Source organism: Tachypleus tridentatus, chromosome 8 (assembly GCF_004210375.1).
Source record: "Tachypleus tridentatus isolate NWPU-2018 chromosome 8, ASM421037v1, whole genome shotgun sequence".
Taxonomy (NCBI): Eukaryota; Metazoa; Arthropoda; class Merostomata; order Xiphosura; family Limulidae; genus Tachypleus; species Tachypleus tridentatus.
The window spans coordinates 11,579,571-11,723,749 of NC_134832.1; the positions used below are offsets into that span (position 1 = coordinate 11,579,571).

The 144,179-nt window shown below is 34.6% G+C and overlaps 1 protein-coding gene across 2 annotated transcripts; it reads left to right on the top strand.

Moving 5' to 3' along the window:
* The first annotated feature begins 31,825 nt into the window (after positions 1-31,825).
* LOC143258525 (PAX3- and PAX7-binding protein 1-like) lies at positions 31,826-121,584 on the top strand. 2 transcript variants are annotated; one of them, XM_076517622.1, is made up of 19 exons: positions 31,826-32,504; positions 49,417-49,583; positions 55,588-55,705; positions 61,386-61,503; positions 68,051-68,166; positions 80,109-80,197; positions 83,761-83,963; positions 102,275-102,464; positions 103,904-104,027; positions 105,547-105,646; positions 111,695-111,810; positions 113,694-113,893; positions 114,305-114,440; positions 114,879-114,997; positions 116,109-116,185; positions 116,891-116,960; positions 117,302-117,448; positions 120,656-120,792; positions 121,403-121,584. In XM_076517622.1, the coding sequence occupies exons 1-19, from the start codon at positions 32,102-32,104 to the stop codon at positions 121,488-121,490; spliced, it is 2,718 nt and encodes a 905-aa protein (XP_076373737.1). In that variant the 5' UTR covers positions 31,826-32,101; the 3' UTR covers positions 121,491-121,584. The 2 variants fall into 2 exon arrangements, with proteins under 2 accessions (XP_076373737.1, XP_076373738.1); XM_076517623.1 differs by having other exon boundaries at positions 31,879-31,933.
* The last annotated feature ends 22,595 nt before the right edge of the window (positions 121,585-144,179 follow it).

Genomic DNA, 144,179 nt, shown 5'->3' on the forward strand with positions numbered 1-144,179 from the left:
CTAGCTATTAGGGGTAGGGTGTCCTAACTTTTTTCTTGGTCAGAATATGCATTTTTGTAGAATTACGTTTACAGAAGAGCTTAAAGTCATTTCTTCAGTTTTAATTGTTTAGTTTTATTCCTATAATCTCTCAGTATTGTTGAAATTGATATTAAATATCTATATATCCAAAAGTGTTACACAAATACACAGGCTTTCCTAGGGTGTCCTAACTTTTTCACATGACTGTATGTGTCACTTTGTTAATTAAAGTATACTTATTCTCTACAGTATTTAAATTTCTTATAACCTACAAACTGGAAAAAACAACAAACACCACCCTTTTATACTGTTTGACAGGATTAATTTGTTGGACTTGATGTTTTGACCTTTGTTCTTTTTTCTTTAAACCAAAGATGCAGAGAAATGAACAATTAACATAAACATGCTGATCTTAGTGAGATCTTGGGTATTGTTGGGTATGAGGAGAATGTTGCTGTTTTGAAAAATTACATAGATCATTGATGATTTAGGAGAATAACTGGATGATGGATTTTATTATGATGTAAAGTAATGCATGTGGGATCATAAGCTGAACTATAATTGTGATGGAAATTAACGGTGTTTATGGAGGAAAAGTAGCTTAAGTCTTTTGCAATTATTGTGTCATTATCCTTATTGGTAACATCCCTGACTTCATTTTATAATTTTGTATTGACACTACCTGCTCGATGTAACCTAAATGATTTCCAGTTAAGAACTTTTCAATCTTTGAAAACTTATCCCCTTCCTTTTTAGCCATTAAAACACAGGCGTAGCATCTGCCTCTTTCCTTTTCAACTGACCATTCCTATGACTACAATCGCCCTCTTACACTGATGGAACTCAAACTTGATATTCATTGGTCTGGCAATACATCAGTTGGACCTGATAATATACATTATGAGATGTTAGGCCACCTCTCCCAGCACTCTCTTACTATTCTCCTAGCTGTCTTTAATTGAATATGGCAGGAACATGTCCATCCAGATGCTTGGCGACAAGCTGTCGTTCTCCCTCTTCTGAAACCTGGGAAGGATCCAATGATTCCTTCAAATTACTGTCTCATTGCTTTGATAAGTTACCTCAGTAAGATCTTAGAGAGGATTATCAATGCCTGCCTCGTTTGGTTTCTTCAATCTGACAATCTCCTCTCACCTACTCAGTGTGGGTTTCGAAGACAACGCTCTACAATAGACCACTTAATTTGCCTGGAAACATCAATCAGAGAAGCCTTTTTAAGGCAACAACATCTTGATACTGTTTTTTTTATTTAGAGAAAGCTTACGATACAACATGGAGATATGGCATCTTACGAGACCTTCACTCGTATGGATTGCGTGGAAACTTACCCCTTTTCATCCAGCAATTCTTAATGAAACACCGATTTCAAGTCCATGTGAGCTCAACACTTTCTCAATTTTTCTCACAGAAACTTGGAGTCCCTCAGGGCTGTATTCAGCGTGTCACACTTTTCATTATAAAGATTAATGCCATCAGTGAACAGTTACCCCCTACAGTTGCAAACGGTCTTTTTGTTGATGACTTTTAAATTTCATGTCAGTCATCGAACATGAGGTTTATTGAACAGCAGCTACAAACTGCAATCAATCAGATACTGAAGTGGACCACGGCAAATGAATTTTAAACTTTCTCTCTCTAAAACCATTTGTATACATTTTTGCTGCAAATGAAAAATCCACCCAGATCCAGAACTCTGTCTTGATGATGTTGTATTTCCTGTTGCCCCTGAGGCAAAGTTCTTAGGTCTTATATTTGATTGTAAATTAAATTTTATATTGCACATCAAGTAACTTCATATCAAATGTCCAAAAGCATTGAACATTCTCCATGTTCTCTCTTCTACTTCTTTGGGAGCAGATCGATACTCCATGCTCAAAATTATCATGCCCTCGTCCGATCCAAACTCAACTATGGGTCTGTGGCTTATGGTTCTTCCAGAACCTCAGCACTAAAGTGTTGGATCCTGTCCATCACCAGGGGCTTTGGCTTTGCATTGGAGCTTTTCGTACTTCTCCTGTGCAAAGTCTGTATGTGAATTTCATGAACCCCCTCTATATATTCACCATTTGCAACTGTCTCTAATGTATGCTTCCAAACTTTAATCCTTCCTTTAGCATCCTACCTGGAGTTGTGTTTTCCAACCACAGTGGACCACACTTTTAAATAACAGAAAATCTGCCATTGTTCCTTTTAGTCTCTGTATCCAGGCACAATTAGAAGATTTAGATTTATCCTTGAATAACATTGCAGTTTCTTCAAATCAGCCTATTCCACCATGGCAAATTACTGTCCCCAATTGTAACCCATCTTTGAGTTATCCGAGGAAAGCAGATACACCCGACTGTAAATATAGTTCTTTCATATGATCCATCCATTCCTATATATACAGAAGGCTCCAAATTGGGTGACTCAGTGGGCTCAGCCATGGTTTGTGACAGTTCGATTATGGCACACAGACTCCCCCCTACAGTTTCTGTTTTCACTGCCGAATTGTATGCCATCTCTCTTGTCCTAAAACATATTGAAATAATGCTATATACAAATTGTACATATATTTGGACTCACTCAGCTGTCTATTGGCCTTGTAATCATTCCATGTTAGTGATCACCCTCTTCTCATCAATATCGATAACAAACTGGCCCATCTTTCTCTTTCATCTGTCTCTGTCCACATCTTTTGGATACCAGGTCATGTTGGTATTTGTGGGAATGAGCTGGCCGACAGAGCAGCAAAGTCTGTCTGTTCTGAATCTATCATTCCAGTACCCATTCCATACCTGGACTATGGTCCAGTTTTCAAATCCAGATTGTACACCAGATGGCAGGCAACCTGGAATGAGCAACACAATAACAAGCTTATTCAAATCAAACCTTCTCTAGGTCTTTGGCTCTCTTGCTTCTGTAAGGATTGAAGAGAGGAGGTTGTTTTGGCAAGGCTACGCATTGGTCACAGTTTTTTAACCCAACACTTCCTTTTATCTGGAACTGCTGCACCAATGTGTGGTCTATGTGGCACTCAGCTCACAATCATCCACATTTTATTATCATGCCATCGTTACAACCTAGAATGATGACACCATTTTTATTTGTGAGGCAGGTTTACCCTTGTCTTTGGCCCATGTTATAGGTGATACTGCCCATCTCACTCATGTTTTTACATTTTTAAGAGTCATTGGTCTTTTGCACTTAATTTAAGGTTTTTTATCAGACTATATAGTATTTTAGTATGATTTCTTTTACACATTTCAATTTTTCTTTTGACTTGAAATATATTTTCTCAACCCAAACGAGCCGTTTTTGCATATAAATTTCTCAACAAGTGGGTTTCTCGACATCACTGATAACTGCAATTTCAATCTTGTTGCTTCAGTCTTCCTGGCAAGTCTTAATTTTACAAATTTTAGTTTTTATTTTTCATTTGAACTGTACTCAGGACTGGATAGGCCAACTTCAAGTGACTGTCAGCAAGGGTGTGCTTCTTGCTTCAGTCTTCCTGGCAGTTCCTAAGTTTACATATTTTACTTTTTACCTTAATTGCCCTATACCTATACTGTACCACATCTTGTCTGGCACAGATAGCCTTGTAGCTTTCTGCCAATAAACACTGAATACCTACCTACCTAATCTTTGAAATGTAAAATAGTATTCAAATATACAGGAATTGTTTGGTTCATCAAGGCTGTACTTGCAACCTGACTCTTGAAAAATACAAAAATTTAAATTTAACCTTAATTTTTCAGGAAACATATGATAGTTTTCATACGTAAAGTACTGTCCTCCATTAAGGTAAATAAAATTATCTATAGTGTACTTGATCCAGACTTTTATAAACAAGCAACTGAATTCTAAACTGCTGAGTCAAAGTAATGTTAACAAAAATGGTAAAACTGTATTTTTGAGCATCTGGATTATATGCTTTAAGTAATCTCTGTGTGTGTGTGTGTGTATATGTGTGTGTGTGTATTTTTGTTGCATCTGCCACATTTTAAAGCAACCTGTTTTAAAGACTAGCCACCTTATTAGCATAATAAACGTATTAAAATTTATATTTGTGTCCTCTGGTCTCACCATTCTCATCATAAGTACAAAAAGATATCACTATCAATCCCCATTAATAAACATTTTCACCATATCCTTTTTTACTCTTTGATTTTCAAGGGAAAACAATATCAGATTTCATAACTTATTCTCCTATGAGGTATTTCTATTTCAGGTATGACCCTAGTAGCCATCCTCTTAACCCTTTCCAACATTTCTGTGTCCTCTCTAAGGTAAGAAGCTCAATACTGAACACATTCTTCTTCCAAATGTGGCCTGTCAAAGACTTTTACAGTTATATTATAATCTCTTTTGAGTTGTTTTCAGTACCTAAAATCTTATTTGCCCTGTCATTAGAAATAGCATATTACTTGGATAGCATAAGAAACTGGTCAAACAGATCACCAAGATCCTTTATATATACAAAAACGGCTTGTTTGGGTTGAGAAACTATTTTACATAGAAGAGCGAACAACGTTTCAACCTTCTTCGGTCATCGTGAACCTGACTGGTGCTCTCAGTACGTGCTTATTTTGCTTAATGGTTATTCCAGGGCTGATCTTTAATATAAAGGTAGATTTTTCTAAACGTTTAATGAAGTTAAAGTTACTGTTTTTCTTTTATTTGTAATTGTTAAATAACATCAAACTAATATTGTTTAGATGCAAAGGTAGCATTATGCTATACTGTTGTAAAAAATACATTCTTTCTTCTCTTAGCAACACCTAAATGTCGTTTTTGAAAAAATTAGCAAAAAAAAAAAAGTAAAATAAAAGGGGGGCCGATGACATTACTGACCCAGGGACATGGGCTGTCTCTTTACTCCCCCGATTCTAAATTTTTATGTACAGCAACTGGCAAACTTTTAACAAACATTACAAATCGATTGCGTACAAAAAAATTAAAGATTTGCGTGTAAATTTTCAAAGCCTTTATTAGCAAATTTGAGTGAAGGATAATATTCATTTTAAATATATTTTTCTTCTTACTTTTTTATTTTATTTATATAACACCTAGAACCTCCTGAATGAATATCAAACGTCTTTTAGTAAGGTTTTATATTTTATAAATTATTTTCTATAGCATAATGCTAACATGAAATAAGTTGAAGCAAGAGTCTGAAAAATAGAAAATGAAATCAAAAATTGTAAATGATACATTGACAGTTATTTATTAAAATAGCTTTATTTTAATTCGTCTGCTTTCATTTGAATCTGTTATACTTTGAATCCTCTTTCGATATGAGAGCATTATCAGCCAATAATTATAAGTTTAATTTTTTTCCATAATTCATTATAACTTACATAGTATAGATTTGAACATAACAAAGCAAAAATATGGTTATCGTTTTTTTTTTAAATGTAGCAACTTTAAATATAATTTAAATTTTGTCAATCTGGATGATGTTGAGGTCTCAATGAAGACTTGGAAATTCTGTTTCAGGACTGTTCCAGTTCTTTATAAGACAGTAATGAACAAGAAAAAACTTCAGTGACAAGCCAGTCACAAAAAGCTAAAAAGGTTTTAAACCCAATACTAAATCATTTAAATTTTAGTGGTCACGAAGGTGATACACCCATTACGTTTTATTGACATATTGGTAAAATATCCCATATAGTAAAAATAATGACCTTTCGCAAGAATATCATAAAATGACATTTTGGAATAAGTCCATATTCTGTAAGAAGAAGTGATTTATTTGATGGGTGTTGATAGTGGATATGATAATGCAATCAACACAAAAGAAGATTTATATATGAACGAAGAAATCAATATTCAACATGACTTAGCACAGTGAGACCTCAATTTAATATTGCACTTTTTGCCCTTTGTAAACTACTGACAATTCTATATTTGTAAACTCAAACATGTATCATTATAGTCAAGCAGATCACTTATATATTGTACCAATTGTATATGATTTTTTCCAAAATACTTTCTTCATAACGTTTATCATTGAGTCATAAGTTTTACATATTGTATTTGTGCTGCAGTTTGAATTGTTTATATGCAATCTCTGACAATTTTTCAGTATTCCACTACTTTTCAGTGTACTCTTACTGATAAAATAAAATTTATTTACTCAATGTATGTTTTTTATTGGAGAAATAGAAAAAAACCAACAGAATTTTTTAAAATTGAGACAAGTTTCAATTATGTTTTGGAAAAGTTAATATATGGCGTCTTCACGTTTGATCTCTCTGTGATATCACAGTGAAACTATTGAGGAAATGTAATGTTGGTGACGTATCCTAAGTGAACATGATACCTACTTTCGAGAATCCCCGTTACACCAAATATGATCGCCCTTTCAGCCGTAAGGACATTATAATGTTAAGATCAATGCCATTAATCATTGCTAAAAAGAGTAGCCCAAGAGTTGTCAGTGGGTGATGATGACTAGCTGCCTTCCTTCTCGCGTTACTGCTAAATTAGGGACGGCTAGCGCAGTTAGCCCTCGTGTATCTTTGCGTGAAATTCAAAAACCAAACTAAATGTACTTTCTGATGTAACCAATGGTTTGCTTAATTATACATTAGTGGAACTGAAAGATATGTTGAATAAAAGACAAAAAGACACTGAAGTTGAGAAAAAACATATAATTATTTTGCAGTTTACTGAAATATTGAAGAGAAAAAACGTTGGAAGGAATTAGCATCACTGTACTGTATCCCTAAAGTATTAAAGTAAGAGTATTGTTTCTAAATCAAATTCTACAAGAAAATATGATAGTAGTTAACAAAAAGTGGAGTGGTATTATAATAATGGATTATTAATTTAGTTACTCTGGAAAGATGTAATTTGTTCACTGTTACTTAGAAATTGTCTCCCAGTTATGTAATGAAATGCCTGTTTTTATTATTCCAGTGTGCAACTGTCTTTTAGTTAGGCTATTGAGTTTATTCATTCTTAATGAAGTGTTCGCTTAATTTTAATTTCATACCTACTCTGTCATTCCACCTACAATATGTAAGTACATCTGTGTGGTGTTTTGCTGGTTTGTTTCATTTTACTTAACAACATAAACGTAAGTTAATAGAAACTTAATGATATGCACGTTCAAAATATAAAAAACTTTTTATCATATAATTTTATGTTTTAAAACAAAGTGAAAGTAATAGATCATATGCTTTCTGTAATGAACTGATAAAATACAAGTTATGTAACATCTGAACAGAAGTGTGATCAAAATTGTATTATTTTAAAATGTATATTATGAAGTATCTTGCATAGGAAACCGCATTATTTAGCCTTTGAAAAGTATTTAATATTCATAATATACATGTTTCAGGGAATTGTACACCTCATCCGTTACCTTGGATGCAAATAGCAAAAAAAACAAGTTTAAATTTCTAATAATTTTAGAATGTATAACTTGGTAGCAATTAATGAATTGAATGATGGATTTAGCTTTATTTTTATTGTTTTAAACAGCTTATTTGGTGAATAATTTACAAGAATAAATTAGTAACATCACTGCTACATATTATTCAAATCCTTTAATCATATAAAATCTATGAAGTCTAAATCTTATTTCAAAGAATCCAGCTACTTTATCAACAACAAAAAAATGTAATGTTATGTCTTAATTCATAGATGTTGGGAATTATTATTTCTTTTTTGAGAGAGAGTTTAATTTGAAAATATTACTCCGTTATTATTTATTCTTCATTAGAATGCGCATTATGACCCTCACTTTACCTTAGATTTTCATCAAGTCGCTCAGTACTTGTACATAAAAAAGGTTGTTTTTTTATGACTACAGACTATTAGACAACAAAATATGTTTTGCTTCAAAGTAAGTATACTGTTAAACCTCATATATTCACTTCATCATTAAGCGAAGACGTAAATAAATGAATATTATTTGAATGAAGTAGACTTTCTCCCAAATGAAGTTACAAGTTATTACACTAAAGGAGCTTCATATGACAACATCTGGTTATATCCGTCAGCTTGCAATAGACCATAGTTAACTTGAAATCCGTAATAAACAAATTACGAAGACTTTATAAAACAATGATGCGAAGTTTAATATGGTTTGTATATCTTTAGCTAACGTTTTACTACCTGTTGTATCTGTGTCTTTTTTTGTCTGATGTAAACCAAAGGCTGAAACATTACTAAGTTATAAAAGTGAAGAAAACAGTTTGATATATTCTCTAACGAGACTATCTACTTTTCTAGAAGAAAACTTATCTACGTAATCGTTAGGTCAAGAACTAAGAAAACATAAGTACATAGGTTTTTTGTTTATTTTTACTTTATTGATGGGAACAGCAAGTTATTTTCCAATTCATAAGGAAATCGGATGTCAAAAAAAGAAAAAATAATTATTTGACTGGGTAGTGACCAAATGTAACCAGAAGACCTTACTGAGTAGCACAAAGCACCATACAAGGAAATTTCACTTTATATCACATGTAATATGAATAATCATTTAACGTTAGCATTTACAATAACGAAGACTAAAATGCTAGAGCTAAAACCTGGATTATTTCGCTGTCGTGTTTGTTTGCATTTTTAGGTATGTTATGTATGTAACACAAAATGGAAAAGTTCATTATAAGTTAATATACTCAATTCAAAAATATTTCAAAAACGTTGAGCCGTATTTCTGTGAACACTAATATCCTTTATAATGTAATGATAAATTGTATTTTGGTACAAACTATTAAACAGACAACAAAAATATGAACTAAACTCAGTTTAAGTATAAAAAACAAGAACAAGGAACTGTGTTACTAGAAATGTTCGTGAACATAGGATAAAATTCAGTTTTATACTTTATTCATCATCTCCATCTGATTTAGAAGTATTGGTTTCTTCGTAGAACGATACTTTGCTCTAGAAAATTTCTTGACACAACAATTTTGGTTGCAGCCATTTTACAGCCGCACAGAACTAATTGGTTCATCTCCAATGATCAGAGAGGTGTGCTAGCTGTGATGAGAGGTAACTCTTGAGTCACTTTTCATTATCCATTCATAATCAGCGGAAAGAGAAATTAATAGTTTGGCAAAATGTACACTTTTTTTTATTAGTGTAGCAAGAGCAGCTCTTTTGAGGTGGGGCCCGGCATGGCCTAGCGCGTTAAGGCGTGCGCTTCGTAATCTGAGGGTCGCGGGTTCGCGCCCGAGTCGCGCCAAACATGCTCGCCCTCCCAGCCGTGGGGGCGTTATAATGTGACGGTCAATCCCACTTTTCGTTGGTAAAAGAGTAGCCCAAGAGTTGGCGGTGGGAGGTGATGACTAGCTGCCTTCTCTCTAGTCTTACACTGCTAAATTAGGGACGGCTAGCATACATAACCCTCGAGTTGCTTTGTGCGAAATTCCAAAACAAACAATTCTGTACGGGTACACTAATATTTGTAACTTATTACGATTTGAATTCAGAAGTTTATTTCGATACTTGCCAACAAGATTAATATATACATTTTTCTACCTTAACATAAATATATTTTAATATACAAACAACAACAGAATTTATCATAACGGTTAATACAACCAATGATTTATACACAAAATTTTACAAACTTAAAAAGAATAATTCATTTCTGAATTCATATTTAACTAAAACAAACGTTGATATTAAAATAAATATATATTGGTAAATCTGTAACATTTCTATTCTTAAGGTGTTAGACAATTATTAACTAAGGTATTATACATATATATACACACACATAGAAATGTATTGTCAAAAAATTATAATACTTCAATAATACCAACATAATCAATACAAATAACCTTATGATCATAGAAATACACAACACGTGAAAATGCTTAAAAACAAATGTTACCCATTTTGGTTAATACAGTAAAACATCACATGACTGAGATGTTCTTTGAAAGCTGGTATAGGTTTAAAAAGAGCAACAGAAATTTTGTGGTTAGGTTTTCAAACCAATTGGCATGTATAAGAAGTTTTACAAATTGAGAAAAATCTTGCCTAATTTTGACTCAAATAAATATTTCATGGTTTTGTCACATGTCTTATTGCCACCAGAATGACCTCGCGTGGGGAGTTTATGGGCAACTTTCAATATTTCAGAATGATATGCTTTTGGAACAACGATAATGGTCTTCATTTTTTTCATGAGCACACCATTTTTGAAAAAGTAACCATTTGGAACTTTTTCCAGTTCATCTCTAGGAGTGTATATTTAGCTAATGAAGAAATATGTGGATTATATTTTTGCTCGGCGTTCAGTTTACTTCTAACAAATACAACTTCAGGAGAATCAGATCCATGACGTTTATCATTGCCACTCATTTAAGAATTGTCAGAAGGACAGTTATTCACAAGATTCCCATCGGATCAAAAAAAAATGTCTGAGAGAAATCTATAATATTATCCTCTGAATACATGTTTATTATTTGTTTTGGTTTAATTTCTGATTTTGAGCTCGAGGAAAACATATTCAGATTCTTCTCAACAAGAACGTCAGACTTAAATGAAAAAGCGATTACGTAACCATTTTGAGTTTGGCAACTTTTCCCTCAAAACCATACTGGTCACGAAGCAAGGTCTAATGCTAAATAAATTATACGTAGACAAACATTAACAAAGCCACCCTCAATACCCTGACTAATAAGAGATTCACCAGTGGCAGAATACGAATCTAAAGGCAGTATACTTTCGAACAACAATGACTGAGTCGCTCCAGTATCACGTAGAATAGTTATAGGTATTTGTCAAAGACGTAGAACCAACAAGCACAAAAAGTCTAAATTCCTCCGTAACTTCATCAGTCCTTATACCAGTGGCTTAATCAACAACGTCGGGCTATCTTGTGAAACTACGTCCATGTATAGATACAAATGCTCTGGGTGTTGCCATCTTTTTTTCTTTTTCAAACACCAAAACAGACATAACATTACCAGTTATTTTGTTTACAAAAATTACAGGCAGGCCTTGATGGTTTTGATGAATTTTTATCCTGACTGTCAAAGGATTTTGAATTAGAGGAGCTGGATTTTTAGAAAAATCATCATATTTAGTGGATTGAACGTGTACAGGTTTTTACTGAAATGGCAGGAAATTCTTTTTACAAAAAGTAGTTTTATGTGTTGTTTGTAATCATTGGGTAGAGCAGCTGCTTCCTGTAGTATTTCAACTTTCTTTTCATCTAAGTAAGTTTTGGGTTCGTCACTTATACAGCATTTAAATTCCTCATTTAGACATATTTTTTCAATGTCGAAACTGTTGTCAATATGCATATTTTAGCTATCCTGTTTGTGGTAACCTCGAAACCTTTACCAATAAGCTCTTATGTTTTGATGTGTGTGTTGTTTTTTTTTTTATAGCAAAGCCACATCGAGCTGTGTACTGAGTCTACCGGGGGGAATCTAACCCCTGATTTTAGCGTTGTAAATCCGAAGACTTACCGCTGTACCAGCTTTGACAATAGCTGTATTATCCTTTTTATAATCTATACAGTCTTTTAGAGAGAAAGTAGTATAAGGTTCTTGTGCTTTACCAGTTAAGTCACGCTGTAATATAATTTCCATTTTTCTGTGGGCTATTCCATAGTTTGGGCAATGCTCTGAAATGTTGTCGTGTTTCTCAACTTGATTTTCATGAAATGGTGGTAGTTTAATATATCGATTGAGTTTAAGGTTATCATTTTGCTTTGGTCTATTGGAGTTGAGTCTAATTTCCATTGCTTTTAGCCTAATTGCTTTTGACTTCAATAATAGTTTGTTAGGCATCGAAACGTTCACTTATTATTTCAGCTTCAATATGGGTTTGCTTATTCCTGGCTTCGATACGAGCTTGTTCCTTCTCTTTTTCTGGCTTCAGTATGGGCTTACTTAGGATAAAGATGTTTATTTCTCTCTCAGCTTTGATAGGGGATTGGTCGGCCTCGAGATATTTTACCTGGAGACATTTATTATCGTTTTCAGCATTGACATACGTTATGAGTTTATTTAAGCTCGAGTTATTTGACTGGATTACTAACTTATCTTTATCACTCAACTCTAATTGGCTAGTGGAGAATCAGAGTATTCCCCTAATGCTTTCTGAGACAACAAATTATTATTGACTAGTATTTCAATAATGCACATTTTAGTTCATTTTTTCTCTAGTCCCAGTCGCCACAAACATGCTCACCCTTTCAGCCGTGGAGGCATTATAATGTGACGGTCAATCCCACTATTCGTTGGTAAAAGAGTTGCCCAAGAGTTGGCGGTGGGTAGTGATGACTAGCTGCCCTCCCTCTAATCTTACACTGCTAAATTTGGGACGGCTAGCACAGATACCTCTTGTGTAGTTTTGCGCGAAACTCAAAAACAAACAAACAATTATTTTTTCTTATTGATTTTTTACCTGTAATTCTAAAACGTTAGCAATGTCGAGCAATTAACTTTTCTTATATCTTTCTAGTTGTTTGAGGGAGGGTGATTCAAGAAAATGTCGATCATCAGGCAATATCAAATCTCATTGGCACTAGTAAATATAAATTGATTTTGAATTTACATCGAATTTTGTCTCTGATTCAGATGTCACACGAACTTCAAATTTGTTATTTTAAATATCGTATATTTGCTGAAATATAGCTAGTCTCCAATTTATTAGGTTAGGTATTACGATTTCAAATAACCAGAAATTTTAATTTATTAGTTAACTAAATGCTAATATGTATCCAATTTATTGCATTTACCAATAACATTGATGCATACAGTTTTCTTTCTTAACACAAATATACTTTAATATACAAACAATAATGCAATTTAAAACAACAGCTCTTACAAATAACGATTTATATACAAAAGTTTTACAAACTTACAAATAATATCTAGTCTTTTCTCTAGTCTGGAATTGAATATTTTATCGTTGGTTCACGATGATCGAATTACTTTCGAGTTTATTTCAGTACAGTACACTTAACGGGTAGCTAGCTATCCCTTCATACGTGAATTTTTCTGCTCAAATTATGTTGGAAATTAATTCACTGAAGTTAAATGGTTTGTAATATTTGAAATCTATAGACGTCCTGGGTGAGATAATTTTAGTTTTCCAAATAATAGGCGTTTATCATAGTTATAGCTTTCAAGGTGTATAGTATACAAACTGTATCAAACCGACAATGTATATATCTATTATACAACTCGAAATTTCAATTCGTCCAACAATATTCTAGTGTTTTTGTAAAACATATATTGTCTGCATTATTTTAAAAATAATAATTGTAAAAAGTATGCTTAAATATAGATATTAAAACTATAATCAGTATGTTTAATCAAAATGGGTTGTATACTTTCTTGTCAAGAAATAATATTTTGTCAAGAACATAATTATATGGATAAAGACAAATTTAGTGAACCAATAAGTTTGTTATAAGTTTACATGCTAAATAATTGTAAAATAGTGTGAGTGAATATAGAACTAATGAATTAGTCTCCCAGGGGTTCCCAACCGGTGGGTCGCGACCCCCCAAGGGGTCGCGAAACCTTGGCAGGGGAGTCTCGTAGCCTTGTTAGAAGTAGCTTGGGATAACATTAATTTTATTTCATCAATTATATTTTCATGCTCTTACATTTTTTTTTTGTTTCGGTGCAAAGCAAAACATTTCAACTTTTTTTCAAGACGAAGATCTTCAATGGGTAAACGTGTGTGGGGTTTGTACGGATGGGGCACTGGCTATGCTGGGATCGAAATCAGGATTCCAGTCGAGAGTGAAGAAGCTAGCACCTCAAGCAAAGGGCATCCACTGCATGATTCACCGATATGCTATCGCCAGTAAGACTCTCCCTGCCTCTCTGCAGGAAGTGCTTGAATCTGTAATCAAAATTGTAAATTATGTGAAGACTCAAGCACTCAACACTCGCCTATTCAAAGAACTATGCAAAGACATGAATGCTGACCACGAAGTCCTTCTCTTCTACACAGCAGTACGTTGGTTGTCGAAAGGAAACGTTATTAATCGTGTCTTTGAAATGAAAGATGAAATAAAGCTATTCCTGGAGACTCAAGAAAGAAAAGATCTTTTAGCTCACTTCGAAGATGAAGCATGGAATAAAAGGGTTGCGTACCTAGCCGACATTTCTGACCAGCTGAACAAGCTCAATTTGAAGCTTCAAGGAAGGGAAACACATGTTCTCCTTTTTCAAGATAGTCTTCGGGCCTTTGTTTCCAAACTGCAGAACTGGCGTCGGAAAACCAATCTTGGAAGCATCGCTATGTTTGAAAAACTTTGTGGAGTGACGGATGAGTCTCAGATCCAACTGGATCAGTTCCTCAAGGATGAGATTACCAAACATCTTCAGTCTCTAGAAAAGGAAGTCGAGCGTTACTTCCCTGAGCTATCACAGGAACAGGAGGCCCTTGTAAGGAACCCATTTTGTACTGAACTTGATGTATTTAGCATCCCAGATGATATCCAAGATGAATTTCTGGATCTAAGGAACGATTCTCTTAAGCTCGTGATCTCTTCATGGTGAAATCCGTGACTCAGTTTTGGTGCGCTATGTATCAGTCATACTCCAAAGTCAGCATGATAGCTTTACGTGTCCTTGTTCTATTTGCTTCTACCTACTTGTGTGAGACAGGATTTTCCACTCTTGTCAATATAAAAACAAAGAATAGGAACAGATTGGATGTTGGAGATGACATGAGACTGGCTCTAACAAACGTTCGGCCACGAATTTCAAAGCTTGCTGCTGAAATGCAACATCAGGCATCTCACTAGCTGGGTTGGATAGCTGTTCAAACCTATGTTAATATTATTTTAAGAAATATATGTTCTTTTTGTGAATTCAGGTTGGACCAATGTGATTTAATTTGCTAATAAATAATTGCAGAATTTTTAAATATTTTTTTAGATGTTTCTTTCCCTCTCCTTCACAGAAAATAAAAGAAAAATTAAGCTGCTGGTAGTAAGCCCTATCATGTAGGGGGTCACATTGGTTTCAGACTTTTAGGTAAGGGGTCGCGAGTGCCAAAAGGTTGGGAACCCCTGAATTATTAGTGTGTTGTATATAAACCGATTGTAGGACAATTAAATCTAGCCATTGATTACATGTTGAGACATTTATGATGATCTAATCATAATTGTGGTTCCATTGCTAGAAATATGATCTATTGTCTGTCTGTCATAACAGTCTAACACATCCCAAATAATGCATTCATGGTACTATGACACCAATTTTTCTGTTGACCTCATTGCATTGCACCAGCGTCATCTAGTAAGATTTCGTAGAACTATGACGGCTTCGTCTCTACATGTTCCCTACTCCCTATAGCCTAATGTCCACATGTGGCGTCTTCTAGCGATATGTTGCGCGGGTAACACTTTTAACAACTATGGTGTTTAAAAACACCCGTCTAAACAGTGATAACTGTTTAAGGGAACTTGTAGAGTTTGCTATAACATTGTTGGTAAAGTCTCTGGGCAGTGTGGATGTACAGAAAAGATATTCACTCTGATGAGCATTGTTAAATCAAATCTTAGAAATCAGTTGTCAATAAAATTAGTTAGTATTTTATACATTTGTTTGAGAAGACTTGAAATGTGCTGTAAGGATTTCAAACCAATAAAAAAATTCTGCAGTGGATGGATGTATAGTACACCAGCAGAAGGAGTAGAAACCAAGTTTAGACTGAGATAGTAATGTGGACGTTCGTTGAATTCTAGTGAAGATAGTTGTTTCATCAGAACAGTATTGGTAATGAGCACGTATAAATCTGTCTCTTCGTAATAGCTACTAAAACTAATAGTTAAAAATTACATCAAAAAGAGCATGTCTCCTGACAGCAGAAAAATTAAATAAATAAAGAAGTATACAATGCATCTGTAATGTGTTACATTATTCTACCGATAAGTTAATTGTTACTGGTTTTTATTAATATAAGTTTTATCAGAATTACATTTATTAACGTGAGTTTTAAACAGTGCATTCGTGAAAGGGACACACGTGATTAAAATATTTTAAAACTTCAAACAATATTTAGGTTTTTCTCAGCGTGACCTCAATTTTTTTTTAATGGATGTTATGTTTCTGCTTGGAAGTATTTCATTCTTCACACTTCTTACTTAAGATTACTAAACACTCTCAACTGTGTATGTGTACCATTTTTATATTGTATTTCTGCACTGACAATGGCTATCTGGCTTTTCTAAAGGCTTTCTTGTTTTGTTTTTTCATAAGACTTGCATTATTCTGTGTCTGTATGATATCATATTACTATTATTTTTCCCAGAATACCAAGAACAAACACACCAGTAAATTCTACGAGCAATTTATTCAGTTTATTGTATGTTTTGAAGTCTAGGTTGTCTATACGGGTCTCGAAATATACTTTCAGATATAGTGCAGCTGAGATAGCAATAGTTATGCAGCTAGAATCACGTCTACTTTACCCACAACACCACTAACCATTCAAGCTGAAAGCTGAATGGACATTTATCCATAATTGCAAATCAGCACTAGCACAAAGCGAGTACTTTGACCAATAACTGTCCAAGTAAGTACAACAATATTTGTACAAAGAAAACATTGTTTTGTGCACTGGTTCCACCACTACAGAAACAGTAGCAACACCAAACTGAACTCTTGTAAGTTACATGAAACATAACTTATTGCTTGGGATATACTATGACTCCTTTCCAAATTTGTGATTGCACAGGCCACCATTTGTGCCCTTCAGGTTGGGATTTGGTGGTTTTTCACCGTGATTTCAATGTATCACAAGACATACTGGGCACTAATTTCTGCAATAAGTTCCTCTTCAAGATATTAATGCTCGAACTAATACCCGAACCTTTCTTTCATTCTTTGTGAAACAGCACCACTAACAAAATGGAATTGTGCTTATTTGCTTATTTTTGTCACTATGGCGAAGTTACTGTTATCTGATAGGAAAGATGTTTTCATTCAGAATTCTTGATACACTGTCTGCTTATTTTTACAAGCATGTACTAAATCACCTTTATTCCTGGATAAATAGCCTTGAGGCTCAGACACTCGACTCATAGTCTGTGGGTTGCGGGTTCCAATCCCTATACCCAATACGCTCACCTCGTTAGTCGTGGGGATGTTATAATTTCATTGTCAATCTCACTATTCGTTAATATGAGAGTAACGAAGAATTGGCAATGGGTGGTGTTAACTAGCTGCTTTCTCTCTGGCATGTCGTGGCCTAGCGTAACCAGATGGTTAAAGCACTCGCCTCGTAATCTGAGTTTCGCGGGTTCGAATCCCACCCAACTAAACATGCTCGCTCTATCTCCTGTGGGGACGTTATAAGTAACTGCCAATACCACTAGTTGTTGACAAAACAGTAGCTCAAGAATTGGCGGTGGATGGTGATGACTTCTCTGTAGTCTTATACTTATAAATTAGGAACGGCTAGCGCATACAGCCCACATGTAGTTTTGAGCAAAGTTAAAAAAGAAACAAACTCTCCGACCTGTCACTGCTAAATTAAGTTAATGGCACTGTCAGTTGTCAAATAATAATTGTTATTTTGAATTTCGCGCAAAGCTACTCAAGGGTTATCTGCGCTAGTCGTCCCTAATTTAGCAGTGTATGACTAGAGGGAAGGCAGTTAGTCATCACCACCCACCGCCAACTCTTGGGCTACTTTGTCAACGAATAGTGTGATTTACCGTCACATTATAACGCCTCCACGGCTGAAAGGGCGAGCATGTTTGGTGCGACTGGGATACGAGTCGAACGCTTAACCCACCTGGTCATGCCGGGCCGTTACCTAATAATAATATATAATATGTGGCCCTGCGAAGATGTTTTTGTTTTTTATAAGATTAATCATTTGAATTTTTTAGAGCAAAGATAAAAGATTCTTTGTTTAATTTTGAATCAGCAAAGTGTTATACAGTAAACTGACAGTTTTGTGTCAGGGTATTTATAAATTAAATCAAATATGTGTTGAATTGTTGAAAATAATACTTAGTGTACTGGTGATAGTGATTTAACTACTAATCTTACATAATTAAGGCTATTCTTTTTCTTACACAATAATACTTTTTCTTACACAATAATGATTAACCATATGCCTTCACATTAAAACAGTACAATTTTTACATTCCATACCCGGTGTTAGACAAGTCAAGTAGTGTCTACTATTTTGTGTTACAATACCTGGTGTGACGGGGGTTGCAACGGTCGTTGTTCTCTATTTGTTATATTCTTATTCAATGCCATATTTCAGGTACGTTTAGAACAAGTTGGTTGCTCAGGAGCTGTAGGGTTCGAAGGAAGATCTATTGTTATATCCAATAACGTTAATTGAACTGAATTTAGACAAAATATAGGCTCTGCTCCAAAGTGCCACAAAGAACCCAAACAAACATTAAAATGTTAATTAATATTTTATTGAATATAATAGTTTTATTTTTAATGTGTTGCTTTAAAGAATATGAATTTTCACTGAAATCAGGGACAGATATGGCGTGGACGAAATATACGGTATCGATTCCTTCTAATTGACTCTCTTTGATTCAGTTGCATATGTAGTTAAATAATTTATTTTAATTTCTGTTTGGAGTTCATTAAGGCGATATTTTGTATGTTCTTTTTAGTCCTTGATGACTGGGTTCTTTATTATAGTTGGGATCTTCCCTCGTATGATATCGAATTCTGTAACTGCACATCTGAGTAGGCCTCAAGTATCTAATTATTTTTACGGACATAAGATTTTAACTATTGCATTTTACTGTCACAGATAGGGCATGGGATAGCTATCTCTCTCTCTCTCTAGTTGTTTGGGTATATAAAGTTTGTATACCCGGGAGGGTCAGGTACACTAGACTTCTTCTTCCTTCCTTTTCATTGTTAGAGTGGGCTTGTTAGTATATTTAAAGTTAATACATGAAGGCCAGAGTGATGAACATTACTCAGGCACTTTTCAAGGCTATGTCCATGTATATTGTACTTTCAGATTATCTAAGTCTAGATTGTAGGTGGCCTGTTTTATTTTACCACTAATATATATTTTGCTATATGTATAAATTAATCCGGGAGAGGTGTTTAGGACTCTCTTCATTATATATGCAATACCTGTCTAGTTTGCATAACATCTCATTTTTTTTTCCAATTTTTATCGAAATATGTTATTGTACTATGTAGAAGTCTATCTGGTATTGTTTGTGTATTAGAGTATTTGTGCATGAACTTTGAGTAAGTGGTTTTGGGTACTCTATATGCTGTTGTAATTAATGTATTTTGTAATGATTGTAGTTTGGCTTGCAAGTGTTTTTTACTTACGTTAATCCATGCAGGAGCTGCATAGCCTACTACTGGTCTTATATATGTTTTGTATATTTTAAGGATGTTTTCAGGTGTTGTTCCATAATTTTTACCAATTAGACTCCTAGCATAGTTTATTCTTTGCCAAATTTTAGTTTTTATGTTATTTGTCCTAAAAATTTTGCAGATGTAGCAGTCTGGAGAAGCGTTCCGTTCATGTAAATCTGCGATTGTACTTTTTGATGTTTCGTTTATTTTGAAAATATCACTAATTGTGTCTTAGCTGTGTTTATTTTGATTCTATATTTTTGGCAGTATTCACTTATTCTGTTTAGTTGTGGTTGTATGTTAGTAGCTATTATTTCTGGTGTTGGGGCACTTTACCAAATTGCTACATCATCGGCGAACTGTGACGAGTATCCATGATTTGGGTCTTTAAGTGGCATATTATTCACAAACATGATGAAGAGAATTGGACTAACCACCCCTCCTTGAGGGACGCCAGCTTCTGGAGTGAAGAGCTCAGAGAAAGTTCCCTCTACGTTTACTCTGCATTTTCTATTTTCCAAAAAGTTAGATAAACAGCAAATAATTCCACACGGTAGTCCCATTTCATTCATACGTAACCGAAAACCATTGTGTCATACAGTGTCGAATGCTTTCTCAATATCGAGGAAGCAAGCAACAATGCATTCTTTTTTATTATAGCTATTTATTATCGTTTAATCTAATTAAATGATCTGTCGTTTGGCTAAATTTTCTAAATTCGTTTTGTTCCTCAGGTAATTTTGAAGTAATCTCCAAAAATGTAAAGAGTCTATGACTTATTATTCGCTCAAGCATTTTACTTACACAGCTGGTCAGGCTGATTGGTTGATAACTATTTGGCTTGTTAACTGATTTACCTTCTTTGTGGAACATTAATATATTAGCTTGCTTCCAAGACACTGGAATGTATCCAGAGTATAAAGATAAATTAAAGATAGTTAATAGATGGTCAAATAATTCTGGAGTGCCTTTTTTGAGTAGAATTGTTTGTATGCCATCGTTTTTTGGCGATTTGTTTTTTTAAATTCTTGATTGCTTGTTTGAGTTCAGTTAGTGTGATTTTTTTGGTGAGCAGTAGAGTATTATGGTCATAAGTTTTATCAATGTTGGGTATTTTCTTGAAGTGGCTTCGTTGGAGAGTCTTTTTAGGTGCGACCAAAACTCTCTAAGGTCAGTTTGTTCATTTAGTTGAAAGTAGAAGTTATTCCATTTTTCTTGTTTTAGCAGTTTAATTTCTGTTCTGATTTTATTTCTGATACTGTTTATTTGTGTTTTTATTTTTTGATCTCTTGTTGCCATGAATTGGCTTTTTAATTGTCTTCGTTGTTTTATTAGTGTTAATAGTTGTTTGGTTGGTTTCCATGCATTGTTTATGGACATATGTTGTTGCTTTGGTACAGTGTCCGTAGCTGCTTTTAGTAAGCACTCATTGATTATTTGACTATAATTATCAATTTCTGATTCGTTGTTAGCTACATGCTTAATTTTGTCTCGTAGTATGTTGTTTAATACTTTTCGAAGTTCCTGCCAATTTGCTTTTTTGTAGTCAAATTTGTCTTGTCTTTATCTTTATGTGGGGTGAGATCGAAGACACACCATACTGGAAGATGATTGCTGTCAACATCTTTTCTCACATTAAAATTTATTAACTTTTGTCTAACATTAAAAGAGGTGAGGTAGATGTCTAAGATGTCATTTAAATTTGTCGCATAGGTAGTATGCGTTGGTGTACTATCGTTGATAAGGGTAATGTTATTATCATCGATGAATTGTAATAGGTGTCTGCCATTTATGTTAGTTCTTATGTTTACTATTCAGATCACCTATTACAATTGTATTTTGGTTGTGGGAAAAGATGTTGTGGATTAGGTTTATGTCAATGCATTTAGTTGGTGATCAATAAATACCTGCTGCTGTTATTATTGAGTGATTTTCTAAAAAGATATCAACCATTATATTTTCATTATTACTGTTCATTTTAATTTCAGTAATGGAAAGGTTATTTATGTATAGTAGCACAATTCCTCTATTGGTGTCTTGATTGTTTGTTCTATCTTTTCTTATTGATGTATAATTCCGTATTTTAAATCTATTATTTGGATAAATTAGGGTCTCACTTAGAATAAAAACATCAGGATTAGTAACTTTTATTAAGATATCGATCTCGTGTTTCTTGGAAGCAAGTGCACCTTGAATGGTGATACTTAGAACTGAATTTATGTTTTTTAGTATGTATCCCGTGTTCGTTGTGATTAGTTGCGGTATGTGTGATGTTATGTGCAATACTTATGAAGAGATCTATGCAATTTTTAGATTGTGTCGGTTTTGTAAATTCTGTAATGAAATCTGTAAAATGTTTTTAATTACACTTACTATTAAACTTGTTTCATCGTTTGTACTATATTTTATTGTATGAGTCTTGTTTTCTTGGAGGTTTGTTGTATCAGTATTTTTGTTAAGTTCTTGTATATTGTTTATTGTTCTGTTGTTTTTGAATTTCGCACAAAGCTACTCGAGGGCTATCTGTGCTAGCCGTCCCTAATTTAGCAGTGTAAGACTAGAGGGAAGGCAGCTAGTCATCACCACCCACCGCCAACTTTTGGGCTACTCTTTTACCAACGAATAGTGGGATTGACCGTCACATTATAACGCCCCCACGGCTGGGAGGGCGAGCATGTTTGGCGCGACTCGGGCGCGAACCCGCGACCCTCAGATTACGAAGCGCACGCCTTAACGCGCTAGGCCATGCCAGGCCTTGTTCTGTTGTGTTTTGTTGTTCCTTTGTTAGTGATTTTGGTTGTGTAATGTTTTCTTTCAGCCTTTGTGCATATGTAACTGGACTTTTAATTGTAGCTGTGTGCGTTTGTTGTACAGTTGTTTTAGATGTATCATCTGGTATTGGTTTTGTTGTTTTTTATTTCATAAATACGTTGTTGTATCTCTTTATATTTGTCGCAACCTCTATAATTTTCTGTGTAAATTTTTCCACAATTGCAACATTTTGGTTTATCCTGTTCTTTCTTACATTCAGATATGTGGTGTTCCCCGCCATATCCACAGCACCTCGATGTTGCTAGACATGCCGCTGAAACCTTTCCATATCTTTGGCAATTGTAGCATTGTGTAATTACAAATGCTGATGTTTTTAATTGTTCAACTTGGAATTTTTGGTACCATAAAATGATACCGTTGTTTATATATGTAAAAAAGGCTAGGTTGAGAAAATTTTGTATGTAGAGGAGTTCCTATTTAAACTTTGTGAGGAAATCAAAACAGCTGATTAAAAGAAAACCTAAAAGGGCAAAGGCTTACATGAAAGAGAGTTGGCCAAGAGAGTTAAACAATAAATCTTGTTTTGGTATATAATGGGTAAACAAAATGTTAGGATGGGGACTAAGCTTCTCAAAAATGATAGTGGGGAGCTGATCTAGAATTATAAGATGGCAAACTCAGTAAATTAAATGTTCTTTTCTGTTTTTATGAAGGAAGGTACTTCTTACAAAAACTAAGTCTATGAGGGTGAGAGGAAATGTTATTAAATTGGGTAAAACTTGACTGGAGAGTAGAAAGCATGGAGTAATATTCAATGGTGTTAGACCTGGCTGGATCCCAGTTACAAGTGATGTGCCTTGGGCCTCTGTGGTGTGTCCTCTTTTATTTGTGATTTATATTAATGATATTGACTCTCGAATGACTTGCAAAATTTTGAATTTTGATTGTTGAAGTGGCTAACTGTATCAAATATGCTTTAGAATCACAGGGAGATTTTGATCATTTAATGTCTTGAGCCAGTACATGACAGATGATGTTTAACTATCCAAAAGGTCAGGTGATGCATGTAGGTTTCCACAATTCAAATGGGAATACATTAAATACTATGGTTGAAGAAAAAGATGTTGGTGTGGTGATTAAGAAAACCACTTAAGTCATCTAAACAGTGTATTGTAATTAGCAATAGGGCTAACAGGATTTTAAGTAGAGTATATAGAAATATTAAACAGAAGGCAAGGGATATTATTGTTTCATTGTATAGATCACTTGTAAGGTCTCATTTAGAGTATCATGAACAGTTTTGGGCTTTCCTTCTCAAAAAAGACATTGAATTATTGGAGAAGATTCAGAGAAGATCCTCTTTGATGAAACCTGGGATGGTAGGATTGTTCTATGAGGAGAAACTAAAATCTCTACACTTGTTTTCTCTGGAGAGTAGAAGGGTCAGAAGGGAGCTGATTGAAGTATAGCTTCATCAAACGTTTTTGTGTTTAACAGTGAAAACAATAGGGCAAAGGGGCATAAATTAAAATTGTGAAAGTGTAAGTCATTTGTAATCTAGACAATATTATTTTTTAAACAGGGTGGTAATTTTGTTCATTGGTTCAGCTCTAAATCCAAAACTTCATTACTATGAACCAACTTTCACATGGTAATGGGACAAGGGATCCCAATGATTTCTACACCAGCAGAACACTCCCACCCTACTCTCAACTGAATAGATGCATTATTTCTATATTGTATATTTTACAGTCAAGAGGAAACATCCATGTCCACCAACCCAACAGCTTGGAACCGGAAAGTGGTGGAGAATCCGGATTAATGACAAAACCTGAGATAATGCAATGGATATCATAAAACCCTTTATTAAAAAGCAGGTCAAGGTTGATTTGTTCAATTTAAGGAATAGCAGGGATGGGCAGGTATCCCCTCCTGCTTTGTCCTTGAAGTCCTTTGGTGAGTACAGTGAAGAATAGGCATATTTAAAAAGTATGTTGTCAGGAATAAATCTGCAAGTAATCTTGTAGAAAACTCCATCTATTGTACCAACTTAAGTGAAGAACACGTGGCCAGGCACTATTCGCTATAGAGTGATATCTACATAAAACATGGTACAGGCCTTTGAAAAAGGTAAAAAATTAAAAACAAGTCTAGACACAACAAGGTCTGAAGAATGGCAGAAGGCATAAGATGCTATCCTGATAATGAAGAAACAGCAACACAATGCAGGTAGTGAGAGAAGAATGTATGCAGATGGCCACATTCCCACTAGTAGAATTTCCTTCTATAAACAATGCAGATGAAACACCAGGGAAAAGTGAGGTGCCTAATCTGGTGGGATGATATCCAGAATAAATGACGGAGAAAAGGATACAAAAAAAGAATAAGCCAATTGCATTAAACGCAAACCATATTAGTAAAAATAGATAGATAGAACAGAGGATAGTTGCCAAAGGTTGAATAGACAGGAACAGTTATGATGGAAAGAAGTTATGTGTGCGACGTAACAACAAAGAGTATGAACATGACAAAGAAGTATATCCAAATGAGACCAGGAATAGAGGTGAAAAACTGGCAAGGAGGAGGAATTATTCTCTTTAAGTCCTGAAGTTTAGGGAAGTAAGGGTCAACCAGATTAAAATAAAAAAATAATATAGAGTACACGAAATGTAGATGGCAAACAAATCCAACTGATGACATTTACAAGCTAAAATGAGGAGAAAATACACTTTAAAGGATATATGAAACATGGAACAAGAATAAAAAAGGTTCAAATAGACGTAAAATAAGCATCGAAGCACTGCATTAACATTCCAATGTAAAAGAATTGTATGTCATGGAGGGCATCTAACATGGAAGGAATGTAACAGGAGAGATAAGGTATGGTAGGCAAAAAAGTTTGCAATACTAGAAAAAGTGATAGGTGTTGGATAAGGCTGTCCGATAGCCAGTGATTGAGGAAACGAAGACCCCTGATCAAATAACCAAGTGAAAAAATCTGTAATAACAGGAAAAGGGTGGCAACCAGAAGCGAGCCATTGGCCAAAATACCAATGGCAAAAGGCATTCCACTTACATTGATAAACCTATATGGGAAAAGGTTGAACAGAATGTGCTTACAATGAAGCTATTTGCTGTGATAACTTGGATTTCAAGGCTGAGAACCAGGTAAAACCCAGATGCGAAGATAAAGAGTAGAAATGGTTGGATGAACTGTCTAGGACTGAGGCTGCTGTAGAAGGGATGGAGTGTTGAGAAAGGGCAATGGTGATGCCGATTGGTTTTGAAGCAACTGCAGAAACCATGGTTGAACTAGCAATATGGAGCAACCAAAAGGACCTAACATGAGGTGGATGATAGAAATCTCCTTGAGAAATGAGTTAGATAGGAGGACAAACATAAAGAAATTTGTCTGTCTAATCCTAACTGAATCCATTGGCAGCAGAGCAAGCTGATGAGATAGTGCAGGCCAAAACTGAGGTAACTGTGTGTTGATGATAATGTATCCAGGTGGGAGTACCCACTTAAGTATACAATCACTAGAGAACTGAGGATTTAAAGATCACTCCCTTGTCCAGGTGAAAAAAAATCTCACAACCAGGTTAAAAGCACTAAAAATGACACACCAGGAGATGAATATCTTGTAGGTGTGCCCAAAACAAGATATATGATGTTCAAGAACAAAGGGAATGAGAATAGGTGCCTCCCTGCTGATTAATTTACATCTCCACCACAGAAATGACTATATGGATTGTAACCAATTGATTGAGGAAGAAACCGATCCAAAGCCCACTGTACAGCAAGCAGTTCCATGATATTAATATGGCAAGACTTTTTTCTTACAGGCTATGACTTGCTGCTCAATCCACAACACTCTCTATTAAATGAAACATCTGTGAAAATATTAAATCCAGATTAGAATGGAGCTCTCACCTAAGTTTGAGCCTTGTCCAACTAACTATCAATGCAAATCATCAACAAAGGAACAAGGAAGGGTAATAAGAACATTCAAGGGATGCTATACAAGATTCCATAGTATGTTATTGACTTTTGAAAGCAGTGCTTACTGTACATACTCCTGGCTGGAGTTGTTAGAGATCTCTGTGTTAACGTATAGATAGTATTGGAAAGTTGTGTTTGTTCAGTTATCAACAACAATGGAGAAATTATCATTCACAAAGTAATAAAGATAAAAAGAAATTACTGTTGTTGATGAAAACAGCTTATTTCGCTGTGACCTATTTGAGCAATATAAATAATACCATAGGACCCTGAAGAGTTTTCACTATAACAATATCAGGATAATTCGTGTCTTTTGTTACAAACGTTTAACAAATGGTGATGTTAATGGTAAAAACTGAAGAATCATTTATGCCACCTCTACTAAAAGAAGTGAACTGTGAAATTTGCTGTGTCATTACTTTCTACCTGGTTCTACTGCTGTACGAAATCCTGCTGTAGAGTTCTTTCACAGTAAAGGAGTGAGCAGATTATACCACTTAACTTCAATCTATTGGACCTGACCTAATGTTTACTATGGCTGATTAAATTGTAGAAGATGCATTGATAACTGACACATCAAACATTGGAGAGCTTGCTTCATTTCTGGTTGATTTGACCCTAAAGTAACCACAGGTTAACACTTCCATTTGCAGTAAAATATTCCATGGAAGTTAAGCCACCTCCATACAAACTAATAACTATACATGTTACCTCTATTGATGTTGTTTAAGAATAAATGAGGCCCAAAATCCAAGAAAACTCCAAATCTTAGGTTCCCTTGAATGTTGACTAGACCTTGGGAAGGTTGAGATAGGTACCTTAACGACGATAGCAATCATTGAGGCTACAACCACTGCAACTGATGTCACTATAACCATCATGGTAAAGAAAATAATCCAATTCATTTGTATTTCACACCATCACCCCCACAACTGGTATGCACTATCAGTAAGGGGGTATCGATGTTGACAGCAGAATAGTGGCTGTGTAGGAAGAAGTCTCTCACCTCATCTGAACAGTGAACTAAACAGAAAGTGTTTTAAAAAGGAAGCTAGCATATGCTACCAATACATATTAGAATAACTTAATTTAATAGCTCCCCACAAAAAAAACCTTGATAAAAACTGTGTTCACACTACATATTAAGTTTTGTTGCCATATCAAGGCCCAAAAAGTGTAGAGAATTGTCGGTAGAGCGAATAGTTCGAATAAAAGTTTTATGTGATGCTGGTTGGATTCTCTGACAAGTTACCGCAAAATTGAAATGCTACCCCAAACATTGTCAAGTACACCCTATATCATGAAGCTAAGACAAGTAAATTTGAAAATAAGAAGGAAAAATACAGAACACCTAAACTCAATGGCACTAATGTTATGTGTCTTCGTTTATGCAGCATTTGAGACAAAATAAATTTGCTAAAAATACAAAAACCGGACTGTTGATGATCAGAAAACTGTTTTATAGATGAATTGGTTCAAGTTTGAAGTATTTGGTTCAAACTGTAGGGTAGAAGAAAGTTGAAAGCTACTTAACTCAATTCATAGCACCTACCATGAAGCACGGAAGAGGCAGTGAGATGGTTTGAGGCTATTCTTCTGTTGAGGCGCCAGAAGATATCTATTTTGCAGATGGCACTCAAAAATACTAATATGTTATGGTATACCCATTGGTTTGCATATTTGTGTTAAAGTGTTTTGTTACCAAGGAAATAATGACCCCAAGTACTCATCCATCCTATGAAAAAATTACTTAGCTATGAAAGACGCTGCTGAACTCATTCAAATGATGCAATGTCCTCTAAAAAGTCTCAACCTCAACCCAAATAAGGAGATCTGGGATTTAATAGATCAAAAACTTACAAATCAAAAGTTATTTTCAAAGAAATTTTATGGAAGTGTATTAGAGACACTTGGAGTAAATTCGCAAAGGACACTAATTAAGTATATTGCAAAAATGTCTGAAAGACTGTCTGCAGTCTTTAAAAAAAGCAAAGGTGGACACAATAATATTAACTGTTGCTGAACTCAAGCACTTCCACTGAGTTTCTGTTCAACTAAATATGAAAATGAATAAAATTTTAATGCATCGCATCTTATTTTCCTTCAACTGTCATTTGAAAGTAGCCCGAAATCTAGTTTTTTTTAATTTGTCTTAACACTTTTGCAGTATTGTATTTATATTTCAAAAGGTTATTTTTGCCTTGTTTTGTATTTTTTATAAAATGTTTGTTTTATTTGTATTTTATGCATTAGCATAATTCTACCATGTTTTGCTGTAATTTCATTATCAAGACTCGTTTAAATATTATATTTTCCTTTTCTTTATGTTGTGATTATGAGGATTCATCGAGAATTTTGCTGTGTTGATTGCTATTTGTTTAATATTTTGATAAAAAGTGGTTTCCCAGTATTTTATTCAGATTTACCGTTATATGCTTATTTTAATGCCTAAGTATGTTTCAGTTTGATGCATGTGACGTATATTATTGGATGTGTATTGTGCAAGTCTTGCCTGTTCTCTAAATTTGTAGAAGATTCTTAAGAGTAAGAATCAACGATATTTGTTTTACAAAAATACTAACGCATTCGAACATTGTTGAACGTTCTAGAAGTTTGCTTAGTTGATATATAAATAAAAGCCGATGTGTCGAGAGATTATTACACTATGTCACAAAATGTTTACTTTTTCTTGTTACTGGGCAGAAAATGTTATTTCATAATTGCTTATGCCAAAAGTAAATGGAAAAGACCTATTTTTCTCTTCAAACTTTGCTTTTGTGACCTAGAAACATATAACGAAAACATGATGGGAGACTATATTTGGGGGGGATACGTGAAATTGATCTACATTACAATCGCAAATCTCGAAAAACTACTCACTTCTAAACATTTTTGTTCAATTTTATATAACTTTAGTATAAATACATGTAAATCTTGATTCATATCTCGTTTTATTCAGACCTTATGTAAATGAAAATAAGCAAATTTGCCTGTTTTTACATAGAAAATAGGTTAATTTCTAAATTTCATTATCCATGTCACAAAAGCAAAGTTTGAAGGGAATAATGGCTATTTTCTGTAGTTTTACAACGTAAGCAATTAAGAAATAACACATACAATCCAGGAACAAAATTTGTGTTACATAGTGTAATAGAATAGGTGACTTATGTGAAAAGAAAATAATTATTCCTAAACGTTTATTCGTTGGTAAAAGAGTAGCCCAAGAGTTGGCGGTGGGTGGTGATGACTAGCTGCCTTCCCTCTAGTCTTACACTGCTAAATTAGGGACGGCTAGCACAGATAGCCCTCGAGTAGCTTTGTGCGAAATTCCAAGAAACCTAAAAGTTTTTATTTATATATAAGACAAGGACCACAGGAAATTATTTGATTAATGTAAAAGATGAACTTCTTTATTAGTCGTATGCCTTAAAACAGTTGTGTATCATTTCGACTATCATACTAAAGTAGTTAAGCTAAGAGATAGCGGCTTTATGAAATTAGGTTTGGTTTGGTTTGTTTTGAATTTCGCGCAAAGCTACACGAGGGGTATCTGCACTAGCCGTCCCTAATTTAGCAGTGTAAGGCTAAAAGGAAGCCAACTCTTGGGCTACTCTTTTACCGACGAGTAGTGGGATTTACCGTACCATTATAAAGACCCATGGCTGAAAGAGCGAGCATGTTTGGTGTTACGGGGATTCGAACCCGCGACCCTCGGATTAGGAGTCGAGTTTCTTAACCGTCTGGCCATGCTGGGCCTTGGAATTAGCTGGAAGTTATTTCGTCCATGACCGGGAAATAACATTTCTTTCAAGTTTTAAAAGTAAAATTAAGTATACTAGAACTCAGTTAAATATAAGAGTACCCAATTTGCAAGAGTTATTGATCAAGAAAGAACCACAATTACTTCAAAGTATAAATATAGAGTCAGACATTAAAGAACTGACAAACATGTACGTGAAAACTCAAAATTTGCTTCCTAAAATGTTGGGGTAAGTATTAAGGAATGTCAACAGCAAATAGATTGTTTATGAGCTACAGCAAACAAAATTGCGTTAAATAAGTGGTAGAAATTTAAGTCGGTGATGATAACGTATGTTTAGTTGTAGTATTAGTAAGTGTAGCATTGTATAACAAACATGAAAAATTCACTCTGTTGAAATTAGAATGCAGCTATGTAAATTCATAAAGAAAAAACTGATCCAGGCAACAGAAAGTTGTCCTATTCAGAGGCTACTGAAGTAGTTGATCTGCAGTACTATGCAAAAGTAGTAAGACAAAATGAACATTAGATTTCAGGTTATTTTCAAAAAAACAATGGAAAGTAAATCACCAGTGAGACATCAAGATTTTATTAATCTTCATATTAAGTAAAAAAAATGCACTGGAGGTGTTTGAATTCAGTAAATAGTTACAACTTTGTGTGATCCCATATTACTTTAGTAACTCCAAACATTTTTTCAGGTATTTTTGCAACATATTTAATCAAAGTCATTTGATATTTTACTCGAAATGTCTTTAGCACACTCCCATAAAGTTTCTTAGAAAGTAACTTTTAATTTGTCACGTTTTAGATCTATCAAATACCAAATCTGCTCAACTGGGTTGAGATCATGACTCTATGAGTCCATTGTATTATTTGAATTATCGCATGCTTGAGGTCAGTGACAGTCTTCTTTCTGTTCCAACTGTCGAAGAAACTTAACATAAATATCACTGAGCTTAGATATTTTCCCTTTCTTATTTTCAACTTTAACTGTCACAGTATCATGAACTATGGTATACTTGACAGTGTTTGAGGAGCATTTCAAGTTTGCAGAAATTTGTCGAAGAGTCCATCCATCATCATGTAAAGCTTTTATACACTCTTCCTTGCTCTACTGACGATTCTCAACGTGTTTGAGGCCGTGGCATGACAACAACACTTAATATATAATGTTAAACATTGTTTTTATCAAGTTTTATTTGTGAAATGTTATTAAATTAACTTCTTTTAGCATATACGGGTACCATATTCTTGCTTTTTTCTATATAGTCAAGTCACAGCATAGGGTGCTATGACATTTATTTCAGACTATAAATTTGATCAGAATGTTCATTTAAGCAGAACCTTTATGACCTGCACTTGATACAAGTATATGGGAATTCTAAAAAAATGATAAATATTCTCATTCTGGCTCATTCGATTGTGAACAGGGATCAGTAAAGAATTGTCACAGTGTTGAAATTTATATTCTATGAAGGTAAAGGATTCTACTACCTATGTAGAAATGACTTAGTTAAGAAAAAAGCTGCTGGATTCATTCGAAAGTTGCAATGACCCCACTGAACCCCGATCTCAACCAAACTGAGTAGATGAAAAACTTAAAAAATCAAAAGTTACTTAAAAATTCATTATAAGGGTGTGTTAGAGACATTTGTAGTAATATTCTAAAGAACACTTTGATTAAATATGTTGCAACAATGCCTGGAAGACTGTTTGCAGTTATTATAGCAAAAAGGGTACACACAAAATATTGACTTTATGCTGAACTCAAGCAATTCTACGGGGTTTTTGTTGTACTAAAATTTAAATATGGAGATGAATAAAATTTTTATGCTTCAGCTGTGATTTGTCTGCCATTTTCCAATGAAAGTAGCCTAAAATCTAATTTTTGTTTTTCTCATAATATTTTGCACAGTACGGTTTTTACACTTATTGAATGACTAGCTTTCAAGTTTTGTTTTTCAAGTGATACAAAGCGAATATTTGATTGTTCGTTTTCCGAAAATAAAAAGTATGAACTGCAGTTTCTTTAATGGAATTATTTTGTGTAAAGGTATCTCTTTTGTTTTTTAACTAAATAACAATTTATTTCCAGTTTTCATATTAAAAAATATTTTTGATCAATTTTTAAATATTTCCTAAAGTGACCGTTTTAAGAAAATGTATACGAGGCTTGATTTACTTGTTTTGCAAAGTTGAAGTTAAAATAGTGAAGGGAACAATGTCGTTGTTTAAAAAACCAAAACGAAATTTTAGACAGAGAATCAAACAGTGCGATTCTGACAATGAATTAAGTGATGAAGAAAAAAAAACTAACAGCGGAAATCTAAAAGAAGTTGCTTGTGAAAATAGCCAAAATCTGAAAGAGCTGTATGTAGACACGGAAAGTCAAAACAAGTTACTGATAGCACCAGTTGAAAAGGAACAAACGGGATTAGGCCTTACGTTACCCGGTATATCGTCTTCGGGAATAGCTCTACTGATAGAACCTAATGCTAAAGAAAACGAAACATTTAATGATACTTGTGGTGAAAAGCCCGATATTAATTATATTTATGATGGCACGAAATCCCGAAAAAATCAACCAGCTACAAAGCTTTTGAGCTTTCATGATGAGGAAGATGGTACGTAGTAAAACTAAAAGCGAGAACTAAAACAATAAAAAGTGAGGCTAATATTTATGTTGAGAAAATTTTCTCAACCCAAACCAACCGTTTTTACATATATATATTTCTCTACAAGTGGGTTTTCTTGTCATCACTAAGGCTAATATTAATAATTTATTTAATATTAGTACTAGGTATAGAATACTAATACTAAAGAGAGGGGAGGTTTGGCTTTATAAAAATGTGAATCACATGCTGTTAAAATTGAGGATATATAAAAGATTACAGCAAGGATGTTGAAACCATTTGAATTCCTGTTATGATTCTTACTAGTATTACTATAAACCTTTCTCCATTTATCATCACTAATATATTCACGAATACAAAGTGGGAAAGACTTTTAGTTTTAATAGGAATTTCCTATAGACCTCTATGATACTGATGAAATTAATGAGAAATCTTACACTTACAGTGAGATTAATATTTCAGGTGATAAAGAAGTTATAATTATGGGTGATTTTCATTTCAGGCATATAAATTTGGAATATCTATCAACTCACTCATATTTACTGCTTCCACAACATCTGAAGGCAACCTTTCTTTTAGACTAATCACCCCATTTGAAAAATAATATTGTTTTAGTTGAAAATGGCTTGTACCTTGCCTAAATATATACTTGTGTCCCCTGGTTATATAATCTCACTGTTAAGTATGAAAAATATTGATGCATCAACATTATCAATCCCTTTTACAATCTCAAACACTACATTTAGATCTCTTTTAATGCTTTTGTTTTCAAGAGAAAACAATTTTACCGATTGTAATCTCAGATCATATAACTACCCCTTCATCCCAGGTAGCATTCTAGTAGTCCTGCTTTGAACCATTTTCAACAATTTAATGTACTTCCTAAGGTAAGGAATCTTAAAAAAATATTCCAAACATGGCCTAACCAGTGAACTGTATAATGAAATTGTAAACTCTTTAGGCTTGCTTTCAGTATTTCTTTAGATACAACCTAAAATCTAATTTTCCATACCACCAGCAACAGGATATTGCCTGGATAGTTTAAGAGACTGATCAACCATTACAGCCTTTTCTATTATGATGCTGTTAAGGTTATTACCATCCAAATTGTACTTATAATTCAAATTATGATAACCTACATGCTTTATCTTGCATTTGTCATAATTTTTACCCATTTGTCATTTATTTGCCTAACTCACTAAATCTAAATTCTTTTGTAAAGCAGCAGTATTTTCTTCACAATTAGCAACACCCAAGATCTCGATGTTATCAGCAAATTTAAGTAATTTATTGACCAATCTTTCATCTGTGTCATTAATGTAAATCAAAAAGAACAATGGTCCTAAGACAATCATGATATACACCACTTGTAACATTAATCCGGCTTGATTGAACTCCACTTATAACAACCCTCTGCTTTTTCCATCAAGCCACTCTTTTATCCAATTAGTTAATTTAATTTACCCCCCACACCTATAGGGATCTTTTTTTTAACAAGCTTTTTATGTAGCACCATGTCAAAATTGCTTTCTGAAAATCCAGATACACCGAATCTACATCCTTACTCTCATTTACATATGCAGTAACACTTTCAAAGCATCTCAAAATATTTTTAAGGCCAGATTTTGTCTTAGTGAAACCATGTTGACTATCTAATAAAATTCTGAACTTTGTTACATAACTTTGCAAAGCATCTATTCATCTCAGACTTTCTGAAACTTTTCTCACAAGTGATGTAAGACTGATAGGTCTGTAATTACTAGGACAATTTCCATTACCTCCCTTGAAGATATGAGTGACATTAGCTAATCTAATTTGTAATGTGTTAATTATTACATGCCCACTGTAGAAGGACTTACAAAAACTTGTGGCAAGTGGGTCACATATCAAATTTTAACATCCTTTAAAACCCTTAGGGAAATATTTTCTAGCCCATGAGCCTTATCATTCTTTTAAACTTTCCAATTTTATTTTAACAAGGTTAGAATTAATGCAGTTGTCTTGTTCAAATTTGTTATCTATGAATTGTTCAAGAAGAGGAATACTGCTTAAGACTTCATTAGTAAAAATTAAAGAGAAAGCAGAATTTAATAACTTAACAATTTAACAATCATCAGGTAAAAGCCTTCCTTTGTCATCACTCAAGGGCCCTATCCCTATTCTAACATTTTATTTATCATTAATATACTTTAAATGTCCTTACTGATAATTTTTATGTATACTGAAAAATATGTTTTCATACATCCTTTGATTGTCCTAATGTTCTGTTTGCCCAACTTTATTGATCTTCTAATACCAGTCAAATATATTTTACATTTGTGATATTTTTTTGTAATTTTATCTTTTACACCCTTTATGAACTAACATGGTTCCTTTACTTGCAATCTTTTTCTTTGTGTGATGAATGTATTTGTTTTGAATATTAAAAAAACAATAATTTCTTTAAACATTTCTATGTTTCCTCAGTGTTTAGAGAGAACTCAACTGCACAATTCACAACAGATACTTCTTGCATTCCTTGAAATTTGCTCTTTCAAATTTGGTATCAAGATATTATTCGTGATTTCCATATGCAGCAAAACATCAAACCTAATACAGCAATGATCACTTGTACCTAGTTGTTCCCCAATTTCTACCCTCTCAACCATTTCTATATTACAAATTAACAATAAATATAAGTAGCATTATTTATTGCTGATTCCTTGGCCAATTGGTGAAGAAATTCATCTTGAACAGTCCAGAAACCTTTCTCCCTCATGGTTTTACTCTTGGATTTCCCAATCAGTAAGACTGAATTTAAGATCACCCATAATTATGACTTCATTAACAGCTAAAATCTTAATTTCACTGGATAGTTTATCATTAATTTCATCAGTTTTTTCTGGTGGTCTGTAACAAATTCCTGCTGAGAGCTTCTTCATTTGATATCCACTAACAGAAACCCAAATGGATTTGATTTCCTTGCTATTATCCTTAATATTCTCAACTTCAACAGGATGTAACTCACACTACATATAGAATCACTCCTTTCCTTCTATTTACTACTATGTCCATATTAAATAATCTCTAACCATGTATTTCAAATAAATTTCTGTTATCAAAATTGTCTACATTTAACCATGTTTCAGTTATTTCCATTATATCAAAATGTTTTATTCCTACCAGTGCCCTGAAGTCACATGTTTTATTTCTAACACTTCTAAAATTATAATAATAACAATTAAGCCTATTCTTATAACTACTTTCATACTGATTTCCTGTGCTAAACATTCCTCTACATCTCAGTTTTGTTTTGCTTAGTTTATTTTTGCCCTCATTACTATCTAGTCCTAGTTTAAGTTTCCTTACAGTTGTGTTAATATCTTTTGCAAACATACTAGACCCTTTTCTAATTAAGTGTAATCCATCCATCCCAAAAAGTTTTCTTCTCCCATCTAATCTGCTCATCCTTACATATTAATTTCAGCCTAAGATTTAGCAGTAGTGACCTACTCAAGATTTTATCAACGTGATTAATTCTTAGTAGTATCTGTGACAAAATTAATTTGTGGCTTTTATCAATTATATGCACTCATTAATTAGCTCCTCTGACTTATTCCTCCCTGTATTGTTAGCCCCAACATTCATAACAAAAACTACATTGTTACCATTCTCCTTCATTGAATCTCTTGCTCTGTCATTTATGTCTTTCACCAGTGTAGCACAGTGTAACATTTTTTTTCCTGTTTATCCCATAGGTTTACCAGATACACTTTGTACAGCTGAATCTGCAAAAGAGCTAGAACAAGAGAATATTCTGTTATTATTTCCATTTTATGAGGCTAATTTTTCCATGTTATTACAAAATGTAAATTTCAACACTATGGTAATGTTTCATTGATTGTTGTTGACCACTGAATGAGCTAGAGTGTGTGTCATAATGGTTCTGCTTGAATGAATATACTGATCAAACTTAGGGTCTGAAATAACTGTCATTGTACCCCATGCAGTGTCTTAACAATACAGAAAGAAATTAGCAAGGAGCTAGTGTATGGTACTTGTATATGTTATAAGAAATCAATTTAATAACACTTGGCAAATAATCCATGATTGAAACAGTGTTTAATGCTATATATTATGTTTTATCATGCTACAGAAGATATGTAGCATATCTTGTAACATATTGCAAAGTGGATGAAATAATGGACCAGTGCAAGTACCATCAGATACTAATCTGTCATGGTATACTCAGTGGCTTGTATTAGTAATGGATTCTACTACCAAGAAGATAATTACCTCAAACACTCATCCAGCCTATGCAGGAAAGAAGCTGCTGTACTCATTGAAATAATGCAGTGGCCTCCACAGAACTCTGATCTCAACCCAATTGAGCAAATGTGGAATTTGATAGATCAAAAACATGACAAATCAATAGTTTCTTCTGAACAAACTTTGTGGGAGTGTATTAGAGACATTTGGAGTACAGTCTCAAAGAATACTTTGATTAAATATGTTGCAACAATGCTGCAAAGACTGTCTGCAGCTATTAAAACAAAAGGGATACACACAAAATTGTAACTGCTTACTGAACTCAAGTACTTTTATTGACTTTCTCTTATACTAAATATGAAGATTAAGAAAAAATTATTATTTTGCCTGTGACATCCATTGTTCTTTGAAAGTAACCTGAAATGTAGTTTTTTACTTTATTATTGTTTGATAGTAAAATTATCAGTTGCAAAGAAGGCAGGTATATCTGCTAGTTCTTGTAGAAGGCTATTAGGCTTGTCTTTTTCTGAAATTGTCTGTCAGTCTTACAAAAATATACTCATACTTAACATTCTGTAATTTTCACCATTCATTATAAAAAGGTTTGTATTGGAATTTTAGTTTAAAAATGGGTTATATCATCACAGCATTACATCCCAGAGTATATTTTATTGAAGTATTTGTTTTTGGGTGCAGTATCAATGAAAGTGTCTGTTGCAACTCTCATAACAGTTTCACCATTGGGGTTTTGGACAAATACATTACAAGCTCCATTATAAAAAGATACCTACATTCTTTTCAAGTTCAGTTATCTTAGTGCATTTCATCAGACCTGCAGGTCTTTTTCAAACTTAATATTTTAATATAATACATTACTTCATCTCACATAAATAACCATTCCTGTTTATTGCTGCCCTTTATATTCAAAAGATTGTTTGCACAAACCTTGAAACCTTCATCCATCATTTAATCAACTGAATCTCACATGTAAATCATTATGCAGCAGTTCTCCACCAATAATAATGCAACAAACTTTCTTGATGCATGCAACTCTATCCAATTTTACCAAACTATTCTCCTCATTTTGCAGTATTCATTTTGTAATTTTTAGCTTGTGCTTTCTTCAAGTTTTTTTTTTTCCATGTCTTTATTTCATTATATGTCATACAGTTTTAAATTATTCAGTAATGGTAATTATAACTTGTTGAGTTATTCTGATGTGGAATTGGTTTATAGTTTTATCCAGTTATGGAACTTATTACAATGACTTTAATTTCTTTCTACCAATATAGTGGTGTTTGGTTATTCATTTTGAATTATGAATTCAACATTACCTCTTTGGAGGTTATATGTTCTGTCAGCATATTTATAAAGGCTTCATGTGGTAATACTCCACAGAGAATTTATCAGCTTTACTTTGTTCGGAGATTGATCATTCAATGAACTGACTTTCATTGGATCTTACCTCAAGTTTGGGGGCCCACACATTTTGAAATAGTCTGCCAACTTTGGAAGGGTAAGACTATAGTGTTTTGGGTTTTTAAATAATTGTATTTTTAATGTTATCTATAGTTATTTGGGTTCTATAACATTTCTACAGTATTGACTGTTTTTATCTATCTTTATAGTTTGTACTTCTTATCATTAATTTTATTTAACTTGTGGTTTATACTTACCATTATTTTTTTTTTGTGAAGAGACATTTCACAGTGTATTCTCCTTCTCATGACACTTTAATCTATTTGTCTTTTGAAGGTGGACACTAACAAGCATCATCCTAGGCTTTAATTCTGTTTTACCTTAGGTTTTCATCAGTCAGATTTTCTTTATTTTATGTCATTCACATTTCTTTTAATCCTATCCATTTTATCCTGTACCTAGTTTTTAGCTTCATTTTACCCTAGCAGCTCTCCTACAGATGATGTTTGCTTTCTTCCTTCATTTTTCTTTCCAGGTACATGTAGGGGGATGCTCATTTAAGCTCTGTCTATATTTGGATGTTTCCCATTTTCAGCTCTTTCCCTCATCGTGTGGCTTATTTGCTTTTAGGATCTTCTAGGGTGGAGCACTGCTGTGTACCATTCATCATTAATAGTGATTTATGGTCAGTTCTTTTTCTTCATCTTTTAAGATTATTCCTGTACTTTTAGCATCATGTGGAGTATCTTTATTTATTTTACATGTTCAGCAATTTTGTCCTTTACCTGTGGATTTTCTTCATCTTCTATGCTTAATGCTGATTGCAATTCTGTATAAATGGGTTCTATCTCAATCACTTTGGTTTTCCACATTTGTATATACTCTTTGAGCACATTTGGGTGGGCTGTTTATGCATGACTGCAATTGCCTATGATATACATTTTTATCTTCAGGTTTTCACCATGTGATTCAGTACCAATTTGGTGCCTTGATTTTTGGTCTTTTTTTGATTCCAAATGTCTTTTGTGTGGCATCTGCATTTTACACAACTTTCACATTTTGGGAAAGTTTCCCTACACCACTTACTGGATGTCTAGCTTTGGTAAGCTGCTTACAAATGGGGGTAGCCTTAATGTATTCATCTACTTTCACAGTCAGCTCAGGAGGTGGATTTTTTAATAAGGCAGTTTTCCTGTCAAACACCTTACATAATTTGAAGCAGTTTTCTGTTACCTGAGCCTTTAAGGTTCCTCTTAGTTTTCATCATTCCCTTTTTATTTGTATCAATTGATAGCTGAACATATCCCTCATGGTACTTGGATTACCATTTCTTTCCCTCTTCTGGATTGTTTCTCTTCCGTGAAGCTTATTTACAAATGTGGGATGTGTGTTTGATCAGCAGGAGGTATCTCTGCCAGTCCTAGGTGCTTTAGTTTATTCTCTTTTTCTTATCCAGATTTCACTAATCCTGTTAGTTTCAAATTTCAATGGTGTTAGCTCATATCACTTGCCAAGAAGATGCTCACTCTTGTTCACTTTTTTTTAACCCACATGCTTGGCATACATCTCTTGGAGGGTCATACTCCAGATTCTTTGTCCTTTGGTAAATGACTTTGCAGTCCTGACACACTTTCTTACAAAGATTGACCTCTGATTTTTTCCCATTTTTGGTGGCTTTTTCTCTTGTGGGGTACTCCTCTTATTTGAAGATTTTGAATATCTCATCAATTTCCAGTCAGTTACCTTTTTTGTTTTTGGTCACTTGTTTATCATCTACTTGTCCTGGCTGTTAAACTCAAACAGGTTTACATCCAGTTTATGATATTTGTTTTTTGTTTTTCATTTCATTGGTCTTTCTCCCCTAATTTTTATTTATCCTGGTAACTGCATTTCAGGTCTTTCTGACTGAATTTTTCTTGACCAGCACTGCTTTGATTTTCTTCACTGTTTTCACTCAATTTCTTTTATTCTGGATCGATTTTATTAACCTAGATTTTAGTGGCTCATGTGATATATTTCTTTCAACTTTTTTATTTCCTATCATCTTCCACATTCCTTCTTGGTGGAATCCAAATGACCTTTGTCAAGTACATACTGTGAATTACCTCATTGTTTTCACAGCTTTTTCCATTGAATCCATTTCCCACTTCTTTGTCTCTGAATTTTTCTCTTTGTCCCTTACTCATTTGTTTGTACTATAATTTGATTGGCCTTTTACTATTTGTCTCCTTCTGCTTATCATTACTTTGTGATGTCTTTACTGCAATCATGCACCTTCCCTTTACCAAGCATGTCTACTGTGTCGTTTGTTGGACGAATTTCAGCTGTTGAGCACTGGGACTGAATCTCATGTTCATTTCCAATTCTCTGCTTTGAGTAGCTGTTTATTCTTTGTTGGGGTGTTGTCATTTGTTACTCTTTTGTGAGAGTGACTGGGTAAGTCTACCTCTTATATTTCAGGGACATGTTGCTTTTTTTTTTCTCTTGCTGGATCCTACTCTGAGGTGAGTGGTGCCTGTTCAGGTATACTTAAACTAATCAAATCTGCATTGCAAAACCACGTAAACTCACATATTATAATTTACATTGCCAAAAAATGCACACTGCAGAGATGAGGTGCTTGTAGGTTTCTCTTCACAATATGTTTGCTTTGTTAATTTGTTCCTTTCAGACTACTCATCCATGGATTACATGGATATGTATAGTTTCCCATACCTGCCATGTCTTGTATAGAATAAATTGGTATGGCCTACTTTTCAATGTAGGTTTTCATGATCACCGATTGCACTGTTTTAGGTGTTGTCGTTCCACCAGACTATCCTGCCCCCAAGTGGCACAGCAGTATGCCTGTGGACTTAGAATGCTAGAAACCATGTTTTGATACCCATTGCAGGTAGAGCACAGATAGCTCATTGTGTAGCTTTGTACTTAATTTCAAACAAGCAAATTCAGACTCTCCACCATGCTTTGTTCCCTTTTCTTCTAGTGGAGTTTAAGAGTACTTACCACTTTCTGATTTCAAGTTGCTGGGTTGGTGGACCATGGAGGCATCCTCTTGAAAGTGTCAGTGAATTGCATAAATGATTATAAAATTATTTAGTTGAGAGTATGGTAGTGATGTTCATCTGGTGTAGGTAGCAAGATATCCTCCAGTATGTAACTATGGATCGAGCCATGAAAATTGCAGTACACCCTTTTGATTAGTATCCCTCATTCTATCCCCATATGAACATCAGTTCCCAGCTTGGTTTTTGACACAGAGTTTAAACAATCATTACAAGTCCTCAAACATGTATTATAGATGTCTCTATTCACTCACTCATTTGTATTCTTGTTACTCAATCCTTGTAGTGGGACATGATAGAGGTACTTGCATATTACTTTTGTTTCTTTTCCTTCCAATGTCTCTTGCCCTTCTTATTCCAAGGATGTAGCTGTGCAAAGACCAGTTTTTGTGATTTTAAATTTGAGTGAAATGGTTCACATTAACACAGACATCATTTTAATGCCAGATTTTGAGTTCTGCATTGATCAGTCAATTTCTTGCATTTTTATCATATTCACCATTCATGAATTGGGGAAATTGTAAGAAGTATTTGAGGGTCAAACCCTTCTTCGACAATCATGCTTTTGATAATCATTGTTTCAGTTTATTTGGACTCATAGCATTTGCTGTTACTTCTTCCTTATTAACCCTCAAATAGTGGAAGTGTTGTAGGTAGCAGCAGCAGTTAATGATGGCTGCCATTTAAGGGTTAAGGATTATATCCTGATAATTCAATTACTTTTTTCCATTTGTCTGTCTATACTGATCACTGTCTTCAGTTGTTGTGGTCCAGATTTCACCAATATTCCTGTGTTTGAAGGACCTTTGTAGTAGACCCATGGGTTATGAAAGTCATTTCAGTAAGTCTGATCCTCTACTTATATCCATTTTTGCTGTAGTCTCCCAGTCCAATTTCCTTTCCCTTTGGTGTGGATTCCTGTACGTGGTGAGGGGACCTCCAAGGGAAGGTTCTGTTCTTTCAGTTTTCCTCCTCTGAGATCTAAATATTCACCTACATGTTTGCCATGTGTGGTGACCCATGAATGGGAGGAAAGGATCTTGGTGGTTGACAGGTTCAACCCTAACACACCACTTTGGCCTTTAATTCCTGTAGATGGACGACCTTGGGGTGGGCCCCTTGGGTAACTTGCTGGTCCACTTGGGTTAGGGTCAACCAAGTACCAGTGTTGGATGTTTTCAACAGGTGTTGTGGACATTATCTGATGCTGGTGTTTGAGTATAGTGCTCATGTAACCTTGGTGTTGCTGCAGTGTTCTTGTTTGATATTGTAATGCACCCACACGTAGGGCTCCATGGTGGGTGGGGTCAGTGGGCACTGAAATTTCCCTTTCTTTATTATGGATACTGCAATTAAAAATCTTAATAAAATAGTGAGAAAACAATCTATAGAGAAATGACCACATCTTGAGGATTCTGAGCAGCAATCCTCACCATCTGTTGTACCTCTTTTTCTTATACTACATTCTCTTCCAGACAAATCAGAAGTGATTAGAGGGACTTGCTGCCTCTCCAAAGTCAGTAAAGAAGCTTCGCTCTGGTGACATACTGGTGGAAAAACCCACATCTCAACACAGTGAACTCTTCTTGCATTCAAAGGCAATTGGGGATATATCTACTAAGGTTATGCCTCATGCTACTTTGAATTTGTCATGAGGAGTTATTGTTGAGGGGGATTTGAAGAACATCCCCAAGTTGGAGATTCTCGCTGGTTTTTGCTGTGAGGCGTATCTCCACTCGCAAAGATAGAATTATGATGCTGACCAATGTCTTCATTCTGACATTTACATTTGTGTGTCCACTTGTCACATTCAAGGCAGATTGTCTTAATTGCAAGGTATGGCCATAAATTCCAAACTCTCTCAGATGTTTCCAGTGTCAGCAGTTCAGTCACTCAAAGACATCATGTTGTGGTTTCTCTGACTAGTGCTCTTTGTGGTGGCAATGAACAAGATGCCTATGAGTGTGAAATAAACCCTCATTTCATCAAATGCAATGGCTCTCACCTGTCTTACTTTTGTTCTTGCCCTAAAAGGTTGGAAGAAAAAGAGGTGCAGCATTTGAAAATATTCAAAACATTATTTACCCTGAGGCTCAAAAGTTGCTGTCCACTACTTTGTCTTGGACATATGCTACTGCACTTCGTTCTACTACAGTGGGAGTCCACATGGATCTCTCGGTGCCTCCAAAAGAATCGCTCTCAAACCAAATGAAAAGTCATTTAACCTTCATGGTTAAAAAAAGTTGATGAATTGATGTCAACACTCATCTCTGTCCTTAACATACATTACAGCAAACCCCAAGATCCACTTCCTTTGGTTCCAAGTATAGGCATTTCCTTGGGTAGAAAAGGTGCAAAACAATCATTCGTTTGTGTCGTCAGTTGTTGGAATCCTCTTCCAACAACAAAGACTTGCTCAATCAACCCAGGGCAAGATTTATGGAGGTCAATAGACCCCCCTCGAATAAAGACAATACAGAAATAAGAAGTGGTCATAAACAGAAGGGCTCTCTGCCCAATTTGCCTACACATAAATAAAAAATGGCCACATTGATATAATGGAACTGTTGAGGTTTATGTTCTAATCTGAATGATATCAAAGCACTGATTACTTCCTACCCTCCTGTATGTCATTCCTTACAGGAAACATTTCTAAAACCAGTCGATATAGTCACCTTTCAACAGTTTTCTTTGTACAGAAATGACAGGTTGTGTCATGGATGAATGCACAGAGGGATGGCACTGTTGGTTGATCAGCATGTGCCCACCCTGTCTTTGTCATTTGATACACCTTTGGGGGCCATAGCCGTTCGTGTTTCCTTGGATGGTACCATCACTGTTTGTTCTCTCTACCTTCCACCTGGAGAGACCTATGATAAATCAGATCTTGATGCTTTCATTGGACAGTTCCTGTCTCTCTTTTTAATCCTGGGGGACTTTAATGGACATCATCCCCTCTGGAGAAGTGCTGATATTGATGGGAAGTGGTCACTCCATAGAGCATGTGCTCTCTGATCACAAACTTTCTCTTTTCAATAGTGGTTCTTTTACTTATTTTCATGCACCTAGTCAGTCCTTTACTACTATTGATCTCTCAATTTGCTCCCCTTCACTATTCTCCCACATTTTATGGAGGGTTGACAATAATCCATGACAGAAAGTGATCATTTTCCTATAATTTTGAGAGAGACTGGCTGTAGTCTATGCCTCCTGACACACGTGCCCTGGTGAAAGCTGGATCAAGCAAACTGGCCCTCTTTCATTGCTTTCGCAGAACCTGATCCTGTCATAATCTGTAAGCCATCAGTAGACAACCATGTGACAGCCGTAACTGACTCTATTATACAAGCAACTGCTCAATGTATTCCTAAAACCTTGACACATTTTTCAAGATATCCTCATCCATGGGGGAATCTTGCCTACCACATGGCATTGAAGGCTCAAAAGCAGGCCTGGAATAGTTTTTGTAGGTATTCCACACTCTCGCACCTCATTGCTTTCCAGCAGGCCCATGCACATGCTCGGTGAAAGCCAAAAGGACTCTTGCATTAATTTCACAACAAACATATTTTCTATTGCCAGTTCAAAAGTTGTATGGGCCAAGATTTGAAAGGTCAGTGGGCAGTATAATTTTGTTCCCCTCTCGATCTTGCTCTCTGATAGCCAGGAAGTAGCTGATACTCTAGGTGAAAGCTTTTGCCAGGTATCTAGCACTTCTGCTTTATCCTCCACCTTTTTAGCCATCAAGACTCCGGCAGAACAATCATCTTTTTCCTTTCGAGCTGATTGTCTCTGTGACTAAAATCATACCTTTATACTGGTGGAACTCACACTGGGCCTTCATCTGTCTGGCAGTACATCAGTCAGACCTGAGAGTGTACATTATGAAATGCTGCACCATCTTTCTTCTGCTTCTCTTGTTATTCTTCTGATTGTTTTTAATTGGATCTAGCAGTAGAATATTCTTCCTGATGTCTGGAGCCAGGCTATTGTCCTACCTTTCTGTAAGCCTGGAAATGATCCCAAGATTCCTTCAAACTACCATCCAATTGCTTTGATAAATTGTCTCTGTCAGACCTTAGAGAGGAAAGTTGATGCTCATCTTGTTTGGTTTCTGGAATCAAACAACCTCCTTTCACCCACCTAGTGTGGGTTCCAACAACAGCGCACTACCATGAACCACCTGATTTGACTTGAAACATCACTCAGAGAAGCCTTTCTCAAATAACAACGTCTTGTTTCTATATTCTTTGCCATTGAGAAGGCTTATGATACAACATGGAGGTATGGCATTTTGGGAGACCTCCGTATATATGGGTTACGTGGCCATTTACCCATGTTTATTAACAATTTTTTAATGGACAGGTTATTCCAAATTTGTGTGGGTTTGACACTTTCCTGTTCTTTTCTACAGGAATTTGGAGTCCCTGAGGGCTGTGTTTTGAGTGTCACACTTTTCAGTTTGAATATTAATGCTATCATTGAACAACTCCCTCTCACTGTTGCAAGTGAGCTCTATGTAAACAACTTTCACATCTCCTGTCAGTCATCAAAGGAGATATATTGAGCAGCAGCTACAGACTGCCCTCAATCTTTTATTGAAGTGGACCACAGCAAATGGCTTTAACTTCTCTCTCTAAAACCATTTGCATGCACTTATGTCACCAATGGGGTATTCACCCTGTTTCTGAACTCTGTATTGGTGAAATTGTGCTACAAATGGTCCCTGAGACAAAGTGTTTGGGGCTTATCTTTGTACGTAAGCTGATCTTTATACCACACATCAAGCAGCTACGGGTCAAATGTACAAGAGCACTAAACATCCTCCATGTCCTCTATTCCACCACTTGGGGAGTAGATTGATGTTCTATGCTAAAGATATATCATGCTCTTATTCAGTTGAAACTAGACTATAGATCACTGCCAGGATCTTGGTCTTAACGATGCTGGACCTCGTTCATCATCAGAGTCTTCGGCTCTGCACCGGAGCTTTCCGCACTTCCCCAGTTCATAGTTTATACGTAGAGTCTCATGAACCTCCTTTGCAACTCCGCTGTTTGCAACTGTCTTTACTGTATGTGTCAAAACTTCATTCCTTACCAAAGCATCCCACCTGGGGTTGTTTTTCCTTCCTTGGTGAGCCATGTTTTTAAGAACAGACAATCTGCAATTGCTCCTTTTGGCCTTCGTATCCAGGAGATGTTGGATAAATTGGGCCTGTCCTAGGATAACATTGGTATCCACGGATCAGCTCATCCCACCATGGCTTATTACAGTTCCCAAATGTGACCTATTCTTAAATCATCTGAGAAAAGTAGACACTCTTGATTGGAAATACTGTCCATTATTTGCTGAACACCTTTCGAACCATCCTTCCATTCCTGTTTATACAGATGGTTCAAAATCAGGTGACTCTGTGGGCTCTGCACAAACATTGTTTCTTGTGGTTCAGTGGTTGCACACAGAATACCCTCTACAGCCTCTGTGTTCACTGCTGAACTGTATATCATTTCTGTTGCCCTGAATCACATAGAAGCTAAGAAGTACTCAAATTGCACTATTTATACTGACTGAGTTCTCTACTGATCCTGGAATTGCTTCATGTTAGTTCTCACCTATATTCAAAACCGAATGGCTCATTTCTCTCTAACATCTACTTCTATCCAGTTTTTCTGGATACCAGACCACATAGGTATTCATGGGGACAAGCTCGCCGACACTGCAGCTAAATCTGTATGCTCTGGCATTATCACTGCTGTGCCTCTTCCATACATGGACTATGGTCCTGTATTCAAGTCTCGGCTCCATGCCTGTTGGCAGTCGACTTGGAGTGAGCAATGTGAAAACAAGCTTTTCCAAATAACCCCCCCCCCCTCCTTGGACTTTGGCAGTCTTACTTCTGTAAGGATCAGAAAGAGAAAGTTGTTCTAATTGGACTATACATTGGTCACAATTTTTTAACTCATCATTTTTTCTGGGATTGATGTACCAATGTGTTGTCTGTGTAACAGTCAGGTCACAATAAGCCACATTTTACTGTTTTGCCATTGTTACAACTCTCAACATTGGCACCATTTTAAACATGTTTTGTCCCTATGTTTATCTGTCATGTTAGACAGTGTTATTGGTGATGGTGACACTGTCCACCCTGGAAATGTTTTTAGTTTTTTAAAGGCCATTAATCTTTCTACTGCTATTTAAGCTTTTTAATTCATACATTAGACCTTTTTTATTGTGATTGCCTTTTAAGAATCAGAGTACATCCAGTTAGATTTGAAATTAGAAAATGGTCACAGTGTTGAATAACTCAAAACCAGGACTGGAAAGGCCAGCTTCAGGTGACTGTTTTTTTAAACTTACCTGTAAGTCTTCCTGGTAAGTTATGATAATTACAGTTATGCTACAGAAAGTTTTTTACAACTTTATTACTGTAGTTTTTCTCTTACCACTGTAGACTAGATGTAAAAATTGGATTTAATGCTCTTTGTGTTTTTAATTAAAAAAATAAACTTTTTTGTTTTCCCTAATTTCCTTTTATGACTTTTAATAATTTTACTTTAATTTTAATTTTTTACCAGATATTTGATGCAGATAGCCTAGTTGCTTTGTGCCATAAAACACCAAACCAACCAGTTTCCTTCCCTCTTCTTTGGGATCCTGTGTTTTACCTGTTAATTCATTCCAAGGACCATTGTTTCCACTGTTATATGAATTTATTGTTTCTTCTTGCGTCCTCATGAAATGACTCAATACTTCCCTAGTTGTTTCTCCAGGATATACTGTCTTTGGTATGTTAAAGTGGAGCATCTTTCTTAACACCTACACAATTTTGTTGTTGTTGTTATTGTTTTTTTTCAACTCTGACTGATGGTTGGATCAGAACAGTACTACCATGGGTGTTCCTCTTCCTCCTCATCATCATGGTGAGGTGTTGGAGTGATATTTTCTTTCTGCATCCTCTCTCCATATCATTCTCTTGGAACTCCTTCCTGTTCCTTGAAGTTTCCTTAACCTCTTGCAAGTTCTTTGGAACTGTTTGGTGATGATCCACTATGACATTTTCATGGTGGTCTAGTACATTGCTGGTCAACAGGCCTCTGTTTTCAAACATTGGATCTTCTTTGTTGAGCCCACTACCACCGCATCACTTTGTCGGCAGATCGTAATCTGAAAGCCCTGAATCTGGTCTGAGATAGCTGTATCACCGTGATAAGACTCTCCCTTTTGAGTAGCCTTCAGTTCTGCATGTTTGTTTGTTTTTTGGGGAGAAGGAGTATGTGCTTTGTAAAATGTGTCACATTTGAATGCTTTTGTCACTTTTCTCAATACACCACCTCTCCATTTTTGATCTGTTCCTCATCGTCTAGTGGGAGCAGTCAGTTCTCTCATTTGGGATTGGTTGGGTTAAAATAGTATTCTGTTGGTGGTTACATAATGGCTGGCTCACATGTGAATTCAACTGTTACACTAATTTTTGGTGTGACTTTCCCTTTTCCTTTATCTCCAACAATTCTCCATTAGCCACATTCTGGTGTGCATCATCCATTCATACCTGCACTTTGTCTTCATGAAGAAACTATCAGGAAAGAGAAGAACATAAGAACTTAAAAACAAAAACTAGGCAAACACATCAGAATGACAGCATTTGCATGCTAACAGGTGTGAAAATGGACTTCAGTGTTAGGTTATTTAAAGAACATGAAGATAAAAGGTCCAATGGAGGAGAGTGAAAAGTATGGAGAACTATATAGAGGTACTAATCAGGAAGGAAAGCAGTGCAAGAAGGATTAAAAGATAGAAAGAATGAACCAACATGAGTAAGACTGATTGCAGAAGACCCAAACAAAGGTGGTAATCTAAAAGGTGGGAAGTAATGCTGCCCTATAGTCCACAACAGAGGAAACTGGAATGCTCCATTAAAAAAGCTAAGGCAAAAACAGTGATGTGTGAGGATTCACAGGATAGGAAGGATAATAACCTCTTAGGACAAACCAAAAGTGATACATGTACCACATACATTAGTAAAAAACCATGGAGGAAGGATGAACAGGACTTTTAAAATATTTAATGAAATAATGTTTTGGTTTTCTAAATAGTGTTAAAGAGTGTATAGTGACATTGATGTGTGTATGTAGTTTTATATGATAACTAACGTTGTTGATGTCTTTCAGAGGTAGAAGTTTTCAAAGTAAAAAAGTCACATTATAGCCGAAGATTAGCTAAACAACAGGCAAAAGAGAAAAAGAAACGCCAAGAAAAAGATGAAAAGCTGGATGTTCCTACTTTGGAAGAAAGTGAAAAAACAGCAGATCAGATAGATGAAAAAGATAATAGAAAGGTAAATAAAACAAGCTTTACCCAAAATTAGTATTTTCAGTAAACATGGTCAAATAACAGTAGATTTTTTTTTTAAAGTATATGAATTTTGAAATGTTTTAATTGAGAAAATTCAGATATTTTTGTTAAAATATTATGAGTCACTATTGAGGTTCATAATAGTGATTGCACAAGATAACATTTGGCCAAAAACTACCTTAAAAAGCAGAATTATTCTTGAAATAATACTCAAAATCTTCCTTTTTAATACTTGTGACTGCTCAAACATTAATAATAATCAAAATAAGGGATTTCAAAATTGTTAAACAAAAAGAAAATTTGTTCATGTTATTGTTTCATAAACCTATAGCAAAACTGGTTGGGTATTTGCATCAAGTCATAGAGTGATATGCTGTGTGAAATGCTGTAAATATCCATGACATATTTAGAAGTTTATGGTTTTTCATTGAAAGCTGATTTACATAGTTATAAATACACAAGTGCAGTGTTCTAAGTGGCTGCCTTTGTATTTAGTGTCAACTTGAAATCTCAGAAACAAGCCAATACAGTAATATTCTTTTGTAAAGCATTCTAAAATTTAATGGAATTCATGCATATGTAACTTAAAGTTTATTCTCCTTAAAGGTACATAAAAAAAATAATATTAAACAAGATTAGTAAAATGTTGTTAATTTAAAAAGAGATAATAGGGATAATCAATTTTTTTTTTTAAATTAGTTGAATCAAAATGCAGAAAATATATATTTTGAAGCCTATGAAAAACAGTAAACAAACTAGGCTGGAAATAGTGTCTAAATTATTTTCTCAAGCTACAAATCCCTGTTTTGACACCATGTCTAGGGTACTTATTGATTTTAGTGGAATCAAAATAACTATTTGTGTCTGTTTTGACTCCACTAAAATTGATATGTATTCTAAACATGGGGTTAAAACAGGGATTTGTAGCTTAAGAAAATAATTTAAATGTTATTTCAATCTTAGTTTTCACTTTTTAATCCCAAGATATTGGCTTGAAAATATAATTTTTACATCTCATTTTAACTTGTTTCTTAACTTTATTGATGATCCCTATTCCTCACTCTTAAAAATTAACAGTTTTTATTAATTATAGACAATCCTTTATTTAAAATTACTTGTTATAGGAGAACTAAATTTTACCTGAGGCACATTGAGAATCATAGGTTTTATTCAGGAAGGAGTAGAATATGCTTAGCACCATTTCCAGGTCAAAATATACACAACTCTGTAAAATAGGCTATTAAGTTGACAGCAGAGCCACCTAGAGTGATATGTGGATGATTGGAGTGATTTTGTGTTTGGTTTGTTGTGTTTAGATATCTTGTCTGCATATGAGGTGAATTGTGTAGTTGTGTTGTTTAATGTGGCAGTGAAAATAAAAGGAGGAGGTGTTGAGGTTTGTACGGTGTACGTGTTAGTGACAGAGAAAGGGTTGACCTGTGTCTGTGTGGTGGTGTTGGTAGTAATAGTACTTTGTTTTGGTGAGTGAGGGTGTGTATATGGAGTTGAATGTGAGGGTACATGCTGTGATCTGAGTAGTTTTGGTTTGTGCTAGAGTAGGGTTCAGTTTTTTCTGATGGCTTGGTATTTGGCATATGAGCTGTAGCTTGTGGTGTGAGAACATTGGCAATTAGCTCATTTAATGTGTTTGCTGGCAGTGGGGCATTGTTCAACCTTTTGTGCAACTACTGTAAAGGATTCTGGTCTTATATAAACCTACCATATATTATTTATAACCAATAGAAAGTCAATGTTTTAATCTACCAAATGGCATATGGGTCATTCCATGTCAAATCATCCAGATTTTGGAAAATTTTCTGGGTTACCCCCTCAGAATACAATTTATGATTTAGCTAAAAATAGCCCTACTTCAGGCCACAGTTTGACCATGTCACCAGTTATTCAGCCTTTTCAGATTTTTACCATATATTCTTACATCTCTGAATATGATCTACAAAAAAAAAATCAGGATGGTGTTCAACCTACTTTTTGAATTATAATTTTTTAAAGTATCCTCTGACCATATGTTTTTATTTAAAAAAAAAATTCAGTTCAGGTATGTTACTGTGTGCAAATATATCCATACAATTTTGTAAAATACCTGTCAGAATTTTATGAATCCCACTGAAATATTCTCACCAGCCTTTCACAATGTTAAATAATGAAGTTGTAAGAAACAAGAAAGAATTAATTCATTTCTGAACAAATTTATTGGCATAACTTGTTAGATCACATGGCAATGCAAATATATTGGTTACGCATTACAGTTATGTAGATATGGCTGAGTTTAAGATTCATGATATAATAAATACAATGGTAAATCAGACACAGAATTTGCCAAAAATAACAAAAAATTAAATTTTGCAGGGCTGTAAATTAGAAACTATTAGAGATATTGATCTAATCTTTGGCAATTTTTCATAATATGGGTAGATGAGCACATGTGAATTTTTTCAAGTCATTATGTGGGGGTCACCTGCAGCCTCCTGGATGATTTGACATGGAATGGCCCATATAACACAGAGAATTCTTTTATACAGAGAATTGCCTATTTTGTCTCCGGGTTGTAACTTTTTGTCGTGGTATTCACGTAACAAACTTATCTGAATTTTTAAATGCTGTTATTGCATATTCAAAAAGCTAGATAAATTGTGGTTGTTACAGGATGTTGCTTTATGTATGTCTGTTTTCTAAAGTGCATTTCTTAATTAAATGTAAATTATTTTATGTGGTGGTAACATTAGTATCATACTTCCTACTAGCACTATTTCACAGGCTGCAAGTGGGCAAGACGCACCACTGTATTTATCTTTGATTATCTACTGTGAGATTGGTTGTTACACGAGTCCCCCTGAACTTGTCCTACTTCTTCCTGAGCCAGCGACACCTATTTAAGTAAATTAATATTTTGATAGCTTTTTCCACCACTGGATTTTGCCCTACTTCTGAATCAGCTAGACCTAATACTACATTTTTAGGTATGATTTCTCAGGTATGTGATATTTTATTCCTTTCCCCATTTTACTATGATTCCCATCCTTCTTGGTTGCACAATAGTTCTTCTTCTCCATGTTTAGTTTTCTGATCCTCTCTGGATATTAGAACTCATGTTGAGCAATTTTTTTCACAACTGGTTGAGGGAGCCAGCATGCCTTGCCCTTCACAGACTTTGGATCAGTTTGCATTAACTTATCGTCAAGCTGACTGTTTTTTGACTCTCACTAGTTAGGATTGATTTTACCTGTGTTGGGGGCAGTCTCTGATTTTGTTATGCATTTAAATCTGGTCCAGTTTTCATGCCCTCATCTAACCTTCATCTACAGTGTTTGCTATTCATCTCCTTTCCAAGGTAATCTACTGATACTCTGAGGATTTTTCAAAGAAAAGCATCTCCCTTATTACTTCCATATTGGCTAGACTGTCGTCTTTGGCTCTCGCATTATGCACATGCTTACTCTGTTGTTGGGATAATCCAGATTGAGATGTGACCTTGTTCCAGGTTTGTGTGGTGCCACTTTAATTTAGGGATTTACATTAGGCCATTTTTGTTTTCAATCATATACTTGAAACTGGTATCACGTGTCAACTGTACATCAGCACAACCATTTCCTCTTTGGTAGCATATTTGTCACAGTTGGAGCCAAGATAAGTCTCTGTTCTTAAATTACTTCATTCTCAGGCTTTACCTGTTCCTCCTTATAGAGTTTTCTCATGTCATATTATGTAACTTCTACAACTTCCTCCTCCCTCTTTTGTTTAAGATAACCATTTCTTTCCCAATGCTTTGGGATCCTGTCACCAGTCAGCATCTGTCAGAGCAATACAGGATCTTCTGGCTCAACAGGCCGTTGAACGTTTAATCCAGGCTGTTTTTTATCCCCAAGAAAACTAGACTTCGGCAGCCTCCAATAGATTTGTTTTGCCTCATTTAATTTCTTTAACTGCTCTATTTCACCATCAAATAGTTTCTTATCCTCAGGTTGACTTCCTTCAGAAGTTTATGGATGATCATGATAGATGTCACAAATGGTTATTTGCCTATCCTGATATCTCATCAGTCATTACTCTATCTTCTGTTTTTTCACCATGAGGGTTTACCTGTTTTATGTGCAGCCCTTGAGGCTTGCTTCATTCTCGTATGTTTTTGTTGAATAGTCAGAACATTTGTTTATCACTTACATGCTCTCATGTTGTATTTTCATCATCGTATAGATGACTGGCTACTGTTGGCTCATTACAAATAGTAGTCTGTCTGTCACAGTTAACAGCTGCTCCCAGGGATGGCATAATTGGTCTGGTTAATCAAGTTGGGATAAATCAGTCCTGCAACCTGCCTAACATCATCCCTTTGGGTGATTTATTTTTCAATAACCACCTCAGCTGGGCCTAACCTTCTGCTCTTCAACTTAATTTGATGGAGCTTTCAGTTCTCCATTTGCAAGGTTCTATTGCTTTCAGGAATGTGGTCTTCATTGGCAGCCCTTATCCCCTTTGGTCAGGCTCTTCAGCAAATGTTTTCTGAGCATTAGAATCTTGTGAGGGATCCTTTGACTAACCTCATGACAAAAAAAAAAAAGCAACAACAATCTAAATAAATGTAAATTAAGTTTTTTATTTTCCTAGAATTACTTCCATTTGTAACATGAAACTATTCTTGTTTAACCAAAATAGCTTTAAACATGTAACAGTATATATCTATTTATATTTAAATTTTGGTTTATTGCTATTTAAACCATTTCTAGCTGCTGTTCATGCCAATATAAGCTTTAAATTACTTGGAGCATTTTCATTTCGCACAATCAAATTATACTACCCATGAGCTGCTCATGTGAGTGCTTCATGAAATATTTTTATTGATTATTAATTTTATGTAATCTAATCTTAACTAATTAAAGAGTTTTGTATTTTTACATTTTAGTTACTTTTACAATAATAATGTATACATGTGAAAAACAAGAAATCAGGAATTTACTTGACCCTTTTTTCTACAGACTGTTGATGACACTTGTGTAGTTTAAAATTCCATAATATTTGTAAATTGACTTTTTTATATTGATTGTAGACATGTATTGTAGAATTTCAGAGCTTTTGGCTGTTTAATTGTTAAAATATGATTAACTTTGTTTAAACTTGTATTTACTTTGATGGGTTTAATTTCAGTATTAATTAATTATTAACATCAAGATATTGCATGTGGTTAACATAATTTGAATTATAATTATTATTTGTATGGGAATAACCCTAACAGCATCATGAAAGGAAAGGAGTGTGCTGTTGCTAGTGGTAAGGAAAATAGAATTTTAGGTTGTATCTACACAAATGTTGAATACAAGAGGTTATAATTTCATTGTCTAGGCCCACATTTGGAGTTTTGTGTTCAGTCTTCTACTTCTTACCTTAGGAAAGACATTGAATTGATGGAAAGGGTTGAGAGAGGAGGATTATTAAAATGGTACCTGAATGGAGGGTTTGTCATATGAGGAAGGATTAAGATCCTTAAAATTGTTTTCTTTTGTTAAAAAGAAGAGTTAGAAGGGATCTGATTGAAGTGTTTAAGATCATAAAAGAATTGACAATGTTGATGCATGAACATTTTTCAAACTTACTGGTGAGAATTATAGAAGTAGGGGACACAAATGTAGATTTAGGAAAGGTAGAAGCTTTCTTCAGCTAAAGCAATTTTATTTCTCAGATAATGTGGTTGGCCTGTAAAATGTGGATGCAGTTAATTTGAGCAAGATTAGAAAGAAAGCTTGATAGATATATGATTATGAATGATAAGGGATGACTTTAAATTTTTTTAATTTTTGTATTTAATCATTTAATTTGGTTTCAATGATAGTACAGCCAAGATGGACTAACAGTTTCCTTGTTGTCCCTAAACATTATGTTGTGATCACATCTCTCCAATTAAACAGCATTGTAAAGCTATTTATTCTTGCTATGAAATCAGATGAAGTTTATACTTGTTTTTAATTGTCCGTTAGGAAGAACCAATGGAAATTGTGTCAGGAAAGGAAGCTGAAGAAATAGATGAAGAGTCGGACAATGAAGAAAAAGAAGAAGCCAAAAAACAGTTACATTCTTTACAGAACCTTCTCTCCTGTGAGTTTTCTTATAAAAATGAAACAATTTCTATGAAAAGAATAGAATTAAATACTGAGTTACAAAAATATATTCAGTTAAGCTATTTTTGTTGTGTGTTATATCAATTAGTATAGTGTAAAGTCATAGCTAATAATCTATATTTTCATAGTATGTAAGTTTCAGGTTCTTAATTTTATATGGCAATATTTTTTAAAAAATCATGAATTTCTCCTCATGTGAGAAATATGACATATTTTTCTATTATGTTCATCATCTTTTCATTACATAAGAAATTTAATGCAACTTTGTTTATATATCTTTAAAAACTAATTATAAAAATTTGTTTTGGCCACCTTCACCTCTATTCTTAAATAAATAATTACTGTGAGAGGTGTGAGAACATATTAAAATTTTTAAGGGTGCGGGGCATAAAAAAAGTTGGGAACCACTGATATAGATAATTAGACCCTGCTTCACCTACTTGTCACGTTTTCTCTTTCAGGATTTGTTAATAGTTTTTTTTTTAATTCTTAATTATAGGTTATTTATAATCAATAGAAAGTCAAGATTTTTATATATCAAATGACCTACTATATTGCATTATGTTTTGAACAGATAAGCATAAATTTCACCTATAACACAACTTGTTCCACAGGAATCACAAAAGCTAGCTTTGATGAATTTGTCATAGCTCTTGTTGCATAGTTAGAAAGCCAGAAAAAATTATGATAGTTAGGGGTGGGTATTTATTTTTTACATGCTAATTTTCTGTGTTCTTTGGTGCATTATTTAGTTAGATAAAAACTATATGGTACACTACTACCATTAATATAAGAAGAAAAATAGATTTGAGTGTCAATAATAGTTGACAACAAAAGGAAAAAAAAGAAAACCATACTGAGTACTTTATTTCTTGTTTTTCATCTTTATTCTTTATTTATTATTATAAAAGTAACTAAGATGTAAAAATAGGTATATTTTTAGGTTAGTTAAATTTAAATTAGTTAAAATAAATAATAATATAATAAAAATATTTCTCAATGCACATATAGGAGCAGCTTGGAGTAGCTCATGGGTAATGTAATTCATGAGCTGCCTGTTCCCTAACTTACAAATTTTAATAGTGTGAATAATAGTCAGTTCAAAGTGCAATAAAACAATAAACTTGAAGTATGAATACAAAGTAGATGTATACTGTTACAAGTTTAAATGTGCCTAGGGTAATTGAATGTACTTTCGTTTTACAATTTGAAGCCAATCTAGAGAAGGAAAAAAAAAAGTGTGGTGGGGTAATTTCAGTTTGTGTGTGTATGTGGTTATGAGGTCATTGAGACTGACTGACTCTGTATAGAGTTAGGGTAGAAGAAATAAAAGATAAAATATTTATTGGAAACAAACATTTGAAATGTATTTAGGAGGTTTTTGAAATTGCACAAATGAAATTTGAGATTTTTGAGATAAAAATGTACTTATAATCTTAACATGAAAATTACTTTGCACGCAGACAAGTAAAAAGAAATACTCGACATGGTCATGGAAAAATCTTTTCTTATTAAAAATACTTCACTAAAAATATGATTTTTTTATGTGGAAGACAATGCTTATTGAAAGTTTGCCAAAATTTGGGAAGCAATACATCCTGTATTAATATTAAAAGTTAGTAGTAAAATTATAAAAACTTTTAAACATGTACAAAGAGATTATACTGTCAGTCAGATCAACTGAGCTTGTGTAGGAAGTCAAACACATTTCATTTTTTAGATTATGAGATGGATTTTTAAATTGGTTAAATCAGTATGTCTGTTAAAGTGTTCTGCTCTGCATATGGTAGCGGTACTCACTAGCACTGCACCTGCAGAATATGATTGGTCTTAATAAAGTTTGGTTTTACTGTACATCTGGTAGAATATTGTCAAACTTCCAGCTTTGTATTTTATTTTTCCTTGTGATGAAATTTTGAATCTTTGTTTTTCAGCTCAGTCACATACATCATTTCCAAACTCTCAATATAAGTTAATCAAATTTTCAAGATACTAAATGCTTACATATACATTTTCAATACAGCACATATAATGTAGGCATAAGCCAATCAGTATTCCTCATGCTAATTTCTCACTAAGAGTATGTCAGTACCAGGTTTCAACATTTTCATTTGTTCTTTTTACTCCAACTTTTGTTTGTGAAAAAAATACACAACTTATTTTGTACTTTATGTTCAAGTTTTTCAATGTAAGAAGGGGGCTCAGTTTACATGACCTTGGTATTATTAAAGTTTGGCACTTTTTTATTATCAATTTTGCCATAATTGTTTTTTTTTATATTATTTTGGCTGATTTCTAATTGATTTAATGATAAAAATTTCCCTTGGTTAAATTTATGCTTTTGTTCATTTATAACATCCATTTTTATTTTCTGCAAGCTTTGTGACTAAATTTCTTCCCATTTCTTCAACGTAAACTTCCTCATAAGATTAGCATACTATTATACAAACATTTTGTTTTTTATCTTGAGGTGTAGACTTGTTAGAATAAAAAATTCTTAATAGTGTTGGGATATTTATAAAAAGTTTTGAAACTATTTTTCAAATATTTCTCTTAAGATACAGCACCAAGTAATTTATTTCTATTCTCACACATAGATGTTACAGCTTATGAGTAATTGGTTATTTTCAAAGAAAAAGTCACTTGCTTTTTAATGCAATAAAATATGTTTGTTTCTTCTACCAAGATTGTGTAGTAACATGTTATTAGAGTTCTTAAAAACATTTTGTAGTTGTGCATAAAAAAAGTTGATCATTAAGGTTTGTTTTTGTGTGTGTGTGTGTTTTTGCTTTTTTATAGTTATTAAAACATATTTTGTTTCTGTTCTAGTTACATGAATGTTAGTGAATTGCTAAATTTCCCACTTCACTTTTAACTTAACATTACTGTGATACATCTGTTTAAAAAGCTTTATAACAAATAGGCTTTTAAAAAATTTAGCAAAATTATTCTGGAATATTATTCCTTTATAATTTTTTGCAAAAAAAGGCTTTACTATATATATATGTAAAAATGGCTGGTTTGGGTTGAGAAAATGTAGAGGAGCGAACAACGGTTCGACCTTCATCAGTCATCATCAGGTTCACAAAGAAAGAAAGAGGTAACTGACCGATAGCTGACTACATGTTTGAAGGGAGTTGTGTAACTGAGAGTAGGAATGTAGAGGACATGCTTAGATGTTGGATTATATTTATTAATATAGGTATAAAGGTGTTCCTTTGTATTGGTTTATTTTGGGCTTGAGTTGTTGTATAAGTAAGGCTTCTTTAATTTTGCATTTGTTTATGTTTGTTTCTTTAGTTAGTATTTGGGTATTTTCTACGGTTATGTTGTGTTTATTTGATTTGCAGTGTTTGAAAACATGTGAAGGTGACTTTTTATGTTCTTTGAATCTGGTTTCCATTTTTCTATTTGCTTCTCCAATATAGAAGTCGTGGCAGTTTTCACATTGTATTTTATAAATAATGTTGGTGTGGTGTTTGTCAGTGTAGTTTTTACTAGTATAGACCTTAGTTTTGTGTCTGGTTTTTGAATAAATTAACTGGAATGTCATATTTTGTTACTAGTTTTTGCCAAATGTTGGTTATTTTTCTGCTGATGTTGGGAATATATGGTATGCAGCAGTATATGGTTTCGTGATTTTTTAATTCGTGGGATATATTTACTTTTGTTAGTTGATTTTGCTTTTTGTCTAGGTGTGTGCATATAGTGCTTTCTATAGTTTGTGAAGGAAACTTGGTGATGTTGATGAAGTATTGTTTTATTTTGTCTAATTCATCATTAATTTTATTTGGCAAGCATAGTTTTATGGCTGTGTTTATTTGGTTTCTTAGTGTGTTGAGTTTTTGTTTTGTTTCATTTGCTGAGTCCCAAGGAATGTATAGTCCAGTATTGGTGATTTTTCAGTGGAGATTTGTTTTAAATTGTGTGTTGGTTCTTGTAATTTTGAGGTTAAGAAATGATATTTGATTGCATTCTTCCTGTTCACATGTGAAGTTAATGTTGGGATGTATAGATTTAATGTGATTGAAAAAATTAAGTGTGTTTTCTGTAGATCTGAATCCCGCAACCGTGTCGTCTACACATCTGTACCAGTATAGTGGTGGATGTAATGCTGTGTTAATTGCTTGTGTTTCAACTTGTGTCATAAAAATATTGGCTAGAACTAGTGATACTGGGTTGCCCCTGCTTAGGCCATTTGTTTGTATATACATGGTGTTTGGAAAGTCACTGTGCAGTTTTGTCTGTTAATAAATATATAAGTGCACAGTGACTTTCTGAACACCCTGTAGTTGTGGTTGTTGAACATGAAGTTTGTCTTCATTGTGGTGAATTCTATGAGGGTTGCTAATTGGTTGCTGGGAATGTCTATTGATGGGTTAGGGTCTTGGATATAGAATTCGAAGGCTATTTTGCAGGCTTCAGCAGTTGGGACTTCTGTAAAGAGGGATATGACATCGAAATTGGCCATTAAGGCTTTATGATTAAGTTGATTAAGATTAGACTTGAAATTAAAAGAGTCTTTGATGAATGAGCTGGCTGATGTTACATATTTGGAGAATGCCCATGCTTTGTATTTTCTCAACCCAAACCAGCAATTTTTACATATATACATATATATTTTTCTCTACAAGTGGGTTTTCTCATCATCACTGAAAAGGATTTACTATTTTCAATAATTGTTTTATTCAGGCTGCAAAAATATGTGCTTTAACATTTAAAGGATTTTTATACGATTTTAAAAATATTGAATAGAAAAGCCTTTTTTTTTTTCTGACAGTGATTATACCTAAAAAAGGAAATATTTCAGTTATTAATAAGGCTGAATTTAATTAATGAATCATTAAAGATGTCTCAGAATTATAGAAATGTGTTAGGTTTTGTATATGAATAATATATTTAAGTAAAATTCATAAACTATGAACTGAACTCTGTGGATGTTTGTTTTTGTAACTAATTTTTGTGAAGTTAATTTTTATGCTCATGATACATCTTAAATTATGCCCATTGCTTGAAGTGGGGCAGGATCTCATACCACTTCTTTTCAGGAGGGCCCAAAACCAGCCAGCTACCTTTTAGTAGACAGTAAGCTTCTCAGAAGGGAAAATCTCATCAAGCAATGCAATAAGTATTTACAGAGGCAACATACTGGAGAGAGAAGCTCTATATTTTTTCTTGAATTGTTGTGAAGAGCAAGGCAGGGATGTTGCAAAATAAAAAATGGATGTGACCGAATTGATAATCACAAAGTAACCATGAGAGTTTCCATACCATAACTTGTAACAATGTACTTGTGTTTATACTTAATTTTGTTTTATTGTTTCTTAAACTGTCTAACTATTAATCCTGCCATAGAAATTGTAACTTACTCAGGAAGAGTACAGGGCCTGTTAGTATATCAAATTATGTAAGGTATGAGGTGTTTCCCAGTATACTTCATGAAGATTTTTTTTAACTTACCTAATCTGTCCTAATAAGTTTGTAATTTCTACATTGTAGTTACTTTTAAAATCATAAGAAATAATATATATAAAAACAAGAATTGTAGTAGTCAACTTTCCTGCTTCCATTTTCTCCCCACTTCAGGCACTGATAATACCTATATTAATAGTTGCTAAAACTATGTAATGAAAAAGTATTTTCATGTTCTTTAATAGATGGAAATATACCTGATGCTGCAACAATCTTTGCTCTGAAGAAGCAGCGGCAGTTAGCAAGAGAAATGGGTGATTTTGTACCAGTTGATGATAATGACACCAAGTCAAGACTAATTAGGTTTGTAATAGCTTTTCTGCCAAATATTGGCAATGTGTATTAAAACTAAGTCTAAACATTTCTTGAAATATACTGTGTTATAATAACTTCAAGTCTAGTTTAATTTTAGTTGGGAAAAGAGCTCTGATCATATTATAGTGAAACATGGTAATATGAGAATTGATGTATCTTGTTTCATTTTATTTTATTGCTTAATATTTTATAAATATATTTATTTAATTTGAAATGAAATAGTGATTTAGTTCAGAAAAAAATGTAAATTTTAAGAAATAAATTATGATATGATAATTGACTGTTATGAGTAACTAAATAAATACTGCTTCAGAATAGTATCTAAAGTTAAATATTAGAATTGCCTCTATATTTGATGTACATTAGTCTAATTCAATAAATCAATAGATACATGGTTGTTAAAAAAGTAATTTTAAACAATTTGGACATTCATAAATTGGCAACTATCAAAAACTAATGTTAATCAGAAAAATTATTAACATGATGGAAAGAACAATTCCAGTGCCCAAAGTAATCACTTGTGGGTGCAATACATTTACATATTAATAGTGTTTAACTCTCTCAGTATGGGCTTGCACTCACAAAAAAAAAAAAAAATTACCCCTTTTTTCTTTCCAGAATGGCTGTAACATTTAACTCTACTTCTTGCACTAGTTAATTTTGTATTTAATGAAATAATGCACCAATGAACATTGAATAATAAATTGCAAAAAGCAGACAGTGTCCCATAACTATCACATTCATCCAAGCTAGTCACTGGGATTCACATGGGATGAAAATTGTATTGAAGAGAAGTTAGCAATTTTTTTCTGTAAAAAACAACATACTGTAGTATGTCATTTGATAGATGAAGACCTTGGCATTCTATTAGTAATAAATATTATAGTATTAAACTTAAAAGAGAACTATTAACAAATCATGAGGATGTTACAGGTAGTTTTGATAAAAGGTGTTTGATTTTCTGTTTGATGGCTCTGTAATCAAACAGAATTGAAGGCAATATAAATTATGCTTTGCCTGAGCAATGATAACATTATAATGACTAATTTATACTTAATTTTATACTTCTTTTAACTCTTGACTTATATGACTGACCACATGACCTCTTTGTACTCATTTAAAGTCTTTGTAAATTTGACACTTCTAACTTTCAATGTATTGTGTATATCTTCACAAAATTTGGCAGTATTTCATTTAATATCTTAAGTTTTAACATACAAAGTTATATTTTTTATTGAAGTATTTCTAATAAAATTGATTTTTCCATAAACGTATTGAGTATTTGTTTTGAATAGTCCATATGCAAAGTAATTTTCATGTTAAAATTAAAAATACTTATCTCAAAAACATCAAACTTCCTTTATGTAATCCCTAAGACTTCCTAAATGCATTTCAAATGTTTTTTGAGTAAAACTTGATACATATCATATATGTTCTTTCCTTTAACCTAACTCAAAATGGGATTGGTTAACCTGATCGATCCCACAACCATCAAGAAAAAATTGAAATAAATCTAAATTGCCTTTTTTTCTTTTTTATAATGAATTTATATTGTAATATAAAACCATGTTCATTTATTCTAATTATCTCTAAATTTGTAAAAATATACATCTATTTACAATTACATTTTATTGTTTTATTATTGTAAGTCACTTGGGGAATGTGCAACTTGCATTACACTATCAAATTACATTACCCACGAGCTACTGTATATAGTACAAGAATCTTGCACGTATGCTTTTTTAAACTTTTATTATTATTATTTTTTTGTTTTACTTGATTTAATCTTAACCAACCAAAAAATATCCTTATATTTACATTTTATTTGCTTTTATAATTATATGTAAAAAATAAACATGAAAAGCAAGAAATAAAAACTTATCAATTTTTTTTTCTTGCTTTTGGTTGTCAAAGAGAATTGACCCAAATTTTTTATACTACTCATAGTATTGCAATTAGAAAATTTTATTTAATTAAATAATGCTCCAAACAATATAAACTAATGACAGGCAAAATGTAGACAAATTCTCCTACCTCTCAAATATTTTCAGGCTTCCTAACTCTGTGACAAATTCATTCAAGTTAGCCATTAATTTTCTTGTGGGAACACTGACCATACTCCGAGAGAAATTAACATTTAACCATTTAGAACATAATGTCATATGATACATCATTTGATAGATGAAAAGCATGAGTATCTATTGGTTACAGACAATAAATATTTAAATGTAAGATTGAACTATTAACAAACTATGAAAGAGAGGATGTGGCAGAAGGAGTTCTGATTTCCTATTTGATAGCTCTGTAATCAAACAAAATTGAAGACTATAATAAATGTACTTTATCTGATCAATGATGATTTTGTGGAGAGTAATTTATATTTAATTTCATATTTTTCCAAGAAGTGGTGGATAGAAATAGGGATAATGATATGCTAAGAGAAAATTTGTCACATGTTTCACACTAATGGAAATATAGGATTTTTTCAAATATTGTCTTGTAGAGTTAAAAACATAAAATTTGTATACTATTAAAATATGGATTATTAGCTAAGACTTTATGCTGTTCTGATTGGTCTAACATGAATAAGTTGTTAATAAAATTTTGAATGGAACTCACTAAAAATCTTGCGACATGAGCTGTGAAGAATGGATATCCATTAACTATCTTCACATGGGCATTCATACTAATTGTTTCTTGCATTTGTAATAGGATGTGAGGCTCAGATGGATCACGATACACCAGTGAGTTGCAATGGCTCTCACAGTCAAAATCAGAAGTAGTGAAATATGCAGCTCATACTGACCCATGTGTTTAATGAATATCTGTTAACTACTTGGTACTCAAAAAATGTCCCATTAGTGTCTACACATTTTTGTACTCTGTGGGATTGAGCACTGTCTTGCATAAAAACTGTTTTATTTGAAATTCATGTCTTACAGTATAAGAATGAAACCATCTTTTAAGTTACATTAACACACATTTCTGATTTATAAACTAAACCTCACTGCTGCATGGTCCCTTTTGTCACTTTCTTTCCCAAAGATTCTCAATGCTACATTGATGTTGGTACTATTCTTGGAGAAATCCATTATAGGGTTAAAAATTAACTTTCACAGGATACTTGTTAGGAGCCATTTCTAAAGAGAATGAAGCCAGGTTTTATACAGTCTCCAGTAACAATCTTTATTCTTGGAACCTCTTAGTGAGAATTGTTTTTTGGCTTGGTACTGAAATCATCACCTTCCACCCTTGATTCATTAGTTCATTGACCTAATATTACAACTGCTTGATGTTTGAGTTTTGGATGTTACAATAGACCAACAAAGTTGTTATAAAACCCTTGTAATATGTGAGAATAAAAACTTTAGAAATAAATTAAAATGCATGTAGTTTAACTATGTTAGAATTAGTGTGTACTTTGAATTTTGAGTGTGCATCTGTGTGTGATATATCAAAATTTAAGCTAAAAATGTAGTTTTAATTCTGTGGTAATATACAAAAGTGTTAGAACAAGAGAATATATTTTGTCGTTCTTTCTGTTTTATGGGGTAAATTCTTCTGTGCTATTAGAGAATATTAAATTCAACATTATGGTAATGTTTTACAGATCCCTGTTGACAGGTGAATGAGCCAGAGGAAGAATATTTATCATTCTTTAGAATTCCCATACACTTGTACCAAGGGCAAATCATCAGGGTTCTGCTTAAATGAACATACTGATCAAATTTAGGGTCTGAAATATGTCATGGTATCCCATGCAGTCAGTATCTTAATTATGTAGCAAGGAGCTACCATATATTACTGCTATATGTGCTAGAAGAAACCAGTTTAATAGTATTTCACAACTGGATATTGATAAAAACAATGTTTAACATTATATATTAAGTTTTGTTGTCATGCTGCAGCCCAGCAGACATGGAGAATTGTCAATAGAACAGAGAGCTCACATAACTTTACATGATGCTGGTTAGACTCTCTAACAAATTGCTGCAGACTGAAAATGCTCCCCAAACACTATCAAATGCATCTTAGACTGAGACAGGCAAGTTTAAAAATAGGAAAGGAAGAGATAGAACACTTAAACTGATTTATACTAATGTCAGGTATCTTTGTTTGTGCAACATTTGGGACAGACAAAATTTGCCGAAAAAGTACAAAAGCTGGGCTGTTGATGATTGGAAAAGAGTATTATGAATGGCTGTGTCCAAATTTGAAATATTTTTTTCAAAGTGTAGGTTGTATGTCCAATGGAAGAAAGGTGCATATCACCTACCATGAAGCATGTGGGAGACATTGTGATGGTTTGGAGGTAATTCATTTTGCTGATTCAACAGGAAATAATTGCAAAATAAATAGAAAAACAGACAAATGTAAGTACCATTCAGTACTGATCTGCCATGGTGTATCCTCTAGTTCACATATTATTGGTAAAAGTTCTACTACCAAGAAGATAATGACTCCCAACACTCATCCATCCTATACAGAAATGATTTAGCAAAGAAGGAAGCTGCAAGAATCATTCAATGATGCAATAGCCCCCCAAAGAGCTCCAGTCTCAATCCATTTGAGCAGATTTTGGATTTGATAGATCAAAAACTGGACAAATGAAAAGTTACTTCCAAAGAAACTTTATGGGAGTGTATTAGAGATATTTAGAATAAAATTTTGAAAGGAAATTTGATTAAATATATTACAACAATATCTGAAAGACTCTTCTGCAGTTATTAAGGTGAAAGGAGTACACACAAAATATTAAAGGTTTGCTGAATTGTGAGCACCTTCACTGAGTTTCTGTTGTACTAAATATGAAGGTTAATAAAAAGTTTGCTGTTTCACCTGTGATTTCCCTTATTGTTCTTTGAAAGTACCCTAAAATCTAATTTTGTCTGTATCCTAGCACTTTTGGTCAGTGCTGTATTTCAGTATAGTTTATTAAAAACCATTTTGGGGTGGATATTTCAACATTACTTAACATTTATTTTGTGTATTTTTTAAAGAAAAATGATTAAATGTTTCAAGTTTTATTTACACTTGGAAAAGTACATTTCTCAGTTGCTTTATAAGTTTTCTTCTCATCTCAAAGCTTACCTTTATTTTTGCTAAAGAAACTATTATACCTTCAAAATGTGATAATACAAGTCTCTCTCTATGAATAATTTTGTTGATACAAGTCCCTTACTTGTCATATAGTGAGTGGTAGTTTAACCACTTCTGATCAAACTCAGCTCTGAAAGTAGCTATAGCCTGAAACTAGAAACAGTAGATAAAGTATATTTTGAGCTTCATACATCACTGTTAACAAATATTTTTAGCATGAATTTATGGTTTATTAACACATTAATCTAGCTTTGGTTCCAGTAGAGTTAACATAATTGAAAAATATTTCTCAACACTTACAAACAAACCACTGATCTAAGAAAGTTTTCATAATTTCGTTTTGTTCCTTATAATGTTTTTATGTTAAATCATCCTTTTTGAAATATTTAGGAATATTCATTTAAGTAATTTTAAGCAACTTAGTTTTTGTTATAGTTTGGATTTGTTTTGATACTTTCTTATAGCATTAAACTTTCTATATTAGCATAGCTAGCAATGATATGTATATATACATATCAACCCCTACTTGTCTTTATTAAATAAAATAAATTTTCATTGTACTTGTTATATTAAAGTTAAGTTGTAATAGACTATTTGCATAGCATAACTGCATTTTCTAAATTTCACATATTTTGAAGTGAAGCTTGTATTCAAACAACATAAATGAATAAAAGTATTTGCCAAGAACAGACTACAACTGTTATATATAGATTAATTTTAACTAAAATTATTGGCAAAATATCTTACTGAAAGACTTAATTCATTAATAACCATTTGTAAGTTGCTCTCTATTTTTGGTTTTCTAATGGAAGTTTTATTACTTCAGTGAGTAAAATAAAGTATCATAAGATGTATTTTAATGAATGTTGAGAGTATGAGTGATTTGATATATGGAATGAAATCTGTTGATTAACAATGATAAGAAAAAAGATGAAAGTATTGTTTTATTGTTTTTCAAAACCTGTTTCAGCAAAATTATGGAAATTGTAAAAAGTTGGATTGTAATATGAGGTTATTTTGTAAATTTAAGATGCCAAATTATATGAATTTTTCTTGCAAAAATTAGATACCATATAAAAAACATACTAAGTTACATGCCATTTTATTAATTATTTTTAGTGTGAGAATGAAATGCTTAGGACATATTAATAATAGTCTGTTGGCCAAGAAAGAGTTAAGAGCAGAAGTTGTTTTTTTTTTTTTTTCATTTTAAGACTTTTTATATGAAAACAATTTTTTTAAAAATTTAATGCTGTGCAGCATCCCAGACTTTTTGCTACGTTCTCTATTTGATCTCTGGATATTATTTAATTTCATAAAAGTTTGAGGGATAAGTTTATTAAGATTGTTTTCAACTTATTAAAATTGTAGCTACTTGAATATAAGAAGTATTTGTAATTAGAGCATCATTTTATATTTTATTTTTATTCACTAGAGATGATGATAATGATCAAAGTGAAGATGATGAAGAAGGAAGAATAAATTTCACAGGAATTAATCCTTCATTTCAAAGACAGCAAGTTAAAGATGCACTGTTATCTGCAGAAAATGGTGAGTAAATTATGCTGGTTTTGTTAAAAGTATTTCAAACTACAATATTAGAATAATTCAATCACAAGTTATCTTTTGTTATTGTTTTAAAGTATGTTGAATGGAATTTTTGTTTATTCTTTCTCAGATAAGTTTCTCATACAAAACAGAGTTAGGTAACATAATGATTGATGTTTGTTTTTAGTTGATAACACAGGCCTGCAATGGTTTTATTGTCTTGAAATATTTATATGTTCCTTGGTGATTCCGCTAAGCTGAATTAAAAATGATATCCTTTTTTCTTCATTATACACAAATTTTTAACAAAATGTCACCTATATTTTTACGTAACTGAATCATTTTTATTGAAGTTGGATCATATTTTGTTATGCTTAAAATGTTAACCACTAACTATAGATTTCTCTTGAACAATCAGGATGTGAAAGTCTTATCAATTGTACTATAACACACGAGAAACAAACCCTAGCATATAAACTGTTAACAGGCTGCATGACATATCATTTCTGGATTGTATTTCTTTGTGTGTGTGGGTACTTTCACATTTTTCTTTCAATATTACTTATTTGTCACTTATGCTAACAAGAGGTTGTGTATATGATACAGACATAATTTGTGATAAATTTCTTGTAAAAAAACAAAGACAAAACATTACAGAATTCATCAGAAAAGTATATATTATGCATATTTTGTAATAAAACTTGGGGACCAAGACCAATCATGGGCTTTTTACAAAGTTTGCACCATTTGTATCAAAGAGCTGATGAGACAGTGGTCTAAAGATAAGAAAACTGTCTTTACCTTTTCGAAGTCCAGTGGTCTGGTGTGAGCCTAGAAATCACAGATATAACTGTTATTTTTGCAGAGTCAGTCTGATACCAGGATAAAAAAAAATGTTGAACATAAAAATTTTGTTGACACAAAGAAATTCCTATTATGTCCTCTTCATATAAAATTTAGCAGTTTGTAAAGGCCTTAGACAAAGATTGCAACTGTTTCAAGTATCTAAGTGGGAAATTCCCAGCTCTTTCACTATCAAAACTCAAAGAAGGAATTTCTGTTGTGTCTCAGATGAGGAAATTGGTTATTGTAATGTGGTGCTTCTAATGCAGTATATAAAAGAATGACCACAACTCAGTTTTGAGACTAAAATATGTATATTTCACAAAAAGAAAAAGAAAAAATGAAGGTGCATATTCATTTGGCATCAGTGTTTTTATTTTTTCATCCATTCATGATCTCTCAGTATTAATATATTAGATCTTCTTTTTAGACCCACAAGCTTGATTTTCATGCTGTGTTCTGGGTGCTTCCACAGAATGTTTTCTTAATCTGTTTTCCAGTAGCTTTGACTTCAGTGGTGTACTTCTCACATCAAAGTGTTTGCTCTGTCTCTTAACCACGGTTTTGGTCTCTGATCCCTTAACTTCTTACCCTGGTATCTGTGTTTTTGGACAGGAGTGGTACAACACATTTGTCTATTCTCCCATTCTCATTTTTCTCCAGTTGATTTCAATCTTTCTTGAACACTCCGTGTTCAGTTCTTCCTGGTTGTTTCAGCTGTGGTTGCTGCAGCTTCTCTAGCTCTACCTGCCTTGTCTGTTACATCTGCCTCTGACCCCATTCCTTCTTTATTACCTTTAGCCACCATGGTCTCCTGTGGAATATCTTGTTTTCTGTCTTCATGCCTGTGGGCTTGAGTGGATTGTTTATTTGCCATTGATGTTTCACATAAAAATGTATTTCAGGACAGCTGGTATGGGTATTAACACTTTTACTAATAAAGCAGAGAACAACATTTTGACTTTCTTGGATCATCTTCAGGTTAACAAAAAGTTATGAAAATGACCCAAGAAGGTCAGAATGTTGTTCTCTGCTTTATTAGTAAAAGTGCTAGTACCCATACCAGCTGTCCTGAGATACATTTTTACTTCAAGTAAGTTTCTCGTCATCACAATTGTTTCACATACTCTTTATACTTTTACTTATCTTCTCCTTTCTTTGGTTTTTTTTCCTTCCTTCACTTTTTGGTGGCCAGTGAGGATACCACTTCTATTTATCTATTTAGCCATTTTCGTTTCTTCCATTCCCCACATTTAACCTCAGTTTGATTCAGTTAGACTTCTATGTCATGTACATGTTCTTCTCTGTTGTATTGTTTGCACAGCTTTATTCTGTGGTGCCTATACCCACCTCTTTCTTCCTTGGCATCTGTCTTATGTTCATGACTTTACCCCTTCCACCTTTGCCAATTGGGTTCATTTCTTCATTTGATTGGCTTATTCCTATTTATTGTGTTTTTTGGACTACCCATAATACATTCTTTTGTCACTATTTTCATTGGATTACAATTTCTCATAATACAAAGTGATCTTGACTGGGTAAGATTTTCACTTTTTCTTATTCATTCCTTTTCAGTAGCTCTTTTTCCCTTTTATTATTGCTCACTATTTGGATCCTGCTCTGTGGTGAGTTGTGCCTGATCAGATACCAGGTAGTCTTTAACAGATCAAATCCATACTGTATGGCCATATCAACTTGCATATTATATTTTCATAGTCACACAAAGTGCACTGCAGAGATGGTATGTTTTACAAGATGACTTGTAGGTTTTTTCTCCTGATGGAAGTTTTACCGTAGACAATATGGGTAAAGCAGAAAGGAATAACTGCCCATTCCTTCCATCCCTTGTATTGAATAAATCGGTATGGTCTTCTTTTAAAAATAGGCTTTTGTGATCATATATTGCACCATCTAGGTTATTGTCATTTTTTCAGATGTTCCACTGCATATTTTTAACTGTTTTCTTTCAGCAGAGTTTCAGAGTTATAACCATTTTCCAGTTCTAGGCTGCTGGGGTAGTGGACAGTGGAAAAATCCTCCTGAATGAGTTAAAGAAAAGTAAAATATAAATAAAACATAAAAATATAAAACCATTCAACTGAGAGTAGGACAATGGTGTATTGTTAGTTTAGATCAGTGGTTCCCAACCTTTTTTATGCCCTGCACCCCTAAAAAATTTTAATATGTTCTCGCACCCCTCAACAGTAATTATTTATTTAAGAATAAAGGTGAAGGTGGCCAAAACAAATGTTATCTTGCACCCCCTGGAACGCTACCTCGCAACCCTGGTTGAGAACCACTAGTATAGATGATATATCTTCCATTATAGACTTAAATTTGAATCAATCAAGTCCTCTAACATGTCCAACTGATAGCTATATTCATATAAAGTCCTTCACACCCTGGTCATTCTATACCTAGGATATATTATTTTCATTTTACTCAATTTTATAATTTCTGAGATTGATTTTTCATAACTACTGCATTGTTTGATCATTTTTTGGCAATAAATTTCTCCCAATTGGAGGTGTTCCTCTGTTTTCCACTTATGTGTGACATTTTTTTATGATAGGTGAAGAGTATACCCTGTTGAGAAGAGGTGTGATTCTTCACATCATATTTTATAATATTACTGTCTCATATTAGGGAGTTTCATTCGGATGTTTGGGAAGAATGCTTCTTTCTTTCCATTGCATCAATGTGGGATTTTAACTCTTTATGTGAGGATAGATAACATATCGTATTGGAAATTATAACTGTACTGAAAATGTATCTCTGATAGGTACTTACCCTGTGTCACACTTCCTGCCCTTCCTCCCCACTGAAAACCTGAGCTTCCATCTTCTGCCAAAACTCAGTGATAGTTCAGTTGAATTGAACAGATTCGCGTGTGTAATGAGAGTATGTCGCACTGTTATTGGTGGAAAGTGGATGCATGAGGATTTGCATGAGAGATCCATTAGAATCCATCAATTCCAAGAAAGGGAAAATAAAAGGCTTGTTGCAAGAGAAAAAATAAATGTGCATACAGAGGGTGTCACTGAACAAGAGTAGCTATTTATATGAGGGGATGTAAGAATTTACTGTAAGTATGTTTTCAGTATAGGAAAATTTTTGCTTATAAGTTTTACTTCTTGTATCTTCACAAAAGTGGTCAGTCTTTTAGTAAACTTGAAAGTATACTGTGCACAAAAATCAGATATTTTAAAGAGGTATTTCTACTAAACAATTGTCTGAGAATGTATTCAGTCAGTCTACATAAATAGTAAATTTCTTTTAAAGTTTATCTCATTTGTGCAACCTCTAGAACCTCCTAAATTAATATCAAGAGTAAACTTTTGTAGTTTTATTAAACACATTTTCTATTTTTTACATATTTTGCTATATGGAAGAGTATCCCAACCTGGGACAATAAAAAATAAATTGGAATGTGAGCCATAACTGTGTTAAGCAAACCATATTGTCTGCCCTATGAAGTACCCAACACATAAAACTCTTAGTTATATTTCAATAAAGCAATGTGCTTAGAGAGAAATTTACATTATGGCTTAGCTGTATCTATAGTAAAAATAAGGTGTGCCAAACCTGAAAAATCAAGAGGTAAAAGTAAAAAATCTAAAATGGGCAATTTGGTGCATAGGTGCTACACATGTTATAAAAAGGTGAAGACTGAGATATTAAAATATTTCCTTTTGAAGTTAAAAAATTAAAACTTCTATAAATTTTAATTATAAACTACATTTTGATGTTAAGCTTACTTGTAAAATGTTTTAATAGAGTTATGAAAAGAAAAGGTTTTGAAATAAGCACTTTGGAGGTGAAAAATAACACAATTTCAGGAGACAAATTATAGTTATGTTGTAAAACTAGCCTACAAAGTAGAGATCTGTAGCTTAGCATACCAGTATTTTGTCAAATACAATAACATATTTATTATCATGTACTATACATATATATATTTGTATACATAGCTTATTGCTCTGTCATTGGCACAGTGGTATGTTGCCTACTTACAATGCTAGAAACCAAGCTTTTTAATACCTGTGACAAGCAGAGTACAGATTTTACTCTGTAAAATTTTAAATATGCATTTTAGGATGAATTATCACTCACTATAATAGAATGTCACAAAACTTCTACAGTTTATTTTTCTAATTAAATAAGTTTAAATAAGTAAAAGAAATTAACTTCTGTTTAAAGTAAGAACTTTAGTAAATACATTTCAACATTAATTTTGGCTTTGCTTCCTTTGGTGTGGATTCCTGTATGTGGTGAGGGGACCTCCCAGGGAAGGTTCTGTTCTTTTAGTTTACCTCTTCTGGGATCTAAACATCCACCCACGTGTTTGCCATGCGTGGCGACCCGTGAAGGGGAGGGGAGGATCCTGGTGGTTGAGGGGTCCAACCCTAACACACCACTTTGGCCTTGAATTCCTGTAGACGGGCAGCCTTTGGGTGGCCCCCCTTCGGTCTGTTGGCTGGTCCACTTGGGCTAGAGTCAACCAAGTACCAGTGTTGGAAGTTTTCAACGGGTGTTGTGGACATTGTGTCTGATGCTGGTGTTTGGGTATAGTGCTCACGAAACCCTGGAGTTGCTGCAATGTCCTTACATGACATTGTAGTGCGTCCCCTCGTAGGGCTCCATGGTGGGTGGGGTCAGTGGGTACCAAAATTTTCCTTTTTTCCTATGGATCCTCCAACAAAAAATTTAAATAAAATAGTGAAAAAACAGACAATAGGTAAACGGCCACATCTTGAAGACTCTGAGCAGCAATCTTCAACATCTGTAACACCTGTACCCCATTTTCTTATATTACATTCTCTTTCAGAAAAACATTTAGGGCAAATATTCCCCTTTTTTATTCAAAAGGGACTAGAGGGCCTTGCTGGCTCTCCAAAGTCAGGAAAGAAGCTTTGATCTGGAGACATATTGGTTGAAATGTCCACATTCCAACACAGTGAACTCCTTGAATTCAAAGGCAATTGGGGATGTACCTATTGAGGTTACTCCTCATGCTACCTTGAATTTATTACGAGGAGTTACTGTTGAGAGGGATTTGAAGAACGTCCCCGAATCAGAGATTCTCGCTGGTCTCTCCACTCAAGGAGTTTCTGCAGTGAGGCGCATTTCCACTCGCAGAGTTACAATGCCGACAAATATCCTCATTTTGACATTTACATCACCACGTGCACCTGCCATTATCAAGGCAGGTTATCTAATTTGCAGGGTACGGCAGTACATTCCTCACCCTCTTCGATGTTTCCAATGTCAGAGGTTCGGCCACTGAAAGACGTCTTGTCGTGGTTCCCTGACATGTGCTCGTTGTGGTGGCAAGGACCACGATGCCTGTGAGTGTTACACAGACCCACATTGTGTCAACTGCAATGGTTCCCACCCTTCCTACTTTCGTTTTTGCCCAGAATGATTGGAGGAAAAAGAGGTGCAGCGTTTGAAAACGACTCATAACATTAGTTATCCTGAGGCTCGGAAATTGCTGTTTGCCACTCCATTTCGGACATATGCTGCTGCACTTCATTCCACAACTACAGTGGGAGTGCAGACAGATCTTTCTGTACCTCCAAGAGAACCGTTTTCAAAACAAATGAAAAGACTTTTGACCTCCATGGTTAAAAAGGTTGATGAATCGAATTCTACACCCATCTCTGTTCCTCCCATACAGTCCAACAAATCTCAAAATCCACATCCTTTGGTTTCAAATACAGGCATTTCTTCTGATACATCTTTTTCTCCCACCCCATGATGCAAAACATTCATTTGTTTGCATTTTCAGTCACTGGAATCCCCTTCCAACAAAGACCTGCCCATTCGACCTAGGGCAGGATCTGTGGAGGTCGATAGACCTCTTCCAAATAAGGACAGTAAGGAAAAAAGACAAGGTCATAAACAGAAGGGTTCTCCAGCCACTTTGCCTACCCATCATTAAAAATGGCCACGTTGATACAGTGGAACTGTTGAGGTTTATGTTCTAATCTGGATGATATCAAAACACTGATTGCTTCCTATCATCCTGTATATCTTTCCTTACAATAAACATTTCTAAAACCTGCTTATACAGACACCATTCAGCAGTTTTCTCTGTACAGAAATGACAGGCTGTGTGATGGACGAGTACATGGAGGGTTGGCACTATTAGTTGATCAGTGCCCATCCTGTCTTTGTCACTCAACACACCCTTGGAGGCCATAGCCATCTGTGTTTCTTTGGGTCATATCATCACTGTTTGTTCTCTCTACCTGTCCCCTGGAGAGACATATGATCAATCAGACCTTGATGCTCTCGTTGAACAGTTGCCATCTCCATTTCTAATCCTTGGGGACTTCAATGGACATCATCCCCTCTGGGGAAGTGCTGTTATTGATAGGAGGGGTTGCTCTGTAGAGCGTATGCTCTCTGATCACAATCTTTCTCTTTTCAATGCTGGTTTTTCCACTTATTTTCACGCACCTCATCAGTCCTTTACCACTATTTGCTCCCCTTCATTATTTTCCCAATTTTCATGGACGGTTGACAATAATCTACTAAGCAGTTATCATTTTCCTATACTTTCGAGAGACTGGCTGTGTTTGATGCCACTCTACCCGCGAGCTCTGGTGGATGCTGGATCAGGCAGACTGGTCACTTTCACTGCTCCCGCAGAACTTGATCCTGCCATCGTGAATCAGCCATCAATAGACAACTGTGTGGCAGCAGTAACTGACTGTATTATACAAGCAGCTGCTCATTGTATTCCTAAAACCTCGATAAGTTTTCCAAGATATCCTCGTCCCTGGTGGAATCCTGCTTGCCACTTGCCACAGAAGGCTCAAAAACGGGCCTGGGATACTTTCCGTAGATGTACCACACTTTCGAACTGCATCGCTTTCCAACGGGCCCACGCACATGCTAGGTGCACTTACTCTCTGATGGCTAAGAGGTAGCTGATGTCCGGAGCATCACCGATACTCTATGTGAAAGCTTTTGCCGTGTATCTAGCACTTCTGCTTGTTCCTCCACCTTCTTGGCCATCAAGACTTGGGCAGAGCGTTCACCTCTTTCCTTTTGAATTTAATGTCTTTTTGACTATAATTGTCCCTTTACACAGGTGGAACTGAAAATGGTCTGGCAGTACATCTGTTGGACCTGATGATGTACACTATGACATGCTGCGCTATCTCTCTCCTGCTTCTTTTGATATTCTTCTAATTGTTTTTAATCGGATCTGGCAGGAGAATGTTTGTCCTGATGCCTGGTGCTAGGCTATTGTTCTTCCTTTCTCTAAACCTGGGAAAGATCCCAAGATTCCTTCACACTACCGTCCAATTGCTTTGACGAGCTGTCTCTGTAAGACCTTAGAGAGGATAGTTAATCCTCATCTTGTTTGGTTCCTCGAATCAAACAACCTCCTCTCGCCCACCCAGTGTGGGTTCCAGCGACTGCCTTCCACCACGGACCACCTAACGTGACTTGAAACATCAATCAGAGAAGCCTTTTTCAAACGCCAACATCTTGTTTCAATATTTTTTGACATTGAGAAGGCTTATGACACAACATGGAGGTATGGCATTTTGCGAGACCTCTATATATATGGGTTACGTGGCCATTTACCCATGTTTATTAAAAAATTTTTAATGGACAGGAGATTTCAAGTTCGTGTTGGTTCAACACTTTCCTGTTCTTTTGTACAGGAACTTGGGGTCCCTCAGGGCTGTGTTTTGAGTGTCACACTTTTCAGTATAAAGATAAATGCCATCACTGAACAACTCCCTCTCACTGTTGCAAATGGGCTCTATATCAACAACTTTCACATCACGTGTCAGTCGTCGAACATGAGATATATTAAGTGGCAACTACAAACTGCTCTCAATCATGTACTGAAGTGGACTACAGCGAACGGCTTTAATTTTTCTCTCTCTAAAACCGTTTGACCGTAAGCTGACCTTTATACCACACTTAAAACAGCTACAGGTCAAATGCACAAGAACATTGAAAATCCTCTGTGTCCTCTCTATCTCCAGTTGGGGAGTGGATTGATGTTCTGTGTTATATATCATGCTCTTATTTGTTCGAAACTCGAGTATAGATCAATGGTCTATGGCTCTGCCAGACCCTCGGCCTTAAAGATGCCGGACTCTATTCATCATCAAGGACTTCAACTCTGCACTGGGGCTTTCTGCACCTCCCCAGTTCAGAGCTTATACGTAGAATCTCATGAACCTTCTCTGCACCTTTGCCGTTTGCAACTGTCTTTACTGTATTCTTTGAAACTTCACTTCTTACCAAAGCATCCCACCTGGGGTTGTTTTTCCTTCCTTGGTGAGCCATGTTTTTTAGAACAGACAATCTGCCATTGCTCCTTTTGGTCTTCGTATCCAGGAGATGTTGGATAAATTGGACGTGTCCTTAGATAACATTGCTGTATCCACGGGTCAGCTCATCCCACCATGGCTTATTACAGTCCCCAAATGTGACCTATCTCTAAATCATTTGAGAAAAGCAGACACTTTTGATTTGAAATACTGTCTGTTACTTGCTGAACACCTTTCAAACCATCCTTCCATTCCTGTTTATACAGATGGTTCAAATTTAGGTGACTCTGTGGGCTCTGCACAGACATTGTTTCTTGTGGTTCAGTGGTTGCACACAGAATACCCTCTACAGCTTCTGTGTTCACTGCTGAACTGTATGCCATTTCTGTTGCCCTGGATCACATAGAAGCTAAGAAGTACTGAAATTGCATTATTTATACTGACTCCCTTAGATCTCTGCTGGCCTTGGGATTACTTCACGTTGGCTCACACCCTGTTTTCGCTGATATTCAAAACAAACTGGCCCATTTCTCATTAACATCTACTTCTATCCAGTTTTTCTGGATACCAGGCCATGTTGGTATTCACGGGAATGCGCTTGCAGACAAGGCAGCTAAATCTATCTGCTGTGGCACTATCACCATTGTGCCTATTCCGTACATGGACTATGGTCCTGTATTCAATGCTCGGCTCAGTGCCAGCTGGCAGTCCACTTGGAGTGAGCAACATGACATCAAGCTTTTTTAAATTAAACCCTATATTGGGCTTTGGCCGTCTAGCTTCCGTAAGGTTTGAAAGGAGGAACTTGATCTAACTAGACTACGCATTGGTCACAGTTTTTTAACTCATCGTTTTCTTTATCTGGAACTCATGCACCAGTGTGTAGTTTGTGTAACACTCAAATCACTGTAAGCCACAGTTTACTTTCTTGCCATCGTTACGACTCTCAACGACGGCACTATTTTAAACATGTTCTGTCCCAGGGTTTGTCGGTAACATTGGACAGTGTTATTGGTGATGGTGACACTGTCCACCTTGATAAAGTTTTTAGTTTTTTAATGGCCATTAATCTTTTTAATCTCATTTAAGTGTTTGATATTTATTCATTACACCTTTTTAATTGTGGTTCCCTTTTCAGAGTCTCAATCTCTCTAGTTCAATTTGACATTGGAAAATGGCCAGAACATTAAATAACCCAACACCAGGACTGGAAAGGCCAACTTCAGGTGACTAATGCTGCTGTTTGAACTATCAATTTGAACTACCCGTTAGTCATCCTGGCGAGTTGTTATTACAATTTTGCTGCATGTCTTTTAACACTTTTATTACTTTACCTTTTGGTAATGGTCATAATGACACATAACCCAGAACTAGGACTGGAAAGACCAACTTCAGGTGACTGACGGTGGTTCTTGTACTTACCTGTTAGTCTTCCTGGCGGGTTATGATCATTATCATTTTGCTACAGGAAGTCCTTTACCACTTTGCAGACTGGATGTCAACATTGGGTTTATGCCATTTTCTGTTTTTAATTGCTGTTTTGTTTATACCTTTGTTTTTTTTTACGAATTTTACTACATTTACTTTACTTTTACCTTTTTACAGGACATTTGACTAATTTTTATTACAATTTTGCTATATGTCTTTTAACACTTTTCTTATTTTACCTTTTGATAATGGCTGTTATGACAACATAACCCGGAACCAGGACTGGAAAGGCCAACTTCGGGTGACTGATGGTGGTTCTTGTACTTACCTGTTAGTCTTCCTGGCGGGTTATGATCATTTCATTTTGCTAGAGAAAGTTCTTTACAACTTCTCTTACTCTGCTTTCTCTCTTAACATTGTAGACTAGGTGTCAACATTGATTTTATACTTTTTCTGTTTTTCAATGATGTTTTGTTTTACCTTCATTTCCTTTTATGTATTTTAATACATTTAATTTATTTTTACCTTTTTACTGGACGTTTGGCGCAGATAGCCTTGCTGCTTTGTGCCATAAAACACTAAATCAATCAATCAATTGGCTTTGCTTCCCATAAAGTTGACAAACAACCATTAGATCTACACAGTTCTGAATCTACTCTTGCTATTGGTTATAAATGTACAAAGGATAGGTAGACATAATTAACTAAATGGCTTCAAAAGAATGAATGGATGAGAAAAGTTTCTCAATTAATAAAAACTTATGACCTAAAAATAGGTTTTATAGTTTCCACACTGTAACTTCTAACATGTTTTGTATATTTTCATAAAATGTCACAAGTTTGGTTGATTTGACTGGGCCTGTAATGAAAGAGTTTGGGCTTTTTGTTTTACTAATTCTCTTGTCAAAAGTGATAGTTTTGATACTTTTTTTTTAAATTTTACATACAACTCCTTCTGAATACAAAAAGCTAGCTTCAGTGTAACATAAAGTGAGCTTCACCAGCCAAAAAGTTTATTTGTTCATGTTTGTTATGTGGCATCTCCATCCTAAAAGCTATTAGTGAATTTACTACAGAAGTGCTGGGAAAATAATAACTTTCTGTACTTTTACAGGCATTATATTACTGTAGAATTGGCTCATTGTATAGATGTCAGCCACTCACAATTAAAATTATTAACATGATGCTGCACTCTGGTGCTGTGGTGCTGTTTAGTTTGAACTTAAGAAGAGTGTAGTAATCCCATAATATTTATATTATATTCTTTGTTGTTTTCATAGTTATTTCCAAGATTGTATAATTGTGAACAAGAAGTTGAATTTTGGTACAAGTGTCTCAGGTGTTTTTAAATGTATTACCTTCTTTTCAGTGGAAAACGAAGAGCTAGAACATGAAGATGCAGCTGAGTTAGAACGGTGGGAAAGAGAACAGATCAGGAAAGGTGTAGGGATAACTCAGGTGATCACAAAATTTGTTTTGTACACAGAAAGATTGTTGTAATGGGTAACTCACAAATGCAGGTATTGCATGCAATCTTCAGAATATTTTTATGTTAAGGGTTTTTTCATGTGTCATAAACACATTTTGACTTTCGAAGTCAAAATAGTAACTTAAACCAGTGAGGCAAAAGGATGGTTAATTCTAACTTTGGTTCAAGAAATTTTGTAGCCAAATTTTCTATTTTGCAAATTTTAGGTTTCAGACATAAAACATTTGCTGCTTTTACGTAATTTTATGTTTAATTTAAACTGAAGGTGAACCAATCATGCAGTCTTTTTGAGCTATATAAAATTTAGTAACTTTGATTGCCAGTTTTCTTAGTCATGTCTTTGCAATAAAAACTCTTAACTGCAAATACATGTGTAAACAGTGATATACAAGGAATTTAAAAGTCCTTTTATAATTGTTTTAATGTGGACTTGTTAAGTATATTGATAATTATTGGAAATCAAATCATATTCAAGTACTTCCAGTACATATATACCCACATCCACATTGGATGCTACACCCTGGTTTTTCCTTCTACAGTAACTTCAAGAGTGTCCACTTCTTTCACTTCATTTTCAGCTATGTTTGTGAAAGTATAGATAATCTGCTGTGGTACATTTGGCAATCCAAATAACAAAAGTTTCACATGTGGAGATTATGCAGCCTTTCATGCAATATCAGGGTTTAATTTCTGAGACTGTCATGTACCTGTCATAGTTTTTGCTTACTCTGAGATGAACATTTGTCACTGGAAATGACATGTGTATTGACAGTGGTTTGTTGAAAGGAGTTTGAACCCATTTTGGGCAGAAGCACGAACCAGAATTTTTTTTTACCTGTCTTTGTGGCAGAGGTGCAGTCATCCTATTTAAGAAATTTTTTTGACTGCTGTTCAGTTATTGTGACTATGTAATTTTTGAGTCTCCACATTCCTCAAGTAGCTTTGAGTCCTTGATTCTAAATGGCCATTCCAGTTACCTAACAGGTATATTAAGGTTACAGCACAAACTGTTTCTTAACTTCTGTTTGTGCCCTGACCTATATGCCATCTATCCCTTTTATCTGAAGGTTTATGTTTCATGGCTTTTGACCTACAGACGTCATCTGTTGGAGTGATTTGCATTGTTTCTCCACATATGCTTTCTCATTCTCTTTTCCTCCCCAGATCAGTTTTTCTTACTTGAGTCCTTTTCATCTGTTCATTTTATCACTGTTTCTCACTTCTGTGTCCAGTCAGATTTCTTTTGTGGTTATTTAGAGTGAGGGTCTTGAAGGTTTGTTGTCAGCTCAAATGCTGTTAGAGATGCTAGATTATGACTTTTTTTTTTCTGTGAGTTGTGTTTAATCAGGTTTGTCACATTTCCATGTTCTTAGCAGTCTAGTCAAATTACCCCACTACTTTTATCTCACATTATTTGCCTGATTATGCAATCTCTTAATCTGAGGGATTTTGCATACCCCTCTATAACTATTTAATCATTTTTGCTAGATTATATACAGAGAGGCAAGTCTGTTTATTGTAATCTTTCAGGGTCTCGTAACTTGTTTTCACAGGATCCCGCTCTGTAGCTGGTGTTGCTGAGGCAGGTGTGCTTTTATAAAAACACATTCTGTATTAGCAGCCACTACTTCAATATACAGCTTGCAATGGGCTTTGAAGAAATGAAATGTTCCATAAGACTGTTTAAGAGTTGCCCAGATGGTACTGTACTATGCTGGACTGTCACTCCTGGGCTATCATGAGTAAAGCATAAAGGTTCCTGTCCCTCCCATTTATTGAGATTGAATAACTCAGAGTCAGTTTGCTTTTAAAAGTTCAGGGAATGTTTTTCACCTATTGTACTATTTTTCAGGATTCACCAGTGCAAATTACCCCAAACTTTTATTAATGGAACTACGAATTCCTTACTACACACAGTTTGCAGTCACTGAGGTGGTAGACAGAGGCTTTTCCTCTGTAGTGCTAGAGGAAATTCCTCTACCCTTGGAAAAGAGAGCAATGTTGGTGGTTCTCCTGCCTGGGTCATTGAATGTCATTAGGAGTGGCTCCACTATCCAGTTGGGGTTTGCATGTCCCTTCTGTTTGATCAGTATCTATTTAGTATATTCTTCATATAATATAAATGTGGAGTGATCCCATCCTGGGTCTTTTGTTGAGCATAGCTGTTCAGTGTCCTTCCTCACAGTTGGGGAGTAAGGATGAATGGTCATAATTCCAGACTGAATGAGCTCTGTTTTCTTTGTGTGAGTACAACAAACATGATTCCCTCATTCAGAGCCTAAGGTGTTGCTTTTTGAGCTTAGATGGAGAAGAATGCTTATCTGCTTCAGTATTGCTTGCATTCTTGTTGTGATTCTGGTGGCTCAGAATGAATCATTCTATGGCTACAAGTTGTACACACTCAGAATTACATATATATAGATATAATGTTGCAATCCAATTGCCCTAGCTACCAATATGGGATATAGGGACCCAGATCCATTAATTCCAACTTCAAGCAGCTGGGACCTGAGCTATCTAGTTGGGGCTGGCCTATTCTGATGATAACTTATATATGGTTCAACCCACAATACAGGAGTTAAGTTCTGGGTGTAATGCTGTTCCCTCACTAGGGTGTCAATCTTCTGCTGACACACCCATGATCTATGCAAATGCTTTCTGTATGAATAATGCCCTTATCAGCCCTTCCATCTTCTTAATGTGAGATTCTAGCAATAAGTGTCAGTGGTTGTTATATTTAGGAAGATAACATTTTCCTAAATTGAAAAAGTATTTCCATTAATAGTTACTTCCACTAAAAATCTCCCACCCTTCCTTCCCACTAAAAGCTGGTGTTAGAGACTAGGGAAAGAGTCAGTCTAAAAAAAGAATTAATATTATCTGAATGAGGTACTCATATACAGTACCCAAGATAGAAGGTACATTGACATAGGCAGAGCATGTCATGAGACAAATACCACCAAGAGCAATAAAGTGAGATAGAAAAGAATGGAGCAAGGAAAAGTCAGACTAATACTTAGAAGTAAGTATTATTAAAAATATATTTTCTTTTTAGGAAAATGTTAATTTTCTATGATGTTTAATTATGTTGCAAAACATTACAGTACAGGCAAAATGCACAGTTTATTTAAATGAAAAATTCACTAAAGATTCCCAGCTGGTACCTCAGATTCAGCAATCCATTTGCAGTTTTCTTTAAAATTCCTGTGATGTTGAAATAAATAGAGGGAACTTACACAAGAGTGAATAAAACATGTAACTGATAATTAAAATGTACTTCTATTTAATTAGCTATCCTTATTGCTTGAATGTTAGACTTGCAGATCTAGTGTATTTTTGTGACACAGATGCATTTATAGACAGAAATTTTCTGTGTGGAATAACTTTGCCTTTTCATGAACAAATATACTTTTGGAATTTTCATAAAAAGTAATACTCTAGACTTGTAGTCCTTTCACAGTATTTTTATTTTCATATCTTAGTAAGAAACATTCATTCATGTTTTTCACAGTAAAAATGTTTTCCACTGCAGGGTGTTAACCCACGAGAAGTTGGTGATTCAGTTCTTTTACATGCTGATATTCATTTGGGAAGTGAAAATGAAGATTCCAGGGGCTCATCTCACAGCTTTCGAAATGGTCGTTTGGAACCTCCACGAGGAATAGATGTCCCTCCAAGTTTTAAAAACAAAGAAACTATAACCACTGAAGATGTAAAGTCTCGGCTCCAAGAAAGGTAGAGTGAAAAAACAATTTTTAAAGTGTAGTAAAACATGAGTAAGTAAATCCAAAGGCAACTCTATTTAAATATTTTACATTACAAGCTCCTTAGAATTTACCAGCTTTCTTTGATAGAAATGTATTTTTACTTTAATATTAATTTTAAAATTAATATTAAAGTGCAATAGCATAATTATTTCTATTAGTTGAGATATATTTTTATGAGAACTTTATATGTAACAATATGCAATTAATAAAAGTAATACACCATAAAGTTATAATTATTTATTGTTGCAAAAACAAAAATACTTTGCTACTTGTTTGAGCTCATATATCACCAGAGTAATTAGTGTAATTCAAAGTGAATCTGTTATATGGCCTGCAGTAGTTGGTGTATATAAACTTGTGTATTAAAAATTGTTAAAATGTTTGTACTTCAAAAGAATTGAGTGAAAAATAGTGTGAGAAAATGGCCTTAACACAATCCTGTAGTAAGTAGACAAATGTTTTGGCTGCACTAGAGCATATTTGGCATGTTGACAACTTTCCAAGGTAAACTGTGAATTTCTTGAGAAGTAGTTATTTTAGGAAATAAGACATGGATGAGTAAGTTAACTATGACAGTGAGAGCATTGTATTGTAATTGAAATAACTGATAAGGTGGAGGATGTTGACTGGACATATCTGGTATTCCATGAGGAAATGCCAGTAGAGGAAGTTGTCTGATGATTGACTGAAACACTACATTGGACTCTATTGTCATGGCTAAGATAAATTAAAATAGTTAACTGATTGAAAAACCAAGAAATTAATAGTATTTGTGAAGCTTACTTTCCAAGCTTTTTAGTGATACTGGATAGCATGGTGACTGTATGACCTCTTGCAATAACCACTCTTTGTCTAGTGAGCTGTAATAGCATTTTTATGGTACAAATAATGCAATACTTACTGGGTAAGTACAACTATGACAGCTTAGATGCTTTTTCTGTGAAAGTATTCCTGAATGATTTTGCTTGTCAGTCAGTATGAGTTCCTTTTATATATCCATACCCATAGGCTGGTAGGCTCATATCAGACTTACTGAAGCATAATAATGGGATTATGTTCTATAACAAAACATAGGTTATTTTGGTAAATTTGTTGGAGTTACTTTTCATGTTAATTTGATGTAGTTGTTTTCTAACTCCTTTGTTGCAGTGTTGGGGGGCATCTTCTGCAAAGGGCATACAGTTCCTTATATGTAGAATTTTACATGTGGTCTGTTGCTTTTTCTCCTGTTTGTTCTGAGTTTAATGTTGTAAGAGATCTAGGGGGAACTAGTGAGAATTTAGACTATTTTCTCAGGACTTTCCTTTGCTCGGACTGCTACAGATAAACACTCCACCTTCTGCATTCTTTTTACAGCTAGTGCACCATGTCTGTAATATTTTAGTATTTCTTCTGTGATTTATAAATTTTCACCTTTTTTATTAGAAGAAACTATTTTGTATGATTGCCTGGTCCTTCTACCTTTTGCGTATATTACTATTCATGCATGAAGGTTTGAAGATCAATTGGGATCAATTGCCATGCCTTTTCATCCTCATTTATTGGATCAGGATACCTTGATTTCCATTGCTTGGAGAAATCGTACATAGACATTCAAAGGTTAGACTCTCAACTTCTTATTTGGGACCTTGTACAAAATGCCATTGTTCATACAAGTCAATCTCAATTTTTCAAAATTTGTCTGCTGCTGACAACAGTTTTGGATATTTTATCTTTGCAGCTGTTGTCTGAGGCCTATCATAGATACTCTACTCCAATTTGAAAGAACGTTAGTCACCCATTAACTTACACTTTGGTCAGGATAGTGGCTTCTGCTCTCTTCTTGGTACCTTGGTTGCTTTGTTGCTGGGACTTTTTGGAAAGAGAAGCTTAACTGGAGGGAGTTGCCTTCCTATGTTGGCCCTTATTAATGTTAGAGAAGCTCTTTTTTTTCCCAGAAAGTCTTATTTTTGGTGGAATTTCAGGCTTCTTGGAATCTTATGTAGATTTGGCCCAGCTACATTCTTCATTTCTTACGCTGGCTTCTTGACTGTTACAAAGTTTTTCTACAGGACAGTTTATTGCTCCTCCCATTCAAGTCGTCAGACCTCCTGTTTTGGCACCATGATCTATTGGAACACAATAGTGATTTCAACCTTACCAGCAGGGATCCTCCTGTAGGGTGCACTGTTATTTTTTGCATCAGTAACTATTTTACAGGGTCAGACCTAGTAAGGTCTAATTTCAGAAAACTTGTGCCAGTGTAAAATATACCAAAAATCAGTGGGTCATTCAAATTTTTGGGAGTGAGGTTCTTCCACCCTCAGTCTGTAGCCACTAAGGGAGGAAGCCTCTATTCTTCTATGTGGTCCTTTTATTTCACTCTTCTATGCTTGTTAGAAACCAGACAGATTTTTCTGCTCTGTTCATGATGTTTGTGGTTCCTTAACTCATACATCTCACTTTTGATGTTTGTCTTTCATTATTCATTACCTGGAATTCCTCTTCTTCTAGGGATAAATTTCCTTTTGTCTTTGTAAGTACAGTCCACCATATTTTTTGTTTGTTTTCCTCTTTAAATGTTGCTTGCAGATGGTCTGCATTTCATTTCACCAGATTCATCACCTCTTATTCTTATACCTGACCTTTTAAAAGGGAACAGTTGTTTATACAGGATTTTGCAGTTGAGCCCCAATTATAATGGTGAATGTAATAATCGTTCTACTGCAAGAATGTGTTTGCCACAAGCACTAGTAAATGTCCAACCTATGTAGTATCTATCCAGCAATAAACAAACATCTACATTAGATATACTGTAGTGACACCTATACCATCCTGTGACAATTATCTAATGTCACTTACAAAAATCTAAAAATATTCCATGTACCACAACTGCAAAGCATTAATTTTCCCCATTGTCAGTGAAAACTGTGCATCATCATGTTTCTCATTTGGTGTGGTATAGATTATCCAGTAATTGTGTACCTTTCTGTTCCCTTTAGTATGGATTCCTGTGCATGGTGAGGGGACCTCCAAGAGAAGGTTCTATACTTTCAGTATATCTCTTCTGGGATTTAAACATACACCCACGTATTTGCCATGAGTGGCGACCCATGAATCAAAGAAGAGGATCCTGGTAGTTGAGAGGTCCAGCCACACCACTTTGGCTTAGAATTCCTGTAGACAGACAGCCTTAAGGTGCCCCTACCCCTGAGGGTCAGTGAGCTGGTAAACTTGGGCTAGGGTAAACCAAGTACCATTGTTGGATGTTCTTGATGGATGTTGTGGACATAGTGTCTGATACTAGCGGTTAGGTATCGTGCTCACAAAATTGTGGCATTCTTGCAGTGTCCTTGTTTATCATTGTAATGCATACCCTTGTAGGACTTCATGGTGGGTATCAAAATATTCTTTCTCTATTATGGATTCCCCAATTCAAAATAAAAATAAAATAATAAAAGAAAAGACCATAAATAAATGATCATGCCTTGAATATTCTGAACAGCAGTCTTCAACACCTGTACCCCATTATCTGATATAACATCTTTATAAGACAAATATTTATGGCTTGCTGGCTTTTCTAAGTCAGTCTAAAAGCTATATTTTGGGGACATCTTGGTGGAAACATCCACTCCAAAACAGAGTGAACTCCTCTTGCATTTAAAGGCCATTGGGGATATACTCATTGAAGGTACTCCCCATTTTACTTTGAATTTGTCACAAGTGGTTATTGTTTCTCCATCCAAGGAGTTTCCACAGTGAGGTGTGTCTACTCTCAAAGATGAAATTACGATGATGACTAATGTCCTAATTTTGACATGTCACCACGTCCGCCTGCTATCATCAAAGCTTGTTATCTGAATTGCAAGGTACAACCATATATTCCAAACCCTCTCAGATGTAGCCAATGTCAGCAGTTTGGTCACTCAAAGACATCATGTTATAGTTCATTGACATATGCTTATTGTGGTGGCAAGGACCATGATGCATATGAGTGTGAAATGGACCCTCATTATACTAATTGTAGGTCTCTCAACCCTCTTACTTTCATCCTTGCCCTAGGTGGATGGAAGGAAAAACAGGTACAGCATTTAAAAATAGTTCACAACATACCTTATCCCAATGCTTGAAAATAACTGTCCACCACTCCATTTCAGATGCATGCTGCTGCACTCAGTTCCAATGTTACAGTAGGAGTGCAGACAGATCTCTCTGTCTCCAACAGAGTGTTTTTTCAAACCATGTAAAAAGTTTGTTCTCTGTGGTTAAGAGAGTTGACAAGTCAACGTCAACACTTATCTCTGTCCCCACCATTCCTTTCAGTGGCTCACCAGATCCACTCTCTTTAGCTCAGTGTTCTGGCATTTCATCAGGTCCATTTTCTTCTTCACCCCCAAGATGGAGAACGATTATTTGTTCACACTCTCAGTCAGTGAAATCTTCATCTGCTGACAGAGACCTGCCAACTTGACCCAGGGCAGAATCCATGGAGGGAGGTAGACCTATTAATGAAGAGAAAATATGTGGTTAAAAACAGAAGGGCTCTCTGTCAAATTCTCCTTCATGTAAGTAAAAATAGCCACTTTAATACAGTGGAACTGTCGAGGTTTCCATTCTGATTTGGATGACATCAAATAGCTGATTGATTCTTGCCACCTGTATGTCTTTCCTTACAGGAAACATTTCTGAAACCTGCCAATACAGTCACCTTTTGTCACTCAATACACCCTTGGATTCCTTGGGTTGTACCATCACTGTTTGTTCTCCCTACCTGTCTTCTGAGAAGACCTATGATCAGTCAGCCTTTGATGCTCTCATTGAACAGTCGCTGTCTCCCTTTTAGTCCTGGGGGACTTTAATGGAATCCCCTCTGGAATGGTACTGACATTGATGGGAGGGGTTATTCTGTAGAGCATATGCTTTCGGATCATAACCTTTCTTTCTTCAGTACTGGTTCTTCTACTTATTTTTCATGCACCCAGTCAGTCCTTTACTGCTATTGATCTCTCAATTTGCTCCCCTTGCTTCCATTTTTCAAGGAGGGTTGACACAAATAATCCACGAATCAGTGATCATTTTCCTATAATATTGAGGGAGACTGGCTGTGGTCAATGCCATCCACATGCCAAGGTAGAAGCTGTACCAGGGCAACTGGCTCACTTTCACTGCTCTCTCAAAACTTGATCCTGCCATTGTCTGTAAACCATCAATAGACAATTGTGTGGCAGCAGTAACTTACTGTATTGTTCCAGCAGCTGTTCAGTATATTCCTAAAACCTCAACACATTTTTCACTGTACCCTTATCCATGGTGGAATCCTGCCTGCCACATGGCATGAAAGTTTCAAAAATGGGCTTGGGATATATTTTGTAGATATCCCACACTTTCAAACCGCATCACTTGTCAGCAAGCTTGTGCATAGTAGGTAAGACATCAAAGCCAGAAGGAATTTTGAATTAAGTTTACAACTAGCACCTCTTTTACTACCAGTTCCAAAGATCATATGGGACTTCTGCTTCCCTTTCGATCTTGCTCTACAATGGCCAAGAAGTTACTGATGCCCAGAGCATTGCCGATACTCTTGGCAAAAGCTTTTCTCATGCATCTAGTGCTTCTGCCTCATCCTCCATCTTCTTAGCCATTGAGATTCAGGCAGAGCAGTCATATCTTTCCTTTTGGGCTGATCATCTCTATCAGTATAATTTCCTCCTTACACTGGTGGAATTTAAGTTTGCTCTTCATTGGTCTGGCAGTACATCAGTCAGGCTTGATGATAATCACTAGGACATGCTGCACTATCTCTCTCCTGCCTCTCTTGCTTTTCTTCTGGTTGTTTTTGACTAGATTTGGCAGGATAATGTTTTTCCTAATGCTTGGTGCCTTGCCATTGCCCTCCCTTTTTCTAAGCCTGGGAAGGATCCCAAGATTCCTTCAAACCTCCATCCAGTTACTTTGACAAGCTGTTTCTGTAAGATCTTTGAGAGGATGGTTAATGCTCATCTTGTTTGTTTCCTCAAATCAAACAACCTCCTCTCACCCACCCAGCATGGATTCCAAAGACAATGCTCCACCACTGACCACCTGATTTGACATGAAACTTCAATCAGAGAAGCCTTTCTTAAGCGACAACATCTTCTTTCTGATTTTTTTACCCCAAGAAAGCTTATGATACTATGTGGAGTTATGGCATTTTGTGAGACCTCCACTCATGCAGGTTGTGTTGCTATTTCCCCATTTTATTAAATATTTTTTAATGGACCAGCAATTCCAAGTCTGTAAGGGTTCGACACTTTCCCATTCTTTTACACTGGACTTGGAGTCCCTCAGGGCTGTGTCTTGAGTGTCACACTTTTCATTATAAAGATTAATGCCATCTTACAATTGCAAGCAGTCTCTCTGTCGACAACTTCCACATCTCATGTCAGTCTTCAAGCATGAGGTTTACTGAGCGGCAACTACAGACTATTCTCAATACTTTACTGAAGTGAACCACAGCAGACAGTTTTATCTTTTCTTGCTCTAAAAGTGTTCCCATGCACTTCTCCCTCCAATGGGGTATTCACCCTGAACCTGAGTATTGTCATGGAAAAGTTGTGTTTCCCATAATCCCTGAGGCAAAGTTCTTGGGGCTTTTCTTTGATCATAAGCTGACCCTTATTCCATACATTAAGCAGCTACATGTCAAGTGTACAAGGACACTGAAGATCCTTTTTGTCCTCTTGTCCACCTCTTAGGAACAGATCGATGTTCTATGCTAAAAATCTACCATGCCCTCATTTGATCGAAACTGGACGATGGGTCTGTGGTCTATAACTCTGCCAGGACCTCATCCTTGAAGATGTTGAACCCTGTTCACCGTCAGTGGCTCTCGCTTTGCAGAGGGGCTTTCCGCCCTTCTTCATTCTAGAGTTTGTACACTGAGTCTGATGAACTTCCTCTACACTTGTGCCATTTGCAACTGTCTTTACCATATGTGGTAGAACTTTGATCCTTATCACAGCATACCACTTGGACTTGTGTTTTCCTTCCTCAGTGGGCCATGTTTTTTCAGAATAAACAGTCTGCTATTGTCCCCATTGGTCTTCATATCCAGGTGCAGTTCACTCAGCTGGGTCTGTTCTTGGATGATGTTGCTGTCTCCATTGGTCAGCCTGTACCACCATGACTTACTACCATCCCCAAATGTGACCTTTCTGTAAGTCATTTGAAGAAGGCAAATACTCCTGATTGGAAGTACCATTTTTTATATCTCGAACATCTTTCGAACCATCCTTGTTCCATTCCCGTTTATAAGGATGCTTCAAAATCAGGTTGCTCTGTGGGCTCTGCCATGGCTTGTGGTTCGATGGTTGTACACAGGGTCCCCTATACAGTTTCTGTGTTCACTGCTGAACTATATACCATTTCTCTTCTCCTGGATCACATAGAAGCTATGTAGTACACAAACTGTACTATTTATACCAATTTGTTTAGCTCCCTACTGGCCCTGGAATTGCTTCACATTAGTTCTTACCCTGTTCTCATCAATATTGAAAACTGACTGGCTTGTTTCTCTTTATCATCTATTTCTATCCGGTTCCTCTGATTATTGGGCCACGTTGGAATTTGTGGGAATGAGATTGCAGATACCACAGCTAAGTCTGTCTGCTCTGATGCTATCATGGCCATGCTTGCCCCATACATGGACTACAGTCATATGTTCAAGGCTTGACTCCATTTCAGTTGGCAGTTGACTAGGTGTGAGCAATATGATAAGCTTTACCAGGTAAAATCTTCTATAGGACTTTGGCTGTCTTGCTTCCATAAGGATCAGAAGGAGGAAGTGGTTCTAGCTAGGCTACACTTTGGTCACAGTTTTATAACGCACCATTTTCTTTTCTTTTATCTGGGACTGATGCACCAATGTGTGGTTAGTGTAACATTCAAGTCACAATAGCCCACATTTTACTGTCATGCTGTTGTTACAACCATTAGTGACAGCACCATTTTAAAAATATTTATACCATGTATCCATCCTTGACATTGGACAATGTCATTAGCAATGGTGACACTATTCACCTCGATTGTGTTTTTAAATTTTTAAGGGCCATTGGTTTTTGTAACTCTATTTAAATTTTTAATTCAAAAATTGTACTCCATTTTGTTTTAATGTGATTCCTTTTTACATATTATTATAATTTTACTTTTATTTTTTTATTTTTTACTGGCACTGATAGCATAGTTGCTTTGTGCCAATAAACACCAAACAACCAACCAAACCATCCTGCAAGTGAAAGATCACACAAGTATTGTACTTTGCAAACAAGCTGAACAGTCTTTAAGAGAACATGGAACATGCCATATTGCTTTTACACTGTAAACTAAGCTAATTACTTTAATATTTACTCAATCTAAATGTTTTCCAATTCTTCATTTACTGTTAAGCCCCTCGGTGTGGATTCCTGTACGTGGTGAGGGGACCTCCCAGGGAAGGTTCTGTTCTATCTGGTTACCTTCTCTGGGATCTAAACATCCACCCACGTGTTTGCCGTGCGTGGCGACCCGTGAAGGGGAGGAGAGGATCCTGGTGGTTGAGGGGTCCAACCCTAACACACCACTTTGGCCTCGAATTCCTGTAGACGGGCGGCCTTTGGGTGGCTTCCCTTGGGTCAATCGGCTGGTCCACTTGGGCTAGAGTCAACCAAGTACCAGTGTTGGAAGTTGTCAACGGGTGTTGTGGACATTGTGCCTGATGCTGGTGTTTGGGTATAGTGCTCACGAAACCCTGGCGTTGCTGCATTGTCCTTGGGTGACTTTGTAGTGCGTCCCCTTGTAGGGCTCCATGGTGGGTGGGGTCAGTGGGTACCGAAATTTTTTCCTTTTCCTATGGATCCTCTAAAAATTTAAATAAAATTGTAAAAAACAGTCAATGGGTAGCGACACCACGTCTTGAATACTCAGAACAGCAATCTTCAACATCAGTAACACACGCACCTCATTTTCTTATATTACATTCTCTTTCGGAAAAACCTTTGGGCAAATGTCCCCTTTTTTTATTCAAAAGGGACTAGAGGGACTTGCTGGCTCTCCAAAATCAGTAAAGAAACTTGATCTGGTGACATATTGGTTGAAACCTCCACATCCCAACACAGTGAACTCCTCTTGAATTCAAAGGCAATTGGGGATATACCTATTGAGGTTACACCCCATGCTACCTTGAATTCTTCACGAGGAGTTATTGTTGAAAGGGATTTGAAGAACGCTCCTGAGTCAGAGATTCTCGCTGGTCTCTCCACTCAAGGAGTTTCTGCAGTGAGGCGCATCTCCACTCGCAAAGATGGAGTTGCACTGCCAACAAATACCCTCTTTTTAACATTTAATATTTACTTCACCACGTGCACCTGCCACCATCAAGGCAGGTTATCTCATTTGCAGGGTTCGGCCATACATACCAAACCCTCTTCGATGTTTCCAATGTCAGAGATTCGCCACTCAAAGACATCCTGTCGTGGTTCCCTGACATGTGCTCGTTGTGGAGGCAAGGACCACGATGCCTATGACTGTGACATGAACCCACATTGCGTAAACTGCAATGGTTCTCACCCCTCTTACTTTCATTCTTGCCCAAAATGGTTGGAGGAAAAAGAGGTGCAGCGTTTGAAAATGACACATAACATTAGTTATCCTGAGGCTCGGAAATTGCTGTCCACAACTCCATCTCGGACATATGCTGCTGCACTTCATTCCACAACGACAGTGGGAGTGCAGACAGATCTCTCTCTGTGGCTCCAAGAGAATCATTTTCAAAACAAATGAAAACCCTTTTGACCTCCGTGGTTAAAAAGGTTGATGAATCGACTTCCACACCTATCTCTGATCCTCCCATACCTTCCAACAAACCTCAAGATCCACGTCCTTCAGTTTCAAATACAGGCATTTCTTCTGATACATCTTTTTCTCCCACCACAAGAGACAAAACAATTATTCGTTTGCGTCCTCAGTCACTGGATTCCCCTTCCAATAACAAAAACCTGCCCACCCGACACACAGCAGGATTCATGGAGGTTGATAGACCTCCTCCGACTAAAGACAGTAAAGAAAAAAGACGTGGTCGTAAACCGAAGGGTTCTCCAGCCACTTCACCTACCCGTTCTTAAAAAATGGCCATCTTGATACAATGGAACTGTCGAGGTTTACGTTCTAATCTGGATGATATCAAAACGCTGATTGCTTCCTACCATCCTGTTTGTCTTTCTTTACAAGAAACATTTCTCAAAACTGCTGATACTGTCTCCATTTGGCAGTTTTCTCTGTACAGAAATGACAGGTTGTGTGATGGTCGAGTACATGGAGGGGTGGCACTGTTGGTTGATCAACACGTGCCCACCCTGTCTTTGTCACTCAACACACCCTTGGAGGCTGTAGCCATCCGTGTTTCCTTGGGTCATACCATCACTGTTTGTTCTCTGTACCTGTCCCCTGGAAAGACATATGATCAATCAGATCTTGATGCTCTCGTTGAACAATTGCCATCTCCATTTCTAATCCTAGGGGATTTTAATGGACATCATCCCCTCTGGGAAGTGCTATTATTGATGGGAGGGGCGATCTGTAGAGCGGATGCTCTCTGATCACAATCTTTCTCTTTTCAATACTGGTTCTTCCACTTACTTTCATGCACCTAGTCAGTCCTTTACCGCTATTGATCTCTCAGTTTGCTCCCCTTCATTATTCTCCCATTTTTCATGGAGGGTTGACAGTAATCCACTAGGCAGTGATCATTTTCCAATCCTTTTGAGAGAGACTGGCCGTGGTCGATGCCACCCTACCAGCGTGCCCGGTGGAAGCTGGATCAGGCAGACTGGTCCACTTTCACTGCTCGCAGAACTTTATCCTGCCATCGTAAATCAGCCATCAATAGACGATTGTGTAGCAGCGGTAACTGACTGTATTACACATGCAGCTGCTCAGTGTATTCCTAAAACCTCGACACGTTTTCCACGATATCCTCGTCCGTGGTGGAATCCTGCTTGCCACTTAGCACGGAAGGCTCAAAAGCGGGCCTGAGATACCTTTCGTAGATATCCCACACTTTCAAACCGGGTTGCTTTCCAACGGGCCCGTGCACATGCTAGGTGGGTAAGACGTCACAGCCAGAAGGAATCTTGGATTAAGTTCACAACCAGTATATCTTCTACCACCAGTTCCAAGATCATATGGGACAGGATTCGAAAGGTTAATGGACACTACAATTCTATCCCCCTCTCGATCTTACTCTCTGATGGTCAGGAGGTGACTGATGTTCAGAACATCGCTAACACTCTAGGTGAAAGCTTTTACCGGGTATCTAGCACTTCTGCTTGTTCCTCCACCTTCCTGGCCATCAAGACTCGGGCAGAGCGATCACCTCTTTCCTTTCGAACTGACTGTTTCTTTGACTATAATTGTTCCTTTACCCTGGTGGAACTAAAAATGGCCCTTCATCGGTCTGCCAGTATGTCTGTTGGACCTGATGATATTCATTATGACATGCTGCACCATCTATCTCCTGCTTCTCTTGATGTCCTTCTGATTGTTTTCAACGGATCTGGCAGGAGAATGTTTTTCCTGATGCCTGGCCAGGCTATTATTTTACCTTTCTCTAAGCCAGGGAAAGATCCCAAGATTCCTTCAAACTACCATCCAATTGCTTTGACGAGCTGTCTCTGTAAGACATTAGAAAGGATGGTTAATGATCATCTTGTTTGGTTCCTTGAATCAAACAACCTCCTCTCGCCCACCCAGTGTGGGTTCCGTCGACAGCACTCCACCACAGACTACCTAATTCGTCTTGAAACATCTATCAGAGAAGCCTTTCTCAACCGCCAAGATCTTGTATCAATATTCTTTGACATAGAAAAGGCTTACGACACAACATGGAGGTATGGCTTTTTGTGAGACCTCCATACATATGGGTTACGTGGCCATCTACCCATGTTTATTAAAAATTTTTTAATGGACAGGAGATTCCAAGTTTGTGTGGGTTCGACACTTTCCCTTTCTTTTATACAGGAACTTGGAGTCCCTCAAGGCTGTGTATTGAGTGTTACACTCTTCAGTATAAAGATAAATGCCATCACTGAACAACTCCCTCTCACTGTTGTGAATGGGCTATATGTCGACGACTTTCACATCTCGTGTCAGTCATCAAACATGAGATATATTGAGCGGCAACTACAAACTGCCCTCAATTGTGTACGGAAGTGGACTCTGGCGAACGGCTTTAATTTCTCTCTCTCCAAAACTGTATGCCTGCACTTTTGCCATCGGCGGGTATTCACCCTGATCCTGAACTTCATATCGGTGAAGTTTTGCTGCCAGTGGTCCCGGAGACCAAGTTCTTGGGGCTTATCTTTGATCATAAACTGACCTTTATACCACACTTAAAGCAGCTTTGGGTCAAATGCACAAGAGCACTGAACATCCTCCGTGTTCTCTCTTCTACCAGTTGGGGGGCAGATCGCTGTTCAATGTTAAAGGCATATCGTGCTCTTATTAGATCGAAACTCGATTATGGATCAATGGTCTATGGCTTTGCCAGACCCTCGGCCTTAAAGATGCTGGACCCCGTTCATCACCAAGGACTTCGACTCAGCACTGGGGCTTTCCGTACCTCTCCAGTTCAAAGTATATACATTGAATCTCATGAACCTTCTCTACACCTTCGCCGTTTGCAACTATCTTTACAATATACTTCGAAACTTCATTCCTTACCAAAGCATCCCACCTGGAAATGTGTTTTCCTTCCTCGGTGGGCAGTACTTTTTCAGAACAGACGATCTGTCATTGCTCCGTTTGGCCTTCGCATCCGGGAGCAATTGGATGAATTGGGTCTGTCCTTGGATAACATTGCAGATTCCACAGGTTGGCCCATCCCACCATGGCTTATTACAGCCCCCCAAATGTGACCTTTCTTTCAGTTACCTAAAAAAGGCAGATACTCTAGATTGGAAGTACCGTCTTTTATTCAAAGAATATCTTTCAAACAATCATTCAGTTCCCATTTATACAGATGGTTCCAAATCAGGTAATTCAGTGAGCTCTGCTATGGTTTGCTATGGGTCAGTAGTTGTGCGCAGAATCCCTTCTACAGCTTCTGTGTTCACTGCTGAACTGTATGCCATATCTCTTGCCCTGGATCATATTGCAGCTGAGCAGTACTCCAACTGCACTATTTATACTGATTCGCTTAGTTCTATACTTGCCTTGGAATTGCTACACGTTAGCTCACATCCTATTCTCGCAGATATTCGAAACCGACTGGCCCATTTCTCATTAGCAGCTACTTCAATCCAGTTTTTCTGGATACCAGGCCATGTTGGTATTCGTGGGAACGAGCTTGCAGACATGGCAGCTAAATATGTCTGCTTCAGCACCATCACTCCTATGCCTATTCCGTACATGGACTATGGTGTTGTCTTCAAGGCTCGGCTCCATGCCAGCTGGCAGTCCACTTGGAATGAGCAACGTGACAACAAACTTTTTCAAATCAAACCCAAAATTGGACTTTGGCCATCTAGCTTCCGTAAAGTTTGGAAGGAGGAAGTTGTTCTCACTAGGCTACGCATTGGTCACAGTTTTTTAACTCACCATTTTCTTTTATCTGGAACTGATGCACCAATGTGTAGTTTGTGTAACACTCAAATCACTATCAGCCACATTTTACTTTCTTGCCATCGTTACAATTCTCAACGACGGCAATATTTTAAACATATTTTTTCCCAGGGTCAATCTGTAACATTGGACAGAGTTATTGGTGATGGTGACTCTGTCCACCTTGATAATGTTTTTAATTTTTTAATGGCCATTAACCTTTTTAATCTCATTTAAGTGTTGCATATTTATTCATTACACCTTTTTAATTGTGGTTCCTTTTTTACAGTTTTAATCTCTCTCCTTCAATTTGAGATTGGACAATGGCCAGAACATTAAATAACTCGACACCACGACTGGAAAGGCCAACTTCAGGTGACTAACGCTCCTGTTTGAACTATCCGTTTGAACTACTCGTTAGTCATCCTGGCGAGTTGTTATTATACTTTTGCTGCATATCATTTCACACTTTTACTACTTTACTTTTTAGTACTGGCCATATTGACTCATAACCCGGAATCAGGACTGGAAAGACCAACTTCAGGTGACTGAGGGTGGTTTTTATACTTACCTGTTAGTCTTCCTGGCGGGTTACGATCATTACCATTCTGCTTCAGGTAGTTCTTTACAACTTTGTTGACTGGATGTCAACATTGGTTTTTACGTCATTTTCTGTTTTAATTGCCATTTTGCTTTTATCTTCAATTACTTTTACAAATTTTACTCCATTTACTTGACTTTTATCTTTTTACTGGACATTTGGCTACTCATTATTACGATTTTGAGGAGTGTCTTTTAAAACTTTTATTCTTTTACCTTTTGATAATGGCTGTTATGACAACATAACCCGGAACCAGGACTGGAAAGGCCAACTTCAGGTGATTGACGGTGGTTCTTGAACTTACCTGTTAGTCTTCCTGGCGGGTTATGATCATTACCTTTTTGCTAGAGTAAATACCTTACAACTTCTTATACTCTGCCTTCTATCTTAACATTGTAGACTAGGTGTCAACATTGGTTTTATACTTTTTTGTTTTACCTTCATTTCCATTTATGTCTATTACTACATTTATTTATTTATTTTTATTTATTTTTTTACATTTTTACCGAATGTCTGGCGCAGGTAGCCTTGCTGCTTTGTGCCATAAAACACTAAATCAATCAATCAATCAATTTACTGTTAAGTAATTCATTTCTCTACGTAGTTAAATTCACACATTGATCTACATATAATGCAAGACTCATTCTTTCTAACCAAGCAAGCCATACTTGTAGTGTCTGTAAATGTTATTGGAAAGTCTAATAACTATAGCAACAGAAATAAGCAGAAACAGCTTTTCCTGCCACAGTCATTATCCATACCATATTTTTGTGTTTCCACCACAAGTTTAATGCATATTCATACAGTCCAATGTAATAAAACTACTTCAAAAATATGCAAAAAATAACTTAAATTAAAAAAAAAAAAATTATTAGCCTAATTTATTTAGTAATGTCTTATGCTGTATTAAAGAACAACTTTTACTGCATTGTGTGAAATATAGTACATTATAGCATCCACAATCTTGCATGAGTACAGAAAGTCATGATAGTATGTACAATAGAATACAACTTTACTCAAGAAGTTTCTTCAGGAAAGTGTCCACCAACATTTGTCATAAAACTTCAGTCAAAGAAAGTATGTATTGCAATGAACTTTCAGCATATTAGTTTGTCAGAATCCCAGTTGTTAAGAAAAATAAAAAACTCCTTTTGCAGACATTCCAGTGAAACATATAAAATCTATGCACATTTTCAGCACTTTCTACACCTCTGTTGCTGCAAAGAAGACTACAGATGTTTTTATTGTGTGTGTGCCACTCGTATATGTGTGATTATTGTTCAACCAAGTAAAGCATCTGGTTTTACAAATACATTTACAATCCCCATGAGCACTTCACTCATATCATGTTTCTTTGCCAAGTTGAACTTATTAGTATACATCTTAAACTAGAAACTTCTAGTTCTTGGAAAGCCAGGCTTTCAATGTTGAATGTAATACAGTGGTTGTAACACTAGCTTCATTTGTAACATTACTGATAATGATTTCAGTGGAGGCTGAATAACTAAGTGTCATCCAACAGTCAAACTGATGGCTGTTTGAACAAATACATTCTATTTTCTGGATGAAAGTTTTGTTTCTCTTGCATCATTTCCATAACCACCATGACAATACTGGAGACATTTTGGCTACTGTTTGATTGTATATAACATTAAACATTTCTTTCTCTTTCTTTTAGTATTATTTAATTATTAGTCATTCTGTTTTGAAATTGAGAAATTGAAATTGTTTTGAAACTTAAAACCTCAATATATGTATTCTTTATTGTAACCTGCATATGTAGGTTACAGTTATATAATTTTTATCCGTTTTATGGGCTTAAAGTAAAATGTACCTTTAAAACATAATACTTTTATAAAAAAAAACAAGCAGAAACATCTATGATTTAAAAAGAACTAGAAAAACTTCCTTGTACAAAATTTTGTTATGAAAGTGATTGTTTAAATCTATTTAGTAATAATGCTAAGTCAACTTAACCATTTATTTTTATTTCCTTGGTTTGGAAATATACCTAAAAAGATATTTTATTATTTATGCCTTTAATTTTAATGCTTGGGTTTTATGGTGAACATTTAAATTTTGATATGTGTGTCATTATATATTTTTATATCTAACATTATATTTGTAGAGCTCATACTTCACGTTACTTTTCTTGTATTATCATTTTGGATAAATGAATTGCATTTATGTCTCGTATTGCTTCTAACTAGTCAGTACTATTTTATATGTAATTGAAGGTTTTTCTGAACGTTCTGAAGTGTTTTGTGTTCTAGCGCAATAAAGCATCCTTGCCTAAGTTCATATTCTTCTTGTATGTGATTCATTTTATCGTACATAATGCTGTTATGATATTTTGTTCTACTTCCTTGTTAATTAAATAGTAATTTTGCAAAGGATTAATTTACTTCAAAAATATTTTCAATATGTTAATATGGTACTTCATCACGGTAGCTAATGAGCTGTAGTTTTGTAGATGGCATGTTTATCATCTATACATTCAATTTCTGGCAAATTCCCAACTGTTTATCGATGGAGAAATGTGTCATGGCTCTTCATGAAGAAAGATATTTTTATAGTGATATTGTTAAACAATATGGAGTCAGAAACATGATGCTTTGAAAGCCTTTAGAGTTCTCCATGAAAGAGAAAAACTAACAAAGCAAATGTTTAGGACAGCACCAAATTACAGAACAATATCCCAAGCCACTTAAATGCTGTGTCCTCACATGTAGTTGGGGGCATTGTGGTTATGAAATACAACCTTCCTACCCATAAAGTCTTAATCAAGGCATATGTGGCAAAAGTATACAAGGTTCAAGCAACATCTCAAAATTCTGACTAGGTTTATGAGAAATATGGTGTAAGGAAGGAATAAAAACACCCTTAGTAAATCATATGCATTGTAAAGCCCCATTTTGGGCATAAATAGCAGTTGAGCAAGTAGTTGAGCATGGATCCTGAAACATTCATTTAAATTAAGTGTGGTCAATTGTCTTTGGCACTTGCATTTGCTGTTCATCCCAAAAGATCCTGCTTTAACACTTACTATAAGTAGGTTAGTGTGCATGTCACAACATTTTAGAGAATTGCATTCAAAATATAAACTACTTTGTTATCAATATGCATGAATAAACTTGGCATCAAAACATAGTTCACAAATCAAATTCTAACATTATACAAGTTATACTTTTATAGGGAAATATTTTAAAATCTTCAATCTAATATGGGAATTATGACATTTGTTTCTAAGGCCTTCCCTTCTCAATTTATTACAGCCTACCTCTCTGAGAATTATATTCTCCAGCTGCTTGAAATATGCGGTATGGTTGAATGTGAGGTATGACTAGAAGACTTACTTTGGTGAACCCGTATCAACTTGTCTTTGTTTCCATGATTTTTTTGATTTTTTTTTTGTGTAGTTGTCTGGGGCATGTGGATGGCTTTTACCACTGACTTTTTGATTGTAGACCCTCACCAGTTGCAGTATGCTATACTATGGTTGGTGTATGACTAGCTTAAAAAAACAAATCTCTTTTTGGTTGATCCTGATGTTTCAAGTTGATCTATTTTCCTTATTTTCAATGTTTTTAAAATCTAAATCCCCACTTTGAGTGCATCTTTATGATCTGAATGTATGAATGTTCAAATCTTGAAAACAGCTATTACATACTCTTCTAAAAAGTAATTAACTTTTGGTGAAACTTTAAACAGTGTTAGAATGTAGTTCTAATACATTCTATTCCACCACAACTTTTTATTGGCTGTGGTTGTCATGTAACTTGCTGATTTGAATATTTGGAATAATTTTCATATAATGTACTCAGTCCTGTAGAAGTTTGGAGGAACACCTTTCTATCTGTATTACATCCTATTTCCATGAAAAAAATCTGTGTATTTGTATTCAGTTAGGTTGTGTTCTTAGAGAAAATATGACGTGTGTTGTGATCATTACTACCCCCAATTGCAAATGAAAAACCTTATATTATGGCAAGCCAAGTATAATTTCAATGTAACTCTGCTACAGAAATAAATTTTGTGTGCACACACACGTGCAGATGTGCTAACAAGATTATATTTATAATTTACAGACTTAATCAACTTGAAAACTTGTATGAAACTCACTGTAAACAACAAACAACATGCCAGAATGAAATCCTTGCAGCTGAGAAACACATTAAAGAGCTTGAATTTGAGAAACCAGTTTTGTCAGAAAAGTTTAAGTTTTACCAGGAGATGAGGAACTACATTAAAGATCTTGAAGAGTGTCTAGATGTCAAAGTGAGAATTCTCCATCTCTGTGGATAAAAAAAATTATTGTTGCGTAAAAGTTGTAAAGTTTTAATGTGATTGTGAAAATTATGTATGATATGTTGACCCAACTCACCCAAGTGGGTTAAAGTGAATGTCACAACCTTTTTATAGTTATATTAACCATAGGACAACAACCTACTTACAATGTAAGTAGTTATGTAGGTCCTGTGAAAAATTTTTATACAAATGAACCTAATTGATGAAATAGTTTTAAATTTGTCTTTACCAATCCTAAGTTTATGTAGATTTGATTTTTTTCTACTATTTGTAATAAAACATTCATTCTTTAATGTAGTTATTTGCCCTCAGGCTCTAAATAACTCGCATGCAATGTGAATTTTCATTTTGAGTATAAAAACACTATTCATCTTAAATTTTTCACATTTCATTTACATAATCTCTAGAACCTCATAAACAAATGTCAAAAGTTTTTTAAAGTAAATATTTGTATTTTATTTTCAATTTTCTCTGTTATATCATTAACTCTAAATGTTATTATCAACATACAGCACAATGAAATGTTTGAATTTAAGAAATGAAAATATGTATATAGCTTTTAAATTTTCAAAGAATATTTTTTTAATCTTATTATTCTCATATGCATATTTCACATCTTTATCTTTTTCTATACAGTTTATTATTAATTTTCCTTTTCAGTTCTTTGTCTTTTATTTTTGATGGAGGTATGCCAGCCTGACTCTGTGGTATCCTGTATTTTTTATAGGGCATTGTCCACAAATTTTCACTAATACTCACACATGTGAACAGCTCCATTTTGCTTAGACATTTCCACAAGTCAAACTACACCAAATTAAATGTTTACAATCATAAAATTTTCAAGTATGCTTTATAAACACAAATAATATATAACTGATTAAAATATAATTGTAAAACATAAGTGAAATCCAATTGTTTAGCAAACTAATACATGTAAGATGAGAAACACTTGGTAAGCACTATACCTCAAGAACAATGGACAAATCATTATTTCTATTTAATACTACACATCCATACACAGAAGAAAAAATTACAGATAAAATATAAAGTTTAATTTTCAAGAAATTGATATTCCATTAGGAAGTCCTAAAGGTTATGCATAAGAGATACTAAAACTGTAAGATAAAGAAAATGTTAGTTTTATTCTTAATGTAAAAATTTCTGTGCATTCATAATAGTCAGAGTTTGAGTCAGGCTGAATTTATAAATTTCCAAACAAATCTTTAGTGAAAATATTTAATTTAAAATATGTGGTTTTTGTGACAGCGGGCTTGTATAGTTTACTAAAAGCTTGCCAAACTTCGTGAAGATGCAAGCAGTAAGTTCAGGGTAAAATAAACATTAATTCTGTAGTAACTCAAAGGATTGACCCTGTACACATGAAGTTAGTTTGTTTTCTTACATTTTAGTTACCTCAAGTAACTGCACTTGAAACAAAAATGCATGATCTTTTTAAAAAGCGTGCACAATGGCTTGTAGAACGTCGACACCAAGATGTCAAGGATGAAGCTGAGGAGTATTCTACCATGTTTAGTAAGTGTGTTAGTTTAACTACTACTGAAGAGTATTCTAGATTCAATAAATGTTCAATTAAACTACTGCTAAAATTATTTGCCATTATGGCTTCAGTTAGCAAATAACAGGGACTAACAGATCAAATATTTATAATGAAATTATATTAGTATTAGCAAACCTGTGAACCTATAGCCCATATTTATAGAGCCACTATAATTCAATTTTAATGCTTGAACTAATATTTTGCACATTTTAAGTTTGAATTTCATTGCTGCTATAATGTAAATTTTGTTTATTTAACCAAGCTGTGAACAGTAATTATTAGGCCTACTTATTTACCTGCTTTGATGTAAATCAATGCTAAAGTCTGGGCTTGCTGTTGGGGAATTTCATTGAGGTGTTTTTATGAAATACCCAATTTCCATAAGGGATTGGGTACAAAGCTTGATACTGAGACTATTTGTTTTGCACCACTGAGAAATTGGTGTTGGTCCAATAGATTAAGAGAAGGTTTTGTTTTTGTTGTTTTTTTTAAATTTACTGGTTTTCCAAGGAATAGGAAGAAGTGAGTAAAAGTCAGTGATCCAGTGGTTTAGGAGGAATTATGTGATGCACCTTATTATATAGGTGTTTTTTGTTGTTTTTTTGTCCATGTTTTTCTTAGTTTCTTAACTACAGATTTCAAATAAAAAATGCATGTGAAGCTAATATTTCAGAACTGTTTTTGTTTTTCTGTCAAAAGCTATTGACCATTATTCTTTTCTTCAGTTTCAGAACTCTTTAACTGAACTAGATGATATGAGATTAAAGTTTATCTGAAATACTGTTTATAAATGTAGTTCAAAATGTATTATGTAATTTTTATCACAAATGTTATGGCTACAGTTTTCTAATGCCTTGCCATCATTTGATATTCATAATTTTTGTATTGTGTGTAAATAACTTTTAGTAAACTTTGTTCCGTCATCACAGAACCCAGTTGACAAGTTCTGGTATTTAATGAAAGGACTTCTGAACAGTGACTTGTAACAAATCAAAACAAAAAGACCTAAAATACTGTATTCACACATCTCCAATTTGAAATTAGTGATGAGCTATTTAAGAGGAATGTAATATAAACTGCAAGGTTGATACTATTCTTCTGTGGCTAATAGTAAATGCACACCTTAACTTTGACTGAGGAGTCTCCTATATTCAATTATTTTAACAATTAAAAGTATTTTGAATGTTCAGGAAATCTGGCATATACTTTCAAATTTAGTATTAAAATCTAAAGCAGTATTAGAAAGGGTGTTGTATAAAAATAGGCTGTTTTTCAACATTTTTAACATAACTTTAACAGTGAAGTGATCTTACTGAGAGGATGTGTCCATGCATGTACAAATCTGTTCTTGAGCTGTAGAACTATGAAATTTCATTTGTTCTCCTGTTAAGGCAGTGTAATGATGTGGAGTTTTTCATGTTACTTTTTAAATTACTTACATGTAGTATTTTATAAAGAAAATAACCTTTAAATGTCAAAATGTTTTTTTATAAGCTAAAACTCTTCGAGGCTCCAGTTTAGCAGTACAGAGTGATAAACCTAACATATTCGATGAAACTAAACTGCTGCGTAAAGCTGAAAGAGAAGGTCGTAGGTAAGTTAGTTTTTGTGACAAGTAATTACATGATTTTTCAGTGATTGCTAATGTTTTTATGAATTTTTGCTAAGTAAAACCATTGTTTCTTTATGTATGTTGAAAGTTATACAAGATCTTAAAAATTTGGGTTTATTTAGAATTATCCAAATATGTAATAAAAACCTCATGAAATGTTTGTTGTTTTAGTATCTTATTTTTAGAAATATAACAGATATGAAAAATCCAGCCAACACATTTGCTCCACAACAAAATATTCAGTTGTTGAATAGTTGATGTATTTATTTAAACAGTTCATTAGTTTCACAAGGTACTGGAAACTGGAATATATGAGTAAATATGAAAAAAAGGAACATGTTAGAAACTGAATATGATGCAATAGCAATATTTAACAAAGAATCAAATAATAATTCCAGGTGAATATTTATAATCATCCCAGTCAGGTTTTATCATTTGCCAGTAATGTTGTTTTGCAGAGATGAAGAACATTTTATGAGAAGTCGTTTTTCAGGACATGTCCAGTGTTTCTTTAAATCATAACCTATAGATTGCTCTCACTAACACCTTTGAGATTTATATTGTGTCATCTCAGCAATAGTCAGTAAACAAGGCATATGCAAACTTATCTTTACAGTGAATTCTGAGAAACTGAATTTGAAAATTATTCATTACTAATCTCTGTTTTCAATAATTGTCATGAATGATTTAAGTAAACAAAAAGGGCCCTATGTGGAATCCCTTTAAAGTAGTTAGTAATTTAAAAGTGAAGTGCAAATTGTGTAGAACATTATTTTGTAGTGACAAAGGGAATGCATCTTCTAGTACTATAATGTATAATCACATGAAAATTAAATATGCTCAAGATTACAAGAAGTAGCAGCAAACTTCAAAGTGAACTAGATTTAATATTTAAGGAAATGATGTGGCCTAAAGTTTTTGGGTGTTTACCATAAAAAAGACCATTCATGAATGTTAATAAAAGACACATTTGGGAAATCACACTAGTGGTTATTATGCTAAAGACTTGCACTGTGCAATTGGTGAAATGGTTGCAATGAATGAACATTCATATTTAGTTGTTACACTTCCTAAATTTTCCTTAGTGCAATGTATATAACTCATTTTCTCTAGACATTTTATCTATACCCCTTCAAAATAAATGTGAAATTAAATGTGAATTATTCTCTATAAAATTGTCATTGCTCATAAACACCATAATTTTTATAACCTTCAATTTTCATTGGTTACAGAGCTATCTAATAGAAAATCAGACCCCTCCTGTTATACTCACTTTTCACATCCTCTCTTCGAGATTTGTTACTAGTTCTCTCTTATGTTTACTTATACATTACCTATAACCAACAGAAAGTCAGTTTTCTCATATCAACTGATATATTGCATTACATTGTGTTCTGAATAGATAAACATCAATTTCACTTATAATTCAACTTTGATTCCCATGAGAATTGCAACAGTTAGTTTGGATGAACTTGTAATAGCTTTTGTTACATATTGAGAAAATCAGAAAAATTTTAATGTTATGGGAAATTGTTTTGTGCAGGTTATTATTTTATGTTCTTTGGTGTGTTATGCAATTAAATAAAAATTACTTAGTACATTACTACCATTAATATAAAAAAAAGGTTTAAGTATCATCAATAGTCTACAGCAAAATAAGCAAAGAAGACCTGGGTAAATACTTTATTGTTTTTCATGTGTGTTCTGTCAGTTAGTGCAAGTAAGTTAAGTAAGAGGAAAAGAGATAGAGATGGACTGAGTGATTGTTAGTTTAGCCAAAAATGTGTAGTGGCAACTTTTAAAGTGCACTAATTGTTGATTATATTGTAACAAAAAGAATAGAAAAGAATAATCAGGTTTGTCTACTGGGTTCTAAAGTAACTGAACCAAACTTGTGTGGTTTTTTGACATAAAAAGATAATTATTTAAAGCTCTGGATACAACTGTGGTGATTAATTGTATGATGAACATTTGTTTCTGTTTGATTTGTTTTGATTGAAACAAGTTAATTGTGTTCTGTCCATTAATTGTTGAAATTTATTGCCAACAAGTCACACACACACCTAATGGAAAAAATCCTGCCCATAAACACACACACAGAAACCTTATAGATAATATTGCAATTGGATATGAGTGTGTGTCTGTTTTTTGCTGTGTGTATCTTGAAAGCAAATAGACCAACATACACAAAAATTTTACACAAGATAAGTTAGCGTGGGACAATTCTCCCAAAATTTGGTTTGGATCTGAATTTTGGATCACTTTGAAGCATTTTATGTAATGGGGAGACAGCATATTTTGCAACTTTGAGTTAAATAACTTTGTAAAGTGGGATTGGACTTGCACCACATTTTATGGGTATTTTAAGGTTGAGACTTCTCATACTACATAATATGATTAAGATCATTGATCATTCTTAATCTGAGAAGAATCTTCCGAGTTTTCAAAGGTGAAATTTGACATCATCCAATACAAACACATGCAATATTTAAAAGAAGTGGCAAGGCAAGGGAGAAGTGCTTTCTGTCTGATTGCTCTTGTTAGCCTCGTTCTTGGATCTTATAGAATCCATGCCCATGGTCCATTGATTGGTCAAAAGTGAAATGTTAATTACTCAAAACATACATGTCACAAAGGCTCCTTTGGTAAAATATAAGTGTGCTCATAAAGATTTACACTCAGCAGGTCAGAATGGAAGCCACACCAACAAGCCCTCATTGTTCTTCATGATAACAAAAAACCTACTTGAAGTAGAAAGGTATTCATAAGATGGCCAGCATGGGTATTAAAACTTTAATTAAAGTAGAGTATAGAACAACAAGAAGGTCAAAACATTGTTCAGTACTTTATTGTAATTAAAGTTTTAATGTCCATACAAACAGTATTATGAATACCCTCAATCTACTGTTTTCAAGAAACACACACACTTGAATGGATTTCCACAATCATTGCTTTCAGCAAAACCGTTATACTATTTTTAAAGTTCGTATTTTAAGTATCACATTAACTTTTAGATAATACACATTTTGGTGTAAACTCTGTGCAAGATAACACTAGATTTAACTGCAAAAAATGTTGTTGCATATAACATATTCCTTGCCTATTTTTCTTTTATGATTTTGACAAGTTAATCAATGTCAAATGTTTTATAGACCTATAATTGCTTTCAACTTGAGTTTTTCTCACCTCATTCTTTTTTATGTTGGTATTTATTGTACCAAAGATTATTTCTGTTGTCAATTTTAAATGTCATCTCTGGTGTAGAGAAAACAGTTAACTCTCAAGATGTTCATTGATTATGGATTTAGAACAGGGGTTCCCAACCTTTTGGCACTCGCGACCCCTTACCTAAAAGTTTGAAACCCATGTGACCCCCTACTTAGGGCTTACTATCAGCAGCTTAATTTTTATTTTATTTTCTGTGAAGGAGAGGGAAAGAAACATCTAAAAAAAATATTTAAAAATTCTGTAATTATTTATTAGCAAATTAAATCACATTGGTCCAACCTGAATTCACAAAAAGAACATATATTTCTTAAAATAATATTAACATAGGTTTGAACAGCTATCCAACCCAGCTAGTGAGATGCCTGATGTTGCATTTCAGCAGCAAGCTTTGAAATTCGTGGCCGAACGTTTGTTAGAGCCAGTCTCATGTCATCTCCAACATCCAATCTGTTCCTATTCTTTGTTTTTATATTGACAAGAGTGGAAAATCCTGCCTCACACAAGTAGGTAGAAGCAAATGGAACAAGGACACGGAAAGCTATCATGCTGACTTTGAAGTATGGCTGATGCATAGCGCACCAAAACTGAATCACGGATTTCACCTTGAAGAGATCACGAGCTCAAGAGTAGTTCCTTAGATCCAGAAATTCATCTTGAATATCATCTGGGATGCTAAATACATCAAGTTCAGTACAAAATGGGTTCCTTACCAGGGCCTCCTGTTCCTGTGATAGCTCAGGGAAGTAACGCTTGACTTCCTTTTCTAGAGACTGAAGATGTTCGGTAATCTCATCCTTGAGGAACTGATCCAGTTGGATCTGAGACTCATCCGTCACTCCACAAAGTTTTTCAAACATAGCGATGTTTCCAAGAGTGGTTTTCCGACGCCAGTTCTGCAGTTTGGAAACAAAGGCCCGAAGACTATCTTGAAAAAGGAGAACACGTGTTTCCCTTCCTTGAAGCTTCAAATTGAACTAGTTCAGCTGGTCAAAAATGTAGGCGAGGTACGCAACCCTTTTATTCCATGCTTCATCTTCGGAAGTGAGCTACAAGATCTTTTCTTTCTTTAGTCTCCAGGAATAGCTTTATTTCATATTTCAATTCAAAGACACAATTAATAACGTTTCCTTTCGACAACCAACGTACTGCTGTGTAGAAGAGAAGGACTTCGTGGTCAGCATTCATGTCTTTGCATAGTTCTTTGAATAGGCGAGTGTTGAGTGCTTGAGTCTTCACATATTTTACAATTTTGATTACAGATTCAAGCACTTCCTGCAGAGAGGCAGGGAGAGTCTTACTGGCGAGAGCATATCGGTGAATCATGTAGTGGATGTCCTTTGCTTGAGGTGCTAGCTTCTTCACTCTCGACTGGAATCCTGATTTCGATCCCAGCATAGCCGGTGCCCCATCCTTACAAACCCCACACACGTTTTCCCATTGAAGATCTTCGTCTTGAAAAAAAGTTGAAACTTTTTCCATGACATCATCAGCTTTTGTTGTGGTTTCAAGTGCACTGCAGAATAAGAATTCGTCTTTGATGTTACCTGAATTAATGTATCTCACGAAGACAAGCAACTGAGAACATGAACTTACATCTGTTGACTCGTCAAGCTGAAAGGAGAACAAAGGGGAACCCTTGATTTCAGTCAAAACCTGTTTTTTCACATCCATAGACACATGCGCCTCTGTATAGTATTATTTGACAGGGATACTTGCTGCATCTTCTTTGCACTGGCTTCTCCAAGAATAAGATTTACTGCTTTCATCATGCAGGGTTTAAGAAGTGTTTCTCCAATCGTTTGAGGCTTTTTTTGTTTAGCAATTTCAAATGCAATCTCATATGAAGCTTCCACTACGGCTGCACTCTGCTGCTGAAACGACCCACTTCTATCGATTCTTTGGCTTTTAAGACACCGTTCATGCCGTTTGAAGAAATGCAAACCCTTCTTTGCGTGTTCTGGATGTTTTGTCTCGAGATGACGCTTGAGTTTTGATGGTTTCATTGACTCTGCACTCAGGACAGCATGGCACAAAACACACTGTGGTTTCTCGATGCCGTCGTTGGCGAGCACAGTGGTGAAGCCAATGTTGAGGTAGCATTCTGAGTATCTGCACCATTTAGCCATGGACACAACTCACCTCTACTGCTTACTTATCTCCTTGTTAAAATAAAATAAAAATGTTGAATAATGAACGCTTTGGCAACTGTAGATTTTACACTGACTACTTGTGGGGGGGTGCAGGTAGAGTAATGATGGGGTAAGTATTGGGAGGGAAGGGAGCGTGGCCAGTCGTGCGATTTGTCATCCACCAATCAGCAATGGACATGCGACTCGTGTCGACAGCGAGCACACACACACTTAATCACTGCTAAACAGACACACAAGCATACGTACATGCACGTGCACTCACATACTCGCTAATCACTAGTACACACATACACTAGTCTACAAAGTTTTGTACCTTTGCAGACACATACACATTCACACAGGCACATTCACTCACAGGCATGCATACATACACCCATAATATCACCTAATGACATTGAACTAACATAGCACACGTTTTGCTTTGCACTGAAACAAAAAAAATGTAAGAGCATGAAAATGTAATTGATGAAATAAAATTAATGTTATCCCAAGCTACTTCTAACAAGGCTACATGACTCCCCTGCCAAGGCTTTGCGACCCCCTGGGGGGTCGCAACCCACCGGTTGGGAACCCCTGATTTAGAATAAATCCTTATGCAACACCATTTGAAATGCAATAATTGATCAGTTATGCATTTTATTTTATTAAACAGAATGAGAAGAAGAAAAGCCAGGGAATCTAAATTTTCTGCTTCTCCTCATTATGAAGGTATGTCATCAGATGATGAACAACCAGAGACAGAAGTAGTAGTTTTCAACAAACAGAAAGGTGACCAGTTGTTTCACTAAATATTTTTGAAGCTTCTCATTAATTATCACAGCAGTAATATTATAGAATCACTCCTTATTGCCATTTACTGGGAATTTATATTTTGATGAACACTTGGAAACATAATCAATAATTAACAGGGGTATAAAATATGTGTGAATGATTTAAAATGAACATATAGTGAATAAGGTGTGTATCATCAATTGGGCAATATAAATATAGTGAAACATTTAAGTTTTGTACAATTTGGTTTGGTTGAAGAGAGCTAAAAAGGGCTGGATTTGCAAAATTAATATTTATAAGTAACACTATCAATTTTTTATAGAGCAAAAAATCAGAAATTCAGGTTGGTAACTGAAAATCGAAATTCTTAAATGCACTTCTGTGAGTTACTTGTTAAGTTGCAAGAAAAGCAGTAAAGTATTTTTATTAGTTTGGTGTTATATTTTACCAAATTATTATGATTTTCTTTGAATACTGTAGTAACTAAGCTATATACATGTTAATGCTGTATGCATCTTTCAGGCATAGTGTTCCATTACATACCATGCCTGAAAATTTAAAAAAAGTAATTTTATCTCTGTTTTAACCATTTTTACAAAGAAATATTTTAAAATTGATATCTTAGAAAGAAAAAAAAGTATTCGATTTTCATTTGTACATAGCTCTGAAGAGTTTCTGTCTTTAAGCAACACATTTATCCCTTATTTTAAATGTTTTCTTCCCATTGCAAAATAGAAGTTTATATTTGCAGATCGTCCCTTATAAATATATAATGGTTCACATCTTATTTTTGTACAGTTTTTCATTTCTTTCAGTGATTTTGTTATTATACTCCTTTATATCACCCACATAATGTTAACTTTGAATGTAACTAGAGCTGATGGCTAAAAATGACTGCGTATATATAATATATTCTAATATTTCTGTGATAATGTATAGTAAATAAATAGCTCTTAACAATATTTTGTTTGTCAACACATTGTCTACTTATGGCTGCTACAGGGGTTAACAAATGATTCTATGTGAAGTTTGTAACGTATAAGAACAAATCAAAATTCTAGGATGCTTAATAGGTTATTTAGGTATTTGTTACATTCTTGAAATGTTTTTTGTGTTAAATAATATCTGTTTGTAAGCCACTGGAATTTTCTTCTATGACAAGACTTAAAGGTAAATTTAGATTTGGTGAGTATGGTAAGCAACAGCAAACTGTTTTGATGGTTCATGTGCATTTTTCTTTTTATTGAATACTAATGTAAAATGCATCATATTTGAGCAGCATACCCAAATAAAGTAACTTATTATTTATTGAAAACAAGTAATATTAATAAAAGATATAAGTCTTGGTCAACATTATTGTAGACAAAAATCATGGTTCATAGCCTAACAAAGGTAGTGATTTTTAAAGATGAGGTTTTAAGTCACTGAAAAATATTTGTATGTGTTTCTTTATTTTGGTGAATTTAACCTAAAGCAATGACTTCCTTAATTGGTAAATTCAATTATTAAAAGAAACATGTAAATGAATATCAAACAAATTTAAATAGACTATGGAACTTTCTGATTACTAACAAAGAAAATTAAATTTTAAAATAAAAGGAAGTATTTTTAATGTTTTGTTTATACAGTATATCACAAAACTTAAAAAATACCACAACTAAGAGAACTGTGGAAATTCTAAATTATTTTTAAAAAGTAGAAATTATGTAGTGTTTATAAAGTTTAGATTAATTTCATGTATTTTGTTTTAAATTTCCATTGTGAAAAGAATAAAATAATGTGGGATATCCGTGAAACCATTATGGTCTAGAAATGATTAGTTTACTTCAAGAGAAATTTTTCTGAAGTGTAACACTACTCACTTGTGTTTTGATTTGTAGAAACAGTTTTGCTGAATGTGCAGCAGGTATTTGAAGACGTTGTGGAAGACTTTGGAACAATTAGTGGGATCCAGCATGAATTTGAAATGTGGAAAACAAACTACCCAGAGTCTTATGATGAAACTTATGTACCATTGTGTCTCCCAAAAATCTTTGGTCCTTTTATACGATTAAGCTTAATATCTTGGAATCCATTAGAGGTAGTATTCCAGTTCAGATAAAATTTGTTTGAAATTTATTATTTTAGTAGTTTTGTTATGTGAAGTTTCCCTGTATCACTTAAAGGAGCTAGTGTATAGTATAAATGTGGATGAAAGCTCAGTTTACATTGCTTTTCTAATTTAAAATAAACATAAAATAATGTGTTACAAAAACAATTTCAGAAAAACATTTATTTAAAAGAATGTGACATTTTAGGTAACTACACTTTTTCAGGCTAAAATTAACATACAGAGCTAAAATTGAATCATGTATATAAAGTATTTTGGTTCTATATAATTCTGTTAATCTGATGGGGTAGCCAACTGTCTTTTTTTTTAAATAACATATTTATAGTATATAGTATCAGTTGTTATTATCATATCAACAGCATAGAGCTGTTTACTTTCTAGGAACCATTGGACTTGGAAAATATGTCATGGTTTCAGATATTAGCTTTTTACAGTCTTTTGTCATCAGAAGATGAAGATCCAGATCTTCAACTTATTCCAAAAATAGTAGAGAGAATTGTACTTCCTAAACTATCAGGTAAAACACTCCCTTTAATACAGTAAAATACTTATCTCAGATGTCACTTTATTATTTCTAATGTGGTAGTTTTCTGCCTAAACTTGATTATGGATAAAACAAATAAATGTAAAAAGATTTTTAGGATTTCTTTCAGTTCAGGCCACGAAAAACTGTATTTCATAATTGACCTTTGTATACTGAAACTTCCATTTGCCCAGCAATGGTCAGTTGCAAACTCCCTTTGTTAAACTGAAGATGATCTAAGAAGGTCAAAACATTATTCTTGATTAAAGTTTTAATACCCATACCAGCTGTATTTAGAATACATTTTTACTTCATATGGATTTCTTGTCATCATGGAGAAACTTCCATTTGTTTTTTTATTAATTTTGTTTCTATATTTTGCATAATTGTTCAATAATTTGTCTTTGACTTTTAATTTTCTTGCTCTACTAGTTCTGGTAGGTGAAGTTTGGGACCCTCTTTCAACAACACAAACTTTACATTTAGTTACACTGACAACAAGGTTGCTCAATGACTATCCAACTGTCTCTGGAAGTAGCAAACATTTTCAAGTGAGCATATGTTATTTTCATGTTTAAAGAAACTTTAACCTTTTTGTTGTTCAGACTTTTAGAAAAAAAACTTTGGTGGTGTATATGATATATGTACATACATGACATTTTGCAAACAATTATCATCACAAACTTATAAATATACACAGACTTCAAATAGAAAAAATTTTTTTATCAAATTGTATGTGCTACAGAATATAAAATGTTGAAAAAGAAATAATTTACTTGAACTGAATTACATTATTCATTATTAGTCTCAGATTTACTTTGAAAGGATGAATAATATGAATATAGATACATATAAAATATTTATTAATAACCCTAGTTTGGTAATTTATATTTAGTTTTATTGAATAAGATAAATTAATTAAATTGTACTTGTAAACTGTATAGAAGCACAAATGCAGTATTATTACTATAAATTTAAACATATTAAAATTAAAGAAAATGACTGTCTCATCCTCAAGAACAGGGAACTTTCTTGATAATTAGATCTGTCGCTTTTTTCTGACAAACACTCATAATTTTAATAAACCAAAGAAAAATAAAACCTTACTCTTAAAGGAATGAACTATCTGCCTTTATTACATTTTGCAGATCTCCAGCTGTTTGTGTTGATAGTAATTTTTAGTTCAAAAGAATATACAATAATTACATGCAGTACAGTTTTAAGAACTTCACTATGAAACCACCTACATAAAAATCAACCAGTAGATATGACATTTCACTCTTGTACCAGCTATTCATTATAAGTATTTTCGGTACTTTTAATATCAAACTAAATCACAAAAAATTCTTTTTGTTTTTACAAAGTAAAACATTAATAATCATAGGTGCCAAGAATTTGTTCATAAGAAACATTTACTATACATCTGAATTGATTTAAAGTTTGTGTTTTGTAACCATAAAGAAATCCAAAGGTGTTTAATGGTTTCTGTATAAAAGAAAATGGAGAAATCTGATAAAAGTATAAAAAATATAGGTTTCACAGAACAACAGAAAATTAATTTGTAAATGTTATTAGTTATTAGTAGTTAAGGCTTTTAACTTTTTTTGTATCAAATATATATATATTGTATTTTTTGGTGTATGTGTGTATCTGTGTGAAAAGACTTTTCTTCAGAAAGTTGTTATGAGGATAAGAAGAACCTTGGATGAAGATGTTTTCTTACCTTTATATCCTAAAGAGTAAGTTAAATTTTAAATAATATAATAGTCTTTTACTATTAATCTTATCCATACAAATATTTTTTACATTAAGTAAATAAACCTGTTTGGCAACTGTCAAGTACGAGAACCCACTTACTGGTGAAAGTTTATATTTTAACTTTTTCTCTAGTAAGGGTATTCTTGTATGGGGTGAGTGACTACATATGGCACTGAAAAGTAGAGTTCTGTAATCTTCTACTCACTACTGAAAAAATGATCAACTTTTGTGCTATCACTTGTTTTGTTTATTTACAGTTTTTAAGCTGACTGCTCAAACAGCATCTTAAAAACTTGCATTTAGAAATTGAAAAAATTTTAACTATTTTAAATCATATATAGTATTACAGCTGTAGTTTTTCTGTGGATATAAAAGCTTGTGTTTTGTTGACATACAATTAGAACAAAGTACAAAACAAAAAATGTTTTGGTAAAAATGTATAGATTTAATAATTTCAAAAAACATATGCAGTTTAACTAATTAGAGATGCCACTATTATTCTGTTGGAACCTCCTAATTTATTAGACATTTATGCTCTTTACCAGTTAAAATTGTGCACTTGATTTGTATGTTAAGCAATTGTTTGTAAAGTTCTAGTGTGTACTTCTTTTGTTATTAGAATTAATGTAAATATAAAAGTGAACAAAATGAATGTGATACAAATATATTATTTTATGGCTTTATAGAGTTTTAGAACACAAGGGATCATCTGGAGCTTTAACATTCTTTCAGCGACAGTCTTGGTCTTGTGTAAAGGTAAAAATCATCTGCATCTCATGAAATTAAAGTGCAAATAATCTTCAGTTCCATGTATTGAATCATCTTTGTCGATGTTCTAAGAAAGAAAATGGTTTTATGAAAGTAAAGCTTCAGTGTTAGTAGATTAATGTTCAAGCTTTCAGCTTTCAAATACTTAGAGCTTTTAAGGATTACACATCAAACCCATCTTAAGGAACTTATCAGTATATTTCAATTTGAAATATGTTGAAAAAACTTGAGATGAATTTCCAAAAGTGTTTAGTACCAAAGTTTGTTTATACTTAATGGTTGTTATTTTAAACTAACATTAACTGTAGTCACTCTATTTAATCTTTTAGCTTCTTCGTAACATCTTAAGTTGGCAGGGAATTTTGGCTGATCAACCTCTGAGAGAATTAGCTTTGGACTCTCTCCTGAATCGTTATATGGTGTTTGCTTTACAGAACAGCATGGTTCAGAAAGACACTTTTGAGAAAAGTCGAATGGTTAGTCATCAGAGTAGTTTCCTAAACTTGTCAGAATTTGTCATGGGTCAAAGATCATGTCATCACATTTGTTGAGTTGCATTCAAAATTTTATTTATCTCCTATTTTATGAATTTATGTCAATAAGTTTGTTCTCAAATTGGAGATTATAATTTAAAGTTTAGTATTATTCACTAGTTAATTTAACAGTAAATATTAAAAAAATACATCTAAATATCAATTTTTGTGTGCCACATGTAATGTTGAATGTAGCATTGATTCAAATTTAATGTTTGTGATGTCCAGATACAAAGTCTGTAGTTACTTATGAATTAGGAACTCAAATTACCTGTGTTGACAAGCTAAAACTTAAAGTAAGAACCTCCTATCTTTTCTGTTTACTGAGATATCACTACATTTAGTGACTCAAACACAGTGGCCAGTCTGACTTCCATGTTTGGAAACATTTACATATACATACTTCTGACTATGATGTGTGAATAACAAATCTTAAGCTCAGAAATGTCCTCTTAGTGGCTTTCTCAGTCTTTTTGAAATGTAATGATACAGAACTCTTTCTTTTTATACAAGTTTCCAAGTGATAAAGTGAAACATTAGTGAGCTTGAAATTTCATATCATTTTTGACCAGAATGTGGTTTAGTTACTAAGCTTGATAAATTGTAGTGGAGCTGTGGCTATTAATATAGCAACTCATGAAATTTTGCTTTTCATCCTTCTCATGCAAAAGTTAATAAAACTTGGCAACTTGCAGCAAACAAGTACAAATTTATGACTAGAAGAGATCATTGTTTGCTGTACTTCTATATTTACTGTTATATGTTTTAAGAAAAATAAGTTTACGAACTTGTTTGTGAATAGTATTAAATGTATATACACATAATGTATTATAACTGAAATGTAACTGTATTTTACAAAATACTAGTCAGATAAGTTAAATTGACCAACCTTGTACAGAGATTTGATGGGTAACAGATGAAATATAAAGTATTTTGTGTTAAAACATTTGATAATCACAGTAATGTGCAAAAGGCTACTTTCAAAGAGCAGTGGAAGGTAAATCACAGGCGAAACATAAAAATTTTATTATTAAGCTTCATATTTAGTACAACAGAAACTCAGTGGAGGTGTTTGATAACATTTTGTAACTCTTTTGCTTTAAAACCTGAAGGCAATCTTCGAGGCATTGTTGCAACATTTTTAATCAAAGTGTCTTTGGGATTTTACTTCATATGTCTCTAATACACTTTGACAAAGCTTCTTTGTAAATAACTTTTGATTTCTCAAATTTTAGATTCATCAAATCCCAGATCTACTCAGTTGGTTTGAGATTGGGGCTCTGTGGGGGCTATTGCATCATTTGAATGACCCCAGCATCTTCTTTCATAGCAAAGTAATTTCTGCATAGGTTGGATGAATGTTAAGGGTCATTATTTTTTTGGTAGTATAATTCTTTACCGCTAATACACAAACCATTGTATACCATGACAGGTCAGTGTATGTTAATATTTATGCTGGTTCATTATTCTATCTAGTTTGTAAATGTGTCCTGTCACCTTTGCAGCCAAACACCCCTAAGCCATCATATTGCCTCCCCAATGCTTCATGGTAGATGCTGTGCATGGAAGTAAATATTTTTTACCTTTGTTCCACCATATGCTTTGAACATATATAAAATATTTGAATATTTCAAACTTGAAATTATCTGTCCATAACACCTTTTCCAGTTATCAGCAGTCCAAGTTTGTATATTTTTAACAAATTTCATTCTCTTGACAATATTTGAATATAAGAGTAAAGGTTTTTTTATTTGCTATGCAACCAAATATTCCATTCTCATTGTGTCTTCATGATAATGTAGATAGGGACACTTTTCTGTCATTTAATACATGGTCATCTACCTCATGCTTGATATCAGTGACAGTAATCCTTCCATCTTAAAGGCTACATAAAAGAAGGTACTTAACATCAGTATCATTGAGCTTAGGTGTTCTATATCTTTCTTTCCATTTTTCCTGTCTCATTCTTGCAATCTGTGGTGTATTTGATATTGTTTGGTGAGCATTCCAAGTCTCCAGCTTTTTGTCGAAGTGCTCAACCAACATGACATAAAGCTTTTATGTGAAGTCTCTGCTCTACTGACAATTCTCTATACTTTTGGCATGACAGAAAAACAGTATATAATATTAAACACTGTTTATCAAGGTTTATTTTTGGAGTGCTACTGTTTATTTCATACAGCATCTACTAGTATGTTATGCTAACATCCTTAAATATAGTTAAGATACTGCATGGGGTACCATGAAAGTTATTTCAGACTCTAAATTTGATCAGTATGTTATTCAAGCAGAATCTTTATGATATGCCCTTGGTACAAGTATATGGGAATTTTAAAGAATGATAAGTATTCTCATCCTGGCTCATTTAATTGTCAACAGGGATCAGTGAAGAATTACTATAGTGTTGAAATATACATTATATAATGCCATGGAAGAATTAGCCCCATAAAGTGGAAAGATTAACAGAATTGTCTGTTGTCCTAACAATTTTACATAGTACTGTAGCTGGAAGTTATAAAGATTTTGCATTGAAATTTGAAAATTTTTTTGATTCATAAAAATACTTTTAATTTTGAAAATGAAAATTACTTTGCATGTTGGATAGTCAACATATGAAAAAAAAAAGACATGAGAAAAACACTACTAAAAAAACTTAATAGTTAATAAGGTAAATCTGATATTTTGTGTTTGAAAACCTTATAATGTTCACTGATAACCTGCAAAATGTCATAAAGATATACTTTCTAATTTAAAAGTTAGAGCATAGAATGTACAACAAGCAGAGAGAATGGGACCAAGCCCATGCTGAAAGAGTTAAAATTCATTTTTTTTGCTAGCTTTAATTTTTGATTGTCAAATTTATTAGTTTTATAGAATAGGTTGTGTTTATCATTATGTAAATTTAATCTTTCACACCAATAAACATTTCTTCATTGATTTTGAATTATTGGTCTAGGAGCTGAACAGGATTTGTTTATTTCTATAACTAATAGCTTCTTCCAGTGAAGGATCAGTTCTTTAGTAAAGATTATTAGCTGTTTTCTTACTTTAGGAAGTATTATATATTTAAAATAGTATTTTTGATTCATTTTTTATTATTCCTGTTTCTAAGTTTCTTCTAGCATTAAAGTCTTACTTTTTTTTACCTAGATAGTGTCTGTTCTTCCAAGAGCATGGTTTTTGCAACCTGCTGAAGGAACACTTCCCCAATTAGATATGTTTTGCAGCTTTTTAAAAAGATTTGCTTTGTTTTTACTTGATGAAGGAAAAGCTAGCCAAGATGCACGGTATGTCCACAATATATTAACTGTGCAGGTTTTAGGTTTTATATCAGGTTACAAATAGTTTTCCTTACATTTTTACTTTTTTGCTTTAGGCATACTTTAACACATGAAAATATGTAGTGATTAGCAAATTGCTAACACAGTTGTGGAAATATTAATTTTACATTGTTCCCTAATCTTACTCTCATGTTTTAGTTTGAGCAACTGAATTCAAGTGTTTATGTTGTAAGAAAAAATGTAAGTATCTGAAACATAACATTGATAGCCATGAAGTACTAAGAAACTACTTTTTTAAAGTCAAAATAATTTTTTATTAATAAAACAAACATTTCAAAGGAACCATCTTGAGATTTACATAAACTTTGTTTGATATGATGAGTATTATATAATACTAATAATTTAAAAGAGCTTGAATTTACAGTTTTCAAATTGTTACAGTAACACTTATGTCAGTGATGAGTTTTTGTACTTCTAACGGTACTTGTGTATTTTTCTCATATTGAAACCTTATTCACGACAGTGTTGTAAGTCAGAGATATCTGTGTAACTGTCATATGCCATACGTATCTTTTTTATTTTTTGTAATATAGACTTTCATTTGATCTATCTTTAGAGAGTGTGTGAAAGATATCAAGAAGATGTTGATCAGCATTGGATCCCTACAAAATGCAAGAATTATTAGTGATGCACTCACTTTATAACAGCATTCAGTCAACATTATGTACAAGTATGACATGCATTAATAAGTAAAGCAGCATCAGATTATGTTAGTCAATAAAAATTTTTCTTCTGAAATTATTTCTTGATTTTATTCATTGATTGTATTAGTGAAAAAAGTCCTACCCACTTTTCAAGAAAAACTTTGATAGTTAGTTGAAAATATGTTCTTAAATGTTTTTTAAAATAATTATCTGTTATTACATGTAACAAAGATAAGAGTACTTAATGTATCAAGTATTGAACTCAAAATAACAATGAGAAAACTTATATATATACACACACACACACACACACACACACACACAGGCCATGTCATCTTTTTTGTTGACTTGCATTCAAAATTTTATTGATCTACTATTTTATGACTTTATGTCAGTAAATTTGATATCAAATTGTAGATTAGAATTTACATTTTAGTATTATACATTAGTTAATTTCTTAATTTAAAAGTGCATTTTAAAAGAATGCACCTAAATATTGATCTTTTTAGTCGCGCGGTTTACTGAATTCAGCACTGGGTAAAATTAGATGTTTGTAACGTCAAAGTACTAAGTGTATTCTTATGAATTAGGAACTCAGATTACAATATTAACAAGCTATAATATAAAATAAGAACCTCATATCTTTTCATTTTACTGAGATTTGGCTTATATACTGAATCAAACACAGTGAACCATTCACCTCTTTCTATTTTTGAAAAAGGTTCCATCATATCACTTACTTCAATACATGGCTTGAGAATAATGAATTAACAGCTTAGAATATCCCTATAGTGGTTTTCTCAGCCATTGTAATATGTTACAAGATCACCTTGTCCTTTCAAATCAAGGTTTCAAGGATGTAGGTTGTCTTTATTCTGTTCAAACTCTCATATTTTCTTAGATCTAAATGCATCTTAGTTACTAAGCTTAACAAATTATAGTTGAATTCAGTATAATAATTTATTATATTTTTTGGCTATTCAATTGTATATATCAAACCTAAAAAAATATTTTTGTGTCTCTATATGCAAAATTTTAAAAGACACTCAAAAGTTACAACATTTGAAAGAGATAATTGTTGGCTTTACTTCTGTATTTACTGTTCTATATTAATAAAAATGCTTGATAACTTATTTTTAATAGTAATAATCTATATACACATAAAATGTATAACAATGTTAATGTAACTGTACCTTACAAAATACTAATCTACTAAAATACAGTCACAAAAGGGTCACTTTGTAAAAACTAAAGGTCACTTTTAGATTACTGGATAGGGTAACATGAGTGCACTTGTGCTGCATCAATGCAAATTATGTTATGTTAGCTAGGCATGACTGGAAGGTCAGTATAATAAAAATAATAAATTTCTATAACTAATGTTGTGAGAGTTAAGCTATGTAGGCTAAGCATTTGGTTTTCATGTTATAATTTGTAGTCATTTATATTTATATTTATTTACTAATTTTTTATGGTGGTTATGAGGTCAATCAAGTTGACAGGAGAAAATAACAGACTAAATATAAAGTCTTACTGAAAACAAATGTTTGAAATGTATTTTGAAGGTTCTAAAGATTATACAAGTAATGTTTGAGTTTTTGGAATGAATAATAGTTTTTAATCATCACATGAAAATCGCTCTTGTAAAATTTATTTGCTAAAACAAAATCTGAGTTTTTGTGTACAATAAATTTGTAATCTTTACTAAAAGTCTACCAATTTTTGTTAAGATACACATACTGCATCAAAAGTTATAGTATAAATACTTAATAAAAAAATGAAAATTCTTATACAGACACTTGTAAGGTTTGTTTTTTATTTAACATTTTAATTTATTTGCTTTACTAAAGTTTTCATTACACAAACATTATACTGGTTGTTTTATTTTAAATACATCTATGAAACAAAATCTCAAACTTAAGTACATAGAAGGACATAAATGCATAATTTAACTTCAAATATTCTTGCTAGTACGTCAGAAAAAGTAAAAAGTGTTAGAAGGAAGTGTGAAATAGTAGTTTGATAAGAAGCTTAGTGGGGAGTAATTCATTACTAAATTGTTAAATACTTCATAAAATCCCTTGTATCTTTATGTTTGAATCAGTAAATTATTACAAAATTTCCCTTTAAGTTTTATATAAGGTTGAATTTTAAGCTGAACATTAAAAATTATAAAAGAACAGTTTCATGAGAATACATATGGTGTTCAGCTTATTTTTTATCATTTTTAATTCATAAAATCTTGAAATGAAATTAATTGTTCTTAACCAGTTTTCAGATCTTATGGAAATGTGTATATGTGTACATATAAAGCATGATTACAGTGGGGGTTTTTCTGGAAGTATTGTGTGTACAGAATGGATATTTTTATTTTGTAAATCATACAAGCAATTATTATTACAATTTCTTTAATGTTTTATATGTAGTCTTCATAATATAATAACATCCTGACATTTTCAAGAGTAATTCTCCTGTGTGTGGTGTCTTGATTTAGTCATTTTGTCAGTTTTAGTAGTAGATTTAGTATAAGTAAATTATGGTAACAAGTACAGTAACAGCAGTAACAGAAATTTAGTTAAGTATCATTTTGGCTGGAGTAAAGTATAGCAAATGAAAGGTAATTGTTTATTTTCATGTGAAGCTGAAGAATAGTTTTTGACTTCTGTAATAAGTATAGTAAAAAACTGTAATATTTTTAAAGGTTATAAGAAAATACCTAAATTATATGTAAAAGGCTCATTGTATTTTGGACTATCTTTTCAATGCTAACTTCAAGCATTTTAAAGCTTATTTTGTAAAAAAATAAATTCAGTGTAATTTTTAAGACCTATATATATGGTAGTATGCTATAAAGATACTGTTTTATTTGCAAGTTTTTAATCCTGTACTTTAAGACATGAAAATTGTTTTAATGTAATGTCAATTTTGTGTGTTGCACTTTTACTTTCTCATGTTTTAAGAATGTCTTTCAGTAATTACATTTTTTATTTTGCAAAATATTAATTTTATTTATCCTTTGGAAATTTTATTATGAGTTAAGTATACTTTTGTTCAATAATATGCTCAACAGTAAAATGCATAGTAAAAATGCTACAGTGTAAAAACTTGTTCTACTTTCAAATATTAGTTTTAGTTTCTTATAAGCCATTGAAGTAGTGAGCAATATAATCAATAATTTTCTCTTTCTTGGTACAAAGCTAACTGGGTATGGGTCCCTAAAAAGAAGGTGGTTTCTAGTCATACCTTCTATTCAGCTATCGCATACCTCAAGCAACTGAAAAATGTAATGGGTGTTCATGCTGTTGCATAAGAAGACATACTAGTCGAGTCACTGTACAGAACACATGGATTTCTTTGTGATCAGACTGTTGAAATAGCTGCTGGGAAACTGATGTCCTTGTACACTAATTGGATATTGGACATTTACAAGGAACTTTGATGTCCACTGCACATAACAGCTTTACAACAGAGATTTTTCTAGTAGAAACATGGAAACTACACTGCAGAAGTGTCATAACAATGTACATCTTTAATATAAAGCATGACCAGATATGGTGACATAGACTGAAATAACATGGTGAGGCTCCAAAATCACACTATAATGTACCAATATCCATATACAAGTTCAACAGTTTCAAATATACATTCCACTCTTAAATATTTTGAAGAGAATCTGCCCTTTTGTATGTTTTTTGTTGTTGTTTTTTTTGTCAAATTCCATTTCAATTATGAACAAAGAATAATACTGGTTTCCACAATGAGAATGCTAAAATTATCTAATTAATTAAACTTGGTTATTATAACAGTAGCCCCTGCTAGTACAGCAGTATGTCTACGGATTTACAACGCTAAAATCAGGGGTTTGCTTCCCCTCAGTGGGCTCAGCAGATAGTTCGATGTGGCTTTGCTATAAGAAAACACATGCACATATAACAGTAAATTTATTCAGATTTCTTGCTTGAAGAAACATTTTTGTTCAGTTGTTTCATAAGTGCATTAAAGAAGAGAGAGATTCAAAGAACACAAAAAACACCACACGTTTTTGAACATTACAAATCAAATAAACACGCCATAACCATAGAAGACTTCCAGATACTAAATAGGAAAACAAATATAAACAAATGCAAAATCAAAAAAGCCCTACTTATACAGCAACTAAGACCAAAATTAAACCAATATAAAGGAACACCTTTATACCTGTACTAATTACTAACCTCCTCTGGGATCTAAACATCCACCCATGTGTGGTGACCTGTGAAGGGAAGGAAAGGATCCAGGCAGTTGAGGGTTCCAACCCTAACACACCACTTTGGCCTTGAATTCTTGTAGATGGGCAGCCTTGGGTCAATTGGCTGGTCTACTGGGGCTAGGGCTAGGGTCAACCAAGTACCAGTGTTAGATGTTCTCAACAGGTACTGTGGACATTGTGTCTGATGCTGACATTTTGGTATAGTGCTCACAAAATCCTGGTGTTGCTGCAGTGTCCTTGTTTGACATTGTAGTGCATCCCCTCGTAGGGCTCCATGGTGGGTGGGGTCAGTGGGCACCGAAAGTTTACTTTTTCATTATGGATACTCCAATTAAAAACTTAAATAAAATAGTGAAAAACAGTCTATAGGTAAACAACCACGTCTTGAAGATTCTGAGCAGCAATCTTCAACATCTGTAACACTTGTTGTACCTCATTTTGTATACTACATTCTCTTTCAGACAAACCTTTAGGGCAGATGTCTCCCTTTTTCATTCAGAAGGGACTAGAGGGACTTGCTGGCTCTCCAGAGTCAATAAATAAACTTTGCCTTGACATATTGGTGGAAGCATCCACATCTCAACACAGTGAACTCCTCTTGCATTCAAAGGTGATTGGGGATATACCTATTGAGGTTACACCTCATGCTACTTTGAATTCATCACAAGGAGCTGTTGTTGAGAGATTTTTGAAGAATATCCCAGAGTCAGAGATTCTCACTGGTTTCTCTACCCAAGGAGTTTCTGCAGTGAGGCATATATCCAATTGCAAAAATGGAATTATGATGCCAATCAATATCCTCATTCTGACATCTACATCACCATGTCCACTTGTCACCATCAAGGCAGGTTATCTTAATTGCAGGGTAGGGCCATACATTCCAAACCCTCTCAGTTGTTTTCAGTGTCAGCAGTTTGATCACTTAAAGACGTTATGTCATGATTCTTTGACATGTACTCGTTTTGGTGGCAAGGACCCTGATACCTACGAGTGTGAAACGGATCCTCATTGCATCAATTGCAATGACTCTCACCCATCCTACTTTCATTCTTGTCCTAAATGGTTGGAAGAAAAAAAGGTGCAGCATTGGAAAAAGATTCATAACATTACTTATCCTGAGACTTGAAAGTTGCTGTCCAACACTTCATCTTGGACATATGGTGCTGCACTTTGCTCCACTACTACAGTGGGAGTGCAGACGGTTCTCTGCACCTTCAAAAGAATCATTCTCAAAACAAATGAAAAGTCTTGACCTCCTTGGTTAAAAAAGTTGATGAATCAACTTCAACGCCCCTCTCTGTTTCTTACATACATTCCAACAAATCCCAAGACCCACTTCCTTTGGTTCTGGGTACAGGCATTTCCTCAGATACATCTTCTCCCACCCCAAGATACAAAACAATCATTTGTACACATCCTCAGTCACTGGAATCATTTTCCAACAGCAAAGACTTGCCCACTCAATCCAAGGCAGGATCCATGGAGGTCAATAAACCTCACTTGAATAAAAACAGTAAAGAAAAAAGACATGGTCATAAATAGAAGGGTTCTCCACCCAACTAACCTTCACATAAATAAAAATGGCCACCTTGACAGAATGGAACTGTCAAGGTTTACATTCTAATCTGGATGACATCAAAACACTGGTTTTTTCCTACCATCCTGTATGTCTTTCCTTACAGGAAACACTTCTGCAACTGCCAATACAGTAACCTTTCGGCAGTTTTCCTTGTCCAGAAATGACAGACTGTGTGATGGATGATTACATGGAGGGGGTGGCACTGTTGGTTGATCAGTATGTGCCCACTCTGCCTTTGCCACTCGACACACCATTGGAGGTTGTATCCAACCGTGTTTCCTTGGGTCGTACCATTACTGTTTGTTCTCTCTACTTACCAGCTGGAGAGATCTATGATCAATCAGACCTTGATGTTCTCACTGAACTGATACCATCTCCCTTTTTAATCCTGGGGACTTTAATGGACATCATCCCCTCTGAGGAAGTGCTGATGTTGATAGCATATGCTCTCTGATTACAACCTTTTTGTTTTCAATACTGGCTCTACTTATTTTCATGCATCTAGTTAGTCCTTTACTGCTATTAACCTCTCAATTGGCTTCCCTTCACTATTTTTCCCATTTTTCTTAAAGGGTTGACAACAATCCACGAGGCAGTGATCATTTTCCTATAGTTTTGATAGAGATTGACTGTGGTTGATGACACCCAACCTGCATGCCACAGTGGAAGCTGGATCAAGCAAACTGGCCCTCTTTCACTGCTCTCGCAGAAGTTGGTCCTACCATTGTCTGTAAGCCGTCAATAGACGAATGTGTGGCAGCAGTAACTGACTGTATTATACAAGCAGCTGCTCAGTGTATTCCTAAAACCTCGATACGTTTTCCACGATATCCTCGTCTGTGGTGGAATCTTGCCTACCACATGACATAGAAGGCTCAAAAATGGGTCTGAGATACTTTTAGTAGGTTTCCCACACTCTCGCATTGCATTGCTTTCCAGCAGCCACATGCACATACTCTGTAGGTAAGACGTCAAAGCCAGAAGGAGTCGTGGATTAAGTTCAGAACCAGCATATCTTCTACCACCAGTTCCAAAGTCATATGGAACAAAATTCGAAAGGTCAGTGGGTAGTATAATTCCATCCCCCTCTCGATCTTTCTCTCTGATGGCCAGGAAGTAGCTGTTACCAAGTGCATTGCTGATACTCCAGGTGAAAGCTTTTGCTGGGTATCTAACACTTTTGCTTCTTCCTCCACCTTCTCAGCCATCAAGACTCAGGTAGAACAGATACCTCTGTCATTTCCAGCTGATTGTTTCTATGACTGTAATCGTCCCTTTACACTGATGAAACGCAAACTGGCCCTTCATCAGTCTGGCAATACATTGGTTGGACATGATGATGTGCACTATGAAATGCTGCACCATCTGTCTCCTGCTTCTCTTACTATTTTTCTGCTTGTTTTTAACCAGATATGACAGGAGAATATTTTTCTTGATGCCTGGCACCAGGCTGTTTTCCTACCTTTCTCTAAACCAGGGAAGGATCCCAAGATTCCTTCAAACTACCGTCCAATTGCTTTGACGAGCTGTCTCTGTAAGACTTTAGAGAGGATGGTTAATGCTAATCTCATTTGGTTCCTTGAATCAAACAACCTCCTCTCACCCACCCAGTGTGTGTTCTGTTGACAGTGCTCTGCCATGTACCACCTGATTTGACTTGAAATGTCCATCAGAGAATATTTCTTGAATGACAACATTTTTTATCAGTATTCTTTGACTTTGAGAAGGCTTATGATACAAAATGGAGTTATGGTATTTTGCAAGACCTCCATATATATGGGTTACGTGGCCATTTGCCCATTTTTATTAAACAATTTTTTAATTGACAGGAGATTCCAGGTTTGTGTGGGTTTAATGCTTTCCTATTATTTTCTACAGGAACTTTGAGTCCCTCAGGGCTGTGTTCTGAGTGTCACACTTTTCATTATAAAGATTAATGCCATCAGTGAATAACTTTCTTGCCATCGTTGTGACTCTTAACGACGGTGCCATTTACCATATTCTGTCCCAAGGTTTGTCCATAACCGTTAGACAGTGTTATTGGTGATGGTGACACTGTCCACCTTGGTGTCCTTTAAAAGACTAAAACCAGTTCCAATCTTTTTAATGCCACTTAAGTTTTTTAATTTATACATTTTACCGTTTTTAATGAGATTCCCTTCTAAGAATCACAGTCCATCTAGTTGGTTTGAAATTAGAAGATGGTCGTAAAGTCAAATAACTTGAAACCAGGACTGGAAAGGCCAACTTCAGGTGACTAACACTGCTATTCAAAATACTTGTTAGTCATCCTGGCGAGTTATTGTTAAAATTTTGCTAGAAGTCTTTTAAAACTTTTATTACTTTAATATTTGAAAATAGCCATAACGTCAAATAACTAGGAACCATGACTGGAAAGGCCAACTTCAGGTGACTGATAGTGGTTTTTGTACTTACCTGTTAGTCTTCCTGGCAAGTTATGATAATTACAGTTATACTTCAAAAAGTCCTCTACAACTTGTGTTACTATGGTTTTTCTCTTAACGTAGTAGACTAGATGTAAACACCGGTTTTATGCCCTCTTAACTTTGTTTTATTTTACCTTAATTTCCTTTTATAACTTTCCTAATTTTTCTTTAATTTTAACTTTTTACTGGCTATTTTGCACATATAACCTAGCTGCTTTGTGCTATAAAACACCAAATCAGCCAACCAACCAACCAATTACTAACCTAATATCAAACTGCAACATTCCTTATAATCCTGTAGCTGTTTATACTCTCGTCCCTAATTTATGTGTACGGCAACGGTCAGTTGCAAACTCTCTTTGTTAACCTGAAGATGACCTAGGAAGGTCGAAACGTTGTTCTCTCCTAATCTGCAAAAGGCCTGGCATGACCAGGTGCGTTTAGGCACTCAACTCATAATCCAAGGGTTGCGGGTTCGAATCCCCATCGCACCAAACATGCTTGTCCTTTGAGCCTTGGGGGGATTATAATATGATGGTCAATCCCACTATTTATTGGTAAATGAGAAGGCCAAGAGTTGACAGCAGGTTGTGATGACTAGCTGCCTTCCCTCTAGTCTGACACTGCTAAATTAGGGACAGCTTGCGCAGATAGCCCTCGTGTAGCTTTGCGCAAAATTCAGAAACACGACAAACATTATCAGCAAAAGTGTTTATACCCATACCAGCCTTTCTGAGATACATTTGATTTGATTCATTTTCTTTCCACCCCACATTTGCAAAACTAATTCAAATAACTTAGCTAGCAACAATGCTAGCTTTTACATACATATGTACATTTCTGATTCCTATGCTCGAGAATAATCTACAGATCCAGGGGAAAGGTGGAAATTTCGCAACACACATCCAACAGTATAAGTTACTTTCATTTCTAAGTATATAGCAAACTAAAACAGACATCGATATTAAAACAATTACAGCAAATCTATAGAGGTGTTCAAATTTCTCATTTGAGTTCAATTGAAAATTGCCTCATTAATGAAATTTTGATTTTCTTTTTTTTAGCATTTATTTTAAAAGTTTTATTTTTATCACAAATTCTCAAATTATGGATATTTTAACTTAGTTTTGAGTAAGTAACTTCGTTGGCATTTAAGCCTTGTTTCTATTATATTGTTTCGAGGCTCGTTACCTGTTAGGGCCATTGTTGTTGTTCATTTTTTTGTGGACTACCACGTGCTTACAGGGCCTATTTCTCTTGTCTTGTCTACTGAATTTCTTTCTTCTCTGTCGGGAATGATATATTGGTATTTGCTTTACTATTTGAGAAATCACTTAAGCTGTCCTTTTTTTCTGGTTTTTATTCTCAGGTACATTTTTTGTTTTTATTTTCTTGTGTTCTTTCTTATTTCTCATTTTTATACTTCATGATCCACAATTCTTGGAAGTTACCTTATCTTTTCTCCTTGCTGTTATTTATATTATTTCCTTTCTTACCCCCAAATGCCTTATTCCTCTTGCATTTGTGTCTCCTTTTGTCCTGACTGCATATTTTTTCTTTCCTTTTCTCAATTTTCTGTCCTTGATATTTATTTGGTTAGATATGAGATCAGGGACCTTACTTTCTATTTTACTTTCTTGTACTCCATTTTCGTCTTTTTTTCTCACTACCATCTTGTATTCCATGTCCTAACTCCATCTTTTCTCTGAGGTATTCATTTATGCCTTAAATGTGTTTGCCAACTTGTTTCACTTCTGCTGCTTTATCCCTCTGTACTTTGTTCCCTTGCTGTTGAGACTCGTTGAGTGAGGCTACACTTATTTTTACTTCGTACCTCTTCTTGTATATTCCTTATTTGTATCGTCTCTGCCTGAAAGTTTTCAATGATATTCCTTTTTCATTAGTGACTTGAATGATGTTATATGGCCTCTATCCTCATTATCTTTCTAGGATTTTTCCTCTTTCTCGACATTGCCCTTTACTCCTATTCTTCCTTTAGATCAGTCTACTCCTAATCTTTTCATTCCAGATCCCAGACTATCTTATTTTTTCTCATTTTTCCTCTATCAAAAGTCTTAATTTGCCACTCTTCTTATCATTGACTATCACATGTGTATGATTCTGAGAATACCCATCTCTTCTCCTGCTGTTTGTCTCAGTTTCTTTAAACAGTCGTTTTTCATTTCCCCACTTTAGTTTCATTCCTTACTTCACTTCTTCCTAAAACCTCACCTACTGCCTTTTTCACCCAATCTGTGGTTGACTATGGTCAATGTGACAAATACCTGTTTATTCATCACTCTTGGCTCATCCTCCATTTTTTTCTAAGTTCTGTCAATCATTTTTGCATCTTTTTATTCTCTGATCTTTCCTCTGACTTAGAATCACCCTTTTCTTGTTCATTGGTATTATAACGCCCATCACTTGCTGTATTTGTGACTCAGGTCTGGTGTTCCTTTTCTTTGGACCCAGCATGGCTAGGTGGTTAAGGAACTCAACTTGTTATCCGAGGGTTGTGGGTTCAAATCATCGTCACACCAAATATACTCACCCTTTCAGCTGTGGGGGCATTATAATGTGATGGTCAATCCCACTATTCATTGGTAAAAGAGTAGCCCAAGAGTTGGCAGTGGGTGGTGATGATTAGTTGCCTTCCCTCTAGTCTTACACTGCTAAATTAGGGACGGCTAGGGTATAGCTCTCGTGAAGCTTTGTGCAAAATTCAAAACAAACCAAATATTTGATTACTTAATTCTATTAACCCATTTTAGAATGTTTGATCTTCTTCCGTTTCCCTACTTTTCACGTTGCTACTTAGTTGGGGAGAGTGGGCTTGTTCTGCAGTATAAGTTTTTATAATGCTTCCTCAATGTTTGGAACTTAAGCCATTTTCTTCCTCTCTTATTCAGTTGTGTTCAGCTTTCTCTTCACCTATGAGCTATGACATATACGATCATCAGGTTTATGGTAGGTAATTAAAAAAGCTGCATTGAGCTAGGAGAATGGAAAACACTAATACTGCCACTCTGACCTTACCAGTGATCACTGTGAGATTGTGTGTTCTACAAGACTACTTGGAATATCCTTGTTATATACATAGTTATTAAAGTGATCAGTCTAGGTAATATTGTGGGAAAAGCCACTATAAGGGGAGTGTTTTGCCTACTTTTTTGACTTATACTTGTTGACTTTTAAAAATAGGATTTCGTAGCCACCCATTGCACTGTCTCTAGTACAATAATTTTCTGGATGGTGGTCTGATGGAAATTGAGGCACATCATTGGGTCTCCCTAGTGTGAATTCTTTTCTTCTTCTTCTTCATCAAGTAGAGCATGAGAGATAGTTGCTATTTACCAGTTCCTAGCCATTTAAGTAGAGAACTGTGGAGAATTTTTTTATTGGGTGACCTCAGTAGCAGGAGCTATTCAATGGAATAAAAATATTGTGAAAAGTGGGATGATGGTAATGATGTCAGCGTATTGCAGAACAACACATTAAATATAACTCATGCCCTTTGTGCTCTTCTTCTGTAGCCTGGGCCTTCTAACCAACTTGGTAGAGAATGGCCGTCCTAAATGACAAGCCTGTTAACTACAGGTAGTGTTAATAGTGTTTCACAAAGACAATCACTGTAAACAGTTCTTTTTCTTCTACAGCATTGCTTTCAGAAGATGTAGCCATATGACTAGTATTTTAAATTACACATTCTATGCCAGCCTGCAACTGTGAAAGCACTGTTCCAACTATGTTGATGCTGGTATCAATGTCCATATGAAGCATAAAATCCTGATGGGGATAGGCTAAGCACTAGATTATCAACTACAGATGCAAGCTTTAATGACTAGAATGGTTGGTCACACTCCTCACTTCATTATAAATGTGATTTTACTTTCATGAAAATGAACAACAATGCTGCTAGATTTGAGAAGTTTGCCACAGATGTTTAGTAGTATGACATTAAGCAACTAAACTGCTGGTTTCTCACTTCTTTACAGGTCAAGGTCAACCTAACCATGGCTCTCTAACTCAGGTTTATTGAGTCTCCATCTCTCAACACAATGTGATCAAGAAACTCTATAAGCTCATATTAACAAACACTTACTTGATTTCAGCTTTAAGCTTGTTTCTTATACATTGGAATACCATTTTTATGTTCTCAGATATTGACTCAAAAGTAGGCTAAACAGCAAAATATCATCAACATAGACTGAGGATATAGGTCAGTTCTTTCCTAAGCCTTTAACTCAGCTTAAACCTCCTAACTTATTATTAGGTTTATGGATGAAATATTTTTAACAGTGAAGGTACCCAACTGATAAAATAATGCATTGTAGTCTCTATATGTAGGATAGTTTTTAATGTTAGTTAGTTTTGCCCATTACTAAGTATGTTTCTTTAGTTTTCATTTATATAGGCAGCTTATTTTGATAAAAAGTTAATATTAATTTGTACCAAACCAACACTAAGTGATATTGCCTACCAACAACTCACAAGTATTTGAAACAATACACCAAAGAGTTTATTGACTGCCTGACTTCTGAACTAACAAAGGTGATAGCCATCTTGCTCTAATATACTATCTAACATCACATCAGTGAATGATGTAAAGCTACTTCTGACCTTTTAGCTGCCTGGAAGTGGAAGTCCTGCCAGAAGAAGAAGCAGAAGTCACAGTCCTTTAAAAGATACAGTGTTTCCAGGTGTGCTAAAGGAGAAATCATAAAACACCTTTTGATGAAACACAAGATTTTACATTCAAAGAAACATTTTCTAGATTGAATAGAACTTTGATGAAAAACAAAGTGCTTCTCAGATTCCAAGGAACATGCATCATGTGTCATTCTAACTGCTACTGTTTACTTGTCATCTATATCTTATTGGATAAGACATAATTTGTGCAAAAGAAAGCAACCTTAAACTTTTCCGTAAATATTACTGAAATAAATTTATGATCTGTTAGACATTACTTTTGAAAGTGAAAAGATACTGAATGAAGAGGTACAATATTCACATTTAAAAGGAAATAAGACTGTGAACAATTAAGGTAAACTGTACTGAAATATGTAGATATTTTTAATAATAAACCTAACTTCACAGATTTGTATGAACATAGTATCAAACCATTAAAGGAAAGCTTGTATTTAGTAAACCTTGTCATTATTCTCCTACTAAATCACAAGTGGGTGAAATGCTTGATGATGGGTTAATTGAACCCTTCATTTCTTCTTGGGCCTCTTCAATAATTACTGTTAAAGAGAAGACTAATGACTAGGATTTGTGTGGACTACAGGAAGTTAAATCACGTTTTAGAATTTGGTCTCATATGAGTAATATTTTGAATGCTTTGTTAGTACATTAGATTTACTAAGTAAATATTGGCAAATACCTGTTAAGATAGAGGATATACATAAAACTGCTTTCACAATTAGTAATGAACTTTAAATTGTTAAAGCCTTGTCCATAAGCCTTTAGCAGGAGCAACTGAATGTTCCAAGGCTTAATGTTGATGATAACATTGTATTTTCACCTACGTTTGTACAATACTTGAAAGACCTTGAATTAGTTTGCTATGAGTTATGTACAGGTAATGTTACTGTAAAAACTTTCTGAAATCAAATTTGCCAACAAAGGGCATTATATTTAGAACTTAATCTCTCTTTTGAAGGAATGTACACAAATGATGAGAAAGTGAAAGCTGTAAAAGACTGCCCAAGTTCAAGAAACTGAAAAGGGTTAAGCTCATTCTTGGATGTGTGTGCCTGGTACAATCAGTTTATCCCAAATATTGCTATAATTGTTGATCTCTTATATCAATTTCAAAGAAAATTATCAGGTGGAAATGGTTCCTGAAATTAAAGCAGTCTTTATGTGAATCCTCTGCCTTGCAACTTCCAAGAAAAGGTGAATGCTATTTTTTTGCTTACCAATGCTTCAAACATTGGATTAGGAGCAGTTCTGTGTCAGAAGAGTGTCATAACATATGCCAATAAAACACTGAACTATGCAGAAAGAAATTGTATCATTATAAAGTTAGAATGTTTAGCCATAGTCTGGGATATAGAAAAAATTGAAGATATACCTGTATGAAAAAGGAATTACAGTTATAACTGACCATGTTGCTTTGAAATGGTTCCAGATAGCTCCAAAGATAACAAATAGACCTACCATTTGAAATACTGCACAGAAAATAAAAAGAGAACCAGCTACCTGATGCACTATTTAGACATCCTATTGAACCCCAGAAACACCAGAATTGGAGAGCAGTAAGCTATCATCTAAACTTTTTGCCACTGCCATTGTTAACACCAGTGAACAACTGGCTACTGAAAAAGCTAAAGATGGTGAATATAAGCATATATACCTTTATTTGAAAACTGGATTAATACTAACAGATTATTCTGCTATAATTGCAGAGACTAAGTAAATCCAAACACCGGGTCTTGAATGATAATGTTCTTTATTAAACAAAAAGGGCTGCAGTAATGGTGAAATCAGCCCATTTATTTCCAAATTATGTAAATAAAAATGGCTGATATGGATAGAGAAGTGGGTTTCCTCGTCATCGTGGATAGTTATTTCCAAAGTATAAAGATGCAGTTATTGACCTGGTATGAGAAAGAAATTAAAAGTTGTGTGTTGCCATACTATGTTTGTCAAATCACTTAATTTGGTCAGAAGTAGCTAACTGGATTTATGAAAAGCACTAAACTAATTGAACCTGGCGAGACAATAGGAGAACTCATCATGGGACCTTATCCATAGTCTAGTACAGAAAATAGCTCTTTGTTACTTGTAACAGATTATTTCAGTAAATCGGTTGAATTATATCCACTCAAACAAGTGCAAAGATGAAAAGGTGGGCATGAACAAACTAATTAATGAATGGATGTGTAAATATGATATTTAAAAACTTATCTGATAAAGACCCTCAGTTTGTGTTACATTTGATGGATGAAACACAAAGCTGTGAGAATCAAACACAACTTTACAACCCTATGTCATCCTCATTCTAACATTAGTGAAAGAGTAAATAGAAATGTTGGTAGAGTGATACCTGTTTATATTGAGAAAAAAAATAAAACTTGGTATAATCATTTATTTGAATTTTCTCTATCCATTAAAACTGTTACTCATGAGCCTATAGGTTATACAACATTGAAAAGGCTCAGAATCAATAGTAAGAGGCTCACAACTGTCAGAGATGCCTAGACACTTAAAAATTTGCTCCAAGATGGAATGGACCTTTAGAATTTATGAAGTGTGTTACTCCTTTAGAGTACAAATTAAAAGATCCTAAATCAAGTACAATTATAGGATGATTTCATATTTCTAATATTATATATGCTTCCCAGTGACAATTCTCTTAATAGTGAAGAAGATAAGTAACTGTCCTAGTTAGTTGCAGCAAAGTGAAAATTTATATTACAAAAGTCTTGAGGATCATTCCTCCACAAGAAAAAGGCTTCTCACCCTTCAGTAGATCCTGCTGAAGGCTTACCTATATCTCCTTCTCCAAAGAAACTGCAGAGTTAATTATCATTGTTGTGGAATATGATATCTGATAGACAGTCATGGAGTTCAAATTATAGTGATTGGTTATTCAGTATATATGCTGTATTTAGTAATTTCACATTGTAGTGAATCACAATTTAATTCTTGTCATTAATCAGAAACTAAGCTGGGACCTCAAAGAAGGTCCTTGGTTATTTCAATTACATTGAGTCAGAGAAATGGAAATCAACCTTTCATAGTTGGATATTGCAACTTGGCTAGAGCATAAGTATCTCAGTATGTGTGGTTAAAAGAATGTGGAACCATTTGTGGACTAATAGTACCATTCTTTTAATAACTGGACATAGGAAATCGTAATACACAACAAAAACAGATATTATGTATCAGTTTCGGCTTGCCAATATCAGAAGGTGCCATATCAGTGTACAAATGGTTATAAATAATATTCACAAGACAGACCTTTAATTATCTGGTTCCCAATAATGCCTTTAATGGTGAAACCATGATCATTAATAAATGAAGTTTTTTATGACATAATTGTCTTTATACAATTTCACAAACACTTTATTCCAACCTACGCAAAACCGACTCACGCATACCACAAATATACGGCATCCCCAAACCTCATAAACCAGATTGTCCATTACAAACAATAATGTCCACATATGAATCGTTTAATAATAATCTTGATAAATACATAGCATGAGCATTCCCCAAATACGTAACATCAGACAGATAATTCAAAGACTCTTAATTTCTAGTCTAATCTTAATCAACTTAATCATAAAGCCTTAATAGCCAGTTTCGATGTTATATCCCTCTTTACAGAAGTTCCAACTGCTGAAGCTTGCAAGATAGCTTTAGAACTCTATATCCGAGACTCTAACCCATCTATAGACATTCCCAGCAACCCTCATAGAATTCACCACGATGAAGACAAACTTCATGTTCAACAACCACAACTATATAAAACAAATGGCCTAAGCATGGACAACCCAGTTTCACTAGTTCTAGCCAATATTTTTATGACACGAGTTGAAACACAAGCAATTAAAACAGCATTACATCCACCACTATACTGGTACAGATATGTAGATGACACGATTGCAGGATTCACATCTGCAAAACACACAGTTTTGGCAAAAAACTGTTTCTCAAAATTACAAGAATCAACACACAATTTAAAACAGAAATCCACCGAAACATCACCCATACTGGACTATACATTCCTTTGGACTCAGCACATGAAACAAAACAAAAACTCAACAAACTAAGAAAGCAAATAAACACAGCCATAAAACTATGCTCACCAGATAAAATTGACGATGAATTAGACAAAATAAGACAATAGTTTATCAACATCAATAAGTTTTCTTCACAAACCGAAGAAAACATTATACGCATACACCTAGACAGAAAGTAAAATCAACCAACAAAAGTAAATATATCTCACGAAACCATATACTATACTGCTGCATACCATATATTCCCGGCATCAGCAGAAAAATAACCAACATTTGGCAAAAACTAGTAACAAAATATGACATTCCAGTTAATACCAAATTTATTCAAAAAACAGGCACAAAACTGAGGTATATACTATGTAAAAACTACACTGACAAACACCACACCAACATCATTCAAAAAATACAATGTGATAACTGCCACGACTTCTATATTGGAGAAACAAGTAGGAAAATGGAAACTAGATTCAAAGAGCATAAAAAGTCACCTTCACACGTTTACGAACACTGCAAGTCAAATAAACACAACATAACCATAGAAAACACTCAAATACTAAATAAAGAAACAAACATAAACAAACGCAAAATTAAAGAAGCCTTACTTATACAATAACTTAAGCCCAAAATAAACCAATACAAAGGAACACCTTTAAACCTATATTAAATATAATATAATGAATAATAATAATATAAAATTATATATTAAAACATCTAAGCACGCCCTCTACATTCTGACACTTAGTCACACCACCTCTTTCAAACAAGTGATCAGCTTCCTGTCAGTTACCTGTTCCTTTCTTTGTGAACCTGACAATGACCGAAGAAAGTCGAAACGTTGTTCGCTTCTCTACATAAAAATTTTCTCAACCTAAACGAGCCGTTTTTACATATGTATTTTCTCTATAAGTGGGTTTTCTCGACATCACTAATTATAATTGTCTTTGTTCTTTTTTCCCTCAACTCTTTACTTATGGAGTTTCACCAAGTACCGACAGCTTCTAGTATCACTTATATGTAACAATATTTAATGTCACAAACAAAAACGTTGCAAAGCAATTCAAAACAATCATATTTGTTTAAACAAAACGCTTCAATAATATACAAAAATATTAGTAAATCCTGTGGTAAAGTGACAAACAATAATGTACAAGAGTAATATGCTTCTGTACACAATTTAATAAATCCTGTTAGCCTTAAAATATAAGTTGTTTATATATATAAAATACATTCCTTTGTGAACCTGACGATGACTCAAGAAGGTCGAAACGTTGTTCGCTCTTCTACGTAAAATATTTTCTGAACCCAAACGAGCCGTTTTTGCATATATATTTCTCGACATCACTGAAAATACATTTCTGTTTCTTCGTATCCTGTATAAATAATATATAACTTGTTTATTAATTGCTGTTACTTACTAAGATACGGTTATTTTATATGAAAGTTAATAGTTGGGGAATGTTTAATGCTCTTTCTATATAAACTTTAAACTAAAAAGTATTAATTCACTCAGCTTAGTACCATGTAAAATTAACAACATTAGTTTTGTTGTTGTTTTGAATTTAGCACAAAGCTACACAATGGGCTATCTGTGCCTTGCCCACCACGGGTATCGAAACCCGGATTTTAGCGTATAAGTCCGCAGATATACCGCTGAGCCACTAGTTTTGTGGACTAACCACTTAATATTCGTGTAAATCATACACAGTACAAATTTAGTAAAACAAAACATGTTACAATACTTACATATTTAAAAAAAAAGAAAATTGTGAAGAACTAAATGTTGAATAACTTTGTATTACTTTCATTAAATATACATTTTTAGTTTGGTTTTGGAATTTCGCACAAAGCTACTCGAGGGCTATCTGTGCTAGCCGTCCCTAATTTAGCAGTGTAAGACTAGAGGGAAGGCAGCTAGTCATCACCACCCATCGCCAACTCTTGGGCTACTCTTTTACAAACGAATAGTGGGATTGACCGTCACATTATACACCCCCGCGGCTGGGAGGGCGAGCATGTTTAGCACGACGCGGGTGCGAATCCGCGACCCTCGGATTACGAGTCGCACATCTTACGCGCTTGGCCATGCCGGGCCTTATACATTTTTAATATTAATTAATTTTAAAATGCCAAGTAAAATTTCGACATTTACCATGTTTGAAAATACTTGCAACTGATGGACAGCATTTTGAGACACTGAAAAATCTCTTAAGTTATACATAGTTCTCAATATTTATAGATTTATGGGTCAAAGGAACAAATAATATATGTTTATTATTACTAAATCACTGACTTATATGCAAGATAATTAATCACTGAAAAAAAATTAATAACTATACATTAACATATTCGTTTTGAATTAGTACAAAATTATTGGAAAGGGCAAGTAACATTAAAAAATCTGTAATTTTGTTTGAATCTTTCCATACTTTTATTTGCACAATTTGCATAGAAAATTTCAACAATAAAGATTAAAATTTTATTGTTTTGATTATATTTAAAACTTATATGTTTCATATTGTCACATCCATTGACCTAAAGCTATTCATGGCCACAAGAAAATCAGCACAGTTCTGCAATCATAGACCTAGAATTATTAAGAAAACAGTAAAAAATAAAAAAGTATTAGATAATATAAAAACAAAAAGAAGTGTTTGATCCAGCATTGCACCTAACTTTTCTTACAGTTTCAGACTAAAAACAACGGTAAACTAAGTAACCGTTTTGCCATATTATATCTTCTATATTAGGTCCAATATTAAATAACAATTCTCTACAAACTACAACTCCAGAACTGTAACAAAAAAGAGGTATTTTAAGTCCATATTCTGATGGCTTTGACAGGTGAAAAGAGATTATTATAATTAAATTAACAGGTGGTCACAAGATATAGGATTTAAAATAAACCAGTGTTGCACAAACTTTTTGAGTCAGAAGCCACAAACAGACTTCTCGAAACCGTTGGGGGCCACAAAAAAAGTGAAGATTAAAATCGTCCCACAGTTGTTTCACACAAGATGGACATCACATTTAAGAACACACAAATAACGATTACATCAAATCAAAGAGTTTGCACATTATTCTAAGAAATGTTATGATACGTCAACTGTCACAAAGTCAGTGCGATGGATGGTGCTGCATGTCAACTACGAGCTTAAAAATGTCTGACTTGATGTTTGACGTTGAAAGACGCAAGACTGCTTCCAGATGATCATCAGTCAGCTGATTGTGAATGTTGTTTTCGTTCAGTTTCATATGCGAGAAAGCCTATTTGCAGCAGTATGTGCTGCCAAACATACTGGTGTGAACAAGTGTGTTGTCTTTCAGATTAGCAAATGTATCAGGCAACGTTTTGTAGACGTGAAGCAAACTGTTTTCTTGGTAAATAGCATGCAGTTCATCAGGTGCCTAGAGATCAGTAAGTTTGAGCTGATATTCTGCTGACAAGTCATCCATTGACACACTGAATGGATCAGCAAAGAGTTTCATCAACAATCTGCATTGGTCAAAGTCATGAAACCGTGAGTTGAAGGATTGAATCAAGGTATCTAGCTTCTCAACATAAACTTGTGTGTCAATGTCCTGATTCTTCTGTAGCTGTGACTGAAAAGTGGGAAAGCTGAGACGTGATTTGCAAGCTGACAGACAAGCTGATTTTTGCCTTGCAACTTCAAATTCAGATCATTTAAGTGTTGTGTCATGTCGACCAGAAAGGTCAAATCAGCTTGCCATGCTGGAACAGTCATGGAAATCATTTCTGTGTCTTTGTTCTTGCTTCTGAGAAATTCTATCACCTCATCAATCATCTCCCAAAATTTTCTGAGCATCTTCCCTCGACTCAGCCAGCGTACTTCACAGTGATACACAAGGTCATCATAGTCTGAATCAATTTCTTCAAGAATACTTCGAAACTGACAGTGATTGAGCCCTCGTGATTTGATGAAATTAATGGTTTTCGTCACTAATGCCATTGGTGCCTGAAAACCAAGTTCTTTACTGCACAGGTTCTGTTGGTGAATAATACAGTGCAACTTCACCTACTGTCTGTTCTGCTTTTCTCGATGCTTCATCAACAGTGCTACCAGCCCACTACTTTCTCTGGTCATGGCTGGTGCTCCATCAGTTGTCACACTTACCAGTTTCGTGAAATCCAATGAAACACTACTACACAGTTGTACTGTCTCCTCGAATAGAGCAGACCCAGCTGTCTGACCCTTCATGGAACCCATGCCGATTAGTTCCTCTGTGATATCAAACAATGACGACACACTACGAACAAAAACTAGTAGCTGTGCTGTTGAACTGATGTCAGTCAACTTGTCTGCTGCCAAAGAGAAGTAGACAAAGTTGGCTGCTTTATCTGTAAGCTGCCTTGTCACGTCTGCTGAGAGGTATGAAATTCTTCGTTACACTGTCATACCATTCAAAGCCACCGTCTGTAACTTGCAAATTGCTTCCGGACACAAATTTTCCGATGCAGTAATCATACATTGCTTGACATCAGTGAACGGTCGGCCAGATTTCGCTGTCATCAATGAAATATCGTAACTGACTTCACATGCTGCACCTAATTCTGCTGACTGCTTTGAGAAAATGTTCTGCTGGTGATTCAGCGATCGCTGCAGAGATTCAATTCGAGCTGTTCGTTCATCACCTACAGCATTGTGGAAATATTTATGCTTCAACTCATAATGACGCTTTATAATGGAAACCTTCGCCACCGCTACTGTCGAATGACACAGCAGACAAATCACGTTCTTTTGTTGTTGAACAAAACAGTATTGAGCAGTCCAATCATCCTGAAACTGCCGGTTTTCGTCGTCAACTTTTCTTTTACGATTAGCTGCCATTTTTGTTACGAAATAATATCAAAATAGGGCTCGTAAGTAAATCTCGAAAAACAATTGGAACGCGTGAGATTTCGTAATTATGGAAATATTGCGTCATTGCGACTATGATTAAATGCCTATGCATTAACGAGATTTGCTTATTAAATTTTCTTTATTGCTCGAATATGGAACCATCCAGTATCTAATCTAATGCATATTCTTCTACAGCATTTAATCTTCGCGCAGGCGCGAACTCTCCATGTTTGACTTTTACGTTGGACATCGCGGGCCACTCGGCGACTAGTCGCGGGCCGGACTTTGTGCAGCACTGTAATAAACTGAATTATAATGTTAGATTTTTATCAACAAGATCACAATTTTGTGACTACAATTATGAAATACGTAAATATATTAAATATGTAAAATAATATAAATGTTTACAACTTTTTAAATTCAACTAGTAGTAATTGGTTATCAATATACTTTATTAAAATATTATAATTTTAATACAAGTTAATTGCTAACAAGGGAAATATGAGCACAGTTTTGAACCCAATTAGAGGCCATAGTAACTAACTGGTGACTTACGCTTCTAATACAAAAAGTATGTGAGCACCTTATCATTCAATCTCTGTTAGGAAGTTAAAATGATGAAATGATTATATTTTACTAGATAAGCTTCTTCGTAAGTTTACTATAATATAAAATTAATTACTGAATTGTATTCAGAACCACAGGAAAATAATGGGTTTCGTTGTGAAAAAGGGCCAACGCAGCCAGGTGGTTAAGGTACTCGACTCGTAATCCGAGGGTCGCGGGTTCGAATCCCCGT

Excerpts from the sequence above, each read along its gene's own strand:
- LOC143258525 (XM_076517622.1), top strand. The coding sequence starts at position 32,102 with ATGTCGTTGTTTAAAAAACCAAAACGAAATTTTAGACAGAGAATCAAA. Across the intron at positions 68,167-80,108 it reads ACTGTTATCTGCAGAAAATG|TGGAAAACGAAGAGCTAGAA; the intron begins GTGAGTAAATTA and ends CCTTCTTTTCAG. Across the intron at positions 80,198-83,760 it reads AAGGTGTAGGGATAACTCAG|GGTGTTAACCCACGAGAAGT; the intron begins GTGATCACAAAA and ends TTTCCACTGCAG.